We start from the raw sequence: 144,179 nt of genomic DNA on the forward strand, positions 1-144,179 counted from the left end.
CACCTTCACTTTCATACACATAGTAGGCACTTTATACTTACTTGCTCAGTGAGTGAATGAATCCCACAATATGATGGAGTACAGAGTTGTCCAACTTATTGGTTGCAACCCTATTGCTATTGTATTAAGAAATCAATTGAATTATCACAAAATCTTTCAAATAATAGAAAATAATAGGATAGAAAATAAGTTGGTCTATCATACATATTAGATGTGTGTTTTGTGTGTGTGTGTGTGTTTCGACTGGGTCATGCTGTAAAATGCATTTCTGAAGGCATCAGCATTGCTTCAGGACCCAGTGGGATCCCTTTTTGTCCTTGCTGTCTCCTCTCTTCTTAAGAAAGTTAGTGACTTCTCTCCCCAGTCATAAAGCAAGTTTAAATTCTTGTAGTGCAGCCAGTTGGTCAAGACTGGAATCATCAAGTGTGGTGGGTCACAGCCGTGCTTCCTCAAAGGGATGCAGAGTTCTTCTGACCCATCAGTGGCTGAGATCACTGTCTATTCTATTTGGGGGTACTCCAACTATAGATTAGCGCTCGGAAGGAGGGGTGAGCATCACGGCACACATAGCTAGTCATTTCTTGGCAGCCACGTGGTAGAACATTGTGGACTAGTAAGGTTTGTCCTCTGAGTCTGTAGCTGACTCTTTCTGTACCGCTCCTTTTCTTACAATATCCCCATTTTTATTCTTCCAAGCATGCCTCTTGCCATATTAAAACTTACTTTTAAATCATCAAATACCCTTCATTAATACTTGGACATGGATGAGTGTAAGTCAATAGGTTACCTCTCTCTTAAGAAGTGAAAGTGTTAGTTGCTCAGTTGTATCTGACTCTTTGTGACCCCATGGCCTGTAGCCTGCCAGGCTCCTGTGTCCATGGAATTTTCCAGGTAAGAATACTGGAATGGGTTGCCATTTCCTTCTCCAGGGGATCTTCCTGACCCAGGGATCGAACATGGGTCTTCTGCATTGCAGGCAGATTCCTTACCATCTGAGCCACCAGGGAAGGCCTCATAAGTGTTTAAGTTCAATATGTCTCTCCATGTAAAATGAAAAGTTTTAGTTTCTAGTGAAGGAGGTTTTTTGTCAATTGGCAAGATATTTGGGGTGGCAGAGTCCCCTTTCCAAGGTCCCTGAAGACTCATACCACAGAGTGACTGAAAAAGTCTTAGTTATGATGAAGTAAGAGTTAAACTAGAGCAAGCCTCAATGACAGCAGGTATCATCTGTAAGGAAGAGGTGGGCAGGCACCTAAAGGAAAATAAATTCAGAGCTAAACATGATTTATTTTTGATGCCCTCCCTCCCACCTTTTAAAGGTCAATCTCCCTGACTTGAATCCTACTGCCCTGTGGGCTCTCCTTGAGTTAATCAGTGTCATTCTGATAGCCCAATCTGGAGAGTCACCTGTATGCAATGTTTATTCTTTAGGCCTTCCCTCATCTTTCGTTTTGTTTCTTTATAAAAATTTACTCATCCTAAGTCCCATTCTATCCATATGCCTTCCACCGCTGTATCATGTGAAAATTTGATCATCATTGTCAGGAGGATTCTGGGACTTAAGATGGAGAAAGTATCTTCAGTGAAACAGTGAAACCCGTGCTGGGACTCTCAGCTTCTGGAAAGGAGGAAGCTATTTGGTGATTAGGCCTGTAAAATTTGGAAGTTGTAAGTAATCCTCAAGTGAGTCTGCATGTATTTTCAGTACTTTCTCGTGGTATAGAGTTAGGCATTACGGAGGAGACAGACAACTACCTGGGCTCCAGGAGTTTGCAGTTAAGCGAGGTGGAATGGGGAGAGAACCTTGGATGCCAAACGCTTGCATGCATCACTTTAAGTCATTTTATTTGATCGGGATTATCACATGATTTTAAGGAACCAAGACTCAGAAAAGTAAACTGTTTTCCCCAGGTTCTATATAAATACTGAGTGGTGGAGTCAGGATTTAAATTCAGGTCTGACCGGGTTCTGATGCTTATGTTATTTTCAGCATTCCATATTGTTATGGAAACAGAATCCAAGAGGGAGCGGTGAGAAGGAGAGCAGTAGAAGGCGGGGTGGGGCCTGCGGTGGGAGCTTAGAGGAAGAGCCCACTGCCCTGGACCAGCAAGAGAATACTTTTTAGAACTAAGTGACACTCAGACAGAGTCGGAAGCCACGAAGGACAACTTATTTGATAGAAGCAGGAAGAAGGGAGGTCTTTCCAGGTTTGTTGCTGTCCAGTCACTCAGCCATGCCCGACTCTTTGCGACCCCATGGACTGCAGCACGCCAGGCTTCCCTGTCCTTCACCGTTCCCCAGAGTTTGCTCAAACGCATGTCCATTGAGTCGACGATGCCATCCAACCTATCCAGGTAGGATGACCAAGAAAGGAAAGGCTTGCGAGTGGAAATAAAAGTGTGCTGAAGGACAAAATCCTGGAGATCTGATTAAGGGAGTGAAAATTATCCCTGTGGTCTGCCTTCTCTTTTACTGCATCTTGATTCAGTTGAGGGTGGAGGAATCCTCTCCAGAGACGCCTTCCCTCTAAGGACAGGAGCTCGGGAAGCTCAGCCTTCCACTCAGTCTTCCCTGGAGCCACTGCCTCTGAGAAGGCGGCTCAGGATCTCCAGGAGAGGGCCTTTCTCAAGAGTCCCTGGTGACGCAAGTGGGGAGCTTCCGGGGAGCCGGGCCGAGGGAGCCAGGTACTTCTTCCTTCCTTTTCTGGAATCCAGGCCAGTTTCAGTTTACATAACACAGCTTAATCCACAGAAACAGGAGCTGGAGGCAAGTTCTTTCCCTTTTTCTTTTTTTCTCTCGACACAGAAACCTTTATTTTCTCCCTACACCACAAACCGGTGCTGTTAAATAATATTGGATAATTGCACCTGTCGTCCTCCCCATATTGTGCTGGAGAAAAATAATTGCTGGTTTTCTGCTTGGCAGTTTAGCTGTGACTCCGTCATTTGACTCGGAGCATGTCATTTTCTCCCGTTTTAGACTGTGTACAGTCAAACTGTGTGAAAGGACTCTCAGATAGCGGCCCTGCGTGTGTGAGTGGGCGCCGGCCTCATTCAGCAATGATGTCTAATTTATACAGCATTGAAAATCCACGGCTATAAATAAACAGTTCTGGCTGGCTTTGCTGCCTACTCAAACGCTCTTATTAAAAAAAAAAAAAAAAAAAGGAGCCATCAGCTACATGAGAATGGAAAATAAAGTCTGGATATGGATTCAGGTTTCTGACACCTGTGCCCTTGGGGTGGGGGCACCCAGACTTGGGATGGGCTCAGTGCTCAGCCAGGCAGCCTTCTGGGAGACTGGCCTCCTCACTCTTTCCTCAAACCCCCTTCCCCCACACCCCACACTCTCCACATGCCGGCCCCACGTGTTTGGGGATTACAGTATATGAAACTGACTTCCTGTAATGACAAGTATTGCAAGCAAGTAGGTGCAGAGGAGCCAAAAATAGCTTGAGAAACGAATGACCCACTCGCAGGGAGGAAGGGGCTACTGTATTGTTTAGGCAAACAAGGTAAGTCTTCTCCCCAGACTCAGAACTGGTGTCACATGTGAGATACCAACTCCAGAATGTAAGCACGGGTACGGACCAGTCCATGAGCCTGAGCCAACTCTGGGAGATGGTGAGGGACAGGGAAGCCTCGTGTGCTGCAGTCCATGGTCGCCAACAGTTGGACACGACCGAACGACTGAACACCAACCAAGATAAAATGAGGTCTTGGAGGTGAGAGTGGCTTTGAATTGATGACACTGTACAAATATTATTGCCAGTTTTCTCATTGTTATCATTTCGTTTGTATTGTTCTCTAACCACTAAGGGTCCAACATAGCTTTATGTAGGCGATTGATACTATCTCCCTTTTAATGAACATTTAATCAGTGTTCATGACGGGTGTTCTGAAGCTTCTCCTTTCTTAAGCTAGAGCAGCACCAAGGAAGTATTGTGTGATTACGTCTGTGCTCAGTGGGGAATGCTTCTGAGGTATTTCTAGGGCTGGAATAGCTACTGCACGGTGGCCAGGCATGCAGCTAGCAGAGTTTAATTTGGTCCTGGGGACAGTGAAGTCACAAATAGAAATCTGCAGGCTCATCCCAGCCAGGAGCTTACTATGACTCTGAGAAATATGCAGCCCCAGTCATTCGGGGGGTGTGAAAAGTTTGGGTGATCTCCTGTGGGCTTCACCTTTGGAGAATTTCCACGGTGACAACTGCTTCTGGGCTCCCGCTGAGGCCAGGTATGTGCAGCAGTCAAGAAGCAGCTGGTATGGGAAAGGAGGTGGTGTTCCCAGCTTCAGAAGGGAAGACTCGAGGCTCGTGTTTGTGTAACTGAAGAGGAGTGGAGATCCGGCGGGTCTCTCGGTGCCTCTCCTCGTCGTCCCATGGACTCCCTGCCCTATCGGAACATTCCGCTCTCTCCCCTAAGTCTATCAGACCGCCCTTGGTGTTCACTTTAACCGTATTTCTCCTGCATCATGTTAGATTGGAAAACCCAAGTACAATTCACCCAACCCACATGGGTCTGATGGCGTTATCGATGGACTCAAAAATGTTTACCTGCCACTAATCCTGTGTGTTCTTTATAAAAATGTGTCTGAAAATAAAGACCCAGAAAAATTCTCTAGGAAAATTAAAGCAGGTTTATGAACATGTTCGTTAATCAGCTGACAATCAGCTTTTTAAAACCATAACCTAACTCCTCCACGAGATGAGTCAGATGGCATCCCTGACTCAATGGACACGGGTCTGAGCAAACTCCTAGAGATGGTGAAAGACAGGGAGGCCTGACGTGCTGCAGTCCGTGGGGTCACAAAGAGTCAGACACGGCTAAGCGACTGAGCACCAGTAACAACTCGGCAAAGTGCTTCGAGCCGAAGCAGTCTCAGCAGTCCCCACAGTTACGGCACTTCCCATCCAGATTATTTCCCAAGTAAAATGTACGTTTATTTGATGAATCATTCAGTATTCCCATTTAGGAGATTCTAACCACGTCCCTGTGTTCCGTGTTCACTTGCCCCAAATGCTTGCTCACAAAGGGACAGATTTCCCAATATTTTTATAACTTATTTTCTCATTGCCCCAGTTAATTTTTCTAGCAGCAGCCATCTTCCTACATTTCCATTTACAGGAAAAAAAAAAAAAAAAGATGAGAAATCCATGAAAATAGCTTATGACAGTGCTTCTTTTGAGGAAAATTGGGATTATTCAGAAATGGGCCAGGACTGGGAGTTGGCAGGTAGGTCTGGGAGATAAAAGTGGTTGTCTTGGTTCTGACACTAAAGCTTTGGCCGCATGAGGTAACTTCCCGTCTAGGTCCTCAGGCTCCTTCTCTGTGAAGAGTGTGGATGACCCTAAGTTCCTTTCTCCTTAAACCTTCTCTGACAGTGCATTTCTCTAAACATTCTCTGACACCGCATTTACACGGGTTTCTTTGGCCTTTGGCAAGACGTAGACCACAGACCATCCTCCCCAGAGGTCAGACAGAGGTAACAAATTCTGAGAGAGCAGGAATTGTTTTTGGGGTAAACATTTCAGAAAGCCAAAAGTCCTCAAATTAATCGCCTACCTTCATTACCCTCTTTTAAAATTTATATATCATTCCCTACCCTTTCTACTTTCCTACGTTGCTCTACCACCTTCCCCTACCAGGAAAAAAAAAAAAGATGGGAAAAAATTCTCATGTTTTCTTCCTTCTTAGTTCTTGGAAAACAGTGTCTGATCACTTCCTCTTCTTCCTCGGTTGCATTGTGTCACCTGCGCAAATGAGAACAGAAAGAGATCTTAGCCTTCAGGGCTTCCCTAATGGGTATTCTCATGTGGGTAGACATCCGCCCTGACCTGGGACAGTGGAGAGTTGAGGAAACTTTTCCACAGGCAAGATGCTGTACTTGAGGAGCTCTGAAACCCACCAGCACTGCTGCAAGGACAGGAGGGGACATTTCTGCTGCTCTGCTTGGGGCTTGGCTCACAGCTGGCCAGCTGACCAAAGGGGCAGTTTGCCTCCGGTGGCTCTGAACATTTCCTGTGGACCACTGATGGCTGTGGCTTTTGGCACGTGTTTGTAGGCTGCACACAGTCCATCAACAAATTTTGAGACTTTGCAGATGAAGATGAAGAGACCACATCAATCAAATGAGAGAGGAAACAGTAGCGTGGCTATTCACCTAACCAGGGGCCATTCTGTGACCTTTCACCAAATCCGTTTATTGGCATGGGTAGAAAAGTACTGGCATGTTGATTAGTGTTTAGTAAGCTTATTAGAGGGGTTTATTCTACTGAAACTGTAGCATTAGATTTCTAGAATGACTTCCATTTAGCCAACAATTGGTACCCCGGTCTTTAATGATCACAAATCTTTGCATAAACTTTGAAACTTCAGAAGCTTCATTAACTCATTGTCCTTCCCATCTGTTGCCAAATGCAGTCTTTTTTTTTTTTTTTTTCTTCTCAGACCTTCTAGAGCCCAGTTACTCCTGGCTCGTATTACCACAACAGTCTCAGCTTGCAATTCCAGGCTTTATTCTTCAAACTCTGCCCCCTCCATCAGTTAAACCCTTAACAGTCAACTTTAAATAGCTTATCATTGCATTTTGCTGGAACTCCCCTTCTCAGAGGCTTTAGAGACAGATGACATGAGATTTTCCTGTAGGCCCCTCATCACACTGATTTTCTAGGATGGCTAGCTCCTAATCACCCAGCTCCACAGCCACCTTTGAATTCATGTCTCTCAACATTTTTAAGCACAGTCTCCTTTCTTCAATTCCTCGTCAATCTATACTACATCCAATAACTTAAGTGAAGCCTTGCTGATTTATCTAGCTTTACATGTTTCACCTTCTTTTCATTGATGCTTCCACTTGTTTTGGATTTTTTATGTGAATTCTCTTTTCCCCAGTTAGGTCTTCTCTACATTAGGTCTGTAGACATAAGCACAGTATCTTCTCTTCTCTGAAGTATACACTTAGGGCCTTTAATGAATCTGTTTTCAGGTAAACAACACGTTATTTCTCTTGTGTTCAAGAGCTTGCTCATTGTAAACTTCTCAAAGTTGTTCCTTCCAGGGTCTCTCTGAGGCAATCTAAAACTGTTTATCCATGCTGTTACCAACCCTCAGCACTTCAAGTCTAGCTGTAATCAAAAGCTCACTGCTTCAACCCCAGGTGCCAAGGATTGGAGATTCCTTCTCGAGTCAAGAGATAACAACAGAACACGACGGCTTGGAGAGAAACAGCGGGACCAGGAGCGGAGGTGGTGGTGGGAAGTTCCTCAGGGGAAGGAAGGCAGATGGCTCCTTCCACTGGATCAGAGTCTCCATGTCCAACACCACGAAGCTCTGGGGGGACTCACACCCTGTGAATATCACAGCAATCATATTTTTCTGTTGGGTTCTAGAAGGTAAGGATGGGTTCTTAGTCCCAAATTCTCATGGGGCTCAGCAGTCTCTAGATTTCTTTGAGTCTTCAGAATTTATCTCTGACCATGTTTTCACAATGCATGGCTGGTTTTTGTATATACATTGTAGTTTTTTCACTTGTGGTTACTGTGGAGTTCATACATGTTGATCTAGAACTATATCCATTTATTTTAAACTGGTAGTCATTTAAGTTCAAACACATTCCAAACTTCAACTCAGTTCAGTTGCTCAGTCATGTCCGACTCTTTGCGACCCTGTGGACTGCAGCACACCAGGCTTCCCTGCCCATCAGCAACTCCCGGAGCTTACTCAAACTCATGTCCATCGAGTTGGTGATGCCATCCAACCATCTCATCCTCTGGCATCCCCTTCTCCTCCTACCTTCAATCTTTCCTAGCATCAGAGTTTTTTCTAATGTGTCAGTTCTTCACATTGGGTGGCCAAAGTATTGGAACTTCAGCTTCAGCGTCAGTCTTTCCAATGAATATTCACATTCTAAAGGGTCTACATTTTCCCCCTCATCTCAATGTTTTGTGTTTTTGATGTCACATTTTATATCTTCATGTCCGTCCCTTCCCTGTTTATTGTAGTTACAGTTTATTTTACATTTTTATCTTTTAAGCTTCATGCTCTCTTATGTCAGTGGTTGATCCACAGTCTTTACTATATATTTACCTGTGCTAGTAGGATTTTCCCCTTCCTATAATTCTATGTTTTGTTATAGCCTTTTCTTTTTTATTTAAAGACCATCCTTTAACAGTTCTTGTAAGATCAATTTCTCTCTCTCTGTGCACTCTGTCGTGTCTGACTCTGTGACCCCATGGACTGTAGCCTGCCAGGCTCCTCTGTCCACGGGATTTTCCAGGCAAGAACATGGGTGGGTTGCCCTGTCCTCCTCCAGGGAATTTTCCCTACCAAAGGATCAAAACCACGTCTCCGGCATCTCATATGTTGGCAGGTGGATTCTTTACCACTGAACAACCTGAGAAGACTAGTTTAGCACTGTGATGAGCTCTTGATTTTTTCTTGTCTGAGAAGCTCTTTACCTCTCCCCCTCAATTTTGAATGATAACCTTCCTGGGAGGAGTATCCTAGGTTGTAATTTTCTCCTTTAAGCACTTTACCTACATCATGCCACTCTCCTCTGAACTGCAAACGTTCTGCTAAAAATCAGCTGATAGCCTTAGGCAGGTTCCCTTGTATGTGATGCTCCGTTTTTCTCTTGCTGCCTTTAGACTTCTCTTTTTGTCTTTAACCTTGTCCATTTTAATCATGATATGTCTTGGTTTAAGTCCTTTTGAATTCAACTTGTTTGGAATTCTCTGTGCTTCTGTACCTGGGCATCCATTTCCTTCTTCAGGTTTGGGAAGTTTTCAACCATGATTTTATCAAATACATTTTATACCCTTTTTTCTCTCTTCTGGGAAACCCTATGACGCAAATGTTAGTATGATTGATAAAGTACCACAGGTCTCTTGGACTATTCTCATTTTTTTCTTTTTAAGTTTGTTTTCCTTTTTGATGTTCTGCTTGGGTGATATCCCTCATTCTATCTTCCGGATTGCTTATGCATTGCTCTATGTAATCTCCTGTTCAAGCGTTCTAGTGTATTTTTCATTTCAGTCATTGCATTTTTCAACTCTGATTCTTTCCTGTATTTTCTGATTCTTTGTTGAAATTCTTCTTGTGTCCATCCATTCTTTTCTCCAGTTTAGCATTCGTATGACTATGTCTTTGAATTCTTTGTCAGATGAATTATCTATCTCTGTTTCATTAGCACTTTTTGTTGTCTGTTGTTTCACTTGAAACCTAGTCCTCTTGTCTTCTCATTTTGTTTACCTTTCTTCGTCTGTGTGAAGTCAGGTGAAACAGATGCTCGTCTCTGTCTTGATGTCAAGCCCTGTGTTGGAGCATTCCCTTGTCGTCCGCGTGAGCCCATCAGCTCTGGTGGGAGAGCCCCGTTGGCTCTGGCGGAGAGCCGGCTTTGAAGTGAGCATGTCTCCATCCAGGGTGTGCGGGTGGTCACGGCCTTGGTGGGCGGAAGGGCTGGGGTGGAGGGGCGAGAGCCAGAAGCAGGTGCAGGCAGGGCTGCTTCTGCGCTCAGCGACTGTCTCTGCTCTGCTGGAGGCGGGGCGGCTGGGGGCGAGGGGCTGGAGCAAGGACCCCAGAGGGCATGGCTTCCCTCGGGTGTGATGGCAGTCTCCGTCTTGGATCGGCACAAGGGCAGAGCCTAGGGCCTTGGGGCCGCATTTCGCTGCCGGCTTTACTTTCTCCCCTGTGTGCCCTCCGAGGCTGGTGCCATGCGACCGAGCTGACCACCGCCCCCCGCCCCCCAGAGGGATCTGTCCTGCTGCGGTGGCACTCACCCTCCAGAGTGTGGGCAGGGGTTCATGCGCTGGTAGTGGTTGCCTCCACCCCGGTCAGAGCAGGGCCAGGGTCCAGGCTGGCTCCATGCCCTCGCGTGTGCACGCTCTCGCTGGCAACAGTGGCCTCTGCCTTAGTGGAGACCAGTGCCGGCAGAGCAAGAGGCGCTGGAGCCGGAGCCTGGTGCGGGCCGGGGGGGCACCCCGAGGCGGCCCCCAGGCATTTTGCAACCAGTCGCCTCTGTGCTGTTGGGAGTAAGCAGACCTGTGCGTGCGCTCCTTAAGAGTGGAGTCTCAGTCTCTTAGAGCCCTTAGGAAACCCCACTGGTGCTCAAGCCAGCCAGGCGGGCTCATCTTCCCCATGTCAGACCCAAGGGCTGGAGGTGCCTGACACATGGTTCAAAGTTCTTGTTCCCCAGGGAGGATCCCTTCGCCGGTGATATCTCCCCTCCTCTGTGACCCCCAGCAGTGAGGGGCGGTCCTGAGCAGATTGCTTCTCCTCCCTCCCTCCCTCCTCAGCTCTGCGTGGATCTTTCTTTACAGCCTGGCTTGGAGAAGAGCTGCTCTGCTGGTCCCCAGGTTGATTTCAGCGAGAGTCGCTCTATATGTAGCTGTGGTTCTGATGTGAGGGAAGGGGAGCGCAGCGTCCTCCTACTACCCCATTTTGATCTGCTCCCCTCCTGAATTATTTCAGGCCTCTCTTTATCCGCTGGTAGTACCAAGGAGTAGAGATATTTTAAGCCAAACATTTAATGTTCGTCTCATGCAAGATTCAAATTTTTTTTTGCGGGCATGGTAAAGGAAACCAGTCCTTTAGTCAACATGACTATGGACACGTACGTCATTGTATACCCTGTTATTCGTATAGTTGGAACACAGGATAAGTAAAATCATACTATTTCAAAAAATTGACACCTATGTATCCACAATCATAAAAGCTACTGACAGACTTAGAGCTGAAAATCTGAAGAACATTTGTTGAGTTTCAGAGGCTTGGCTTGGAAAAGGGTGAGAAGGCAGATTGTTGGGGGGATATGAGGTGTTAGAAGAATGAGATTCGAACATAGATGAGTACAAGTCACAGTGCAGAAAGCAGTGGGAGGAGATGGAATTGAGTGCTGGCTGGAGAAATCCTCGAGGGAAAAGAGGCTGAGGAAGAGGGAGAAGTAATAATCCTGAGTGGACTCTCTTAGAGCTTAGAGAGATGAAGTTAGGACAAGAAATGCAAAAAGGAGCTAAAGTCTTCTTTTTGACTAAATGGTGCCCAGTGGGGTTAGGCTTTATACATACATGTGGAGTCAACTCATGATAGGATTCTTTTTTGTGAAATGATCAGGGATAGTATGCAAGATAGACAGACCTTATAACGAATCTCTTCATGGATAAAACTGAGGGGATATACTAGATGGCCTCTAAGTAGCTTATAATAAAATCTCCTATACATAAATCTGATCTACAGGAAATAATATTAAAGGAAGATTTTAATATCATTCTTTCCAAGGCACCATCACAAGATTACTTGGCCAGATTGGAATTTTCAGCTTATAAACTATCCTGGCGGGGAAAGAATCTGTGGTCTTGGGCCTTAACAAAGGATACGCCTTGCACATAGCCCTCATGTGAATGTAAGGACAGGGACCAAGGGCCACAGGTAAGCTGACTGCCTCTCCAGCCGCACCTACATATAAGAGGCTCTCCATTTTGACCTGGAGGCACTTGGCCCCCTTCATGCCTGATCTATCCTGTGGGTTGTTGGGTTTTTCTTCCTGATGGATTGTGTCCTGGCGTCAGCATCTTTATGTCTTATCAAGAAGGGGGAGAAACAAAAAGCAAAGTTAAATACTTAAATGGCAGAGAAGGGGGCCTGTGTTGGGATCCCATGACAGCCCCTGTCTCTGAGCATTCAGAGTGGAAGTAATCAGTCTAGAGCCTCTCTAGGTGCTCAGACACGGTGAGCCAAGCTTTCAGTGATCTACCAGAGACTGCTTCCCCTGTTGGCTTCCATCAGTGATGGAAATCCGTGTCCCACCTCACTCTGCCTGCAACGTAGAAAATGACTCTTACCCAGTGGGTTTCTGGCCCCAATAACTGGCTCAGTGCTTGTCCACCCCTCTGCTTCATGATACAGAAAAGCTAGTACAGGTCTGGGAATGAGATGGTAACAACTCAAGCAGGTTGGTCCTCTGGAACCTCTAGAGAGCTTTCTGAGCCACAGCAGCATCTTTTTTGAAGGCCAGCGGCACCTTCCTGCGGGCCCGATGGCAGTGGTCTCCCTGGTGCACAGGGCTTGCTCTCTGCATTTGTATGCCCCTGCAGAATGTCACACACTTCCAAGGTTACATTTGATTCCTGGTGTCACTCATGATTATTGCCCTTCTAAAGCTTCTCCTCATTTTCACCCACTGACAGGACACATGAGGAGGCAGAAAGTGGGTAGACATGACCATCATTACCAACACGCTTCTCATCCAAGCAGCTGACTTGGGAGAACACCGCATTGCACAAAGAAGCTAGTAGATACACTTGTCTCAGCTGGGAGGAGTCCAGCGTCCTGTGGCACATCAAGCCTTGCTCTCAGACCAGCCGTGTCAGTCTCTCTGGGGCACACGCTGGAAGGACAGAATTCCAAGCTTTTCTTCAGACCTACTGAAGGAGCGTCTACATCTTAACAAGAGCCTAATTTTAACAAGATTTGCAGGCGCATGCAAGTTTGAGAGGCACTGTCCTGTGACAGTGGTTCTTGACCCTGACTATAAATTAAAATAACTGAGAAGTTTTGAAAAATACCCACGCTAAGTCCCAATCTCCATGGATAGATTTAATTGGTCTGGGGTCAGCTTGGGAATTAGTATTCTTAAAATTCCGCTAGTGATTTTGTAAATCTATAGTCACATTTGAGCCCTACTACTAGAGAGACACCTGCACATGACCTGGGTCTTAACTGATACTTCTCGATCACCTGGTAGTTGGCTGGTGACTCCCAACCAGGTAGTTCAGGATTTCAGCAGCAGAGATTCTAATTCATTTTAGCCTCAATTAGCCTGACCTCCCATTTCACTCTGTAAGTTCTTTTAGGAACTACACTACCTCTGTCAATTTGCATTCTGTTAGGTGGTTGCTACTTTTAATCACCTTCAGCTGGGGAAAATTGATAATGTGTGCATGACATTAAAGGAGATGATTGGAATATCCACACAGAAAAGAAGGTTACTGATTTTTCCTTGGTGAGAATGAAATTATTATAGCAATGATGAAATTATTACGGCAGTAGTGACTATCCCTGTGTGCCAGACCCTGTTCTTGGCAGTTGACACTTCCCAAGCCATTTCTGATCCTCCAGAATCCCATGAGCAGGGTACTAAAATTGTCTCCATGATGCATAAGAGAAAACCAGAATGCGAGGACACGGAGTGCCTTGCCCAGGGTCACAGGTCTGTAAGTGGTAAGCCCAAGGGAGGAACCCAGGCAATCAGGCACAGAAGTTTTCTCCTAACCACTGCCTCCCACCACATCATCAAAGCACCCTTCTGAATTTCTGTTCTCATCCAAGGAAGCTCAGGCTGTGGGAAAGACCAAAAAGTAGAGTTAGCCCTCAATTTGGACAGAGTAGGTGGCTACTTATATGTTTCTATAGATCCAGAACAGAGGGTTCGGAGAGGGACTCAGAGATAGAAGGATGTGTTGTTCAAGCCTGGTCAGGGTAAAGTTCTGTTCCCATGGGCGCAGCAGGCATTAACCAGGACTCTCCTGGGAAAACTGAGATGTGCAATTGCCCTTTTTACAGGTCATTTTATCACTGAGGACCTGAATGCATTAACACAGATAGGTGAGCAAGGGTCAAGGCAGGGCCTGGCTCACAGAGACCCTTGTGAGCCTTCTGAAGACTCAGATTTTCATCTGTCAATTGAGGAAGTCTTACAGAGCTTTCAGGCTTCTCTGATAGCTCCGTTGGTAAAGAACCTGCCTGCAATCCTGGAGACCCCAGTTCCATTCTGGGGTCAGGAAGATCTGCTGCAGAAGGGATAGGCTACCCACTCCAGTATTCTTGGGCTTTCCTGGTAGCTCAGCTGGTGAAGAATCTGCCTGCAATGTGGGAGACCTGGGTTTGGTCCCTGGGTTGGGAAGATCCTCTGGAGAAGAGAAAGGCTACCCATTCCAGTATTCTGGCCTGGAGAATTCCATGGACTGTGTAGTCCATGGGGTTGCAAAGAGGCTTGACCAGTGACTTTCACTTTCACTTTCTTTACAGGGCTTTCAGCAGAATAGGAAATGAGAAATGTTTTCACATATTTAGCTCTGTTTAGTTGTAGGTGATTTAAGTGTTCACTGGGGACATGGCTAGCTTCCCAGGTGGCTTAGGGGTAAAGAATCTGCCTACTAATGCAGGAGACTCAGGAAATGCAGTTTTGATCCTGGAAAATCCCATGGACAGAGGAGCCTGAGTCCATAGGGTCACAAACAGTTGGACATGACAGAGTGAATGAACATGCAAGCCAGTGTTCACTGCCATTGGAATTTTATGTGATCTAACTTCTCTTTTAATTTCTTATTTAACCATTTATAATTAAGATCAGTTCAGAATATAACACATCCTATTCCAATGCTACATAGAATTCATATATAATACTCATTCTATTCTTAAGGAGTTAAAAATCTAGAGAGAAGAGAGACACATAGCCACTGATAGTAGTGTCTGTCGCTAACATGAACGTTCACATATGCATGATGCAAATGAGCGACCACATGTTGACGCTAGCTCGTTTGCTCACTGGGGCTTTTGTGGAAAACTGGATATAGTACTTAAACAATGAGGCTTATTAAAAGGGCTTTGTGTTGAAAACAGCAATTTCAATAATATGAATACAGTGAAAATATTGTTTTTTTAATTCAATAAAATGTTTAAAAGTCACTGTAGACTGTCAATTTTAAAATTAATCCTATTGAACTCAATACAATTGATTTTAAAAAGTTATTGTTCTCTAAGCTCTGAGTAATCACTTTTTTCTCTGCACATTTTCTGCCAAGTTTTAAATGGATTAGTTTCTTCCTTTCTTTCTTTTTTTTTTTAATATAGATTTTGGGAAGGCATCAAAAATCTACCCAGAACTTCAGGAAGCCAAAACTAGTTAGAATCAGAAGTCAGCACATCTGAAATGTCAACACTTTTTTTTTTTTCCTGGATAATTTCCTGTGATTTGAAATCCTGATTTCTTGAGTAATGTTTAGTATTCCATTTTTTTCTTTTAAAGTGTTTGCTTTCAAGGAGAGTGTTGCTTTTGAGCCTTTCTTAACCAAATTCTCCAAGAGTCAAAAATATGTGAAAAAGCCAAGTTGTATGCTTATTTCTCCAGGGTCTCAGTCTCCTCCCAGAAATACATACTCTTGTACTGAACCTTCTGAAACTGTTGGTTTTTCTTTTTAATTTTTTTGCATACACAGGCTTATGTTTTCACACCAGTTCATAGATTGGGCGGAAGATGCCACTTCTATTTTAATAGAACAGAATGGCTCGTGGGTGTGTGGTGGGGGACTGTGTGTGACTCTTGTCTTCCTTATGTACGAAATCAGAGTGGTGTTGCCGCACTTCTCCTGGGGTAGGTAACAAATCACAGATATTTCACAACCTGACTTTTCCGTGGTTACTTTTCCAAATGAAAATATTCTGGGGGTGGGCACAGTAGGGGAAGCAGAGAGGAGAATGAAATCTTCCACTTTAAAACCAACTAAATTAAGATTATTTTTTGCTATGAAGAAGCAACGTGGTTCTGCCTACCTATAATTAGAAAACTCAGCTCTCTGAGATACTCACATTGCCTAAAACCTCCAACGAGAATTCTGATCTCAAGTACAGGGTGTGGTTTTACCTGATGAACACTTTACTAAAGGCTGAGAAGCAACCTGGGGGAGAGGGGTGGTAACTCTTCAGGGAAGACACAGCTGAGGGTGGGAGGAGCTCAGAAGGTCATCTGGATCCATTTCAGTCGAAGAAGAAATCTTGACATTGAAGAGCTTGTGAATCTCAAGTCCCCACTCAAGGGAAGGAGGTTCTGAGTCCATTTTTTCATGGAGGGGATGGTGACACCGTGCTCTTTGGATCCGAAGCTCTCTAAACAAGATGGCGTTTAGCTGTAAAGTTAAATGAGGTGCTGTTTGGAGGAGCAGTGGGGGAGATAATTTGATGGGGTCTTTTGACAAAGTGTGACCTTCCCCCAGGCTTTTCCTTTCCTACTTTGGACAAAGGCAATAAACATTACTGCCTTCTGCTTTACTAGTTTCTCCTTCTGTTCTCAGGAGGAGTAAAGACACGTAACAAAGAAATGTTTCTGTAGGTAAAAGAGAAATGAACTGACCCCATTTCCAGTGGTTCAGCTTCTCTCCAAATAGGTAGATGCCGATGGTAAAGATGTAGCTGAGAGAGAAGAAGGCTGCTAGACCCACTGGGCTGAGTTTGGCAAATACAGGATACACCCATGTACCTGTCTCAGAGTAGATCCATAGGACCCTGCAAAAAATGACAAATAACTATGGTTAGGACAGCAGCGGGGAGAAAGTTGTAGCTCCTTCAAGACCAATGAGATCCTGGAATCCAGGCAGAGGAAAAGATGCCCCAGGGGACTTTTTTTTTTTTAACAGCTGAGGTGTTTTCTGAAGCTACAGAAGTGAGTATTTCCTGGATAACTAGACTGTTTCATTGAGACCTTCTGTTTTATGCGCTGGGCTGGGCTCTTTTACCCAATCCATTAAAATTCAACGATTGTAAACGAATATGGGAAAACACTGTACACATCATTAGCTAAACAAAATGTGTAAGAACATGGATTATTTCTTCCCCTGAGAGATACGACCTGCTGAGACATTGAACTTGCTAAGATGGTGCCCAATATGCTCACTTTCAGCCAGGCAAGCGGCGTTTGCTTTTCTGTACCTAAGAGTTAAATATGGTTTTCCATTAGCTCCCCCAAGCCCGTTGGGGTAGGAGGGGCAGAGACCGAGCACCCCTACTCTGACACAGTAGGCCTGAGGTTTCATTGTTGGCCTAGATTGCAGCTCGGGGAAATAGCCACGGGTAGAGTATTAAGCAGGAATGGATGGATCTCCAGGAGGCTCAGATTTTGCTCTTGTGAGGATAGACTATAAGACATTTCTGTCAGCCAAGAGAAGTAAAAGAAATGCTAGGAGAGGAGCCATGATGTCTAAGTGAAGCCTGAAAATATAGTTTGCTGGAAACAAGCGGCAACAGAAGATGCCAGAGTCTGAAATAACTCTTTAAATACGGGGAAGATGATATATCAGCTACAGTTTATAGTTGGTTGAGAGTACAGAATGTGGAATCAGGCTTCTGATTCAGATCCTAGTTCTGCCTCTTACTGGCTATGCTGCCTTCACTAACTTATTAAGCTTTCCTCTCCCTCTAAGCTCTGTATAAAGTGGGGGTGCTCAGAGCATACACCTTATAAGGCCATTGTAAAGATTAAGGGTGTTAATTTAGCACATGCAAATTGCACACAACAGTGTCTGGCATATCGTAATCATTCTGTAAGAGTTTAAAAGCTTCTCTCCTCCGAGGGCTGGCACAGTGGGCATGCCTCAGCAATCTCTTTATGGCTTTTCATCCCTTGTAAAACTCAGCACAGCCTAGGTTATGCTTCAGAAACAATGTTCAGATTTGCACATCCCAGGTTGTCAGAGGAGTTCAGATGAAGGAATGAGAATTATGCACTTAATTCAACTTTTAGAATGCAAGCGTTCTTGGTTGTTTCAAATACTTTGTCAAATGCTTTGTTGGAAGAGAGAAGGGCTAATATCAGGGCCAGGACTAGGGTGAGGTGAGGGAGGTGAACCTAAGTTCACCACCTCTATGCATCAAAGGACATAACCAACAGAATATAAAAGGCAACTTACAGAAAGGGGAAAATATTTACAAATCATGCATTTGATACAAGATTGTTATCCAGAATATCTAAATATATAAAGAATTCCTAGAACTCAACAGGAAATTTAAAAATCCAATTAAAAATGGAAAAAGGACTTGAATAGATCTTTCTATAAAGGGGATATACACATGGCCAACAAACACAGGAAAAGATACTCGTGTCACTAATCATTAGGGGAACATGAATTAAAGCAGCAGTCAGATACTACCTTCATACTCATTAGACTATCTTCTATTAAGAAAAGAAAGAAAGAAAAAACATCAAGTGCTGAAGAGAACGTGCAGAAATTGGAACCCCTGTGTTGTGTTGGTGGGAATGTATAATGGTGTAATTGCTATCAGTATGGCAGTTCCTCAAAAAATTAAACCTAGAATTACCATATGATCCAGCAATTCCACTTCTGGGCACAGACTCAAAAGAATTGAAAGCAAGGACTCAGAGAGATATCTGTACTCCTATGTTCATAGCAGCGTTACTCACAGTAATTAAAATATGGGAGCAACCCAAGTGTCCATTTAAGGATGAACAGATAAAATGTGGTACAGGTATACACACACAATGAAATATTATGCAACCCTTGCATGCGTGCGTGCTAAGTCGCTTCAGTCGAGTCTGACTCTTTGCAACCCTATGGACCATAGCCCACTGGCTCCTCTGTCCATGGGATTCTCCAGGCAAGAATACTGGAGTGGGTTGCCATGCCCTTCTCCAGGGGATCTTCCCAACCTAGGGATCAAACCCACATCTCTTAAGTCTCCTGCGTTGCAGGCAGATTCTTTACCGCTGAGCCACCGGGGAAGCCGTATACAACCATCAAAAGGAAGGAAATCCTGATATATGCTACAACATGAATGGAACTTGAGGATACTAGGTAAGATAAGCCAGTCACAGAGAGAGAAATACTGTGTGATCCCACTTACATGAAGCACTCAGGGTCATCAAACGCATGGAGACCAAGCCGAATGGGGCTGAGGGGTGGAGAGGATGGGGAGTTTCTGTGTGAGGGGTACAAAACTTCAGTTTGGGAAGAAAAGCATTCTGGAAAAGGATAGTGGTGACGGTTGCACAACAATGAGAATGTCTTTAATGCCACTAAACTGTGTATTTAAAATGGTAAATTTCCTGTTGTGTCTGTCCCTCGTTCTGACCCTGCTGGTGTCACTCTGCTGCCCTGGATTTCTTTAGATGCTGCTTTCATGTCCTCAAAAGCAGACTGGATTGAAAACAATGATAGTTACTAGTGTTATGACTAACGCTGGAATTCTGTGACACGTGTATCCCGTGGATGCATTATAGAAGGACACCCATGGCACTTCTTTCCTGCCTGACTGTATCACATGACAGGACAGAGAAAGGGACAGAAAGGAACATTTTAGGGACAGAAAGTAAATACCCTCAAGTACCTAGGGCCAGGCGTTTGGGGTCGGTGAGGAGCTCCAAATAGATTCCAAACGGGTTGCATTAATTAGTTTGCTTTGTTTACTTCCTAGAGTTGAAGTTAAGGCTTCCTAGTTTCCATACACATTTGTATAAGATAGTCGACAAGTAAGGACATTCCCCTAGAGGCCTGGCAAGTTTCTGTTTATTAACTTTTTGTTTCCTCCAGAGTAAGGTTTGTAAAGGAAAGTTCCAGAGGTAAGTTAATGAAGTCTGTGCTTTCCCAGAGAAGGTGCAGAGAAAGTTATAAGTGTGATAACCGACGGCGGGGAAAGTAATGTAAATACAAATAGAGTGTCAGGGGAGATGGCAGTCAATTTAATGCAGGGCGGTCTGCAGAGAGGCTTGAGTGCGGAGATAGTCATGCTCAGGTGCTATTACCTCTTTATGGCTTGCCAGAATATATGTAAAAAGGGGAGAGAGAGAGGGAGGGAGAGAAGGAAGGACAGGGCGGAAGATGGGAGGCGTGGGGGAGGGAGGGAAAGGCACTCAGCCTGTGTGCAGCTGAATCCTCTCGGTCCTCCCCCTCCGCGTCGGTCCTCCCTGGTGGTGGTGGTGGTGATGGTTTAGTCGCTCAGTCGTGTCCGACTATTGCGACCCCATGGGCTGTAGCCTGCCAGGCTCCTCTGTCCGTGGGACTTTCCAGGCAAGAATACTCCAGTGGGTTGCCATTTCCTTCTCCAGAGGATCTTCCCGACCCAGGAATCGAACCCGGGTCTCCTGCACTGCAGGCAGATTCTTTACCGACCGAGCTATGAGGGAAGCCCCAGGTCCTCCCTAGCTGCCAATATGACCCCACAGAATCCTATTTAGGTATTTCTGCAGTGCACTCATTTCATGATTTCAATCCAGGATCCTCCGTTTCGTCCACTTTCCACACCGCAGCAACTCAATAATGTCTCTAAAAGAAAACTATCTGTTCCCGGCGCTCCCCCTCCTCCCAGGGGATCCACGTTGCTTTAGGAAAAGGCCCCGCTTCTCCCCCAGCCTATCTGGCCCTTCCCTGCCCACCGGTCCACCCATCCGCGCTCAGATCCGCAGCCTCACCATTACGGGCTGAATGAACCAAGCTCTGCAGCTTCCGCACCCTGCTATTGTCTCTGGAACACCTCTGAGCTTCACCCTTCCTAGGATGTACTCCTTACTCTGTCCCTAGCTGAATCTTCCTCACGTTTGAATTTCAGCTTAAAAGTTCATTTCTCCAGAAAAGGTTTCCTGCCCATTCTTCTCACAGTTCCCACAACCCCCATCCGATTAGGTTGTCACGCCATGGGCTTCCCCGACCATGAATTTATCCTGGTCGCATGTTTGCCTGTCTTTTTTGAGGGCTTCTGGGAGCTCTGTGAGGACGGGGATTTTATCTGATATGTGTAGCTGTTTCCCAAGTTCCTTATTTTTAGATAAATGGCTGTTGAGGTGGCAAGACGTTTCCTTTTAACTGCGGTTCACTGTGGCTTCTACGGGCAGGCCTTGGCTGCTGCTGCGTCAGGAACACCGCAGAAGTGTAAGCAGCAGCCTTCCAAGTAGCAGTTAATTGGTTGCTCACTTTATTAATACTTTGAAGAGGCCAATGCTTCTGACCCTCAGTTCAGCAATGAATCTTGTATGTGGAGCTGTCTGCCGCGTGAATCTATGTGAGTCAGGCTAGGAGGGCATAAAGTGGTAGCCAAACATTAATCTGTTTATAATCTCCTCATCCTAAATCTTGTAGCATCAAATGATTATCATGAAATTTGTATTTTCTGTGTCTTATCAGTAGTGGAAGTCTGTTGGGTTAGAGGTTAGCAGATAACTAGGGGTTTGGTCGGCTTCAGGCACATATTCTTTTTTTTTTTTTTTAAGGCACATAATTCTTAACGTTTTAATTCTCATGTCATATCTTTTGAGACCAGCAGAATAAACAGAATAAAAGGATCCTCTGGTTCCATGTCTTCATAAATAACCCCGTGAGAGGGTCACAGTTACATCTGACGCCAGAAAGCAAGCACAGTCCACATTTACATTTTGCGAATAAATTCGACACGTTTGTAGAAGACTTCCTGCACCGAAAATGCCCCTGAGTACTTATTACCTGGTGACTCCTTAGTGTGGGGGTGGAACTGGTACTGACTTTGAAACTCCTGCCTCAGTTCACTTATCTGTCCAGGGTTTCTGTTCCTAATGACATATGGAGGATGATATTCCCGGTAAAGAATCCGTCTGCCATGCAGGAGACCTGGGTTTGATCCCTGGGTCAGGAATATCCCCTGGAGAAGGAAATGGCAACCCATTCCAATATTCTTGCCTAGAGAATTCCATGGACAGAGGAGTCTGGCAGGCTACAGTCCATGGGGTCGCAAAGAGTCAGACATGACTGAGCTACTAACACTTCCACTTTCCTAGCTTTAATAACTACAAGAGCTAAATATTTTTTTAAATATTAAGTTGTGAAGTTCTACTGTTGCCCTAAAAATAAATTTCCTGCATGATTTACTTTCAAATAAATCTTAGGTGGGAAGCAAAAAAACAAACAAATAAATAAATACTTTTTTTTTTAAAGGAGTGAAAAGAAACTGTGAAGCTGGAGTGTTAGATAAATAGTTTACCTGGGTGGGTGTTTAAAATATCAGCATTAATGAGAGTTGTTGGGGGTGGCAGCCCCTTTATAGCATTTAAAACTGCTGTCCACCCTCGCTGGAAGGCTCCCTTCTGGCTCAAAGATTCCTCCTCCCTCAGGGCCACAGAGTTCTTTCATGTTCTTGGTTTTCTACCATCTGGTCATTCTTGGCTACTTTGTGGCCTCTCCTGCCCCTTAGAGGAGGGCGTTTCCTCAGCCTTTGCTGCCCACTTCTCTCCTCTTCCCTCTGTCTTCTCTTGAGAAACCTCATCCCACCACGGGGCTCCACTTCCTTCGTCTCCACAGTCCCACCTCCTTGGAGACCGCAGGGTCTGCATTTCCAATTGCAAGTTCCTCTAGACAAGTGGCTCGTCTTTGACTGAAGATTTAGAGTTGTCTTTGGGGCATTAGTCACTCAGCCATGTCCGACTCTTTGTGACCCCGTGGACTGTATGTAGCCTGCCAGGCTCCTCTGTCCCTGGAATTCTCCGGGCAAGAATACTAGAGTGGGTAGCCATTCCCTTCTCCAGGGGCTCTTCCCGACCCAGCGATCAAACCTGGGTCTTCTGCATTGCAGGCAGATTCTTTACTGTCTGAGCCACCAGGCTGAGTCCAGAGTTGCCTTGGGGGTTCTAAAAATTCTGATGCCCAGGACATATCCTGAACCAATTAAACCAGAGTCTTCTGGAATGGGACACAGATATGGGCTTTTAAACTGACTTTTTAACATTATACCTCAAAACTATTTGTTTTTTAACTTCTTCATATCTTTTAATGGAATCACCATCTTCCCAGTTCACCAGCTGAAAATCCTGAGAATTCTCCTTGATTTTTTCTTTTCATTAGCCTACTACACACCAATCAATCCATAAAACCCTATTCTGTTCCACCAACAATGTGTTTCAGGTATGTCCCTCATTCCTAATTTACAGCTATATCCCTTTTCAGGCTCTTCTTATCTCTCACTTTTGTAACAGGCAGTTTGGGTGAACAGGAACTGAGATTTGCACAGGAAGAGTGAAAAGTGTAGACAATCATTTCCACGCCTAGCCCTCCATTTCCATTCCTCTTCAATTTGCATGTAGGCTGGCCTGGACCCCAGATGTTGATAACAGGGGAAGCTGTGTGGCATCTTCATATTTATTTTCCTATATTAATTTACATGAGGGCTAAGGAGTTCTTCTGTGGAAAATGAGGCTAGGATTCGGACCCCAACTTTGTAGGCTGTAAAATAATGGTGCCATTTCGATGGTCCCGGACTAAGGTCACATTTCAGGAAAGGGTCACGGTGGCTCTGGGAGGGAATTCACACGGTGCACTAGTGGGAGGGGGAGAGGATTGTTGGTGCGTGTATAACAAGGAGGCTGATCCTGGAACTCAGCTTAGTTCGCCCTTCTGGCAATTTCTAATGTCTTCTCTGGGCAAGATGTCTGTGTGTGTAACTGCATGTGTAAATGGGTGCAGAAACTTAGAGGGTTATTACGCTTGGAGTGAGCAGACAGCTTGGCTCTGGGTCCTCACCCGAGTGAGCACAGAACCGAAGAAAGGAATCATGTCTCTTTCCCCCTGAGAACTGCAGTTGAGCAGGGACTTTAGAGCTCTCTCTCCCCAGGCTGGGTCGTAGCTGCATATCTGTGTGACATTTGCACCTGGCATGGAATACCTTACACACTGGCAGAGACACCGACCGCATCAGCGATTTCTGGTCTATCAAGAGCAAGGCGTTGGTGCACCGCAGGCCAGCTGGGGCTGCTGCAGTAGCCCTTGGCGTCGTTCTACTTCTGCCGACAGAGGAGACTGATGGGCTGGGGCAGTGTGGGCCGTGACAGTGATGGGGCGGTAACTGGCCTTAAGGCAGGTCCCGGGGGCGGTGTTGGATCCCGGAGGTTGGGATCTTCACTGTGACTTTACAGTCTGTGAGGGAGAGTGATGCTCAGGACAGTGTCCACAGGGCCATGTGTGAACACTCACTGAGTTATTAAGATCCCTTAGAGATGGAGGTCTTGGAGGACTAGACACCTTTGCAGAAGGATGTTCCAAGCGTCCAGACATGGGGTGATGCTGGCATTGTGAAATATCCTTGGATGAAGAATAAACCATCGTGACTGAACTAGATGACTTCAGAGTATTCTGGATAACTTTTTATTCGGATATTGCTTGATTCTATTTTGCTTTCCACGTCTTGCCGCTTCAATTCATTATAGGTACTGTGGTCAAGATAGTCTTTTTTAAAGCATAACTCTCTGGCCAAGTTATAATTCTCACTCCTAACGCCATGGCAAACAAACATCAACGACAGCCACGTTTCACATAGTCTATACCGTGTCCAACCCCCTCCAGCTTGCCATCTGCAAGACTGTGAGCGGGCAGTTTCAGGGGCATTTCCTGTTAGTTTCTTACACTAGTAGGTCTGGCTAAAGTGAAACCATTGCTTTAAGATGATCTGTGTCCTCTTGGCTTTGCGATTGTGCTGCGTTGTTCAGCTTCTCCTATTTTTTTTTTTTTTTTTTTTTTTTGGTGCTTCAACCCAGCCAGTCCTTGAGGGCCCAGATCCAACGACACCTTTGATGAAGTCCTTCCCACACGGCCCAGCCAGACGTAACCGCTTCCTCCTTGTGTTCTTATTGGCTCCTTGTTCTTGTTATGACATTTTATCACTTCCCATCTTGTGTTCTTATAATTTGTATGCATGGCTCATCTCCACTTATTAAGTACAAACCCTCTCCAGGCTGGGGCTTGGCTTTATATAACTTTGCTTTTCCCAGCAGGACCAGTCCTGTGTTAGGGGAAATATTTGTTCAATAAAAGAGTGAATGAAAGCCAGCAGTAGGAACATTTCTGTTTTCCTGCTCTTTAGCATGGCCTCAGAGAGAGCTAGGTGATGTGTTCCGGGGTGAGAGAGAAGGGAGGAGTGAGTGAGCTACCATATTTATAGATGACTAATGCTTTCCAAAGGAAATGAAAGATTTACAGTTATTACTACTTTGCGAAGCTTTATTTTCCCTCTTCGGGGCCAGCCCTCCAATTTTGCAATCTGAAAAATAACAAAAAAGCAAGTGCCACATAGGAGGCCGTCCCCATGGTCTCGGGGGCTATTTTTAAGTCATTGTAACATGGTTTCAGCAGAGAAATGCTTCCCTGGGTCAGGGGTGTTGCCATTTTTTCAACTCATGTTGGTTTCCCACACTCTCTCTGGCTGGGGACCATATTCTTTACCTCATTCCTGCTATGCAGTTTCCCTATTTGAGCATCCAAACACACACGCCTGACAGATGACCCTAAAATATCTCCATGGATATCCACAGTCTGTGGGACTTGTTGATGGCCATCTGTGGCCGCAAAGGCCCATGTGCCCCCAGAGTGTTACGTAAGGGTGGAGGCAGCTGGCAGCAATGAGTCTGAGCTCCCCTGACGAGGGAACAGCCAGAGTGGGGGCGCTGTCAAACAAGAGGGCAGCGTAGAAAGCCTACACACAGGTATCTTTGCTCCATTCCAGCAAAAATGAGGCCTCCTGTCCAGAATGCTGATTTTGTACTTCCTTAATGATTTGTTGTTGTTGTTTCATCACTAAATTGTGTCCGACTCTTTCATGACCTCATGGACTGTAGCCCACCAGGCTCCTCTGTCCATGGGATTTCCCCAGCAAGAATACTGGAGCAGGTTGCCATTTCCTTCTCCAGGGGATCTTCCTGACCTAGGGGTTGAACCCGCCTGTCCTGCATTGGCAGGCAGATTGCTTACCAGTGAGCCACCTGGGAAGCCCCTCATTAATGATAAGGAAAACCAAATCCCAAATCACTTCAGCTCCCTGTCAGGGTCCACCCGCCTACATTCCTGCTGGTAATAGGGCCCCGTCCCTTCCCATCATTTGCTCCATTATTTCGCTGTAATGGACAGGTTGAGCACAGACCTGAGAGCGACTTCATGCAAGCTTTTAGATGCTAGAGATGATGATAAGATTGTTTGCATTCTCAACCTTCCAGCATTTAGTAGTGTATGTTTTACACAAACAGTGTTAGTCCAGGCTCCTCTGTCCATGAGATTCTCCAGGCAAGAATTCTGGAGTGGGTTGCCATTCCCTTCTCCAGGGGATCTTCAAGACTCAGGGATCGAACCTTGGTGTCGATTGAATGTTGCAGGCAAATTCTTTATCTGAACCACCAGGGAAGCCCCAAACAGGGAGTGAACAAATACCTGGCCATCTGAATACACTGAAAAGAGACCTGGATCTGAAAGTCCTTGATTTAAGTCTCGGCTTTGATTTTTCCTAGCCACGTGACCTTGGCCACGTCATTTAACCCACTGAGCCTTCTACCACCCACCGTCTCCGATTCTGTTTGCAGATTGATTGATATTGCCATCTGTAAGCCAATATCAACTCTCCTGAGTTACTGCAAATGCCACAAACTGGCTTCCCTGTCTTGTTCCTCTTTAATTTCCACACTTTTCAGCCAGAATCATCTTTCTAGTCATCTTTCTTCCACAGGCCACGCCATTTCACCTGTCTGCGGAAACTTCACAGAGAAAACCCCCTCAGTTTAGAAGTCTGATCTCACCGATGTGAATTCTTGCTCTAATTCCTCCCTGTCTTCCAGTTCAGCCATGCCCTCAGCTCCTCCAGCCTTTCAGATATGCCATTCCTTCTGCCTGAAGCTCCTTTCCACATCTCTGTTGACTTAACTTCTGCTTATTCTTTGAGCCTCAGCTTAGACACCGCCTCCCTTGAGAAGCCAGTCCTTGCCGTTCCCCAGCACCCTGTGTTTATCCCTATTAGGGTCTCATCACCCCGTCTGACCATCGTCTCTTTTCTTTCCTCTGTCTCAGGCAGTCCCTGAAGGCAGCCTTGTACCTTGTACACCTCTGTGTCCTCATACCTTTGCTCAATGCCTGGCACTGAGGGATAAGTGCCTTCTTGTTACACGTCCTTTGTCCAACACCCATGTTCCCTGCATTGTCAGAGTACATGCCCGGGCAGCTACGAGCCAAACCCTCTTGACCACTGTGTTTCATCTTTACGGGCATCATAGTTTTCTCCAAATAGGCTTAGGTGCTCTTTTATCTCCTTGATTTCTGAGGAGAAAGAGTGAGGGTAGATGTGAGGATTGATGATCAACTCCCAAGTCCTTAGGCAGAAAAAAATTAATAGACCAAAAATGCTATCTTATATACAAAGTCTAAAAGTTACCCTTGGTAAGAAAGAATAAAATCAGCTAAAGTCCACCAAAAAAAAAAAAAAACCACGATGGAAATTCATGTGCATAATCAACCAGCTACCATCCTGCTTCTTCTCAACACACACAAGAGAAAAAAAAAATGTATCTTTTATGCATATGCTTACCTGACCCCAGGTCCTAGATATTCTGTAGTTAGGGATTACTTTCTTTTTTTTTTCCATTTATTTTTATTAGTTGGAGGCTAATTACTTTACGATATTGTGGTTTTTGCCATACATTGACATGAATCAGCCATGGATTTACATGTGTTCCCCATCCCGATCCTCCCTCCCACCTCCCCCCCAATCCCATCCCTCTGGGTCTTCCCAGTGCACCAGCCCTGAGCACTTGTCTCATGTATCCAACCTGGACTGGCGATTTGTTTCACACTTGATAATATACATGTTTCGATGCTATCCTCTCAGATCATCCCACCCTCACCTTCTCCCACAGAGTCCAAAAGTCTGTTCTATACATCTGTCTCTTTCTGTCCTGCATATGGTTATCGTTACCATCTTTTTAAATTCCATATATATACGTTAGTATACTGTATTGGTGTTTATCTTTCTGGCTTACTTCACTCTGTACAATGGGCTCCAGTTTCATCCATCTCATTAGAACTGATTCAAATGCATTCTTTTTAATGGCTGAGTAATATTCCATTGTGTATATGTACCATGGCTTTCTTTCTTTAGTTAAGCCAGACTTGGAAAATACATAGCACATGTCCCACCACTCTCCAGTCACATACTATTGGCAGATATTGCTAGATGATAGCACAAGTGGGTTGCCATTCCCTTCTCCAGGGGATCTTTCACACTCAGGGATTGAACCTGGGTCTGCATCTATGGATCCAGTTAGGGTCCCAGAATCCTCCTTGACACTGTGCTCCAGATCTCAGCTACCAGCAGGTCCCAAATTTATGCCGTATCCTCTCAAACTGTCCTTTGTGAAAAGGCAGAGGCCTGGGTTGGTGAACAGTGTCGGTCAATGGAGAGCTGGGGTAGATTTATTGAGCGAGTGATTTCTTAGGGACAAGAGAAAGCTGAAGGACTTTACCTTCAGGGAATGAAGGCTGCAGAAGTATGGGAGGAAGCTGTCTTGCAAAAGGGAAGGGAAGGCTAGTGAGGAAGCAGCACCTGCGTTCTGGGCACTACGACGAAGGCTGGGGAAGCAGGTGCTGCTGGAGACCAAGTCCTGTGGGCTGTGTCCTCTTCCAGGCTTTTGCATCTACTGGAGCACTGCCCTGGGTGAAGCTTTCCCCCAGTGGGGGTCGGGGAGTTAGCCAGATTGGCAGATGTGAGAAGCTCAGGTGAGACGAGGCTACAGTAGGAACCCCAAGATTTACATCCAGTCTGCAGGTATTTTGCTTGGCACGCCCCTCCCAGTAGAGCCAGAGCTTGACCGTGGATGAGAAGGCTGTGCAATGGAAAGGGGGGTCCCCAGGTACCGGGTGCATGGCCAAGCACCTTCCCTTGATTACAGACATTGGGCAAAACCTCTGGGAATTAGTGTCGCCAGGTGTTGAATGATGAAATCTAGGCCAGCTACTTAAATCATCTCCCAGGCCTCCAGCTAGGCTGTTCTGCAAGCCCCTGGGCAGTTGCCCAAATGCCCTCTTGGTGCTCAAGTGCCAGACGTTGATGCCAGTAAGCCCACGGTGACCCAGGCAAGAGGGATGAACCACACCTTGGCTGCTCAACCTGTCAAATGACTTCTTAGATGGAATGTGTTTAGATGCCCTAGATCATTCAGCCATTCAAACACTTTAATTACAGATGGAACCAAAGATCAATGTTTTCCTAGGGAAAGTAACATGCATAGCTTTACAATGATGAATTCTCCGTGAGGGGGTGGGAGAGATCGAGACCTGCCGTGTGTGCATGCACGCATACCTGCATGTTCTTGGGCGTGTGATGCTTCCCCGAGCAGCAAAAGCAAGCAATAAGATTCATTTCTTTTTTTCCTGCAAATTAAAAGATGGTGAAATCCCTGCTGTCCCAAGATAAAGGCACGCTTATAGAACAGTGTGCTGCTTCTGGAATATTCCTCAGAGTCTGGAATGACCAGTCCAAGTTGATTTTTCTCTCTGCCAGTCTTACCTGCTGACATAGGCGAGGCAAGCAGCAGCCAGCAGGGTGAGTCCTCTCTTCCTCAGCGGGTAGCAGTGTGGTCTGAGGACGACCTCGACTAGCGAGAACGGCAGGATGAACGTGTGCTGCAGGAGAAAGGATGAGCGCTTGTCAAGTGAGGGCACCCCGGCTGCCCCCAGTGCCCCCAGTTCTCTCTTCCCCTCCAGCCTCCCCTCCTACACAGACACCAGACGAAACTTTCCAGAACTTGGCTCGGCTCTGCTCCTTAGAGGCCAAGGGCTTACAGTGGGTCTCTACTGCCCACCACATTGATCCGGACTCCTCTGTCTGGCTACCAAGGCTCTTTGTAACATGCGACCACCCTTCTGGTCCTGCGTATCGCCTGCTGCTCCGCTATCCTAACACACACACACACACACACACACACACGCACACACACGCACACACACACACGCGTGCATATGCAACACTCCGTCACCGACCCAGGCTGTTTCCTTCCCTCTTTGCACTCAGCGTGTCTGCTCCCCCTTCACACTCCTGTTCATGCCTTGACGGTCTGTGTGGGGCGTCCCCCCCCCAACCCCCGCCGCTGGGTTCATCTCGTCCACGCTGTTCACAGCCAGCGCCGTCTTCCACGCCGCTGTCTCTGAATTTCCCTCTTGCTGGTTTCTCTCCCTGCTGCATTGACACCCCGAGCCGTGGAGTCCAGCACTCTCGGCGCGTGTTCGTCGGCTCTGTTGGGGAGAGGCCGAGAGGCCATCAGCCCGTCTCTGCCCGCCGCGGGGCGCCGGGCTCCGTGGGACGGTCCTGCTGATGGTGACGGGTGCTGGGCCGGGGGCGGGGAGAGGCTCCTCTGAAAACTCTGTCCTCTCCCCGCACCTTCCCTGCTTCACCTCCTTCTTTATAACCATCTGTTTTCTCACATCTTTCAAACTCTTGAACACTAGGTTTTACTAAACGACATAATCGAGGATGAGTGGTGTTTTCTGGCACAAAGACTGCGGTGTCCCACTCCGCTCTGGCTTCTGGGAACTGACCTGGGAAAGGTGACTGGAGTCTATTGGCAACGTCCTTTCATGTATTAAACGCGTTTCTTCAGTTCCTCTGTGGTACTCCGTGCTTATTGGCAAACATCTTGCAGTGTTAAGTGTTTTACACTTTTTACGTTTAGAGCGATCACCCCTCTTCCATACCTGCTCCCCAGTTTCCTCAGCTCTTGGAAGCCTCTTGCATCAATAGATGCATCTGCCAGCTCTATCTGAGCCCGATTGCTGAGCCCCGAGACGGCCGTGTCAGCACCTCAATCACAGCAGTGGCCGGGGCTTAGGAATGTCACAGAGCTGCATCACATGCTCCGGTGCCCGGCTGTGCTATTGTCCCCGTGATTGTCATCCCCCTGTCAATGGTGACCCAGTGTGGAGTGGGGTGAGTTCAAGGTTCTGGGATGTCCACAGTGCCAGATGTCCGATGGCAACCTTGCCTGTGGCTGGCGATCGGCTGGAGTGTGGTTGCGTCTCCACGGGTCCCTCCCCGACCCGTAGCTGGTGCCCACGCGCCCAGCGATGGCCACCTCAGAGCCCTCGCAATACTCTGTGACCGACACTGATGCCCCTTTCACCCTCCAGCAGGCCAGAGATGGGGCTGCCTGCCTCTCTGTCCCGCCTTCACTCCGTCAGGAAGGTCCGACTTCTATTAGGAACCATTAGCAGTCCCATTATGCTGGCCACTGATCTGACAGTTTATTATCCCTGCCCACAGTCAGAAGCTTCTGTTCTCTATGTTAATGATCTCTTGGAACAGAATTCCTGTGCCGCAGTGTAGCGCGTTTGCATCGGGAGCAAATGAGTTCACAGTGATTAATGCTTTTGCGACAAATAACTCAGGAATGCATGAGTGGTTGCCTCTTCTAGGAGCCTGCCCTTTGCAGCTGACATTCAGTTGGATTTCCAAATGAATTCTCTCTGATGGCTTCTGGGAAGTTCGCTTCAGTGATGTCATTAGTGATGGGCCATATACTGTGGCTTAATACCAACTGAAAGGTCTTTAAAAGAATCACACTGTTTGGTCAGGGCTGGGGGGTAGGAATGAGGAAAAGAGGAAGATTGTGTTCTGTGAGCTTTCTAAATATTGAGCTACTGTGAAGAGTCAGGCGTGACGCCATAAACCTCCCGGTATTCCAGAGGTACTGGCATTTCACCTCACGTTGACATAAATTACATAACCTTTGTCAGACAGCACATATTTTTGAAAAACAGGAGAATTTAGTAAGAGAAAAATCAAATATGCTTTCTGCTTCCAAAAAATCTAATAATTAGGCTGGATTGACACAAATTAGAATGCTGCCAAAAATTACTGAAAACAGTGACTCATTCTGTGTTTCAATTAACAGTTTCTCAGTTTCCCTCATAAACAGTGAAGCTGACAAAAATTAATCATCTCAGAGGGGGTAAAATATTTCCTTCCAAAGTAAACAAAACATCATGGGCTGAAACAATAGTATGCGTAAACAGAGGGGATGGGAGGAAGCTATCTTTCTTCGTCAACTGAGCCATCATTTTGGTCGATTTTTCTTTAAATACCTCATTCCAAGAGCATTGGTTAAAAGGCAAGTGCTGTTCTTTTTTTTCATCTTTTTCTACTAAGTTACACCTTTCCTCCTATCCTTTGTGTGGTACCTACTTCCATCTGAACATCTTGGAGACAGAACTATAAGCATGAAAGACTGATTTAATTATTTATATAATAACTGCACTTCAGATTCCGTGGTTGCAAAGTAGCCTTGCAGATAAGCGCTAAAATTTGCCAGCCTATAGAGATTTTATATATATATATATATATATACAAAATTATATATATATATATATATTCATATGACCTATAAGGTTATATGAATGGCAACATGGAAAGTAATGAGCACTTATTTTTACTAACTTCATAGCAGTAGACAAGTAGCTGCTCTAAATAGCTTCTCTGTGTCTGAGGCTCAAATTAAAACAGGATGCATTTGCCTGACTATTGAGAAAGACACAGTCTCGATCACTCAGATAACCCAGATAACAGAGGCGACAAATCTCCCTCCTTTGGAAGGCTAGGATAGCCACACTCTTATCTCCAAGATTCTTGGAGGTCCAAGAGCACTTAATTGTTTTTCAGCGAAAGAAACTTAGAGAGCCGAGACTTCTTAAAAATCAGACAGTACCGTTTTAAAGTAAGTTCTCTGCCTCTTTCCTCTATTTCATTTCCTTATGACATCAGCTCTTAGGTAGAGTTGACCAATATAAACATGTCAGCCTCCACCTTCTCAGATGGTCACTGAGAGGCTCTTTCCTCCATGTGCTGTTTCTAGTCCTGGGCTGATGCAACGTGGCCCAGTTCACGTCTGCTTCAGTCTTCCCCCTCCTTCCTCTCTGTTCGGCAACACCTGGATCTGAGAATTAGTTCCTTCTACTGGCTCTCCCCAATCTGAGGTTCTTTCTCTCGAGTCTTTAAGCTCACGTCTTTGGTTTGTTTATCATACTAATGGATAGGTGTTTAATATGAAGTTTTAGTGCACCAGTAAGATTTTACCTCTGGGTACACACACAAGAATATTTTTGCTTACTGTATATTAAATATATTATTTTAAAAATGTGTTTCAAAATGGAAGCCTTCACAAAATCTCCTCAGGGCAAACACATGGTCAAAACATCAATTAAAACTTAAACATAAATAAAACAATAGACATGAAAATGGAGGCAAAACAAATCTTAATAGAACACCATTGTACCCAGGCTTGTTGTTACAATGGCAGATCATGTTCCTTAAGCTTGAAAACTACACACAGTGAAAAACACACAGTCAATGGTTGCTTTGTGAATCTTAGTAAGGCAACCTCTGGTTTTGATAACATCCATTTGCCAGCTAAAAAACTTGACCTCACTCCTCACCAGCTTCCCTCACTTCAGTTTCTGCCTCTAGATCCCACAGTTTGGGACAGGGGTGATGGTCTTCCTGGGAATATTTTGTATCTAAACGCAGAGACCACATGTATTCTCTGTGGCCCGTATGTTACTAAAGGTGCAGTTTTGCTGCAAGAATGGCAATCTAGGTATGTAGACACAGGTTATATTATTTATCTTAGGGACTTTTTTTCAGTCTTCCACCAGGAATCTTTTCCATCTCAAATACGAGAGTTTATAGAAGATAATTGGATTTGTAAAAATTCCCTTTTATACTTTCTAGGAATTCAAGTGCACAGATAAGGCACTACTGTAATTAAAGAGTCAATGCTTGGGTATGAGGGACTGGGAAGATAAGCCACCCACGGAAAGAGTTAAATGCTTCTCTTTGATCTTAAGTCTACCTAGGTGGACTGACACAGCCCAGTCAGGTTAAAATTCAGAGAACAGAAGTTAAAAAACAATAGTTTTATTTATTGCAGAAGAGTAGTAATGTTTGCAATTTACTCTGACTGGGGACGACAGAGGATGAGACGGTTGGATGGCATCACCGACTCAATGAACATGGATTTGGGTGGACTCCGGGAGTTGGCGATGGACAGGGAGGCCTGGCGTGCTGCGGTTCATGGGGTCGCAAAGAGTCGGACACGACTGAGCAGCTGAACTGAACTGAACTGCACCAAAAATAAGATGAGTTGATGGATAGATAGATACATAGATTTATCACAAAGCAAATACAGTAAACTAACCAGTCCATCCTAAAGGAGATCAGTCCTAGGTGTAAATTGGAAGGACTGATGCTGAAGTTGAAACTCCAATACTTAGGCCACCTCATGCGAAGAGTTGACTCATTGGAAAACACCTTGATGCTGGGAGGGATTGGGGATAGGAGGAGACAGGGACGACAGAGGATGAGATGGTTGGATGGCGTCACTAACTCAATGGACATGGGTTTGGGTGGTCTCCGGGAGTTGGTGATGGACAGGGAGGCCTGGCATGCTGCGGTTCATGGGGTCGAGAAGAGTCAGACAGGACAGAGCGACTGAACTGAACTGATTAATAGCAGGACCTAACAGGCAGGTTACAGGTGTTCTCTATAAAATTTTTTCAGCTGTGCTTTATGTTTAAAAATATTCCTAATAAAATGTTGGGAGAGATGTGAATAGTCTTACTGACCTGGAAAGAGAAATGAATGCTCCATTGGGGTGAGGAAGAAAAAGCATGCCATTATTTATAAACTTGTATGTGATATGAGCAGGTGGTTAAATGATAACTTTCTGAATCTTTTATGGTTAAAAGATAACTTTCTGAATCTTCTGAACTTTCTAAGTGATTTTTTACTTACTACGCTATTGTCCTTTGGGTTAAAAAGTAGTTTAGCCAACATTTCAAAGCAGCATTCTTCTATTAATAGGAAGCTAGTTGGCTCTGATGGTGTCCAGCCGGGTGAAGAAGTGCCCATTTAGATTCTATCCAGTTAAGGGTGAGACAAAAGAAAGATCTGGTCTCCTAGGACCCTGCGGTCAGGAATATACCTGCCTCTTCCTGTTCTCCTCCCCTCTGTCCCTGCCTCTCCAAAGCACCCAAACCCCTTCCTCTAAGCTGACTCTTTCCAGCAATAATAACACCCCAGATACCAGCTGTAGTCAGTGACTCATTTCTTTTCCTTCTCAATCCAAACTTGATTCACTTTCCCCCTCAGATGCTTCCCATGGCCGCCTATTCTTTTTATCTTCCCCAGCATCACCTCGCTCACTTCTATTTTGGCACATACTCAACGTTGCAATTAGACCAACCCTCTTAAGGCAAGTTTCACGTTACTTCTGTGGCTCCCTGTTGCCTCAGCCCACTGTCCACTGCTCTGGTCTCATCTGTCTCTCACATTTCCCACAGTATCTCAACAGGCTTCCACTCAACCCAGCTCCTCTTTATTTTGTTCCATTCTGTTTCCTTCTCTAGAACTCCTCCTTCTTCTCATCTACCTAACTCTTTTCTCAATTCTTCCCTCAATCAGACCCACACACCTTTGAGATCCTCCCAACCAAAAGCACACACATTAACACGAGAAGATGTGAAAGGTCACGAGGACCCAGGAGGAGACTGAAACAGGAACTCGCTGGCCAGAGGTTTGCTGGACAGCTGCATCAAGATTCAAACTTAGCAGTTCCATTCCAGAGCCAGAATGAAAAGAGAGAGAACGTACACAGTTCCTTTTCTAGGGGAAATTAAGCTTTTCCACTAGTAATTAGGCCTTGAAGAACTTTTCTCTGTTGCATTTTATTGCAAAGAGGAGCTAAAGAGCCTCTTGATGAAGGTGAAAGAGGAGAGTGCAAAAGTTGGTTTAAAGTTCAACATTCAGAAAACTAAGATCATGGCATCTTCATGGCATCACTTCATGGGAAATAGATGGGGAAACAATGGAAACAGTGACAGACTTTATTTTCTTGGGCTCCAAAATCACTGCAGATGGTGACTGCAGCCATGAAATTAAAAGACGCTTGCTCCTTGGAAGAAAAACTATGAGAAACCTAGACAGCATATTAAAAAGCAATGACATTACTTTGCCGATAAAGGTCTGTCTAGTCAAGGCTATGATTTCCCAGTAGTCATATATGGATGTGAGAGTTGGACTATGAAGAAAGCTGAGTGCTGAAGAATTGATGCTTTTGAACTGTGGTGTTGAAGAAGACTCTTGAGAGTCCTTTGGCCTGCAAGGAGATCCAACCAGTCCATCCTAAAGGAAATCAGTCCTGAATATTCACTGGAAGGACTAATGTTGAAGCTGAAGCTCCAATACTTTGGTCACCTGATGCGAAGAACTGACTCATTAGAAGAGACCCTGACGCTGGGAAAGATTGAAGGCAGAAGGAGAAGGGGACTACAGAGGATGAGATGGTTAGATGACATCACTGACTTGAAGGATATGAGTTTGAGTAAACTCCGGGAGTTGGTGATGGACAGGGAAGGCCTGGCGTTCTGCAGTCCATGGGGTCGCAAAGAGTCGGACACGACTGAACGACTGAACTGAGTGTAGTAACAGGGCACTGGTCTCCCCAGTGTCCCCAGAGCAGAACATTTCAGAGGCCCTAGGTACATCTCATTTTAAGTACCCTAAAATGATACAATCTGGAAGCAAAATAATAAAACATGCTTTGAAGGGGCTTCTGCCAGTAAGGGGATAACACTGTACCCGGGCTTCTGAGGATCAGGGCAATAGCGGGACTCCAGAAATAACATCTCTGCCACGAGTGCCTTTGCTTTCCCTCTGTGAGTCAGACAACAGCCAGTGTTTCATTCTCTGTTTAGACCCTAGAGTGTAGGTATTATACACTGTTGATGACGCAGAGACCTAAAGGCTTGCAGGAATTCAAAGTCAGTGGTGGTGCTGACATTCTTTTATTGCAAATAAGCAGCCTCACCACAGAAACCATCCTGCCTCTCCGAGCTGAGAGCCCAGCTTTTTCTGCCACCTCTGGGGCCCACGTCACAGACGTGTCACACCCCTGACACATCCTGCTTCTGCATGAGATGCGGACTCTCCCCTGCCCTTTCTGCAGCTCTTTTGGTTTACATTAGGCTCTTCTGTGCTAAATTATATTCAGTTTTCAGTTTTCACACTGTGAATTTCATGTATTTTTCTTCTAATCTCAGTTAGATTATAAACAATTTAAAGTCAAAGCTCTCACCTCCTATTTATTTTCAGGACTCCCTTTCACCCTCTGATCAATACATACTTTTTGACTGGTTTTCCTCATTGGAACCTGTGTGTTACAAAGAAGAATTAAACCCTAATATGGCCTGCAAAGCTCCCCATGATCCGGTTGCCTGCCCCATCTGGCTCCCTACCCTGCGCCCCTGTCCTACGACCTTCACCCGGCCCTCACCCCCCGACTACACTGCCCTCCACCCACGGTCCCTGTTCTCACCCCTGGTACATTACACACACTTATGTCTCTCCTTCCTCAGCCCCCTCCGCCTTCTCCCCTTGTAGGGCTCGGGATAGAGATCACGGCCTCCAGGGCAAAACCGAACCTCTGGCAGGCGACCTTCCTTGGCAAGGCTGGATCACCCCCGTGCTCACCTACATCACAGCATCGCACTCTCTTTCACCCAGTTCTAGCCAGACCTTCCAGAGATGGAAACAGCTCAAGGCCGAGGGCTGTCTCCAGGTGATCTCCAGTGTCTAACACGGGGCTTAACCTCTCTGGCCCCTGAATACCTGTGGCATTAGTGCTTGAATCAGTGAAACAGCAGAGTGGGACAGAAGAGAAAGAAGGGTTCTTCTGCATAGCCTGGGAAAACAGTGCTCTGGAGTGAGAGGACAGCAGCTACAGGCCAGACTCAGCCGGCCTTGGCAGCCACAGATTGGCTGTGCCCATGGTGAGTGGGGCCACAGAAGCAACCCCTCTTCAGGCTGGTCACCTTTACCCTCTGTCATGGCTATAGTGCGTGCACGTGTGCTGAGTTGCCTTAGTCACGTCTGACTCCTTGCGACCCGATGGACTATACTCCGCCAGGCTCCTCTGTCCCTGGGATTCTCCAGGCAAGAACACTGGAGTGGGTTGCCATGCCTTCATCCAAGGGATCTGCCCCACCCAGGGATCGAACATGCGTCTCCTGTAGCTACTGCATTGCAGGCAGATTCTCTACCACTGAGCCACCAGGGAAGCTGCAGATGGCACCCCAAATCCTGAAAACGGGTATGTGGTGGGTCACAGGAGCACCTGTAAGAAAATGTGACTCCTGGGAACAACCTCTGGGTGCCCACACGATGGCAACTAAATCAGAGACTCAACAAAGACGGGTGACCCTCCCCGCAGCCCCGCAGGACGTCAGGAGGTGTTGAGCCAGCAGGCTCTTTTTTCTGGGACCCGCTGGCTGGGGCCCTCTGTTCTGAGACTGGGCCAGCTGGAAACTCACCAGGTTTTGTCCGCTGTCCTCCTTGCACCCCTCCTCTCTGTCCGTCTGTAATCCATGCTTCCTCCATGCCTCTGTGCCGGGCTCCATGCAGCACACATGGAGACTTGTTTTTAAGACATAGACAGATGGGCAGCTCTCTAGAAAGCTGCTCCAAGTTGGAGGAAGGAGACTGTTCTTTTCAAGAAAGAGAGTTTGGGAGGTGCAAGAATCTGCCCTTGCCTTACAGCCCCCGTCTCTCAGGACGCTGTCCTGTCCCCTGGATGACTCTCTCCTCTCCATGTGGCTAAAGGTGTCCATGTGGAGGCAGCTGGCTTCCCTGGGAGACTGCAGTGAACCCGCAAAGCACCCAGTAAGCGCAGGCACTGGGGGCCCAGTTCCAAACTCTTCAGGTGATGGATCCCGCGGTGGACCATTCCACACTGTCTCCTTCCTGCCCCCGGCTCTCCTTGCTGACCCATTGGGGTATTCCTAAAGGGACTCACCCGCTGTTTGGCAAGAATGGGAGCTGCTCACTGAGGATTTTCCCAGATGTATGTAAGTGGTTGATTGAGGGTTAGCCTGTAAGTTAGTCTGTATGAGAGGGGGTACCTGGGCTCACTGTGGGGGGTCTCCCCTATATAGGAAAGAGATGGATTGGAGTGGGATCTGGAAGCAAAAGAAAAGTTTGCTTGGGAAATACCCTCATTTGATATCCTTCAACCACCTCATGAGCAGCAGAGATGTTTCAGCATTCCAGACCATTAAAAGGTCCAGAAGATATGGTCTTGAAACTCACAAAGATACTGATGAATTTCAACTTACACTGACTCTAAGACTACAGGTTGCACAGAGACCTGGACAGGTTCTCTGTCGTGGAGGCTTTGACAGCATTAAGCAGCAGCAGGCGGCACTGGGTTGAGCCCTTGAAGTTCACAACCAAAGAGAACAGGTTGTCATTCACGGCAAAGACCACCTGCTTCTCCTTCACACACTAGGTAAGAATTCATCACACCTAAGAGACTCAAGGGTTTCTCCCCAACAGCTTTTGAGGCATCCCAGAAAAGGAGTGTGAAGACAATCTGTGTCTTAACATCTCATAGACGGTCACTAAACTGTGTTTTGTTCTCTCAAAATAGAAGCCAATCTTCATTCTCTTTTATTAAAAGCAGATAACTATAATCACAGACTACTTTTTCAGTTATGAACAATTATTTTTCTTGCTGAGCATCAAAAAGCCCAACAGTGAAAACAAAAGGGACCTTTACAGGAGAGCAAATGGAAGAAGCCCAGTAGGATAGTAGATACACAAGTTTGGTGCTCAAAAGAGAAAGCTAGCTGGAGATAGAGCTATGCGAGCCATCATAGGACAATTTTGTAGTGGTAGTTGATGAGATAAACCAAAGAAAGTGTGAGAGTGAGAATAATAATAAGGAATCTAGAAGTAAACACTGTGAAAGCCATCGTCTCTCAATCTCTGAACCATTGATGTTGAAGAAGAGAAAATACCTGGTCATGGAGGGCTGCCTCTGCCTTGTAGGAGGCTTCAACTCACTAGAAGCCAGGAGCCCCATCCCCACCCCCAGCCCTAGTCGTGACAATCACAACTGTCTCCACATATCGCCATGTGTTCCCTGGAGAGCAAAAGCAATCCCAGTTGAAAATCCCTGAATGAAGTGATGGACAAAAGAAGTCCATCTTGCAAAGGTAGTTGGAAGGGAGCGTCAGACAACCTGGTGGTTAGGTAAAGGCAGAGAGTATTTTGAGAAAAAGATGTGGCCCAATGCCAAGGAAAGGTGTAGCGCCCCTGCTTTTAGGGCTGAGAACATGTGGTGAGCAGACAGGAGCTTGCCACCATGTCCCCGGTTGCTCCTTCCTCCTTCTAGGCTGACTCCCATGTTTCTGGTCCAGTTTTCTGCATCTTCGGGTTTCAACCTCCTCTTCATAGTATTGGTAGACTTGGACCTTGGAGCCCCTGGGTCTGGGGGAAGGTTAACATAAGGATGCCTCATGGCTGCCATGACCTTCTGTTCTACAGACCCCAGGAGTGGGCGGAAATCTAGACAAGTTTGTAAGTGTAATATTTGGGAGCCTACATGTGGAACAAGCTGATGACAAGTCCGCTTGTTCAGAGCCCTCTCCACTCCCAGGAATGCAAGCCTGGGGGACTGAAATAGCATCCCATTGCCAAGAAATGTGGCTGACTTCCTTATTGTGGTGTTCTTAGGAAAAACAAAACGAAGTTTCTCAAAAGGTCACAAAATTCCCTCTTACCACGGAATAGTAAAATGTGGCTTTTATGAGTTCCTAGATGCGTTTGGAGAGAGATGCTCAAAACACATGAGCTTTTATTCCCAACCAGTTTGTGCTAGCAGAGCTCTCCAGGATGCCCCTCTGAAATGATTTTGCATTTTCTGGTTTCCAAACTCAGGGGGAAAATAGCACAAAGGTTTTTGTTTTGTTTCAGTTTAGTTTTTATAGCTTTCAGATCTGAATTTTCACTGGTAAACTCTGTTCTCAGTAAGGGAAGTGAAATGTGAAAATCTCCCCTGCCTTTAGGAGGCCTTCCTTTTTTTTTTTTTTTTTCACTTTCTGTTCTGCCCTCAACGTAATGCTCTTCATTATGATGGCATGCTTAAAACATTAGCTTCCATGCAGCCACCTACGTTGTTGTTCTTTATCTATTAGTGGAATTCCACATTACTGGGCTTACTTTTCACATATACTAATGCACCCCATTACTAGCTTCTGCCCATTAACAGGAACCCTTGGTTGGATCTTATCAAGAATCTGCCTCAGAGCCAGGGCTAGCCCAGCCAGAAAGAGGAAGGGGAAACTGACCTTTCACACACTTTCATAGAGTTACAAAAATAAATAAATAAATAGAGAGGCTATTTTTGCAACTGGTTCTCCTCCTCTTCCCTTTGACCGCTTTCCTTTCATCTGGTTACCACCGTGGTCATTCCTTCATCCCTCTTCTTAAGTTCAGCCTTTGCCAGCCTTCCTCGTTGATTTAATGGCATCTTGAACTCTCTTTGGCTACGTGAATATTCAGTTACCTAGCTAACAGCTGAGAATGGTGATAGCAGAGGAAAGTGTAAGCCTGGAAATGGTTTCTCCAGAACCGTTTTTGAGCCACAGTCTGGTCCAAATTAGAACAAATATCAACTCTTTTAATAAAATATATGTCATTACTATGACTCTGTACAACTCTTTGAGCATAAATCAGTCCTAAATCTCAGATATAACAACTAAAAGCACCAGAGATATTTCAAGGTACCAATAATCTCTCTAGAACTTTCGTCACTTATAACTTTCTGTACAAAAGAACACCTCAAAGTTTTAATCATACAATATCAGCCACAGACTCTGAAGGCAGGGCTGCTAAAGGCTTTTTCTCCGCCTTCAATGCCCTTTGGCCCCACACACCTCCCTCTGTACCTGAGGAGGAACTCTGGGGTCAGTCAAGGGCACACAGAAGCCACCAGGGCAAGAGGGAAAGACTTCATTCATTCTTTCGTGCAGCCGAATTCATGACATGTCTACCCCAGGCCAAGTGCTGCACGAGGTGCTAGGATTAAGCGTAGACAAATATGAGCCCTGCCCTTTTAGACTTAACAGTTTAATCAGCAAGATTTTCCATAAACAACTAAACAACCACATAGATTCCAGTCATGATAAGTGCTCTAAAGGAACAAACAGGAATCTACGCATCAGAAGGAAAGTGGAGGGAGGTGCTTGCTTTCCATAACACAGTCCAAGAAGGTCATACCGAAGAGGTTGTTTTTAAGCTGGGATTTATATGATAAGTGCAAGGCATGGAAGAGCAGACAGAGAACATTCCAGGGACAGGGAACAGCATATGCAGAGGTCCTCGTTTGGGAAAGAGCTCTGACTGATGCAGAAAAAAGCAGAGCTGAAACCGCTGTAACACAGGGTCAGGGGAGACAGGCTCCACCAGAGTCTAGAACATTCAGCCGGGACCAGGAGAAGTTCGGGCTTCATTCTAAGTATAATGGAAAGCCGCTGCAGGCACTAGGAGAGAGACACGGTTCCCTGTTTATTGCGTTGCTCTATGGAGAAGGTTGAGGATGGAAGCAGGAAGACCAGTTTGGAGGTGTCGCGTGCTCTAGATGAGGAGTGAGGGGGGACACCAGGGCTTTGGCCTTAAAGAACACCATCGTTCAGGGCAGGCAGAGGGCACATCAGAGACTGAGGTAGGAGGAGAACTAGTCGGTCTGCTATCAGTAGAGCCAAAAAAGCAGACTTTCAGGGAAAGAGAAGTGCGGTAGGCCAAATGCTGCTGAGGTAAGTAAGATGGGGGCAGATGCAGGAGCCCTGGGTTTGGTGGCGTGGGAACACTTGGTGAGCAGAGTAAGAGGGATGAGCAGAATGTACAGCGAACACATGCGGGTCTGGGGCAGTGCTCTTGGGCGCTGCTCTGTTGGGAAAGGCATACCTGCTTCTAGTATGTGTGGCTGGAATAGTAGTATCTGCCCTGAAAGAGACTCCTAATTAGCCAACCCCACAGCCCCCAGTAAGTCTGCCTGCAATGCGGGAGACCCAGGTTCGATCCCTTGGTCAGGAGGATCCCCTGGAGAAGGAGATGGTAACCCGCTCCAGTATTCTTGCCTGGAAAATTCCATGGACAGAGGAGCCTCGTAGGCTACAGTCCATGGGGTCGCACAGAGTCGGACACGACTGAGTGACTTCACTTTCACTTTCTTTCACAATCCCCAGAGGGCTTCCCAGGTGGCACGAGTGGTTAAAGAACCCACCTGCCAATGCAGGAGACACAGGAGATGTGGGTTCCTTTCCTGGGTTGGGAAGATTTCTCTGGAGGAGGGCACGGCAACCCACCCTGGTATTCTTGCTTGGAGAATCCCAGGGACAGAGGAGCCTGGTGGGCTACGGTGTTGCAAAGAGTCGTACATGATCAACGGGATCTAGCATGCACGCATGCCTCGTTGGTAAAGTCTCCGTATGGGGGCACTGGGCAGCTTCAGGGGAGAGCTGAGATCCTGGTTTCCGGTTAGATCTCTCAGTGGGAGAAATCCCAGTTAACAAGTAGGACATGCATTTCAGCCCTCCACTCACTAGTAGGTCCAGATTGTTCTGCAGTTGTGTGTGCAGAAGTCCCCTATTCACACAGGAAGGTAAATCAGGCAATCCTGGGACTTTAAAACCCAATCCTGAAACTTTATACAAACAAATACATAGCATGTACCAGAATATTAAAAAAAAAAATTGTGCTTAATTGTTACATTGCCTAGTATGAAAGGCAGGCAATTTGATCACCTCCAGAGATCACTTTAGGATCAAGAGCCTTTTCTTAATTGCCAGAAAACTCTCAAGACCTCCTCTCCAGGGACAGTCGCCCGAAGTAGAAAGGAGAACACACCACCAAATTCACCTATAATCACAATTTAGTGTTATTAAATAGCAGCCTGTGGAATAAGCCTGAGGGAATGGGGTTCTTGTCCCTAATAAATGGATGAACAAAAAGGATGATTTAATCATTCATTCTTTCTTTGCTTTTGTCTACCCCTCTGAAAACTTCATGTTTCCCTTTCAAATATATTCTGACCTTCCCGTAATGCCACTGCACCCCTCCCCACCCCCCAGCATATCTGACTCCATTATTAACTGGAATAGCTCAGTTAGGATTTGGTTACATAATTTAGAGATCTGTGCCTTCAAGAACACTACAGTAGCAAAGCTTCCGGGGGCAAGGGGAATTTAATCCTGCAGAACAACCTTCCCTTTGAATCTACTTTACACCGGGTCCACTTCCCATGTTTGATTCCACATCGTAAAGGAGCCTCTCACTATGGATTTGAATTTTCATCAGTTTTTCTTTTCTATTCATTTCTTCCCCTTTCTACTGATGCAGAATTCATACACTCCATTTCTATGTGGCTAATCTAGACATTAGTGTAGTAAAAGTGTTAGTCACTCAGTTGTGTCCGACTCTTTGGGACCCCACGGACTGTAGCCCGCCTGGCTCCTCTGTCCCTGGGATTCTCCAGGCAAGACTACTGGAGTGGGTAGACATTCCCTATTCCCTTCTCCAAGGGACCTTCCAGACTCAGGGATCACACCTGGGTCTCCCGCGTTGCAGGCAGATTGTTTTACCTTCTGAACCTCCAGGTAAGCCCATTCTAGACATTAAAACATGCTTATTTAATGTGGTAATGGCTAATATAAATCATTATTTCTAGCCCCTCCCCACCAGAAATCGAGGAGGCTTCGCATAACTTAATTCTAATCAGCTCTCTCTCAACTTACCCTATTTTCATCCAGGATTTTAGTTCATTCTTCTTTAAATCACCATAAACTGAACATGTTACTTGTCATAACTTTTGCTATCTCATGCTTCCCTTTGGAGGCCATTTTCCATCTTCTTGAAGTATAATCTTTAGCATTTTCCATGACTGAGGGTCTGCAGGTGACAAGTAGTGTGTCTAAACATGTCTTTACTTTGTCCCTGTTTCAGAAGATACTTTCAGTGAGTAAATAGGTTGGCCATTTTTTTCCTCGATACTTTGAAGCTATGATTCCACCTCTTCTGGTTTCTTTGTTGATATTGAGAAATCAGCTACCAGTGCAGCAGTGTTCTCTTTTGGGGAGATGCATTTTATTAGTCTGGCTACTTCTAGGATCATTTTGTCTAAGGTGTCTGTGATGTCATACAAGAGATGGATGTCTGCTCTGTGTCCTGTGTGTGTGTGTGTTTTTTTTTTTTTTTTTGATGGCACTTTTTGAACCCGAGGATTAATTTCTCATAAATTCCAAGAACTAATGAGTGATTCTCTCTTCAAATATTTGCCCTCACATCACTCTTCCTTAGTTCCTCTTCTATTTTACTTTAGCTTTGGGAAATTTCCATTATTTTCTTGTAATTCAAATGTTTACTAATATTTTTTAAATTTTTTTTTTACATTTGAGGTGTCTTGTAAAGTGTGTGTGTGTGTGTGTGTGTGTGTGTGTGTGTGTGTTTCAAGCTACTCTTGCTCTCTGTAGGCAGAAATTGCCGTCACTCAGGACCTTGTTTCCTGTGAATGACTCTTGTTAAGGGTTGAGGGCATGATTTGGAAAGATGCAGGAGTTCACTCTCATTATCAGTCGGGATCCCTCAGGAACAGGGGAGCCCACTGAGGGAGTCCAAGCATGAAGGTTTTAGAGGCTTTGGCAGTTATTGGATAGGGTAAAGCAGTAAAAGTCATGGAGACTTTGCCTAGGAGAGAAGGACTGAGGGAGCTGGCCAAGAAGCTGTGGCAAATCTCAGCGGTATCTGGGCACTGCCTCCCTTGAACTTAGCTGCTGACTATAAAGCCTGCAATTCCTGGGTGCCTGTCCAGGAGCTGATGCTGACCTTGAGTCTGCACATCCGTTCCCAATGCACATTGGATAAAAATGGCTTCCTTTTTTATGTAAACATCTCCACTTTTACATCTCATGGGTGTGCCTCTCATTGGCTGACTCTTACCTGGAACCATATGGAGAAAGGGATTCTAAGAGCTGCCATGTGTTTCCAGGTTTACCCCTTGCCACACAGAGGAAGATGGAGAAGGGGTGACGATGATTCCAGGTTCACAACAGTTTGGCATAGGTTGCTACATATCACTGATAGCATTTTATGTTGCACACACATTATTTTATTTGCTCCTAATAGCATCATCTTTGTCAACAAAGCTATGGTTTCTCCAGTAATCATGTATAGATGTGAGAGTGGGACCATAAAGAAAGCTGAGAGCTGAAGAATTGATGCCTTTGAACTGTGATGTTGGAGAAGACTCTTGAGAGTCCCTTGGACAAAGAGATCAAACCAGTCAATCCTAAAGGAAATGAAACCTGAATATTCCTTGGAAGGACTGAAGCTGAAGCTCCAATACTTTGGCCACCTGATGTGAAAAGCCGACACATTGGTAACGACCCTGATGCTAGGAAAGATTGAGGGCAAGAGGAGAAGGGGGCAACAGAGGATGAGATGGTTGAATGGCATCACAGACTCAATGAACGTGAGTTTGAGCAAACTCCGGGAGATGGTGAAGGACAGGGAAACTGGTGTGCTGCAGTCCGTGGGGTCACAAAGAGTTGGACACAACTTAGCAACTGAACAACAGCACCAGGGAGAATTAAGAAGATTAAACACACCTATTTTAAGGAATTAATACTCAATGTAAGTCTATTAACTTTTCCAAACACATACTGCAAGACAATCCCGGAAATGCGGTTAGAACTGAGGTTTTCTGGTACCTAAGTAAAATCTTTACATTAAATCAAACTTTAACTTGTAGAAAACTTGTTGATCTGAGATCAACCATTTCTGCAACTGAGACACAGAGCCAAGACATTTTGTTTCCACTCATCCCCACTAAGGTTTAGGGATCAAGGTCCAGCACCTTTCTTCCTAATATTTATCCCTTCCAAATGTTTAGGCCAAGAAGAACCTTAACAGATGTGAAAGGGCTTTTGTGAAGATAGAGTTTGGTTCACCAGATGGCACATTTCCTGATGATCTGCATCTGGAGTTGTCTTAGACTGTATATACCAAGGTCTAAAAGTCACTGTCTCAAAAGATATTAAGTGTCATTCCCATTGGATATGCAGCTTAATATTCCAGTTGTCAAATATCATTCAACAAATATTTCTTAAGCACCTTTTTTGCTAAGCTTACAATGTCTGTGATCACTGTGATATTTTAATGCCACTAACTCTGACATTATTAGGTTGGCAAAGTATTTTAAAATATGTCAGAAAAAGTATGCATATTAATTAAAATGTTCCCACAGATAAGCCTCAAACTAAACTCCCTGGGTTGATTGGAGACAAAAGACTTTTATTAAATACTGTTTGATAGGTTAAGTATTTTAGTATCTCTGCCAATCACTGCTACAAAAGAATGTCAAGCACGAATTGGGTAAAAAGGGAAATATCACTATATTATTGTCTGTTAGTCACATGTCCTAAAACAATAGCAAAAACGGTATTTTCAAGCAATGGCCATGGCCTCTTGCTCCTGATCAGCAGCCTTATTTCTAACATTAAGTTTTTATTCTGTTATTAAACATTCATAATTAGATAGCTGATTCTTTGAGTGAATAGGTGGAGTGTGCACTACATGCCTATAGATTTTTATCTTAACGGAGATGCTCTTTAATGGCATCTGGGCCATTTTGGCTGCCAGACCAGTATTAAAAGACTGCATATACACTTAGCACTCAGTGTAGAATCGCTGAGTAAGAGCAGGATCTTCTCTTTGAGCAAACCTTTTGCTCATACTTTCGTCGACTCTGGCAGTCACCCCTGTCTCACATGGCTCAACACTCAAAAACTCCCTATGTCTCTAGAGAAAGAGCTCATTCTCATCTCCATGTTCTCACTCCTCTTCAGCTTTGCTCTAAATATAAACTTTTAGAGAAAATAAATGAGCCTAGTGAATACATGAAGGTGTTAGAAAAGGGATGAAGCTGGTAAGTAAGTTAGGGTGGGTTGGAAGAGCTGTTGAGATTTAGGAAGCAGCTGGCAAACAAGTACCTATATATACATGAATGTGCCCATTGAGTTGGGAGGGATGGAGGGCAGGGCTGGGAATTCAAAACTTTGAATATAAGCATATGAGAGCTAGAAAACCATGTGATGGGTGTATAATATGTGGGCAAGTGGAATCACCATCAAATAGACTAGATAATTCTCTATAGAAAACATCTTGTTGTTGTTGTGGTTTAGTTGCTAAGTCGTATGTGACATTTTGCAACCCAATGGACTGTAGCCCACCAGGCTTTTCTGTTCATGGGATTTCCCAGGCGAGAATACTGCAGTGGTTGCCCTTTCCTCCTCCAGGGGACCTTCCTGACCCAGGGATGGACTTAGCATCTCCTGCACCGGCAGGTTAGTTCTTTACCACTGAGTCACCAAGGAAGCTCACAGAAATCATCTGCTGGTTGGTAATCCAAAGACCTGGAGGTGAGAGTAAGATTAGAGGACTTGGAGAGGCTCAGTTCCCAGTTAGGCACAAGTGATTGCTCTGTAGGCAGAGACGATGAAGAGACCAGGGAAAGAGATGTGGGCGCTGGTTGAGAGTCTGTCAGCAGCTCCCTGTTTGCAGCTGTTACGAAGCAACTAGAAGCATGAAGGGGCTTTTCTGCTCTGGCTCCCTAATCAGGAAGGGGATGTCCATTCAGATCTATCAGAGAAGGCTCTCCCACCCTCCAGCAGGCTGCTCGTGGGCATTTTCACTTCTGTTCTGAGATCATGGGACTTTAACACTCCCCTACTTATTTAGGTCTATCTAGTCAAAGCTTTAGTTTTTCTAGTAGTCATGTATGGATGTGAGAGTTGGACTATAAAGAAATCTGGGTGCTGAAGAATTGATGCTTTTGAACTGGGTGTTGGAGAAGACTCTTGAGAGTCCCTTGGACAGTAAGGAGATCCAAACAGTCCATTCTAAAGAAAATCAGCCCTGAATATTTATTGGGAGGACTGATGCTGAAGCTGAAACTCCAATACTTTGGCCACCTGATGCGAAGAACTGACACGTTTGAAAAGACTTTGATGCTGGGAAAGATTGAAGACAGGAGGAAAAGGGGATGACAGAGGATGAGATGGTTAAATGGCATCACCGACTTAATGGACATGAGTTTGAGTAAGCTCTGGGAGGTGGTGATGGGCAGGGAAGCCTGGCATGCTGCAATCCATGGGGTTGCAAAGAGTTGGACACGACTGAACAACTGAACTGAACTGAACTGAACCTACTTAGATTCTATTTATTTGTCTTGGAATTTCAGAGAGGTTTAGGATCTTCTGTTGTGAGTTTCTCCATCCTGGTTATTCTCTAGCATCCTCTTGTTGGTATGGCACATGGCTGCCATGAAGTAGGGATTAATTACATCACACAGGAGGGGAGGCCTGCTAGCAAATCCTCAAGGGCACCAAATGGTTTCAGTTATTCAAATTCCCAGTAACTTCTTAGAAGACATGTATAATTTTTGATCATTAAAAATCTTTGACCTTGATTTTGAAATTGGGATGTATTTTCTTCTGGTGTCCTTCTATTTAAACAGCAGCCCCTTGATAGAGCATCACTGGATTGTAAAAGCAAGTTACTCTTTAGCACACATTGGAAGTTCTCTGAATTGGGATTAAAAAAAAAAAAGTTATACTTTCACCATTCCGGTTCCTGCTCTCAAGTGATGAAGAAAGCAGGCACTGTGATTGCTCGGTTCTAGTTATATAAACCTTTAAGTGGACTGGTAATCCTTTGGAAGTTCATTATCAGAATCTCCTCTGTTTACCTTAAGACTTCCTGAGGGGCAAGATGGCTTCATTGTCCTTACTCACTCACTCTGCCTTCTAATCCCAGCTTAGCTTCTGATTTCACTGCTGAGCTTTAAGCATTCATTTAACTTCTCAGTGTTTCTCTAGTCCCATTGGAGAGCCTAATCTACCTTAGATTAGGAGGTGAATGGAAAGAAAAAGGTATTTTAAAGCAAGAGGACAACTTATAAATAACACTGTAGTGATCAAACCTGAAAAATTACCCACGTAAATATCAAAGTGTGATGAATGATTCTAGTTTCATTTTTGCCCGGGAGCTTTAAGACAGGGCTCTGAAAAAGGATCTTTCCTGTGGTTACAGCATTGACACCTCCAGTCATTGGCTTGGCTAGAGCGGCTCTTCCCTCTCCAGAGTCACATGACAAGTTATTTCCCAACACCATCCTCTGGTCATTGTTGGCAGTCACAGCTTCTCTTTCTAACGTGGACTTGGTCTGGAGTACAAAATGTTCAGAGGAGATTTAAGAATTTAATGGTGCAAAAGATGTGAAGGAGGAGGAGACCGTGGACCAAGGAATGCCAGGCAGAACTGTAGATGGGCAAGGCATGGAAACAGACTCTGCTCTAGAGCTTCCAGGAGGAGTGCTGCTTGAGTTTATCCCATCTAAGACCCGTTTTGAATGTGTGGTTTAGTTGCTAAGTCATATCCGACTCTTGCGACCCCACGGACTGTAGCCCGCCAGGCTCCCCATCCATGGGATTCTCCAGGCAAGAGTACTGGAGTGGGTTGCCATTTCCTTCTCCAGGGGATCTTTCCAACCCAGAAATCAAACCCAGGTCTCCTGCATTGCAGGCAGATTCTTTACCAACTGAGCTGCGAGGGAAGCCCCTTGAACTTCTGACCTCTAGAACTATAAAATAATAATTTGTACTGTTTTAAGTCATTAAGTTTGTGTTCATTTGTCACAGTAGCAGCAGGAAACTAAGATACAGCAATACCAATGCTCTCCTTGGCCCCCTTCATCAAAATTCTCTTGTGCAAGTCAGCAGAGCTCACCACTGCAAATCCAGTGATCATCTTACAGTGACGTTTTTACTTGACCGCTTTTCAAGTATATGTTCAGTTATATCAGGAACTTTTAATCTGAGATCCATAAATGGAACTTTGAGGGTCTATGAGCCTTCTACAAGTCTGCATAAAATTTTGTGGTTATTTGGGCTTTCCTTGGGAAAGAGTTCATAGATTTCCTCAGATTCACAAGGGGTTCTATTTCCTAAAGGCTGAAAACCACTGAGCTATCCAGAGATACCTAGATTGTGGGTCTCCTCTGCCCAGAAAAGCTGGGGTGAGGAACCAGGGAGGCATGGGTGAGGGGCTTGTAATGTTGAGGACAAAGGGTGGCTGTTTGACACTGATATTCCCACAGGTGACCTTCTTTCTATACTCAGCAGGACTCACCTGCCTCTACCTGGCAGCCCAACAGCTTCACACCAAGCTTACAGGTGGGAGAGAAAACTCTGAAACTGAGCCTGAATTTAGTGATGGACAAGGTCTTACAAGCTGTAAATGAGGAGGAAACTGGAAGGATTGGAGTTTCACTTCCTTGACATTTTGCTTCCCCAGCAAGCTCTCAGACAGGGCTCAGAGGCTTTCCAGGTTGCCCAGTCATGACCCTCAGCCAGGCTGGGACACATGGGGCAGAGCAGCCCTCCCATCTCCCTTGTCCACTTGACGGTTATCACATACTGCTGCACAAAACCACCTATGTATTAGTATAACTGTTATCTCTATTAGCTCAGCTTTGTGCATGTATACAAGGTTCAACAGGATTTAAGGGTGCTGGAAGTCAAACTCTTGTTAGATATCTGTCATGGTGTTATCCATATGATCACTACTTCATTGTTTTTTCAGATGAATAAATGACAACATGTTAAATAACTAGGTAGCTGGATTTGGTATTTACTCCAATTTAAAGAGCCAAGATAAGGCCTATCTCATAAGAACAGATTGTTTTGAAATCTCCATTAATGTAAATGAAGGCTTTTCAGTTCTAAAGCTCTGTGATCATGGACGGAGTGTCTTACATGATAACAACTATTGATATTTATGCAGCCCTTGGTAGTTTACAAGGTGCTTATATACACATGCTCAATAATCATGTGGTATTTTCAAATGTAAAGGGCCTCTGGGAGGGGGTTTGCTGATATTTTCACTTTTCATTTGGAGAAACCTGAATGATGTAGGTTGATTTCTTGAGACATAAGTTCTCCAGATACCCCAGGTTAGGATCTAACTGTTTCCTCAGTTACTGAGTCCTCTTCCTGCTATTTAAATCTGTCTTTTCTGGTTCTATCTTTAGTAGTCATTTAGATAATACCTGAGGAGTTAATGTTTTCCTGGCAAAACCTGGTGGAATACTTTGTTGTTCTTTCCCTTCTTTCATGAAGACTGGAGAATGCTTAGCAATAAAACAGTCGGGTTGATCTACTTCAAATAAGGCAGCCTGACCATGGTGGATGTAGGCATTTCACTGATGTTGCTGTTTGGTTTGAATATACAGCAAGGATATAAAAATGTCAATTAAAGATGATGATCAGCTTCAAACAGTCTTACTGCAATGGCAAGTCTATAATGAACTAGAGGGGTTAGGCAGGAAAGAGACCAAAGACTTGAAACATAAAGGTTTCAAATGCAGTGTCAAAAGGGAGAGCAGTATTTCTTAATTTGACAAATATTACTCATAAAACCCAGGGCAGCAATGCAAATGGCAACAGGAAGAATATTCCAAAGCTAAGGAATAGCAAACATAAATGCTATTGTGAAATGAAAGACCCTTTCAGGAAAGCATAACACTGGTTTTGCACAGTAGAAATTCTTATACTGTGGAAGGAAAAAAAAAAGGAACAATACCGGCTCCTTTTAAGGCCAGGCCCAGCCCCACGTGGAGGCAACTAGACCAATGTCTGGTCTGACTACCCATCATCACTTTGGCCACCACGGTGGTGGTTTCTGGGTATTTACTCACTTGAGTTTTCATGCAAGGACACTGTTAAAATGTAGGAAGTGTTAACAAATTAACCCAGTAACAGTCATTTCTGTATTCTTTTATACCAGTATTTAGAAAATTAACAGAGAGCATTCCTTGAGGCCACGGACCAGGAGACTTTAATACTGAGGACAGAAAATGTCCAGAGTAAGGGTTACAGGCTGGGGGAGAGTGATGAGAGGCAGTCATGAGCACACTGGATGCGGGTCAGACATGAAAAAGGAAGCCTGGATGTTTGGCGATGACCCCACAGGGAGTCCCTGACGCTGGTTTTGCTGACAGCAACATTTTCACTAGAAATGGCTCTCTTGATAGATCCTCCAATTAAATTAACAGAATCACAGAAGAGTCCGTGTCTGACCCAGGGCAGGTTGCCTTTTTTGCTCTCTTTTTCACTTTCATCCCACCTTTTTTGACCCTAGCCCTTTCACTTTAAAGGATTCGGGTTACCTGACTGGCCAAAAGTCAAGAAGCAGGGTCAAAAGAAATGCCCAGTTGTGAAGGTATGCAACTATTTTACGTTCTCTGTTGTATAGCATCTGCCTTGCTAATTAAATGATAGATAGGATGTACATTATCAAGCTGTCTGCTTCCAAAAGTACCAAAAATCCATATGGCTGTTTAGCAAGCTCACAAGTGCTGGGCATCACCATCACAACTATTTGGAAGAAACCTAACTTTACTTGCAAGTGGGAAAATGGTACCCCAAAGAGGTAGGAAGCTTGAAATTGATGTAGGAAAACTACTAGCTGGGCTAAGAAAACCTTGAAAAGGTATTTATTTGATATATGTGTTTGGCTCCAGATAAAAGATACTTTCACTACTCTGCCTTTTTATTTCAGTAACGTCTAGCTCAGTCAGTTGTCTCAAATAGCTTCATTTTCTTAAGTAGTGCTTTGGCTTATTAGCAGGCAGATGGGGGTTTTGGATTTTTTTAAGTGAGAATTCTCACTTTGCTATGTTAATCAAGCAAAGTGACATCCTTTTTGATTGCCTGGTGAATTATGAAACCAGATCGAACCGAAAGTTCTGCACTTACTATAATATAAGGTGATGAAGTGTGAATCAGCTTTGGATTTAAATACTGTCCCACTTATGGGTTCAGTGGCCCCAGGTAAATCACTTTAATTTTCTGAGTATTTTTTTAATTTGGAAAAAAAGTCAGGATTGTAGTTGTTATTCAAAGAAATTTGTGTGAATTAAATAGGCTCCTATTTGAGGAAGAGGCTTACCACAGCGTGTGTGTGTGTGCACACGTTCTTAGTCATGTCCTACTCTTTTTGACCCTATGGACTGTAACCTGCCAGGCCCCTCTGTCCATGGGATTTCCCAGGCAAGAATACTGGAGAGGGTTGCCATTTCTTCCTCCAGGGGATCTTCCTGACCCAGGGGCTGAATCTACATCTCCTGTGTCTCCCAGATTGGCAGGCTGATTCTTTACCACTGAGCATCCCGGGAAGTCCATTTAACATAGTGTAAATGCCATAAAATATTCAGAATATTCCCTGTGTAAGGGTTTCAGATTAATTCTCATGGGAAGCTGGGAAGGTGAGGAGGTGATCTGACAAAAAGAAGGTTGTAGGAGGGGTCTCTGAGAGCTGGGATTTATTTAATACATAGCTTTTGGTCCTGAACTCTAAATGAAATGGGAATCATATACCTTAGTTAATAATTAGTATCTCACTGATACATATTTAAAGTGAAACATATTTAAAGTGAAAGTATGTTCTTTTTCCTAAGGGGCAGGCCACGTGGTGGAGCAGAGTTAGTGGACTGAATCGCTTTTCCAAACTGCTAATCATGTAAGTTTTGAGACAGTGGAAAAGTTGAGGGTAGAAGGAAGTTTATGAACCCGAGGAGCCTTGGCATACTTTGTTGCTGATGGTCAGTTGCTCAGTCAAGTCTGACTCCTTGTGACCCCTTGGACTGCAGCATGCCAGGGGCCTCTGTCCTCCACTATCTTCCGGAGTTTGCTCAAATTCATGTCCATTGAGTCAGTGATGCTATCTAACCATCTCCTCCTCTGCTACCCCCTTCTCCTTTCGCCTTGACACGCTCCTCCCTTGTGATTTCCCGGAGGTTTTTAAATGTCATTTGCTTCACAGACCTCTCGGACCTCCTTCTGAACTCCTGACTAATGTGGAAACACATTTTGTAAATATTGAGAAGTGGAGCAAGCACTCTGAATGATTACTTCATGCATGTGGTGCCCATGACTCAGACCTCCTCCTTCATCCTAGACCTGAGCAGTCCGCCTTCAGCTCTGCTTGTCCAGGCCACTGTCACTGGTATCCAGATACTGTGACCTGAATAACTCAGAACAAGTCCTGTTTACTCCTCAGCTCCTCAAAAATAAATGCGTGAATAAAAAAATCAAATGGGAAACAGAACTATGCAGAACATTTGTGATAAATGTTCCTGATCAGGTATCGGCTGAGAAATTACTTCTGAGCTGTGACATATGCTTTGGACATTTGGGTGGTTTGGTGGGGGAGGTGTTTAAGTATAACTGACATGAATTACATATTAGTTTCAGGAGTACAACATAATGATCTGATGTTTGTATGTATTGTAAAATGTTCACCACAGTAAGTCTAGTTAACATTCAGGATGGATTAATTTTAAAGCTTGCTTGATTCAATTCTTAGGTAGGAATCTCATTACATGTTATTAATATTTGCTGAAGTTGCTTCTCTTTCAGGACTGGAACCTCCAAGAAGTTGCCTGTCCTTATGATTTCATGTCTTTTCAATGACTTCTTAAGCAACTTGGCAAAGAATTTTGCCTGGACATCCCATCTGCTCTCAGTGACTCTGATTACAGCACCACTTTTTGTTCATTTCATATTCTCAATGCTCTTTAAATAAACAGTGACAGGATGAAGAGGGAGGAGTGAACGGGATGCTGGGGGTTGAGAAGCTTGGAAACATAAATGAGGCACTTGGAGTTCTCAGAACAGAGTCTATTGCTTTTCAGGATTCACTAAATTTGCCTTTTACTCACCATTGCATGATTCAACCACACTGGAAAGATGGTATCTAGGACCTTAGGGTAAACGAGTTCTCTGTCGTAGAGAAAGAGAATCCAGAATGACAGAAATACAAACTGCAAAATAGAACAGAAAAATAGCACCATTAGGTTTATTTTCAATCGGAGCTTCCTAAGATAGTCAAGAAAACATATCAAAATAAAAATAGATACCAGTTTTAAAGATACATTCTTATATAGAATTATTAAATGAAGGAAAAAATTATTTATCATAGAATTACAATGCCCAGTCTCTGGGGACTTCAGAGCGTTAGGAATCAGTTGTCATTGTGGCAGGCAGAGAGGATGTAGAGAAACAGGATTCGCAGACCATTAAGTCATTTCATTTTGACCAATGACTTCTCTCTTCTCTAAACTTCCCCAGGAGGCCTGAAAGCAGCCAAATGGAGTAGCTAAGCCTTATACATGGCTTGCCCACTCTCTAGGTAGGTGTGGCCAGGGAAAGCAGGAAGACTGGGCTCGAGGGTGGAGGGGTTTGGGGGGGTGGATAACTGACAAGCCTCCAGGATAATCCACTAAGCTAGTTAACTGACAGTTGGATCTCTTTCTTGCTCAGAACTCTGGATTGATCTCCATCCTCTTGTACCCCTTGGCTATCTTTTCAAAGTCTCTGTCTTCCATGCTACAAAATCAATGCAGAGATGAAAAAAAAAAAAAAACTATTAATCTTCTGATCGTCCTATCTCCTTAAATTCCAAAGGCTCAATTTCTAAGTCTTAAAAAAAAAATGAATAAACTCCATTGTTAAGCAACTTGGCCTTTAGAAGGTTTTTGAGGGTGGAGGAGGAGGTGTCCTGCAAAGTGAGATTGGAATGCCAGTACTTGCTCTGCTGTCTGAGACCTTGTTAGTGCTTGGAGAGTTTCATTCTGGATTTAAGTTTAAAGTCTCAATACTGTAGGAAGCAGGTCGATGACAGGTGGAAGGAGATAGTCATTTTTCATGACAGGCCCTGCTGGGCCGCTGGTGTGCCTGGCATCAGTTTGTTTTCATTCTAACTAATGAATGAAATTGTGATTGATGTTGTAGAAATGTGGACAGCTACAACTGTCCCTTGCATACGTCTTGCTTTTTCCCAATGTCCATTCATTCAACAAAATGCATGAGGCACCACCCACTGTGGGTCCCACCCCAGGTATTTCAGACAGACTGTCTCTCTCCTCTCAAAATGTCAGCTTTGAAAGGTTTCATACCTTTTTTAGAAAAATGGTTTCCAATTGCAAAAGTAACAAATGCTTATTGTTCAAGTGAAACCAGATGTATCAAAGGCAAGTTACTCATCTCCCTCTTTAACACCCTCCATTCCCATCATCCCAATGGAACCAAGGTTATCTTGGTTGTATTTTGGCTAAGAAAGGTCCTTTAGAATTCCCTGCCCGACAATAATAAGGATCTCGTATCAAACATTCACAAAGATACAAACGCTAATGATAAATCTTGGCAGTGATGTGTCTTATTTCCCCAAGACACTGGGCAGTGAAATGCAGTCCTATGCAGTCCTCGGGCCATTTATGCAAATACAGTTGCTATGGATTACAGTAATGGGCTCTTGCTGCCTAGGAGAAGCCTTGGTCCATATGACGTGCGCATTATATCACCTGCATGTCTTTGTAACTTACTGTGGATATCGGAAAAGCCAGTGTGGTGAAAAGCAGGTCTCTGAAGGCCGTTACGAACTTAATGTCTTTTTTCCCTTTGGTTCTTTTCAGCACATCTTCCAGGCAGGCCACCCCGAAGAAAATGGCCTGCAAGAGCTAAATTCATTACAACAAATGAGCACATTTTCATTTCCTTTAATTAATACATTCTTCACTGACGTGAAGCGCCATCCCTCTGGGAGCAGGGTTGATTTGAGAAGCAGGGGGCTGCTGGCTCTTCTGGTTGGGAGCCAACTGGAAGTCTGGTCTCTCAGCTCAGTGGGCCCTGACCTTGCTCACTAAAACGGATTGTGCAAAGTTGTTTAGGGGATAATAATGTGTACTGTAGTTAGCGTAATGGACTTGAGCGAAAATGGAAACAGAATAGAGTCAGCTTAACAGGAGAATGTAATGAGATAGATACCCTGGCTGCACAGAGGAGGGGAAAACCAAATAAACAGCACAAGGGCACAGCGGCAGACTCAGTGGTGGCTGTATTCTGGCTCCTTCCTAGGAAGAAAATCGCTTTAAATGCCTGGTGTTGCAATCTGGTTAGAGAAGCCAGAATCAGGGTCAAGAGCACCACGAAGGAGCTCTGTGCTCCCCCAGGGGAGACCCACACATCGGCCTCTTGCCTGTCTGAGGAAGAAGCCAGTGCCCCCTCCCCGCCTCATTAAGAGGGGGCTGATTCATGTGAATGTCTGGTAAAACCACTACAATATTGTAATTAGCCTCCAATTAAAATAAATAAACTAAAAAAAATTAAAAGAAAAAGAAAATTTAAAAAAAAAAAAGAGGGGTAATCTGAAGGCTTTGCAGAGACTATCTGTTTGAGGGAGTGACTTCAATCCATGGGGCTAGAGTACATGGTGGGCTCGGGTAACCTCTGAGTACCCTGAGGGCCTTGAGGGTAAGACAGAAGCAGGTTGGTACAGAGCACCAGTTTGAGGGCCCCGAGTCACAGTGAAAGTTCCCACTGGCTATCTGTTTCACACACGGCGGTGTATGTGCTTCCCTGCTGCTCTCTCTGTTCGTCTCACCCTCTCCTTCCTCCCCCCTGTCCGTCTCCAGAAGTCTGTTCTCCCCGCCTTCGAGGGGAAGGGTGGGAGGTGGGATGGAGGTTCAGGAGGGAGGGGACATATGTACACCTATGGCGAATTCAGGCTGATATCTGGCAGTGAAAGTGAAAGTGTCAGCCGCTCAGTCGTGTCTGACTCTTTGCGACCCTAGGGACTGTAGCCCACCAGGATCCTCTGCCTGCAGAACCATCCCAGCAAGAGTACTGGAGTGGGTTGCCATTCCCTTCTTCAGGGGATCTTCCCGGCCCAGGGATCAAACCTGAGTCTCCTGCACTGAAGGCAGATTCTTTTCCATTTGAGCCACCAGGGAAGCCCTCCCTGATGTATGAAAGAAATGAAACCAATATTGTAAAGCAATTATCCTTCAGTTAAAAATAAATTTTTTTTTTAAAAGAAGCAGGGCCATTTTCAAGGACATAGATCACAATGGGAGCAGACTCTGTCTGTTCTCACAATTTGCCACAAACCCACAGCTTCTAAAAAGTGTCATGACAGTACAGAATAGGAGCTGGTTTTGAGTTATTGCCTCAGAATCCATCCTGTTCCTCAAGAGCTCTGATTGGTACAGAAGGAACAGCCTGGACTCTGCTCCAAGTCTGAGTCAGGCAAGTTCTGGTACCTGGGCAGTTGGACTAATGATCAACCACGTCGGTGGCTGGAAAACAACCTCTGTGTCCGGAACCCTAGAAGACCTCTAGCCGAGCTGACCTCCTGCCACTCTTCGGGCAGACGGGGTGAGCAGGAGAGGACGCTGGGGGAAGAGGCCAGGGATGCTCCCACCTGGGTCCTCAGACCTGCAGCGCCCCCCGGTCTGTTAGAAATGCGGGTGCTCAGCCCCTCCCCCCCCCGCCCCCCCCCGCCCCCAGCCTGCAGAATCAGAGACTCTGGGTACAGGGCCCAGGAATTAGTTTTCTAATAAACTCTTCAGGTGATCTTTGTAAAGGCTTAGCTTCTAGAACCACTGGATTAGACACAAATTTATCATTTACAAATCTTACTGACTACTCAAAACTATGATAGCTGATTTGGGGAGTAATAGTTGACTTTTATTGATTTCCTGCTTTATGCCAGGCACTGGTCGAAGCTTTCAATTTCTTGTAAAAACCCTATGAGGTAAGTAGTATTATTACTCTCTGCATCCCATTTTACAGATGAGAAAACAGGCTGAACAAACGTCTCATGGTTGATAAATATCAAGGCTGGGAATCCCAAAGTTTGTTTTCCGAGCCAGACTTTACAACCAACAAACATACAAACCATGTGTCAGTTTTCTAAGAACAAAGATGAAAGCACTGTGGGAGCTCAGAACAGAGACCACTATCTCCAGGTGGGAGAATTAAAAACGACTTCAAAAAATACCAAAGTCTGATTGTCAGCCCCCAAAGATTCTAAGGTGATGAGTCTGGGGGTGCAACCTAGTCTCTTGCGTGATTCTAATCAGAGCAGCCAAAGTTGAGAATCACTTGTCTAGAGGAACTTGCTTCTGCAAATGCAGACCTGGAGGTCTCCAGGGAGGCGGGGCTGCGGAGATGCAGAAAGTGAAGCTCCACGGTGGAATGAGGTTTCTGAAGAGACGACAGAGGGCAGAGGAGAGAAGTGGGCTGCAAAGGCTGAGGAAACGCCCTCCTCTAAGGGGCAGGAGGGGCCGCAAAGCAGCCAAGAATGACCAGATGGTAGAAAAGCAGGAACATGCAAGAACCCCTATCTGACCCTGAGGAGGAAGCTTCAAGCCAGAAGGGGTCCTTCCAGCGAGGGTGGGTGGGTGTGCGACAAAGCGTGGGAAGTCACTTCAGTCACGTCTGACTCTTTGCACCGCTATGGACCCTAGCCCACCAGGCTCCTCTGTCCATGGGATTCTCCAGGCAAGAATACTGGAGTGGGTTGCCATGTCCTCCTCCAGGGGATCTTCCCCACCCAGGGATCGAATCCGTGTCTCTTTAAGTCTCCTGCATTGGCAGGAGAGTTTTTTACCACGAGCACCCCCGTGGGCAACAGTTTTAAAGGCCACAAAGAGGCTGCCGCCCCTCCGTACTTGTCATTCACTCCTGCTCTTTGGCCCCTGCAGGGCTGCAGAAGCGGGGGGCAGCCTCTGCCTGTGGAAGCTGGCCGCGGGGGCCTGTCCCTCCTTCTTCCCCAGCGGCCTTCAGCTCGCCCCCCGAGGACAGCGCAGGCAGCTGCTGGAGTCGCGGAGGGCGGGCGGGGGGCCTGGGCCCCGGTGAGGAGGCCTGCACCGTCCTGTCAGCACGGCAATTCATCACGCGCTGAGCGCTGAGCGGCTGCCAGGTCCTCCCTCCTCGGGGAGAGCGGCCTCCGCCCAGCATGTGAAGTCCATGTGACCACTTTCCGCAGCGGGACCTTCCTCGTGTCATCCCACGTCAGGCGCGTCCTGACTTTCTCTTGCCTTTTCCCAGTCGCGGAACGTGGAAACTGGGCTCTCACCGGCTCTTACTCACAGCCTCCGGGGCTTCTCCTTCTCCGACACAGCTTGAGTCCATGCCACAAACCCGCCAGCCCCTTCTCCCTCTCCCTCAGCTCGCAGGCGGATGCTGCCTTGGAGAGATGCCCACTGTGGACGTGAGGCAGCCTTGTCTCCACTGATCTCCGCCCGCAGTGATGCGCCACCGTCTGCATTAACAAGGAATCTCTAAGGGGCCCTTGCGGAGGAGCCCAGGAGGCAGGCGAGAGGGCGTTGCCAAGAGAAATAAATAAGGGAGAATGAGGGCTTGAGGGTTTCCCAGGTAGCCGTAAAGGTAAAGAAAGTGAAAGTCACTCAGTTGTGTCTGCCTCTTTGTGACCCTATGGACTACACAGTCCATAGAGTTCTTCAGGCCAGAATACTGGAGTGGGTAGCCATTCCCTTCTCCAGGGGATCTTCCCAACCCAGGGATTGAACCCAGGTCTCCTGCATTGCAGGTGGATTCTGTACCAGCTGAGCCACCAGGGAAGCCCAAGAATACTGGAGTGGGTAGCCTACCCCTTCTCCAGGGGATCTTCCCAACCCAGGAATCGAACTGGGGTCTCCTGCATTGCAGGTGGATGCTTTACCAGCTGAGCTATCAGGGAAGCCCTCAAAGGTAAAGAACCTGCCTGCTAATGCAGGACGCATGAGAGACACGCATTTGATCCCTGAGTTGGGAAGATCCCCTGGAGGAGGGCATCGCTACCCACTCCAGTATTCCAGCCAGGAGAATCCCATGGACAGGAGCTGGTGGGCTACAGTCCACAGGCTCGCAGTGTTGGACTGGACAGAAGTGACTGAGCATGCACACAGGGCCTGGAGGATGCCCACAGCAGAGCTGGGAGCGAGGAGAGGGAGGCTTCACGGAGGGCCTCGAGGCCAGGTTTGAATCAGCTCGCAAAATGGGACACTGGTCTGCTCATTCTCCAAGGACAATACACTGGAATGTTGAGTAGACACTCACAGAAAGAATAGTCAAGGGGGAACAAGGCAGCTCTTATGGACTGAACCATACCCACCCCCCACCCACATTCACCTGTTGAAGTTATAACCCTCAGTACCTCAGAAAGGGGCTGTGTTTGGACGCAGGGCCTTTAAAGAGCTGATGAAGTTAAAATGAGGACGGTAGGGTGGACCCTAACCCACTAGGACTGGTGTCCTTATGAGAAGAGGAGATAAGGATACAGAGCCACACGGAGGGCAGACCACGTGAAGAGGGGGAGACACAGCCATCTGCAAGCCAAGGAGAGAGGCTGGTAGAAGCAATCCCGCTAACACCGTGGTCGTGGACCTCTGGCCTCCAGAACTCTGAGGAAATTGCTGTTCAAGAAACCCAGCCTGTAGTGGGTTGTAATAGCAGCAGATTAATACAGTAGCATTCAGAGAAGATAGAACAACTGGCCACCTTTTATGGCTGTTACAACAAAACTACTGTTGTTTACATTCCTCAACTATTTCGGCTGCTCAGAAAAGCAGAGCTGATGGTATCTTCTCAGTCAGGGTTTACTTCAGAGTTGCTGCCCTCTGATTTATCCTTTCTTCCCTAATTCCACTGGTTTTTTGGTGCCTTCTCCCAAAATGCTGCTGATCTAAGTTTGTCTGCAGTCTTCCATTTTTGTTGCTAGCTGACAAACTTACCACCTGGGAGAGCTTAATTTACATTTTTTTTATAACTAGTGCAATTTAAGGAACCACAGCTAAAGGATATTCCGTTTTTACATTTGTACGTCTTCACAAGAGTCACAGAAATCTTGAGAGCACAGAAGCTTATTAACCTTTCTAAGCCATCAAGTTTATTTTCCTTGCTTTAAGCCAGAACCCTCTTAACCTATCCCAGGAAATGAGAATTGCTTCATTTAAAAATAATTCCACAGAGGGAGATTCCACAAGTTTCCTGAGCAAGACGTTACAGCTCTGAATGAGTCAAGTAATACAACGCCCAGCTCAGCGCTCCCTGCCTGACTCAGACCGGCCGGGACTTTTCTCAGGTCTCCCCTTCAGAATGATGCAACACTTGCAGTGGAGATTAATCCAGAATAAAGCAGCAAATGGGGACTAGTTGTGAGGAGTTTTATTAATATATAACTGTGGTGGACAGGGTGGTGGCGCTTGGGGCAAGTAGAGGAAGCCTTTGCCAGATGGATCTGAGTTGGGGCTTTCCTGGAGATCCAGTGGTGAAGACCCTGCATTCCCCTTGCTGGTGGCACAGGTTCAGTCCCTGGTCAGGAAACTAAGATCCCACATACTGTGGGATGCAGCCTATATATGTGTGTGTGTTTCTGTGTGTGTGTGTGTGTGTGTGTGTGTGTATATGTATATATATGGTGTGTATTACATGTAATATGCTATTTCAGTCATCATTTATGTGCATTTAGCTTAGGAAACAGATAAAGTAATGAGATTAAAAAAATACATGGAAAAAGAAATGATACGAACACAAGAAACAAAGAGAAGGAATTAAGAACATTGAGGGACAGGTTGGAAGATATATTTGTCAGAGTACTTGGCCGGTGTTGTGCAGCTGATCACAGCTGTCTTCCGTGCAGGGGCAGGATGGCCGTGGGGCCACTGTCTTACCAGTGGGATGGGCTTCTCTAGAAAGTTGCTCTTACCGGTGGGAGTCACGTTTTAATCATTTATTCGGGCAGCCAACGTTCACAGAATGTCTGTTAGGTGCCAGAAATTAGACATGATACAGACCAGGCAGGCTCTACGTTAATATGTCTTTATTAGGAAGAAGAAGAAAGAGGCGGCAGAGGAGGAACCTTTTCTGTACATTGACTCTTTCACATTTTGTGGGTCGGGTTCCTCGAGAAACAGAATCTGCGATGCTGAGAGCTACCTGCTGAGTGTTCAAAGAGCAGGGCTCTCGGAGCATCCGAGAGAGGGAGGGAGCCAGGAGAGCCGGAAGGGCAGTGCAGCTGCCCGCCGTCAGCTGCTCTTGCACTCCGGGAAGGAGCTCTGGAGCTCTCTCTGCCTTCAGAGTTGTCCTGGGGCCCAGCCTCTGGAGCCCAGGTCCGCCGGTCACTGGCCTTAAGCCCTGGTCCCGGCGGCTCCCTTCTGCCGAGGACGGCTGTGGGACAGGCGCTTGCCTGTGAGACATCAGCAGTCAACCCTCCTCCCAGGAGCTGGGGCCTGAGCACCTTGAGGCTGGGGAGGGCGGGAGTCCGGCACCACACCGCACAGCCGCTATGTAGGAGGCTCAGAGAAGGGAGGTGACTCACTCAGGAGCACACAGCAAGTGAGGGGTACCCAGGCCTTCCTTCAGCCACTAGTCTTCATACTGTGCAGAGTGAACCTACCAAGAGGCTGTGGTTACTCAATACATTGCAGTTCTTTTATTTGGGTGCTGGTGTGGACTCTCCCCTCCTATCAGCCCTCATTCTTTCCACTCTCTGACAGGTAAAAGCAGCGATCTCAAGCATTTTTGTGGAATAGACAGTTAACTGTATTTCTGACTCTGTTGAGCCTGAGAGTGAATATATCAGCCTGATGATGGAAATCAGAGGTTTGTCCCAAGTATGGAAGTGGGCTCTGTATACTGTAAATGAATCCTTGTCTTCTGACTGTTCATGGGCTACCTTGGACCTTGGATGATGAAATGTCCCCAAGCATCTCTCTTCCTCTGGCCCTGCTCTGCCATCCCCAAGGACCTACGCATTGAAGTTGCTGTTGTCATCCTGAGAGCTTGACAGCAAAAGTGAAAGTAGCTCAATCGTGTCTCTTTGTGACGCCATGGACTATAGCCCACCAGGTTCCTCTCTCCATGGGATTCTCCAGGCAAGAATACTGGAGTGGACTGCCATTTCCTCCGCCAGGGGTTCTTCCTGACCCAGGGATCAAACCTGGGTCTTCTGCATTGGCAGGCAGATTCTTTGCCATCTGAGCCACCAAGGAAGCCGAAGAACCAGAGAGCTTGATGATACTCGAGGCAGAGCTGCCTGACTTGGGCAATTTTATATGAAGAGCGGAGGGAAATGCCAGTGCCTCTGTTGGCGAAGTGAGGCCAGGGAAACAGGGAGGGGCTCGTCCAAAATCTCCCCTGGAGATCCCAATTATGAGGCACCGCCTCCAACCACGTTTCAGAAGGAAGTTTGTTTTTAAAAAGAGGAAAATCCAGCAAACTCTATGAATTCTGCAAACCAGTTTAAACTGTAGCTGAAAATTCCCTCTATCTCCTCTCCCCAGCTTGCATTCCCTGGGTAATCCAGGACTGCCCCTGGATGGAAGTGGAGCAGATGGAGAGGAGGGAATGTAGTATTTGTGGAAGATCCAGGCTCTGGAAGCCTCGCCAACGCAGAGCCCCGGAGGGTGTCCGACAGCACTGCCTGGTCTCCACGCCCAGCTTCTGGGAGCTTTCCCATTCGGTCAGACTCACTGCCCTCTCCTTAAGCCTTCAGACTGTCCCTTAGGGTGCCCCCCACCCCAGTCCCTTGAGCATTCACTGGGCAGCGATTATGTAGAGAAAGCAGTGACTCCACTGTGGGCCTTCGCCAGCTGGGAAGTTGGAGCACGAAGCCCGTGGAGGCAGATACTGGAGCGATGAGGCAGGTGGGTGATCCTAGCCTGAATCCATGACCGACCCCCCATGGTGCTCAGGGGAGGGACTGATGCCCCACAAAACCCCCTCCCCTCTGCACCCCCCCTGCTCTAGCTGAGATGACTGGAAACTCACCAGCACTCTCCCATCTTCTCATCCCACTGTCCACTGCTTAACGCCATTCTGGGCGCTTCCCTCATATCAGGTCCTTTGTCCCTCAGAGTCAGTCTGTGGCTAAGCACTATTTTTATTTCTGTCTGACAGATTTGGGAGTAAAAGACAAAGAAATACCCAGCCCGGGGTCAGGACTGCTAGAACTGAGGAACCACCCACAGAGCCCATGATCCTAGAGCTCATGCAGATAACCACCAGGCCACCCTGCCTTCCCACTACACGGAGAATTGGCTGCCTCTTCCCTGGGGTCGGTTTACTCCCTTGGAGACTCACGTCTCTCTCCTTCCTCTCCTCTCCTTAGGCACCAGGCAGGAATCGGTCATGGTGACCAGTTCTCTGTGGAATCCCCACAAATCACCTCACGCCCCAGGCATCAATCCTTTGAGTCCCCTGAGGTGGCCTCAGAAAGAAATGGGACACTCTTAGAATGCTGACTTGTATTAAGTTGGACTTTGTCCTCAGGGTCCATAATGGATATTCAGCCCATTAGAAATTAAGGCTGTCTAAAGGAGTGCATGCATGCTAAGTCGCTTCAGTCCTGTCTGACTCTTTGCGACCGCATGGACTGTAGCCCACAAGGCTCCTCTGTCCATGGGACTCTCCAGGCAAGAATACTGGAGTGGGTCGCTGTGCCCTCCTCCAGGGGATCTTCCTGACCCAGGGATCGAACCCGCATCTCTCATGTCTCCTGAATTGGCAGGCAGTTCTTTACCAATAACAAGCCACCTGGGAAGTCTCATTTAAAGGGGAAGGGTGTAAATTTCCTGGAAGCAGGATGGGGTACTGACTTCAGTAAATTTACGTAAAATAGATTCAAGAGTGTTATAGTAACTTATGAGACCTCCGTGACTTTATAAATGCAACCATTAGTTAATTAGTCATTTGCTAACACTAATCGTTAGGAGACACAATCCTTTAAGACCTCAAGAACTAGAAATTTTAAGGCCCAGTATTTCACGTGAAGTCACATATTTGAAGTCTGACCTTAAATTAATCCTCTAAAACATATTCAACCCATCTTTATCAATTGGAAAATGCTTCATTAAGTCACACTTTCAAGATGACACCTAACAAAAATGAAACAGCCACAGGTCAGCCCCTCTCTGCCCATTTGAAGGGCCTGAAGGTGTTCGAAGAGTCTGTACTGCTCAGGAATGCAGAAAAGTCTGAGGTCAAGTCCAGTCAATATACGAACGCACCGAGTTTTTATTACAGGGATAATCTGTGCCCATCACTATAGCAAATACAATGTAGAATCATAGAATGTTATGGCTGGTGAAGACTTCAGAGATCAAATGCCTGTTCTAGAGCTATTTACAAATTGATTGAAATGTTAAGAATCACATGTGGGTGGAGACGTGCAAACAATACATAAATAAGCAGAGACTAACAGATGCTGGAAAAACTCAGGGAAAGGAAAAAACAAATGTGGAAAAAACAAAGTGACTCAGCAGAGATTTTTAAGGAGGATCTGAGATTTCAGGTGGTCTGGGAAAGCATCATCGTGGTGGAGAAGCAGGTGGGCCTTTCGTTCAAGGATGGCGTGACTGTGGATAGAGCAGTGACTGCAGAAAGCCTGGGGACCAACACTGGAGAAGACACAGGGCTTCCTGGAGAATGGACCAGCCCTACTGGGGAGGGGAGCGCCAGAAAGAGAGCGAAGTAGGCAGGTGAGCTCCTAGATCAGGACTTTTGATTGATCCTGTGAGGTAGGAGGGAGCCACCCTAGTTTCTTGAATAGCTGACCACACTTCTCAATCAGGCTTACGATGCTGGAAGCAAAATAAAACCAAAACCATTTGTTGGGAAGATTAATCTGAAATCTGAGTGATGGATGGTTGGACTGATAGTGAGAGGACAGTGAAGAGGTGATCTGGTCATCTAGGTACCAATTAATAAGCGCCTACAGTGAGAGGGCGGAGAAGGCAATGGCATCCACTCCAGGACTCTTGCCTGGAAAATCTCATGGACGGAGGAGCCTGGTAGGCTGCAGTCCATGGGATCACGAAGAGTTGGACACGACTGAGCGCCTTCACTTTCACTTTTCACTTGCATGCATTGGAGAAGGAAATGGCAACCCATTCCAGTGTTCTTGCCTGGAGAATCCCAGGGACGGGGGAGCCTGGTGGGCTGCTGTCTATGGGGTCGCACAGAGTCGGACACGACTGAAGCGACATAGCAGCAGCAGCAGCAGCAGTGAGAGGGGCGATACGACTCGGGAAGAAGGGGAGACCCTAGCAAGAGGCACAACATAGGATTTGGTGGCTCATTACTCATACATGGCTCAAACATGAAGTCACATATTTAAAATCGGACCTTAAATTAATCCTCTAAAAACATTTTTAACCCATCTTTATCAATTGGAAAATGCTTCATGAAGTTACACTTTCAAGATGACACCTAACAAAAAGGAAACAGCCACAGGTCAGCCCCTCTCTGCCCATTTCAAAGTGCCCAAAGACGTCCAAAGAGACTATACTGTTCAAGAATGCAGAAAAGTCTTCCTTTTGTTATACTCAGGGAATTAGCACTAGGAAATATGTCTTTGACAGATGAGTGTCTTTCTCCATTCTTGGAAATGTGATGGCTCTGGGACATGTAACTGAGCTAGAGGTCAGTAACTGGTTTGAGGGAGTAGGTGATGAATCCGCTCTTAGCCACGCTTAGAGTGAAAGCTGAGTGCCGAAGAATTGATGCTTTTGAACTGTGGTGTTGGAGAAGACTCTTGAGAGTCCCTTGGACTACAAGGAGATCCAACCAGTCCATCCTAAAGGAAATCAGTCCTGAATGTTCATTGGAAGGACTGATGCTGAAGCTGAAACTCCAATACTTTGTTTGGCTACCTGATGTGAAGAACTGACTCACTTGAAAAGACCCTGATGCTGGGAAAGACTGAAGGCAGGAGGAGAAGGGGATGACGGAGGATGAGATGGTTGGATGGCATCGCCAATTCGATGGACATGAGTGTGAGCAAGCTCCGGGAGTTGGTGATGGACAGGGAAGCCTGGCGTGCTGCAGTCCATGGGGTCACAAAGAGTCGGACACGACTGAGCGACTGAACTGAACTGAGAGTGAGATAGGACAGCCAAACTAGAATTTAGATTTGATTAGATCATCAGTGCTGGCTGACCCTGCTCCCTTTACATTGACCATTCTTAATATAAAGCAAATAGATACAGAAAGCTGAGACTTTTGCTGTATTATTCTAATTCCACAAAATCATTTCTTGTTATTGTTTCCTGTTTACTTGTTTTCATAAAATTCTGTGATGGAAACAGGCAGTCACTTTGCCATTTTTCAAGCACGGCAGAGCTCTACTCAGGCTTCCCAGGTGGCAGTAGCGGTAAAGAGCCCACCTGTAATGCAGGGGACAATGGTTTGATCCCTGGGTCGGGAAGATCCCCTGGATGGGGGCATGGCAACCCACTCCAGTACTCTTGCCTGGAGAATCCCAAGGACAGAGGAGCCTGGTGGGCTATAGTCCATAAGTTTGCAAAGAGTTGGACTTGACTGAATCGGCTTAGCATGCACACAGAGCTCAAATCTCAAATTTGAGGTCTCAAAGTCAGATTACCAGTGAGGAGGAAGCTGAAATTCCAGGTCTCTGTGAACTGAGCTTTCTGAATTTCCTCTCCTTAGCATTACAGAGAGTCATTTTTTTTTTTTTCTTACCATGCATTACTTCTGCCTGGATTATGATACCAAAGAACTGGAATCAGATACTTATATTGCACCCTACATTTAGGTTAAAACATTTCAAAACTTAAATTAGCATCCCCAAAGGATACAGCATTCTTAGCTTTTAACTCTAAAAATAATTTTACGTATTCCCCAAATGTTTTTTAGAAATCTATTTTTCTCCCGTTCACTTATACGTCATCATCTCATTCATCCCATTGTGGTCAGCTGGGCTAGGAAGAGAAGAAAGGAGGAAGCGACGTGATTGGTTTGCGGATGGTTGAAAATGTGCATTTGCCATTTGGTTGGGTGATTTGTCCTTTATGATGGTGCCTGAGCCTATAAAAACATTGAAGTGGGATCTGAACGTGGCAAAATGTATTTGCTTTTCTTAGATAAATCTGTTAGTCTGGTTGTGCTGTAAAATGGCATTATTCCTCCACTGGAAATTGCACTTCCTACGCAACATACGCCACTCTGCCTTCCCTCACAGACTCCCCCAAGCAAAGTTCAAAATCTCTTCTGCATATGTTGTCAATGTCATAATGAAACCATGAAACCATGACTTTAGTTCCTCGTTTGGGCTCATCTGAAAGCACTTCAAGGTAAAATTCTTTTTTTTTTTTTTTTATTTTTCCCCCGAGAAGGAAGGATTTATTACCTGCAGCAAATAAGGAGAACACTGGGGATCTCTCCTCAAGTAGTGTCTCCCCAAATAGCAAAACTGGGGAAGTTTTAAGCTAAGGGAACATGTATATTCATGAGGGAGCTTGAGCGGAGGAGAAAAAAACATCAAATTGGGGCAAGGACTTGTGAGCACAGCGGGGAAAGGAGTGGGTGGGACGAATTGAGACAGTGGCATTGAAACATATACATTATCAGCTGTCAAACAGATAGCTAGTGGGAAGCTGCTCTATAACACAGGGAGCTCAGCCCAGAGCTCTGTGATGACCTAGAAGGGTGATACAGAGGGGAGTGGGAGGCAGGTTCAAGAGGGAGGGGATATATGTATACATATATCTGATCCCAGAGACATGGCATCCGGTCCCATCACTTCATGGCAAATAGATGGAGAAACAGTGGAAACAGTGGCAGACTATTTTTGGGGCTCCAAAATCACTGCAGATGGTGACTGCAGCCATGAAATTAAAAGACACTTACTCCTTGGAAGAAAAGTTATGACCAACATAGACAGCATATTAAAAAGCAGGGACATCACTTTGCCAACAAAGGTCCATCTAGTCAAGGCTATGGTTTTTCCAGTGGTCATGTATGGATGTGAGAGTTGGACTGTGAAGAAAGCTGAGTGCTGAAGAACTGATGCTTTTGAACTGTGGTGTTGGAGAAGACTCTTGAGAGTCCCTTGGACTGCAAGGAGATCCAACCAGTCCATCCTAAAGAAAATCAGTCCTGAATGTTTATTGGAAGGACTGATGTTGAAGCTGAAACTCCAATATTTTGGCCACCTGATGCGAAGAGCTGACTCATTTGAAAAGACCCTGATGCTTTGAAAGATTGAAGGCAGGAGGAGAAAGGGATGAAAGAAGATGAGATGGTTGGATAGCATCAAGGACTCAATGGACATGAGTCTAAGTAAGCTCCGGGAGTTGGTGATGGACAGGAAGGCCTGGCGTGCTGAAGTCCATGGGGTCACAAAGAGTGAACATGACTAAGCAACTGAGCTGACTCACTGACTGGTATCTAATTTCAGCTGTTGTATGGCAGAACCCAACACAACATTGTAAAACAATTATCCTCCAGTTAAACTTTTTAAAAAAATAACAATTTTTAATAATTTTTTACAAAAAGAGATAAGATTCTTTTAAAAAGAATTTAAAAAGCATTTCACAATTAGCCAGCACAGAGGTAGCTATGGATAACTCCCAAAGTGGGTTTCTCAGAGCAAATTGCCAAGTAAAAGAGAATGCCCAAACTCACAAACTATGAAGAAGAAAGATAATGGAATTTTCTACTGGATAAAATCAAAGGCACAGATATTAGAGATAAATAGCTTGCTTCCTGATGCGTACTTACCAGATTAAGGAATGTTAGGTACTTCCATTGTCCCCCATTTAGAAAGATTTGGGATTTCCGCGGATCCTGTCCTTCTTGTGAGATATAAAAGTTGAGGAAGATATACCAGCTCAAGACAAACAAGTGGTATACACACGTAGACATCCTTGTCATGGCTAGGTCTGAGCAGAGAGCTGTGAGCAGCTTCCTTCCAGAGTCCTTGTCACAGCTGAAGTCCTAGGGCAGGCCGGAGACGGAGCGCCGTAAAACACACCCCTCTGGGACTGACAACTCCAACACAGCTGGGTTTTGCTTCCCTCATAGGCTCCTGTCCTGATAAACATGGGGGACAGGATTATTGCTGAGTCTCAGATGCCTTCATTTAGAAAATAGCAGGGAATCTGCCGCTTTGCTTGTGAATTTCAGCATTTAGACTTTGAAGAGGGCAGGGAGCAATGCAAGAAGTGCCCTTTGCACTATTTGACTAGGGTGGGGCATGATTAAATGACCTCATCAGTAAGTCAAGTCTAGTGAAATACCCTCATGGCCGTATATTCTCTTTTCTACCCTTTCCTTTGGGACAGCATGAAGAAGTTGCCGTAATATATCAGGAGAGAACGAGAATGAGGTTGACAGACCTGGTGGAAGAGATTGCGGGTACGTTTAGCACAGAGGGGAGTAACTAGACGTGGGAAGGGTGTTGTAATCTTGCTCCGAAGGTCTCTGAGGCCCTCTGAAACCTGAAGTAACCTTTGATCCTCTATTGATCAGCCCCAGGGTTTTACCTGCCTCCCCACTGGCCCCACCCCCAAGATTTTTATCTGTATCCTAGAGAAACAAGAGTTACTGAGAGCTGTCCCACACACTTCATTTGCAAAAGCATTTCTAGTCCCTGGGAGGGAAGAAGTAGAGCAAGAGGTCTGTAGCCAGAGAACCAGGAAGAGACATGTGGCCGTGACCCCCACATACCTGGGTTCGGACACCGCTGGAAGGGAATAAGGGTCTCTGCGTCGTCTTGGAGTGGACAAAATATGCTTAGACGGGGCAGTTTTCAGAACGGGGCCCTGCCACAGGCCCGACAGAGGGGACCTCAGAGAGGTCTGGAAGCATCTACCTTGTGACCTCACCAGCTCGCTTCCCCCGGGCAACTGGCTCCGAGGGTTCTGAGCAGATCCCTAAGGGAAGTGGTTCTGCTGCGGTTAGTGAGTCTGGAGTGGGTGGTGCTCGGGGATTTAACCAGAGCTCACAGGTACTAGGGGAAAGAACAGCAGGCTGGACCTGGAGCACAGAACACAAGGAAACGGACCTCCTGGGATCACTGGATCCCAAACATGAGGTGCTAACCACGAGGGAAGAGCAAGCCTCAGCCAACAGTATAGGGTCTGCATTGGAACCATTCCCAAAGGAAAGGATAGTCTGGGAAATGCGAGATATAAAACCCCATACACAGGTTCACAGCCTAAGTTAACGCTGTGTATAACACTATCACCTAATACAGTACTTACCATGTGGGAGGTATTGTTCCAAGTGCTTTGTGCATATTAACTCATTTAACACTCTAAACACTACTATGAAGTATGTTCTATTGTAATCCTCATTTTCAGATGAGAAAAGTGAAGCCCAAGCTGAATGCATTCAACAGAAAGTAAGAGGCAGGTTGAGTTGCAGTCTGAACCCTAACCAGAGTGAGGTGAAAGTCGCTCAGTCGTGTCCAAGTCTGCGACCCCATGAACGGTAGCCCACCAGGCTCCTCTGTCCATGGGGATTCTCCAGGCCAGAATACTGGAATGAGTAGCCATTTCCTTCTCTGGGGAATCTTCCCAATTCAGGAATCGAACCCAGGCCTCCCTCATGGCAGGTGGATTCTTTACCATCTGAGCCATCCTGCCTGACCACAGAGGAACCATACTTGCTCTGTACACCCTCAGACTCCCTTTGCAATATTTCTCTATTTCCCATTAAGCCTGCTTTAATCCTCTACTTCTTCCATCAGAAAATTCTCTCAGGAAAGGATCAGATATGTCTTAAAACTTGGTGCACGTGTGGGTCCCTGTGCTGTCTCCCAGGGTAGATTCCTAGTAAGCATCATCATAGATTGAGGGACTTTTATCTCTTTATACAAAATCTCAAGCACAGGTCTGCAGATGGGTAAGGATTTGAAGAAATATTGGGAAAAGAGAGGAGACAAAGACCTCAATCTCCCTGGTGTTTCCCAGGGAGCTGGTCCAGCCCTTTGTCCGACTCACACTATGTACTGACTGTGGTGATTTTGCCACCATCTTGGTCTCTACCACTGCTTTCTAGCTTATGACCAAAATTTTCTACCTCTAGTCCCAACCCTCTACCCATCCCCATCAAGCTTCAAACATATCTTCGACTACATGTTGAATATTCCTTCAATAAGTTGGATGCACCCCAAATTCAAGATGTATAAAATGAATTCATTACCCTGCCCCAAACCTGACTATTCACTCAATCTCTATGAGTATGGACCCATTTTCTTCCTGGGAGTCCTCCTCGTTTCCTCTCTCTCAAGATGCCAAGCTCATCTTCCAAATCCAGCTTGAGTCCTCTTCTTTCCATTTCTTCTACAACTACCCTAGTTCAAGTCTTCTTCATGTCTTTCCAGGACTATGGCAACACTCTTCTAACTGGTTTTCCTAATTCTAGTCTCATCCCCCAACTGTGTTCTTCACACGGTCAGGGAGGGATTCAACCTAAAACGCCAACCTTACAACATCTCTCCCCTACTCAGGTCCCTTTACTGTGTCAGTATCATTAATAGAATAATATCCAAGTCCCATAACTTGATGAAGTGGCCCCTCTCACCTAGCTCTGATGCTCTTTCCTGCCTCACTCTTGTCTCATACTCAATGCTCCTCCTACAACACCGAATTGGCAGAGTTTCCAATCACGCCCGGCTATATCAGGTCCCGTGCCCCTACTCTTACTGTTTCTTCTCCCTGGTGGCCTCCTCCCAACATGCCTTTGACTTGGTATCCCATAACCATTTTCTAAAATGCAGATCAGCAGTTTCCTTCTCTTAGAACCCTTACCTGAGCCTCTCCTCAACCAGGCCGTGTTGAATAGCCACTTCCAGTCTTCCTCAATACCCTGTGCATCTCTGCAAATTGCATGATAATTAGTACCTTAGTGTTGTAACAAAAATACCGCAGACGGAGCGGCTTATCAACAAAGAAACTTATTATCTCAGTTTTGGAGGCTGGGAAGTAAGTCCAAGGCCAAGATGCCGGTAGATCCTGTCTGATGAGAGCTTGTTTCCCAGAAGTCACATTGCCCACGTGTGGGAAGGGGCCAGCACTTCTCTGGGGCCTCATTTGTAGCGACTCCAATCCTATCACCAGTGCTCCAGCCTCATGATGTAATCACCTTCATACCACCTCCCCATACCATCACTTTGGGGTTAAGATTTCAACTCATGAATTTTGGAGAAACACAATCTATAGCAATTAGGAATTGTTTTAATGTTCCATTATCTCTCAAACACATACAGGTGGTATGTTTTGATTCCTAGAGCTTAGCATAGTGCTAAGCACACAGTAAGAACTTAATAAATATCTGTTGAATAAATGAATATGTGCATACCAGATGTGCTTGTCTAATGAATTCTCTAGGCCAGAATACTGGAGTGGGTAGCCTTTCCCTTCTCCAGGAGATCATCCCAATCCAGGGAACGAACCCAGGTCTCCCGCACTGTAGGCAGATTTTTTACCAGCTGAGCCACAAGGAAAGCCCGTTGTCTATTGAACCTTACTATAAAGCTGTTTCATTCATTAAAAACCTACTACATTCAAAATGCTCAGCTTCTGGCTTCTGGGGAGGAGGTAAAATACTACAGTGAGGAAGACACAGGCTAATCCCTGTAGGAACTCACAGTCAAGTGGCAGAGACAGATATGTAAACAAAAAATTATAGGATGATGTGATAAGTACTGTAATAGAGGCAGCCATAGCGTCCTAATGGAGCCTAAATTAGCCTGCAAATTATTCCGTCATTCTAAGTATACAGAAGACAGAGTTAAAGATGAATGCATTGACTAAAGCAGAGGAGACTCTGGAGGTTGTGCAGGAGAAAGTAAGAATTACTGTAATCTCCCCGAACAAAGTTGTCATGGCCACCAACACAGGGAACAGTTTTGTCTGACAGAAATGATGACCCATTCCTAGGCCAGTCTCAGAATGACGAAGTGCAAAGGGCAGGGACTCACACCTGGGCTTGCATCTACTAGGTGACCTTGAGCTGGTCAGACAGTGGCTTCCACTGGGGTGTTGGTTAGTTCCCTCAAGTAAGAAATGCTGATTGTCTCGCTTCCTAAAGCCAGGATGTCTACTGGGCTAAAGGAGTAGTGGAAGAGGGCTAGCCTGTAAAGAGACTGGAGGGAAGTCCCACACCCTCACAGATGCACACCCACTCCCAGACATACCATGGCGCCAACTACAATGGAAGGGTTAGTGGAAGACCCTTCACAGTGATGGCTGCAGGTAGCACAATGGTGAGAGGGACTTAAGGGCCGTGGAGCTCAGAATTCTTCAGGTTATGGCGAAAAGGTGGAAGGATTATGGTTTCATTCTGGCACAAGGGAGGAAGCCCTCCAGCTGATGATGCTAAGCAAACTAACTGGTAAATCTCAGTCCCTTTAAGCTTCAAGACAAGTTGGTGGGACTTACCTGTATTCCACTTACCCTCTTAACATATATAGAGCCATTTTGATTTGGCTCATTCCTTTCAAAGATGATCTATACCTCCACAGCCCTTACAGGCTCTCTTCGCTTCATCCACCCTTTAGTGAACAGTCCCATTATTAAATTCCCAGCTGAGTGGGGGCTACCTCTTTCTGCAGCAATTCTGGGGGAGCCAATCAGAATATGAGCTCCTCCCGGGGTATCTGATACACCTCTGGGTTCTCAGCACTTTTTATTTGTTGTTGTTTACTCACTAAGTTGTGTCTGACTCTTTTGTGACCTCATGGACTGTAGCTTGCCAGGCTCTTCTGTCCATGGGATTTCCCAGGCAAGAATACTGGAATGGGTTGCCATTTCCTTCTCCAGGGGATCTTCCCAACCCAAGGATCAAACTCACATCTCCTGCATTGGTTGGCGGATTCTTTTCCACTGAGCCACCTGGGAAGGCAGCACTGTTTATGGTAGCAGGTAAATTCTAGATGCCAATAAACTTTGTTTGCATGGATCAGTTCTGGTATTGTGGTTTTCTTAATATCTGCCTGGGGCAGGGGAAGTTTCTCTTACCCTTGGATTTCCTGATTATTACCGCTCTCATCACCCAGAGCTGTTTGTATTTATCTAGAAGCCCTGCTGCCTCTGAACCAATATCACCCCCACAGTCTGCTAATGGCTCTTTTCCCTAATAAAAAGTAGGTGTTTCTGGAAATAATTAGATGTGTGTCACGCCCAGTTGAAGCCAGGTTCAGGGAGACTAGGATCTTTCATCTAGTGGACTTTGCATCCTTCGGGCCCCTCATCCATTTGCTGTACAAGCAGCTGAGAACTGAATTAGAATGAAGTGTTTCACCCATTGGGTTATTTCTGTCCCATCTAACAGCACTTGTTTCTCTCAGAGGTCATTGTTACTGCCCTGCTTTTTAAAAGCTAGAACATTTATTAAAGCTTCCCATCTGAAGTCTGTTTGGTGAAACCATGCGTGGGTTTACACCCACCAAACCAAGCCAACTCTGAAAGGCATCAGAACCTTTTTTTTTTTCTTTTCCAACCTATGAGAACTTTCCTGGCCTTCCATGTTGGCTGTTGTGTTGGGAAACCTGATCCAGATCTACCTTACTCTCTGATCTCCAGGTCTGCTTTCTCAGTGGAAAGCAGTGTCTGTATTAACCTTCTTGGACCCACTCAAAAGGAGCAGAATTCTCTTGATAATTTTGATGGTGCATTTTCAGTTGCCAGGCCAAAGAACTCTTCCTGTTTACAAGCATGAAATTGACTCACATTGTCTTGAAGGTTCAGAGCAGGAAAGAACCGTTTGAGGTCAGATGAGAAATTAAAGCTCAGAGAGGTAAGGGACTTGCCCCAAATCACACAGCTGTCAATGGGGGAAGCAATGACCAGAACACAAGTGTCCTAACAACCAGGCCAGTGAGTTTTCACTACTTCTTGGATTACTTTGCTTTGTACCCAAGTTCTAAAATTGTCAAGTATATTTCTCTTGCTTGAATTAGTGTATCACTTGATTATGTGAGGTCTGATGAAGTTATTAAAGAGAAACTGTGTACCTAAAAGTGACTTTTTAAATGCCATGTCAGATTTCATGTTTTGAAAAACTGTGTTAATCAGACATGTGTGAGTTTTCTCATGAATGAACTCAGATATTTCAGGTAGACTTTTACATGCTGAACTCATCCACAAAGTTAAGAAATGTATTCAATACTGACCAATCAGCAGTTCCAGTTTCAACCTTTTCAAACTCATGTGAATGCCTATTTTCCTGGGACATTCACCACAAGAAGGTTGGCAGTTAAGCTCTGGCTACCTTATTTTAGCAGTCTGTACAGTATCATGTTTGAGTCATGTATATTTGTATATAGAAACTGCTCTCTGATTTGCTGATTTTTTATCTAATAATTATGTCATTTGTTGAAGAGCAGTATTGAAGGCCCTAACAATAATTATGAATTAGGCTATCTCTCCTTTCCAGTCTCAGTTTTTCCTTTATGTATATAAGACTCTATTATTTGGTATATACAACTTCAGAATCACTTATCTTCCTGGTGAATAATCCTTTTAACATTTTGTAATGTATCACTTTGTCTCTAGTAAGTTTCTTTGCTCAGATAAAGCCTACTTTATCTAATATTAATATTATTATTCTTTCTTTTTGAAATGAATGCTTATATGGTACATATTTTTAATCTTTTTACTGTCAGCCTACCTATTTTGTTGACATTAAAGCAAGTTTCATGTAAATATCATAGACTAGTTGTGAAGTTTTTCTTAATCCACTGTGCCAGTCTCTGCCTTTCAATAGTTATATTTAGGCATTTACATTTAAGGTAGTTTTTAGTTTATTAGGACTTAAGTTTTCCATTTAGTTACTTGTTTTCTCCTTATTTCCTCTGTTTTTTTTTTTTTTTTTTTAAACCACTGTTTCTCCTTTCATGCCTGCTGTGTGTTCATTAAATACTTCTTAAGATTCTATCTTGGTTTAATTATAGTATTTTTGAGTGTATCTGTTTGTCTAGTTTTCTTAAGGATCGCTCTGGGTGTGACAATATACATATGTGACTTATTACAGCCTACTGGCGTTACAGTTTGCCTCTTGGACTTCTTATTTCCATTTTAGTCTCTTTACTTTTCCCACTTTTAAATATCATAGTCTTGGAAATCAGATTGTGTTATAACTTTTGTTCTACTCATTAAATAATTTTTAAAACTCATGAGAAGAGTTGGTCTGTTATTTATACAGCATATCTGCTCTCTACATTGTTCTTTCATCCTCTCTGATGCTTCAAGCTTCATCCTTTTGCCATTGTCTTCCAGTTAGAATTATAGACATCCCTCAAGATCCTTGGGTGATTAGTTTTAAGACCTCCTGCAGGTCCAAAATCCAAATGTGCTCAAGTCCTTTATATAAAGTGGTGTAGCATTTGCCTATAACCTAGGTACATCCTCCTGTACATGTTAAATCTATAGATTACTTATAATCCCTAATATAGAATAAATGTTATGTATAGGCAGATCTTGGAGATATTACAGGTTCAGTTTCAGGCCACCACAATAAAGCAAATAACATCATAAAGTGAGTCACTTGCAATTGTTTGGTTTCCCAGGGCATATAAAAGTTGTATTTACAACATTCTATATGCAACCCACTCCAGTGTTCTTGCCTGGAGACTCCCAGGGACGGCAGAGGCTGGTGGGCAGCTGTCTATGGGGTCGCACAGAGTCAGACACGACTGAAGTGACTTAGCAGCAGCAGCATAGTTTATTTAGTGTGCAGTAGCATTATTTCTGAAAGAATGTACATATCTTAATTAAAAAATACTTTACTAATAAAAAAGGCTAGCCATCATCTGAGCCTTGGGTGAGTCATTGCAGAAACATCAAAACTCACTGATCACAGAACACCAAACAAATGCAATAGCAATGAAAAAGGTTGAAATATTGTGAGCGTTATCAAAGTCTGCCATAGAGACACACAGTGACAGATCTGTTGGAAAACTGGTGCTGAGACTTGCTTGATGCAGGGTTACCACAGACCTTCAATTTGTTAAAAAAAAAAAAAAAAAAGCAATTATCTGTGAAGTACAATGAAGCAAAGTGCAATAAAATGAGGTATGTCTATGAATAGTTATAAATACAATAAAAATTTTACGTTAATAATTTCTGTCTGGCAAATTCAACTTTTGCTTTTTGGAACTGTCTGGAATTTTGGGGGGTGGGGAATATCTTTGACCTGCAGTTGGTTGAGTGTGTAGATGTGGAACTCATAGATATGGACATGTTCAGTCATGTCTGACTCTTTGCACACTCATGGACTGTAGCCCACCAGGCTTCTCTGTCCATGGGATTCTCTGGGCAAGAATACCGGAGTGGGTTGCCATTCCTTTCTCCAGGGATCCTCCTGACCCAGGGATCGAATCCAGGTCTCCTGCATGCAGGCAGCTTCTTTGCCATCTGAGCCACCAGGGCCTATATAGATATGGAGGGCTGACTGTAATTCCTTGAACCATGTTTTAAGGGCAAGTCTGCTAGTAACAATTCTTTTACGTTTTCCTTCATCTGAGAATGTATTTATTTCCCTTTCATTCCTAAAGAATAGTTTTCTAAGATACGGAATTCACTGTTAACAGTTTTTTTCTTTTAGCACTTGAAAACACTGTGTAACTTCCTTCTGGCCTCCACTGTTTTAGGTAAGAAATATGCTTTTATTTGAATCTGTGTTCCACTATGGTTAATGCTTCACTTCTCTCTGGTTGTTTTGAAAACTATCTTTAGTTTTCTGAAGTGTACTTACAATGTGTTGTGGTTTGCATTTCTTTGGACTTCCCATATTTGGAGATTGTGTAGTTTCTTAAGTCTGTAGATTTATACCTTTTACCAAAGTTGAGAAATTTTCAGCCATTAAAAAAAATGCTCTTTCGATCTAACTCTTTTCCTATTTTCCTTCTGGATCTCCAGTGATATGAGTTTTGGATCGTTAGTTGTTGTTCCATAGTTCCCAAAGGCTCTTGTAATTAGGTTTTGTTTTTTCCAGTCTATTTTCTCTCTGGTTTTTGACTTGAGTAAACTGGTCCAGAAATGATGTAGAACAATTCTGTAAAAAAAAAAAAAATTATGCTTCAATTACAAAATAAATAAGTAAATAAGTAAATAAATGGAGCTTCCTTTTTTTTTTTTTTAAAAAAAGGGTTAATTGATTGTATCCTCTGTTATCTCTACTTTGGTACTGAGCCTATTCAGTGAGGTTTTCTGGTTTTTTTCTATTACTGTACCTTTCAATTCTATAATTTGAATTGGGCTCTTTTTTATAGCTTCTACTTCTTTGTGGATATTTTCTATTTTTTCATCTGTTTCAAGAGAATCTTCAATTGCCCATTAAAGCATTTTTTCATGCTTCATATTAAATTAATGTAAAGCTGCTTTACACTCCTTATCAGATAATTCCAATATCTGATTCATTTCTGTGTTGGTAGAAGTCGATTGTCCCTTTGAATTCAAGCTGTGCTTTTTCTGGTTCTTGGTATGGCCAGGGTTTTCAACTGTATCCTGGAAATTTTGATTATTATCTTAAGACTCTCTGAGTCCTACTTAAGTCTTTTATTTGAGCAATCAGTCACCCTGTTTAGGGGTAGCGCACAGGTCTTGGCCTGACTGTCGTAGACCATGGTTCCAATGACAGCCTAAGTTCCTGAGCCTTTGCAATGCTACCTGGATTTACTTTGTGTATTTGGTGACACCGGGGGTCCCAATATTACAACCAAAAGTATCTCTGGACATTACCAAAACTCCATGGGGAGAAAATCACCCCTAAAGTGAAGACCATTACTCTATAGAAGCCAAAAGAATTCAACGTCCTCCATACGGAACAGGCCATGATCCTGTGGGGAGACGGGAGTCTGCTCTCCCCTGAAGCTTTACAGAAGCACCTCAGCATCTCAATCTGGGTTTACATGCACTGACTCCTCGGCTTGGGATGAGGAAAGGCTTTATTTGCCTCTTGTTCCATCTCAAATGTATACTCAGGGAGGATATTGATAATGACTCCTATAATGGACCAGAATTTGATTTCCTGTAGAACCCAGCTCAGAGATTAATCTAGCCCTTGAAAAACAAGTGGTCTTTATTAAGGAATTACAGCTATCGAGTTTCAAGGTGAAATCCTCTTAGTATTACGTCTATGGCAGGCATGTTTATATATTCTGCTTTAAGACATCTGCCAAAGATTGTTATCCGATACATCTTTTTTTTTCATGTTAGTTGGCTTTCTACTTATTTCTGCATTGCTGACATGACATCAGGTGACCTTTTGAAAGTTTTTTTTTTTTTTGCTTTTCTGCCTGGAAACATGGGGCAGTGTTTCATAAAAGCAAGGAAAAGGTTGCTGTGTTGTTTTTTTTTAAATCCCCTTAACAAAAAAGTAAACAAAAAGATCCAAAAACACACACAAACTGCCAAATTGTTTATTGCAAAGTTGACTCATTTGGTCAAAAGGAGTTGTTTTGGTTAATAATTTACTCCACTGACCCCTGAATAGAAATGCCACACTTGACCTGTATGAAAATGAAGTGAAACCTCCCAGAACACTTGTTTACAAAATGGCTGAAGTTTAAGGTCAAATCTGTAGGGCCCTTTGGCATTTTCTGTCTGCCAACCCTGTCTGAATCATTATATATCAATTATTCATCTAGAATGTTTTACATTATCTGGTTGGTGGAGGTACATTTTCCATCATTCTCCTCCAGAAGGTTCATGGTATTTTTGGGCTACTCAAAGGGATTCCAGTTTTTATTGGTGCCAAAAATAAATCACATGCCAATGCAGAAAAAACTCAGCCTCTCTCTCTTACCTTCAACAACAGTAGATTTCTCTGAAACCTGGCCTGCTCAGGATGAGAATGTTTTCCAGCTTGTGAGCTACTGTTGACAGAAGTACAGCTGCTTCTCATCTGGTCAGAGGTAAGATCTCTTCCTGACCCTCTCCTCCAGTATCAACCCTTTCTATACTCGTCTTCAAAGCTATCAAAACTTTTTCCATGATATTCTGCCTTTTCCCCTTCCCTGTCCACCTTCCAAGATTCAGAGAGAATAATGTTAAAATGATATGGAAAAGGCTTACATAGGGAGTAGATGAAGCCTAGCCACTTGTCTTCAACGTTGACCTCAAACCATGAGGCTTCTTTGCCAATGAGCTACTTGAAGTGCTGAGGAGGTGACTTTTTTTATGTTTTTGGAAACAATGATTGTTTCACGGCAGGCCTATTGACTCCCAACTGTTGTAATAACACAGAACAGCTTTTACAAAGTTTTTGGCTCTTTTGATGGTGTTAACGTGAGCATCCCTGGTTCCATGAGTCTAGTTGTAGCTTTCAAAGTGAGTAGCATCTCAGGAGCTAAGAGAGAATACACTGGGCCTAGAAGCCACTGGGCAAAATGCCACACAGGAAAACCCAGCGCTCAGTCCCAGCACTGCCATTTTTCTACCATCAGTGACATCATCATGGGGATACTGAGAGAGAGGGGATGACTGAGGAAAGGTTTGCAAGATGCTGGATGATTTGGGAGGTCCTCAGATTGCTTTCTGTCTGGTGAGGCTGCTGGTCTGCAGCTAAGTGTTGACTTCCAAAGAATCATGTTCTCCAGAGTGAAGTGAGGCAAAGCCTGGTCACCTAATGGCCAATAGTGTGGGCTCCAAAGTCAGCATGCCCTTCTTCAAATTCTAGTTTCTCGTCTTCTCACCCCTGTGATAGCAAGCAAGTGAATGAAAGTCTGAATCTCAGCTTTTTCAACTGTAAAATGGGATAAGAGTGCCCAACTCATCACAGGTTGAATGAGACAGTACATGTGAAGTGCTAAGGACAGAGCCTGTCAGGTAGTGAGTACTCAGTAAGTGTTAGGTTTTATGATGGGAATTACTCCCAGCCTGTCTGTGCTTACAGCTGCCACCTGGTCAGACTGTCCGTCTAACTGACAAGTACCCCACCACTAGAAAGTATAGGAGCAGAAAGCAGCAGGAACAACTTTCACGGTGTATCTTTGGTGAAGGGCATGTTGAGGTGCTAAATCTGTCAATAGGTTCTTCGTTGCAAGAAGGCTGAACTCTTTCCAGGAAACATTTGATGGGAACAATTTTCAAGCATATTTTAGAATTCTCTTAAGGTCAACATTAACTTTTAAACTGTAGAAGAGCTGTTACTCTTGACCTGGGGCTTTCCATTAAGTCTGTAACTCAGAATTTCCCAGTGCCCCCTGAGTAGTTTCTTAGGAATTGAAAAGAGCAACTGAAATAGACTTCAAGTCCAAGGTTTGTGGATTATCACAACTCTTTCTTTGTGTGTGTGTGTGTGTGTGTGTGTGTGTGTAATGGGGGCAGGTTCATGTGGGCAAGGGTAGGTAAGAAGAAAAGTAAATGCTCAGTGTTGACCTGGTGTCTTTGCTTTAATCAAGGGGGATTGTAAGTAATAATCATAAGTCTTCTGCTAACAGAGTGACATATGGAAAAATTCAAGTGTGTTCAACTGTTTACCAAATTCTGAAACCTCCGAAAACTGATTTTGAATTCATAGCTCAAATATTATCTAGTTAGTATTTTCTTTTGTAGAAATCAGAGAGCTGGAGTGACTGTTCCTTCACTCGGATGGGGACACATGTGTGTGGCTCTAATGGACCACACAGGGGCCCAAGGATCCTGGGAGTTCTCTGTGTTTGAGAAACAGAGAAACAGTTCTCAGGACCACAGAGATCGTAGAATGGGAAGAAAAAGGAAGAAGTTGCAAAGGTCTTCCAATCTCTCTGCCCTGCCGCTTCCAGCCCCAGCCCAGCAGGGGGACAGCGGGATGCTGAGCTATGGAACTTTCCCCAAGCCCAGAGAAGAAGGGGTCCCTGGGCCCATGCCTAGAGCTCCCGAGGAGATGCAGTGTGAGCCCTCTCAGGGAGGAGGAGGGTATTTCAGACCAGAGGGGGTTATTTCAGCTTCCCATCCTGCATGGATTCTATGGACTGAATGTTTGTGTCCTCTCAGAACTCACATGTGGAAACTCTAGTTCCCAATTGGATGGTATTTGGAGACACTTTGATGGGTAATTAGGTCACAAGGATGGAGCCCTCAAGATGGGGTTATTGCTCTTATAAGAATACACGGGAGAGTTTGCTTCCTGTCCCTGCTCTCTGCCTTGTGAAGATACAACAAGAAGACGATGATCTACAAGCCACAGGGTGGTCTCTCACCAGACACAGGGTCTGCTGGCACCTTGATCTTGGACTTTCAGCCTCCAGAACCACGTGGAATAAGTTTCTGTATTTAAGCCACCCAGTCTGCGGTGTTTTTGTTATATCCGCCTGAGCTATCTAGGACAGTGGGTAACACACTCCGTCCCCCCTCCATTTCTTTGGGTGGGCAGAGACATGTTTACAATGGGAGGCAAAGTGCTGGTGCATCCGTTTGGCCTGGTGTGGACTGAGCCTGGTTGAAGGGTAGAGTGAGCGCCTCTTCAACTGCCTGAGAAAAGGAACAGGATGAGGAAATAGAACATGTCCTTTGAAGTGCAGAAACTACGCGGTTATTGTTGTTCAGTCGTTCAGTCGTGTCTGACCCTTTGCAACTCCATGGACTGCACCACACCAGGCTTCCCTGTCCTTCACTATCTCCCGGAGTTTGCTTAAACTCATGTCCACTGAGTTGGTGATGCTAGGCAACCATCTCATCCTCTGCCGCCCCCTTCTCCTGCTCTCAATCTTTCCCAGCTGAAACCATAGCTATTAAATATTGACCATTTAAAATTATTATGACATACAAAAAAAAATAAAATTATTATGACATATTATTTTCATTAACTCATTAAAACAAAGATCTGATCCACATAAATAATAATGCACAGCTTAGTAAGCACATCAGTGGCCCAAGCACGTACAAAGCACTTTACACGAATTCTCTCATTGTTTTCCTTTCCACAGCCCCCCAAAGTAGCTTCTGTTGTTCCATTTTACAATTGAGGAAGCCACATCTGAGGATCTGAGTGGTTAAATAACTTATCCAAGGGCACAACAATAAAGAGCAGAACTGGGACTTAAAGGCATTTCTCTCTGACTCAGAAACCAATTATCATATGGGAACTCTGTGTGCTTTCTTTGAAACTACTGCGTGAATCTAAAGTCATTTCAAAATAAAGAAGGTTATTTGAAAAATAAAATCCATTGTCTAAATCGATTTACTAGGCTATTTTTTTCAAGCAATTTGTGAGAGTTTTGCTTTGCCTATTGGCTAAATTTCCTGGAAATTTTGAAAGTCTGTTACATCTTCGCCTGGGGGTCCTTCCAGCATCTACATTCCTAAAGTGTTCTTCTTTTATTTCTTCACGTAAAACACTCAGGGTAGAGCCTGCCACGTGGAAAGCTCTTGATAAATGTCAGTCATCACCGTCATCATTATCATAATCACTATTTTCACAAACAACCATTGGTTACTTAATATTTTAAAAGCCAGCGAACATATTAATCGCCCCTACTAGACAGTGAATGACTCAAGAGTAGGGCCCACAAAGGTGCTTAACCTATTATTAAAACAAATAAATACCTGTGCTCACAATTAGATCTTGCAGCAAAGACTCTTCTGATCAAGGGGTGGTTTATTCCTGTTTCTGTTTATAATTCTCCTTAGACCTGGGGAAGCAGGGGTGTTGTCAAAGTGCTGTGTGCTCCATGACTCTTGGCCACTTTGTAAGAGAAGTACCCTTGCTCCAGCCAGCTGATGGCTTGGGGTCGGGATGCAACTGACTTAAAGGCACCCATTCCTAAGACAGTTTTCCTCTTGCATGTTCTCCTTTGGCTCTAAGTCAGGTCCAGTTCCCCTCTTTGTTGTGCTGTGCATTGGGGGAAAACCCACAAATGGGAACGCAATTGGTATGCTCTCTCATCCCTCATGGACACAATTTAAAAGGAGTCAGATTGTCTTTTCTTGCTGTCATGTTCATTTCATATGCCATGTTCCCCTTTTCACTAAATGCCAACAACTGTTTATGAATCCCCAGGAGCCGGGAAGATTAGGGGCATGGTTTCAGAAGCCTGATGCATCAGGAAATGTGAACTCTGAAAAACAAAAGTTTTCATTGAGGCTTTGCTGAGCTAGCACACTCTGAGTTCACTGAGACGGCAGGCCCCATCACATGAGTTTGCTCAACCAACTGGTGATGCCTGACCAGGGTACTGTTTTCAAAGATGTTAGTTCTAGGTAATTGCTGGAAAAACCCTCTAGCTCAGCACTACCCAACAGAACTTGCTGCAATGCTGGAGAGTTTTACGTCTACCTTGGCCAATAAGGTAACTACAAGCCACATGTAGTTGAACTATAGCTAGTGCAAATGAGGAGCTGTTTTATCTGTTTTAATTTACTGAGACTTAACTTGCCTCATGTGGCTAGTGGGGAAGTCCAGGAGCCTTAGTGGTAAAGAATCCACCTGCAATGCAGGAGATGTGGGTTCAATCCTTGGGTCAGAAATATCCCCTGGAGAAGAAAATGGCAACCCACTCCAGTATTCTTGCCTGGGAAATTCCATGGACAGAGGAGTCTGGCTGAATACAGTCCGTGGGGTTGCAAAGAGTCGGACATGACTGAGCGACTAAACAACAACCATGTGACTATCATATTGGGTAGTGAAGTTCCGGGTGAACAAGACTGAGGGCTTCTGGGAATGCAGGACACTTGATATTCAAACAAGACAATCCCAGGCAAACTAAGATACTCGATCACTCTAAAGCAGATCTCTTTGTATGTCTGGCATTTTTGGAAGTGTGAATTAGACATATGCTGGCTACAGTGTAAGGTGAAAGGGAGAGAAACGCAGAGGCAAGATAAAGAACTGAGTTTTCCTTCCCGAGCAAAACACAAGTAAAATATTCCTTCAAATGAAGGGATTGATGTGATCATGGAGCTGATTCTTCAAACTGAAATAGCCTATGTAAAACTTCAATAAAAATATGAATATCAGAAACACCAACAAGACACTTGTCCTCAGACTACCTGAGGACACTACCAGTAACTTACATGAGCATATTTTGAAGCTCACTCAGGTGGGAAAATAGAAGGTAATTGGTGAATTCACTGAAAAATCATACCTGTCTTGATTTCCTCATCCCAGCCAAGGGAAGGGTTAAGAACCCTTAGAAGTTTCTTCTTAGATATGCTTTTCATGGGAAAGTCTTCTTTACCCCAAAGTCTCATCTACCTGCCAGCCAGCAAGCCTGAAACTCACCTTGAGTGGCTTCCTCTGGAGTAAGCATTGTCCTCTGTTAAAATACAGATATCTTCTAAGAAGGGTCACAGAGGACCATATATTAGTATCATTTTGTAATTCAAAAATTTATTAGATTGATCTGAACTACCAAGATTGTGAAGGAATGAAATAAAGCAGTAGCCTCCCAACACCTTTGATTATGTTTTCTTATCAAGAAAACTTTTGAACTCTGTCCCCAATATATGTATATTTATTGGTAACTACTGTTTATCCAAGAATACACAGAAGAACTGTACAAAAAAGATCTTTATGACCCAGATAAGCACAATGGTATGATCACTCACCTAGAGCCAGACTTCCCAGAATGTAAAGTCAAGTGGGCCTTAGGAAGCATCACTATGAACAAAGCTAGTGGAGGTGATGGAGTTCCAGTTGAGCTATTTCAAATCCTAAAAGATGATGCTGTGAAAGTGCTGCACTCAATATGCCAGCAAGTTTGGAAAACTCTGCAGTGGCCACAGGACTGGAAAAGGTCAGTTTTCATTCCAATCCCAAAGAAAGGCAATGCCAAAGAATGCTGAAACTACCACACAATTGCACTCATCTCACATGATAGCAAAGTAATGCCCCAAATTCTCCAAGCCAGGTTTCAACAGTACATGAACCGTGAACTTCCAGATGTTCAAGCTGGATTTAGAAAAGGCAGAGGAACCAAAGATCACATTGCCAACATCTGCTGGATCATCAAAAAAGCAAGAGAGTTCCAGAAAAACATCTACCTCTGCTTTATTGACTATGCCAAAGCCTTTGACTGTGTGGATCACCACAAACTATAGAAAATTCTTAAAAAGATGGGAATAATAGACCACCTTACCTGCCTCTTGAGAAATCTGTATGCAGGTCAGGAAGCAACAGTTAGAACTGGACATGTAACAACAGACTGGTTCCAAATAGGGAAAGGAGTACATCAAGGCTGTGTATTGTCACCCTGGTTATTTAACTTACATGCAGAGTACATCATGAGAAATGCTGGGCTGGATGAAGCACAAGTTGGAATCAAGATTGCTGGGAGAAATATCAATAACCTCAGATATGCAGATGACACCACCCTTATGGCAGAAAGTGAAGAAGAACTAAAGAGCCTCCTGATGAAAGTGAAAGAGGAGAGCGAAGAAGTTGGCTTAAAATTCAACATTCAGAAAACTAAGATCATGGCATCTTGTCCCATCACTTCATGACAAATCGATGGGGAAACAATGGAAACAGTGAGAGACTTCATTTTTTGGGGCTCCAAAGTCACTGTGGATGGTGACTGTAGTTGTTAAATTAAAAGATGCTTTCTCCTTGGAAGAAAAGCTATGACCAACCTAGACAGCATATTAAAAAGCAGAGACATTACTTTGCCAACAAAGGTCCGCTAGTCAAAGCTATGTTTTTTTCCAGTAGTCATGTATGGATGTGAGAGTTGGACCATAAAGAAGGCTGAACACTGAAGAACTGATGCTTTTGAAATGTGGTGCTGGAGAAGACTCTTGAGAGTTCCTTGGACTGCAAGGAAATCCAACCAGTCCATCCTAAAGGAAATCAGTCCTAAATAGTCATTGGAAGGACTGAAGCTGAAGCTGAAACTCCAGTCCTTTGGCCACCTGATGCGAAGAACCGACTCATTTGAAAAGACCCTGATGCTGGGAAAGATTGAAGGTGGGAGGAGAAGGGGATGGCAGAGGATGAGATGGTTGGATGGCATCATCGACTTGATGGACATGAGTTTGAGCAAGCTCTGGGAGTTGGTGATGGACAGAGAAGCCTGGCGTGCTGTGGTTCATGGGGTTGCAAAGAGTCGGACACGACTGAGGAACTGAACTGAACTGAACTGTCTATCCAGGGCTTTCCTGGTGGCTCAGATGGTAAAGAATCTGCCTGCAAAGCAGGAGACCAGGGTTCAGTCCCTGGATCTGGAAGATCTCCTGGAGAAAGGAAGGGCTACCCACTGCAGTACTCTTGCCTGAATAATTCCATGAACAGAGGAGCATGGTGGGCTACAATCTATAAAGTCACCAAGAGTTAGACAGACTAAGCAACTAAGAATTTTACTGTCTATCCATATGTTTTAATAAAGCAATTTTTAAAAATATTAGACACGTGCACCCCAATGTTCATCGCAGCACTGTTTATAATAGCCAGGACATGGAAGCAACCTAGATGCCCATCAGCAGATGAATGGATAAGGAAGCTGTGGTACATATACACTGTGGAATATTACTCAGCCATTAAAAAGAATTCATTTGAATCAGTCCTAATGAGATGGATGAAACTGGAGCCCATTATACAGAGTGAAGTAAGCCAGAAAGATAAAGAACATTACAGCATACTAACACATATATATGGAATTTAGAAAGATGGTAACGATAACCCTATATGCAAAACAGAAGAAGAGACACAGAAATACAGAACAGACTTTTGAACTCTGTGGGAGAATGTGAGGGTGGGATATTTCAAAAGAACAGCATGTATGTTATCTATGGTGAAACAGATCACCAGCCCAGGTGGGATGCATGAGACAAGTGCTCGGGCCTGGTGCACTGGGAAGACCCAGAGGAATCGGGTGGAGAGGGAGGTGGGAGGGGGGATCGGGATGGGGAATACATGTAAATCCATGGCTGATTCATGTCAATGTATGACAAAACCCACTGAAATGTTGTGAAGTAATTAGCCTCCAACTAATAAAAAAAAAGATAAAATAAAAAGAGCTAAAAAAAAAAAAAGAAAAAAAATATTTTGAAGAAAAACCCCACTTTCTATTTTGTTTTATTTTGCTTTGCTTTGCCGTTCTCGTGTCTCTAGTCATTTGCTCTAGATCGGCATCCATATTAAAATGTGTTCATAATTTCAGTCATCTTGGTTACCTGAATCACAACGGCTTTGAAAGTAATTATGTCTTTGATGTCTTGGTGTCATTAAATGAGTTAAAAATTATCCTGTTTCACATTTTAGCATGAATTACTTAGGTTTTATTTCTCTTATTTTGCTCCTTCACATTGAAACCTTTCTTGTACATTTCTTTTTCTTATCACTGGACCATTGGAGGATGGTGGTGACCTGGAGCTACAGTTGCTGAGATACATATGAGAATGAAATCAAGGCATTGGGTCTGGCTCCTTTATAGATCAATTTACTTGCAGTCTTGCTGTCAGTGGTCACTAAACTTCATTGTGCATAAGAATTAGCTAGAGATCTTTTTTACCCTCTGATTCCAACCCAAGAGATTCTGTTTCACCGGGTCTGGGGAAGAATCAGCCTTTGGAATAAGATCCCCTCCCCTCCCCTCCCATTCAGGCAGTCGGTAATTGGGCTGTACTCATATCTGGCACAGACGGTAAAGTGTCTGCCTACAATGCTGGAGACCCGGGTTCGATCCCTGGGTGGGGAAGATCCCCTGGAGAAGGAAATGGCAACCCACTCCAGTACTCTTGCCTGGAAAATCCTGTTGGAAGAGCCTGGTAGGCTACAGTCCATGGGGTCAAAAAGAGTCGGACACGACCGAGAGACTTCACTTCACTTCACATATCTCCAGAAATACTCGAGGAGACAGTGGGAATGGGTGATCACCAAAGCACCTTTAGTAGTGAGTAAAACAGTCTTGACTTTATAACATGGTGACAACTGCTCAGAAGCATGATCTTTGTCACAGAATTGCTAGAAATGGGGAAACGGAGGGGCGGAGTGTGTGGATGTGGGTGTAGACTGTACACGTGTGCAGATGCAACGTTTCTATCTCTGACACAACACTTTAGAATTGATTTTCTTTCTCCAGAAGGAAGCTTGTTTTGAATGTATCCATTTTCAATATGCTAAATCCTGTAGAAATTATACCTTTTTAGTCTTAAGCTTCCAAAGAATTATTTGCAAATTCGTGTCTCATTAACAACTGTGCCACACACACCCCCACCAGCCCCCCAAAGACAATTGCTTAAATCAGATATCTTGATTTGTGGTTTGCAGTGAGACTTAGGTCAGACACTAGGACACTAAGAGAACACACTAGAAGAACTAAAAGACGCTAAAAGAACACAAACAGCTTATGACATCCAACTGTACACTTCACTTTTTGCCACAGATGGGTAATGTAATCAGGAGGACAGAGACAGTTGAATCATTTACTTCCGAGGACCCTCTTAAGCCCAGTAAGCGTACAGACCCTAAATAGATGAGCCTAATCCCCAGATCCTGAGCGTATCCAGGCCTGTCTGTACCAGCATGAACACAGGGCATGGTTCTGAAGAGAGGATTCTACATATGCCCGCTGATTAAGAGAAGGGTAGTTATTGTTGAAATAGAAATAAAACTCCATTTCAAATTCAGGCTCTTTGTAAAGTCTTCTTGCAGTTCAACGTTCACTTTCGCCACTTTCCTTTCTTTTCTTTGTTTAGAGATGTGCATGATCTTGAAAAGTCAATGTGCGTAACTAGAATATGAACTTCTTTCTTTGCTTATAGGAATTAATTTGGCAAAAGCTGCGATGAATTGAGCAAGAGTGTTCGCAGTAACCTTATTTGTGTATCTAACCTCTGAATAAGATTGCACCCTGTGATTACTTTGAAATGCTGCCTAAAGTTTACGTGTTGAGGGCTCAAGGTTGCCGGAGGGCTTTAGGGAGACCCTCATGGTATGAGAGAGGAAGGTTTCTTGTTTCTTGATTTCCCACAGAAGTCATATCCTCAAGCAGAATTCTATGATCTGCTGCTCATTGAAAACACATCAGTCCTGAAAGAAAAGTATTCTGGGGGTCATTCTAAATCAAATCCCTGAGATTTGCTGGTTTAGTTCAATAGGAAGATCTAACAGCAGAGGTGCCACAACTCACCCCAACCAGCAAGGTGATATAGAGGGTTTACGTGAATTTATCACCTCATCCTATTGCCCTCCCTCTGGGGCCACTGTGGTCCCCCAACAGATTTCTTCCCTACTCTCTCATATGCCTTCAGGACTTTTTCAGTGTTTCTCAAGAACTTAGCAGTTTCATCCCTTGTAAGCAGAAAGGCCCAAGAGCTGTGACAGGGTGCAGTGGATCGCATCAGGCTTGATGAGTGGCACTTAGAGGCCAGTAGTGTGCGTGGGGGGGGGTGTCCTTTTCTTCCCCTCTGCTGCTCCCAGCTGGAAACTTTGCCACCAAAAGGTTTCCCTGGCTCGTTGGTGGTAACTCATCTTGTTGGGTGAAAGATAAAAGAACAAAAGACTAGGCACCACAGTGCATGTCAATACCTGGGACATCGGAAAATAAGGCAGGCTAGATCATGCTAAATTCCTCTTAGCTTTTTTCTTTCTCAGGGTATAGGGGAAACATTTTCTGATTCTGTCAGTCAAAGTGTCCGTCGCTCAGTCGTGTCTGACTCTCTGCGACCCCATAGACTGTAGCCCGCCAGGCTCCTCTGTCCATGGAATTCTCCAGGCAAGAATACTGGAGCGGGTCGCCATTTCCTTTTTCAGGGCAAGTTCCTGAGCAAGGGATCAAATCCGGATCTTTTGCACTGCAGGCAGATTCTTTACCAACTGAGGTACCAGGGAAGCCTTTTTCTGATTGTAAAGAAGAGAATACATTACAGCTTGACCCCTAGGCTTTGAAAGGAAGAATGACGAAGGAAAGGGGCATTTTCTCAACTTATATGCACTCACTGTTGCAGAGATGATTCATGGAGCGTTCAGATGCTGGGAGCCTGAGGCCCTCCCACTACTGCCTGGCTGGGGAGGTGGGTCGGGTATGGCCTAGCGTTGGTGTGGACACCAAAGCAGCAAGTGGCACGACACACCTTAGCTTGCTCTTCTCTGCCTCATTGGGTTTTTATGGTCTAGACCTTCCAGAGATGGTCACCCAGCAGCACAGGGCCTGCAATGACAGGCGTACTTGCCAGGGGCCTTCCGGGCAGCAGCAGTGCTGTATTGATAAGCTAACATAATAGTGACTTAGTGGTTTAAAGTTTAGGAAAGTTTTCACTAGATTAGAGGAGGAGGAGTAGTCCTTGAGCACATCATAGGGGAAGATGTGCAGCTGAGGAGGGCCTTTCAGGGTTTTGGAAAGCACATCTGGATGACACCCTGCTGACATTTACCCTATAGGAGTTTGATAATAGATACTCACTATCAGTGGGTATTTTAAGAACACAAGGAAACAAGATGCCCTGTGTAGTGTTCAAGTTGGAGAAAATGACATGTGGAGGAGGAAATAGCATCCTGCTCTTAGATCTCAATGTATGCAGTGGGCAGGGAGGTTCCTCATCACCCCCTCACCCCTCACCCCTCCGTCATCTTTGACCAAAGCAGTTTAAAAGGCATTAGACCGCTCCATGCGATTTCACAGGAGAACTGGAATTGAGCAGGCATCTGGCAACACTTGACTGGCACAGAAAATCAATGCTCAGAAACCCCAGCTGGAGTTCTTAGAAGCCGCACAATTCCACGTCGCTGCCCACCCACCGGAGGGCCCCTCGCCCTCTTCACAACTGCTCATCTTCACACCCTGATAAAGCTCAAATGCCAACTCCCAGGCATGGAGCCCACCTCCGGCGGCCCGAGTTTCCTAAGAGTGAAAGGCAGGGAGTCGAGACCACGCCAGCTTCCTGTGTGCCGGGGGTCTTCCAACCCAGAGCTCTGCCGGCCTGCGGCCGCCTCTTGCCCAAAGGTCAGAAACGCTGAGTGGGCTGGGCAGGGCCCTCGCCCTTACCTGGTGATGCAGCCACCTCCCCGTCCAAGCCAGTCGCCGGTCTGGTAGGATGTTCACCTGCAAACTGTTTTTCTTAAGACTTAGTCTCACCTTGTGTGGTTTCCACATGGATGGCTCTGTTCCCAGCCACGGTCATCACAGGCTAAGTTGCAAAACAGAAGAACGAGAAGGGCAGCTCTGGTCTGGGGAGTCCCTGGGGCTGGCTGCTCGTGAGAATGCCCTCAAAGGCGAGCCGGCAACATACCTGACTGGTGAATGGGGATGGTTGCGGCTCCCAGGAAGGGGGGGCACAGTTGCTGGCAAGAGCCATGGTTTTTGTTTTTGTTTTTTTTTTTGGTGAGTGGGTGTTCAGAGGCAACTCCCTGCAGAGCTGGCATTGTCCACCTGAAGGAGGAGTGTACAGAAATAGGGCGGCGGAGGGAGAGGGTATGCGTGAGTGTATGTGTGTGTGTGTGTGAATGCAACACAAAAGGTTTCTATCAATGAAGCCAAAAACTGAATTCCCTTTTTTTTTTAAGTTGCTTTATTGAAGTATCAATATACAGAAAACTGCACATATCTAGGGCTTCCCAGATTGGTCAACTTGCCTGCCAATGCAGGAGACGTGGGAGACACGAGTTTGATCCCTGGACTGGGAAGATCCCCTGGAAGAGGGCATGGCAATCCGCTCCAGTATTCTTGCCTGGGAAATCCCATGGACAGAGGAGCCTGGTAAGCTACAGACCATAGGGTCCCAGAGAGTCAGACACGACTGAAGCCTCTTAGCATGCACACACATATCTAAGTTGTACGAACTGGTGAGTTCAGATACATGCAAAGATGTATATACCATCATTATAATCAAGGTAGCAGACATTTCCGAAACCTCCCAACCTTTCCTGGTATTCCTCAGCCTTTTGTTTTTGTTTCTTGTGATCAGAACACTTAACATGAGATCTACACTCCTAACAAAATGTTAAGCACATGACTCTGTCTTGTTAACTGTAGGCATATGTTATATAGCAGATCTCTAGAACTTACTCATTTAGTGTAACTGAAACTTTATACCCATTGAACAACAGCTCCCCATTTAGAACTGATTTTCCTTTAACTAAACCTCTATTTTACAAGAAGTTGCAAGAGCTTTGGGTTCTCCTTCCATGAAACAGCATGATTCAACAGTGGTTTTCAAACATTTCTTTTTAAAACACAGGAAGCCTCTTTTTTCCCCAAAGTCCTATACCTGAGCCCCAAACTACAAAGGAGATCAAAGCCGAGGGGCTGTGGTTGGAGTGGGTGCTGGCCCCAGAGACCCAAACCCTTCAGTGATCTCCCTCTCTGTATTCAGCAAAGCCCTAGAGGCACCCACATGGAGGCCCTAAACCTCCCCAGAAAGAATTTAACAAACATGTGGATGAGTAGGAAGGAGTCTGGCAGACCTGTGTTTAGATACTGACTCTGCTGTTTGTGATCATTGAGACCTTTGGTCATTCATTAGTACCTCTGCACCTCAGTTTCCTCATCTGTAAAATCGGAGTCATAACGCGTATGTAGCTACAAGGACGGCAGAAAACGCAATTAAGGCACATGGCGCCCAGTCTGGCACATGGGCTCTTTACATGATTTGGTTTAGTTATTTCGGGGAGTGTTGGGTTGTGGCCAGGAGAGTAAAAGAGTGACAGCAGGGAGACTTTGCTTAGCTCAGAACTGTTACGATTGTTACTATCTTATTTGGCAGTCCTTTCTTAAAAGCATCTGAATGCTTGGTTTGGTATTCCCTCTTTGAAAATGGGACAGTGAGGATAGTAAATAGACAACACATCAAATGGGAGAAATATATTTGCAAATTACATATCTGATAAGGGTCTAATATTCAAAATATATAAAAACTCTTATAACTCAACAGCAACAAAATAATATCAAAATAGGTAATGACTTGAGTAATTTGTATATCTCCAAAGAAGATATACAAATGGTCATCAGGCTCTTGCAAACATGCTCAGTCACTAGGGAAATGCAAATCAAAACTATAATGAGATACCACTTCACATCCACAAAGTTGGCTATTGTAAAACAGAAAATGACCAGTGTTTGTGAGGATATGGAGAAATCGATAACTTCCTGCATTGCTGATGGGAATGTAAAATGGTGCAGTATCTGTATAAAAGTGTAGTAGTCCCTTAAAAAGTTTAATATAGACTTGTCATATGGACCTAACAGTTCCGCTTGTAGGTCTACACTCAAAGGAATTGAAAAGAAATGTTCCAACAAAAGCTTGTCAATAAATGTTCACAGCAGCATTATCCACAACATGCGAAAGGTGGAAACCACCCAAATGTTCATCCACTGATGAGTGGATAAGCCAAATGGGCCATATCTATACAATATAGTATGATATGGTATCCATATCATACCATCTCATATGGATGATAATATTACTCATCCGTACAAGGAATGAAGTACATGCCAAAACATGGATGAACCTTGAAAACATTATACAGAGTGAAAGAAGCCAGACACAAAAGGCCAGTGTGGTTCTATTTATATGAAACACAGGAAGGAGCAAATCTATAGCAATAGCGTTCAGCGGAGTGACTGCCAAGGACTGGGGGAGGTAGAAATGAGGGAGTTACTGCCAGTGGGTAGCAGTTTCCTTGCGTGGTGATGAAGAAGTTCTGAAACCAGATGGCGCTGATGGTTGAGCAGCATTATGAATGTACTTGGTACCACTGAACTGTACACGTCAAAATGATTAAAATATAAGTTTTCTGTTGTGTGTATTTTATCACAATTAAAAAAAAATAGGACAAATATTTATCTAGCCAAAATGCCAGCTTGTGCATTTTTAAAGTGATTTTGGTTTTTCTTTTTTCTTTGACCTTCTGGCATACACATAGCAAAACACAGCCCTAAAATTCCAGGACATTGGTGCTAAAGAAGACTCATTCTTTTTTCGGGGGCTCACCTCCCTCCAGAGGGCCAGGGAGAACTGAACTGGAGAATGAAAGTGAAAGTGAAGTCACTCAGTGGTGACTGACTCTCTGTGACTCCATGGACTGTATTCCTTCATCCATGGAATTTTCCAGGCAAGAGTACTGGAGTGGTTGCCATTTCCTTCTCCAGGGGATCTTCCCGACCCGGGGATCGAACCTGGGTCTCCCACACTGCAGGCAGACGCATGACCCTCTGAGCCACCAGGGAAGGTCACCTGGAGAATATGAGTGCCCATTCCACCCTCGAGAGACAGCGTGAAAGGGAAATGTTCCAGGAACTGGGCCCAGAGCCTAACTGGGTTGTGACCGAGCACCCCAGCTTGATTCCTTGGACATAGCTACTCTCAGCTTCGTGGGGGGCGAGGGGTGGCACATTCAGGCCTTGGCTTATCACGTGGCCCTGCTAAGCTCATAACACTTTCCCTGGGCTCCTCCCCTAGGAAGGGGACATGTCAGGAACTGTAGTTTCAGGCATCTTTCCTGGGATTTCAAATGAGACCCAACTCTGGGGCAGGATTTGGAATCCTGTGGGCTGTTTGGCCCACACACCTCCCCTTGGGCCACTTTTGCCGTTGCTGTTATTTTTCATTGGTGGGGCAATCACTGTACCCCTTTGCGCAGCTTTCATCTGGAGAATCTTAAAGCTCTTTACCACTATTCCATTCTATCACAGCCCTTTTTAGCAACAATCTTTTTTTTTTTTCCTTTTGCATTCCAAACTATAAAAACAAAATTCTTGGTGAGGCAAGCAGACTCCCTTCAGCCAAGTCAAGGACACTCCTTGTGTAGGGAAACTCCTGCCCATTCACTTGGGATGGCCTTAGCTCACATCTGCCCATTACACGCAAATTCTGAGCCTGGTCTGAGCCAGCGTCTTGGGTTCCAAGCTCTTCTCTTAAAGGGAGAGTTGGATTTGATCTGCTTCTTTTGTCTTTAGTTAATTCCCATTTTATCATTTAACAGCCTAAATTTAGTTCAGCACTCCATCTTCATAGTTCAGCTTTCCAACGTGCCATCAGGAACAGAAGGAACTTTGAGTGGGAGGCATTGGAGAAGGGTGGTGTGGGGCCCGGGGCCAGCAGGCAGGAGGAGGGGCTGCTGGTGTTAGCAGAGCTGGCTTCTGACACCTCCAGGTTGGCCTCAGACACATAACAGACCCAAGCAACACAGAATCCCTCTGATTCAACTGAACGGAGGTTTAGAGCTGCAGTGAAATAACTAATCAGCTCTTTCCTTCCTACATCCATTCAGCAGTATGTTGGCGTAGTGCACAGTACTTGTTAACCACTCCAAGAAAAGAACGAACCACTCACTCTGATTAGCTGTCAGAACTAATTTTCAGCCGTGTTATTATATGGTAAGGAGGAAAAAGGAAATCCAAGGAAACTGTGCTTACGGCCAGTGCCTAATCAGGTTTTTTCCCCTTCATCTGTTTCATACAAAAGCTGCCTAGAATTACTGGTGTGAGCCATTAGGTTCCTCTCTTCAAGTGTTAATTAAATGTGATATTTTAAAATACACACTCCTCTTTCCAGGTAGAACAGACCGAGCCTTTTGTAAACTGCTCCGTGCCCACTGGTCCCCCGGGCAGCTCTCCTTCACTGTCTTGTACCTTGCGTTCCCCTGTTGGGCCACAGTTCCAGCAGCAATAAGTACAAAGCAATTATTTCTGCCAGAAGTGTTCCCCCTTTCAGAGCCTGAAAGGGGGTTGCCTTATTTTGGTTGTGTGTATCTGTGTGCTTGAAAGAAAGGCATATTATAATATCAGGCCTCTTTGTTTTCCCTCTTTTAATACCCACTGGTTCTCCAAGATGTCATTGGCAAACACAACACCATTTGCTTTTGTTCCCTTTATAAATATTTTCCACTTGAGCCCTATTTCTTACTTATAACTGCTGAGCGTCTTGCTACAGAAAACAACTGTTCCAAAGTAGTAGACTGAATGAACGCAGTCTGTGTGGCTCAGATTGAGGAATATTTACTATACTTTTGAATTGAAATGCCTCAGAATCCGAAGTGGCTTATAGTCTCTTGGGTCTTTGAAAGCAACTCAAATGGTAGGTTTGTGTGTGTAAGACGGGAGCTCAGGGCAGGTGGTGAGACCTGGAAAATCCAATGAGTCTGTCCTGTCTGTTCCAGTCACGAAACCATCCATTCAGTAGCAGTTGCTGAATGTTCATGTGTTTGCTGCTCTCACACGAGTTAGGACACCCAAGGGTGGCCTTTTAGTCCAAGTAGAAAGCTTGTACTAGACACTCCATATCAAAAAGTTCAAGGAATCAGATCTCATTGTTATTATGTATCTATGAAAGGTGGAAACCCTCTTGATGGCTCAGTGGTAGACTCCGCCTGCCAGTGCAGGAAATGCAAGAGATATGGGTTCGATCCCTGGGTCGGGAAGATCCCCTAGAGAAGGAAATAGCAAGCCACTTCAGTATTCTTGTCTGGAGAATCCCATGGACCGAGGAGCCTGGGGGGCTACAGTCCATGGGGTTGCAAAGAATCAAACACAACTGAGCATGCACACACAAACCCTCTCCACGAATCTGGAGACATGGAGCATTTTCCTATCTTGGAAGAATGCTTACCATAAGACAATACATAATTAAGTACATTTTTGTATTTTTGTATTTTGCCAACAGACAGATCCTGTATAGTCTCGTACTCTGATAAAAAATGTTCAGATTACTGTACAGAGTGACTGCTCTGCTCTTGCCAGAGTTTATTGTAATAAGATGCTTGAAAATATTCTTTATGTCCAGGTTCAGATCATCCAACAAAACTTCTGATTCGACACTAGGTTGTAAGGATAAGAGGTAGGCAATTGGGAATCACGTGCCTGGATAACATCCTCAAGATTCTGCCTTCTTCCTCTGAACACCCACGTAGCCTCCGGTTTTAATTTGATCTTGCTACTATGACTCCTTCCCCCAAAATAATGGTCTGTACCTCACCCTAGATCAGGTTCTACTAACCCATTCCTTTTTGAAGCATTGTAGCAAGATGAGCCGTGATTCCTTAAATGATTTAAGTGTTTGTTAAACTCTTGATAGATTTAGGCCAACTTCCCAGACTCTCAGCAGTATGTAACTAGGTAGACTTTGGGGAGCTCCATTCTAATAGGATTCTCATTTCAAACATACATCTAAGTATGCAAGTGATAGTGGGCAAGCACTGGCTCTTTTTTTTGTATTATGACACCTTAAAGGTGGGCCCTGGGGCTTCCCCAGTGGCTCAGATGGTAAAGAATCCACCTGCAATGCAGGAGATGTGGGTTCGATCCCTGGGTCAGGAAGATCCCCTGGAGAAGGGAATGGCAACCCAATCCAATATCCTTGCCTGGAGAATTCCATGGACAGAGGAGCTTGGCGGGCTCCAGTCCACGGTGTCACAAAGAGTCGCTCATGACTGAGCAACAACCATACACTCATACAAAGGCAGGCCCTAAGTAGCCTACTCAGCTCTGTCTTGTAGGAGATGCTCAGTGGGCAAGGGAGTGAAGTCAGAGGCATCTTTCCTCCTTGATCCCCAGGACTCTTCCTCTCCCCCCAGCCCTTTCCCACTCCCTGAAGCTACCAGTTAACTTTCATTCAAACAGAAATCAACATTGTTTGTCTATAAATATCTTCAATAGCATTCAAACTAAGCAGGTTTTTTAAAAAAAATCGACATCAGCTAGGACTCCAGCATTAATAGAAGAGCCTCTTTCCATTGGGGGGCTTCAAAAGGATTCACAGGAAAATGATGCTTTCCATCCTCTCCCAACTCCCACCTCCACCCTAGAGCAGAGGCATTGAGCAGAGATGCGCCTGCCCCACAGAAGGGGAGATTCTGTTTCACTAGACTTAGAAAAGCTAGAGAGATTCAAATCTTGGAATTTGCAACAAATGAGTAACACAGCCTTAGCATGAGCTGGCCATAATGTTCCTCCTAAGGACACATCCTTCTTGTTTGGTTATTCTGCTTTTGGAGCTTCAGCTGAACTTCAGCTGAACTGTCTCCTGGTTGGAGATAGTCATGTTGTGGAGCAGTGCTTCTTACATTTTAATGTGCATGCAGACTCCCTGAGATCTAGACAGAATGTAGATTCAGCAGTTCTGGAGAAGGCCTAAGACTCTGCGTTGCTAACAAACTCCCAGGTAATGCAATTGCCGCTGGTCCCCAGAACATGCTCTGAAGAGGAAGGACATGGTGGATTTATCCCAACAGCAAAGAGCCGTGAGACATGGATTCAGTCCAAGTTCTATATGATTCTGTACACATTACTTTTAATCTCATTAAAATTCTGACTTTTTGTCTGTAAAGTGACAAGTAATAGTATCTGCCCCAAAGCATTGTTTTAAGAATTCAATGTGGTAACTAGTTAAGCACTTTGTAAGTCTTTATTAACTTATTGGTTGGTGATCTTGAGGCTTACCTGGATTCTCCACCAAGTGTGTGTTGGATAACGGTGGGCTTCTTACAGCAGAACCAAGAAGAGGATGATGGGGATTGCCCAGCTTCTCAGTGACTGTCCTTGAGTCTGAGTGGAGGGGAAGCAAAAGTTAAAACCGATTCTGTTGACACCACCAAGGGCTGGCTGAGACCCCAGTGCTTAGGAGATGCAGCAGCTAGCTGTGTCCCCATGCATTTCTGAATAAAAGAACAAGAATACATATTTCCCTTTTGATTCTTTTTCTTTTCAAAGAGAAAAATTAGGAAACAGAAAATATTTCTTTAACTGAGTATTAGAATCAATGAATTTGTTGGACAGTTGGGGCAGTTCTCTCCTAGGATTAAAAGTGATAACTCATGTCAAAGGCCTTTGAAGTCTCCAGCGCTTATACAGTTCTAAGGCTTTATTATTGTAGAATGTCATTGTTGAAAAAGACTTCCTTGACCACATGCTAATCATGTTGAACTAGTAAAAGTCTTATAATTCATCTAAATAAATGTGGTTTGCTTAAGTCCTGGCTGGTAAAGCTGAATTACTGCTAAGTTTAAGTGCCATGATTGGAGAGAAACCGCTTAGATAAAGGTCAAACAAGAATCACATTCCCTTGAGCAGTCATTAAATTTCTAGAGCAAATTCCTATCAAGCCCCTTTCGATATTTGTAAGTTTTTCTCCAAATCTTTTTTTACTTTGGTTTTCTGCCAGAAATGGGTGCAGATGCTTCAGCTACCTCGCAAGAAAAACCTGTTCTCACAAGTTTCATTGCACCGCTTGGCAGAGAAAAAGGCTTGGGTACAGGCTGAGAACTTTCACATAGATCCAGAAGGCTTGGGAATTGAGCCACTTGACTTCCCGCCCAACACCAAGAAGAAATAAACTCTGAGGCCAGGATCTAAGATTCCCCTCATCAGAAAAGGAGGAAACTCTCCAGCTTTCTTTTTGAGGCAAATTCCATAGATTGTTACTAAGATAGGCCATTTCAGAATTTTCCAGGATAGTGAGGGAGCTCGCGGTTGCCATGGCTCCCTGGCTTCCTTTCCCCCCACCCCTCTCTGCCAACCTCCATTGGTTCAGGAGACTCTAACCCCAGGAGTGCTAGAAGGGAGGAGGGGTAGGGCAGAAAGGGGAGTAGGAAGAGTGATTATTTTTGTCCAGCCATTGTGTGTATTTGGGAGTTCATGAGAGATAAAAGGATGGACTCACTTTAATTAAAGAGTAAACAGTGAAGGCAATGGGATATGCAGCTAGGAAGCTATTGAGAATGTCTTCACATTACTCACAAGTTAGTAATTTCCCCAAGAGTGGGAGTTTCTTTCAGATATTTGCAATTTATTTTTAAGTCTTTTAGAGTGTTAGAATAACACACACAGTTTCTCTTTTACTATTTTCATAGTATTAAAAGGTTTCAGACCCAGGCATTTTAGAACATTTTGGATTGACTAGAATTTGTTGTTGTCCTTCAGCCCTGTTGGACTCTTTTATGGACTGCACCACACCAAGCTTCCCTGTCCTTCATTATCCCCCGGAATTTGTTACAAAGATTAGTTAGAATTAGTTAGTTAGAAACAAATTAGTTAGAAACATCCAGGGACCTCTCAAACTCATCACAGGGCTTACCTGAAACATGTAAGCCAAAAAGTTCATTCGGGGTTTTTGTAAGATGTTATGGGAAAACCCAAATGAATGTTATGGCCAAAACAACATATGTATACTTACATCCCTCATGATCTTCTTGACGCTTATAGGTTTGAAGTGGTAACATGTTCACTGTCTATAGTCCATAGCAGTGTCCTCAGGAGATCATTATTGCTTATGCCAAGTCACTGTAATTGTTGCTGTGGAATAAGTAAGTTAAGGGCATTTTCTGAGAACCTGTTAGGTAGCTACTGTGGCAGTAGGGACTTGGAGGAAATCATACCTTCAGAAGGCCTGGCCCTTAGGATATGGTAGAAGAGGCTTCTGAACATTTTAAAGGAGAAAAGCCAGTCATGTATTTGGATCTCAAACAAATCTGCCCATGTTCCCAGGTTACTTGAAGGGAAAATAAACAATTTAATTTACTTACCATTTGTTGATTTCACAGATAATTTTATTTTAGTACTGTCAGGGCTAATGGACATGCAAAGCTGAGTGCATGGTGATTAAATGAATCTGAATCAATGAAACCCACTAAAGCATGGCACACAGTAACAGTTTAATAAATGCTATCTTATGTTATATCATCATCATCCTTATCATCGTTAGTTCTGTCAGTAAGGACCTCTGTAGAGCAAATGACATGCATATATTTATAGAAGGCACAGCATATATGGATTACTTACTATATTGTTGGTACAGGTAAAATTCTGTAGGAATCCAGGGAAAGAAAATTCAAATTGGAGATAAAGAATAAAATATATAATAATAGGGAAACACAATATCCTCCATTCCCTCAATATTATATGTCTGAGAAGGCCAGGGAGTAAGACTTTTGTGGGAAAACATGGTAATTTGGCCTTCAACACCACAACCTCAAGTATTCCTGACTTCCTTAAATAATATCCTGTGGTTCTGTGCAACAGTAATTGATTCCAATCCTTCTAAGGTTTTTTTATGTTTTTTCTTATGATCCCTAAACGAGGGATTCTCCAAGCCTGCGGTTTGCCAAGTGTCTTTGTTGTTGTTGTTCAGTCGCTTTGTCATGTCAGACTCTTCAAAACCCCATGGACTGCAGCACGCCAGGCTCCTCTGACCTCCACTCTCTCCCAGAATATGCTCAAGTTCATGGCCATTGAGTTGATGATGCCATCCAACCATCTCATCCTCTGCCATCCCCTTCTCCTTTAGCCTTCAATCTTTCCCAGCATCAGGGTCTTTTCCAATGAGTCAGTTCTTCGCATCATGTGGCCAAAGTATTGGAGCTTCAGGTTCAGCATCAGTCCTTCCAATGGTATTAATAGAATTACAGCTTTTGATAGGTAATCCTGTGGTCACTCCATTTTTATCTTTGTGATTTTGTAAACTTTGTATGTGAAAGTTAACTAGCCATACTAGCAAAGTAATGCTCAAAATTCTCCAAGCCAGGACTCAACCAAGAACTTCCAGATGTTCAAGCCGGTTTTAGAAAAGGCAGAGGAACCAGAGATCAAATTGCCAACATCTGTTGGATCATAGAAAAAGCAAGAGAGTTCCAGAAAAACATCTACTTTTGCTTTATTGACTATGTCAAAGCCTTTGACTGTGTGGATCACAATAAACTGTGGAAAATTCTGAAAGAGATGGGAATACCAGACCACCTGGCCTGTCTCCTGAGAAACCTGTATGCAGGTCAAGAAGCAACAGTTAGAAATGGACATGGAGCAATAGATTGGTTCCAACTTGGGAAAGGAGTACATCAAGGCTGTATATTGTCACCCTGGTTATTTAACTTACATGCAGAGTACATCATGAGAAACGCTGGGCTGGAAGAAGCACAAGCTGGAATCAAGATTGCTGGGAGAAATATCAATAACCTCAGATACATAAATGATACCACCCTTATGGCAGAAAGTGAACAAGAACTAAAGAACCTCTTGATGAAAGTGAAAGAGGAGAATGAAAAAGCTGGCTTAAAACTCAACACTCAAAAAACGAGACATCTCTGACTCAATGGACATGAGTTTGAGCGAGCTCTGGGAGCTGGTGATGGACAGGGAAGCCTGCTGTGCTGCAGTCCATGGGGTTGCAAAGAGTCGGACATGACTGAGCGACTGAATTGAACTGAAAGTTTGTATATGTAATTGTCGTTTTTGCAGTCTGAATAATGAATTGTAGTTTGTCAACTGATTTTCTTAAAACAATGCATCCAATTACATTACTCTTTGAAAATGCCTTCTCACAGATGTCCGTTCCTGCTGACTATTGTTCCTAAATTATGACAACAGAGTGACACGCAGAATTCCTCGGGTAGATGTGTCCTGGTTAGATTCAAGAATGTGATGCTGCTTTAATCCTATTGTTAAAAACAATGCCATGTTAGCACAAGCTAGGGTATCAGCTTCAGGCTGACAGAAAACTGTATGAGTCATTGATCATGGAACATTGTTTGTTATCTAGGTCTCCTAAAGAGACACTGTGAAGTTATAAATTGGTGATAGTTTCTTGTGAAGTTGCAGAAAAAGAAGCTGACATAATATGATTAATCTTCTCCCACACAACCTTTACATATCTGGTGCTTGGAAATGTTTTGATCAGATTATTTATTGAGCATAAGGTATGTATTCAGCATTGCGCTAGGCACTCTAGGGGTTACCAAAGAAGCATATGGTGGGTCCTCTGTCCTTCAGAAGTTTTAAATCTACCTGAAACAATATGAATCATGAGAGGAGGGCACATGACTCAATAGAATCCATGATGTTCTGCGGTATGCAGGAAGAGCTTTTAAGAGTTCAGAGTAGAGACATGAATGTCGACCAGAGTAGGTAGGTTAGGGTCACATCTGGGGGCTGGAGAAGAGCTCTTTTGGTCTGCATTATAGAGCAGAAATGGCCTCTTGTCGGAGCTCCCGGGACTCAAGAGCCTTTTAGGAATAAAAATCATAAGTGTGCTCCTTGTCTAATGAAGAATATCCTGTGAGTCTCGCATGTGTTCAAAGGAGGCAGCTGTAAGGAGCGGGGCCCAGGAGTGCTTTTATTACACTCCACATTCTCATTGAGTTGAGCCAAGTGATCAGCTGCCTTTCCCTGAGGATAACGTCTGAGTTGTCTTGTCGGGGAAGATGAGAGTTTGCTGTCATCCTTCCACTTGCTGCAAAGGACAGGGGAATATTTCTCAGTTGAAAGGGAGAAATGTGTCTAGTCATATCCTCAATGTCTCTGGACGTTAAAAACAGCAACATCTTTTCTGCCCCCTTTTTAGACGGTGCCTTGATGGAATGGCATGCAGTCACCAGTTTCACAGAGTCTTCATCTGTGTGTTTTCTGTTTTCACAAATTAGCCTGCACAACAAGGCATTTAGTCAAAACAGCAAAGCCAGGGTGACAGTGGGTTAGGCTGATGCAAAGGCTAGCATCTCAGATTTAACCCAGAGGATAATTTCCTTCCTGGTCACCAAAATACCACCCCAGGTTACTAGTACCAGCAGAGGATGGTTTTGTGGCTGAAAAGATATAACATATACACTGAGCATCCAGGAACAGTTCTCCTTTGCTTGCAGTGGCAGATACAGGGCCCTGGAACCATCTGTAACCAGAATGAACAGCCAGGGAAAGAAGCTTGGACCAAAGGCTGGTGGCCAAGCAGAAGCCTCCCTCCATTGACTCCATAAGCTCATTCATCCAACCACCAGTTGCTGAACACCTGTGACGTGCTGGCCACCTCTCTAGGAGTCAGCTATGCGAAGGTAAATTATCACTTCTGAGCTCTCTCTACACCTAGGGGGCCTGAGACATGGAAATACCTAATCAAAATGCAGTATGGGAAGACAGTTACAAACAAGGTGTCCTTCATTTCAGTAGAAGGCGTAACTCGCTCTAAATGAGGTGATGGTCAGGACGATTTCTGAGCTGCTGTGACTTGAAGGGTAAGTGGGGGTTCTGGTGGAAAAAGGGAAGAGGGCTGCAGTATAAGAAATTGCAAACAGTCCCATGTGGATGGAGTGTAGGGTCTAGAGGTTTGGGTTGCTGAGCTGGTGGTAAGTGATGGAAAGATGGGCTGAAGACAGACTCCCAAAGGGGCCTTTGATGGGTCCTCTGTCCCGTGGGTCCTCTGCCAAACTTTTTTCTTAATACTGAAAACATTTTGTATTGAAAATTGTAGGCACTCAGTTGTGTCCAGCTCTTTGTGACCCCATGGACTGTAGCTCTCCACGCTTCTCTGCCTATGGAATTCTCCGGGCAAGAATACTGGAGCGGGTAGCCTTTCCCTTCTCCAGGGGATCTTCCTGACCCAGGGATCAAACCCGGGTCTCCCTCCCTGCAGTAAGATTTTTTACAGCTTGTATATATACAAATGGTTATACCCCAATACAAAACGGGCTTCCCTGGTGGCTCAGATGGGAAAGAATCTGACTGCAGCAAGGGAGACCCAGGTGATAGTTGTAGGTGAACAGTGAAGAGACTTGGCATATTTCCATTGGCATGTTGACATATTTCCATTCTCTCCAAACCCCCCTCCCATCCAGGCTGCCATGTAACCTTGAGCAGAGTTCCACTGTGCTACACAGTGGTTCCTTGTTGGCTATCCATTTTAAATCTAGCAGTGTGTACATGGTGGTGGTTTAGTTGCTAAATCGCATCTGACTGTTGCGACCCCATGGACTGTATTCTGCTAGGCTCCCCTGTCCATGGGATTTTCCAGGCAAGAACACTGGAGTGGGTTGCCATTTCCTTCTCCAGGGGATCTTCCTGACCCAGGAATTGAACCCAGGTCTCCTGCATTGAAGGCAGATTCTTTGCCAACTGAGCTATAAATCTAGCAGTGTATACACGACCTTCCTAAAGTCCCTAACTATTATGCCAAACTTTGGAGTCAAGTGGAAGATCTCTAGCAGTTGATCATTGGGAGAATAACGTGGTAACTAGGTGTCTGTTTTGGACATTTCAATTTGCTTTTGGCTGGGGATTAGCTGGAAGTGACACTGAGGCTGGAAGGGAGTTATTAGGCTTTTGATCGTTGTGAGGGAGAGTTCCTGCTCTGGGTTTGCAGAAGGAGTCTCAGCAGCAGACCGACCACCAGCCAGTTCTCACCACCACAGAAGTAAGTTCTCTGTGGTTCTCCTCATTTATTCAGCCAGTCCCTCAGGTGCTTCCACATTTACTCGTTATATCTTTATTGAGAAATTGATATATGCCAGATGCTTGGAGGCCTTCCTTGGTGGCTCAGGTGGTAAAGAATCTGCCTGTAATGCAGGAGACCCAGGTTCAATCCCTGGGTTAGAAGACCCCTTGGAGGAGGGAATGGCAACCCGCTCCAGTATTCTTGCCTGGAGAATTCCAAGGACAGAGGAGCCTGGTGGGGTCCCAAGGAGTCAGACATGATTGAGGGACTAACATACACAGACACTTGGGGGTATGGTAGACATGTTCTACCCTACCCTCTTAGAGTTTAAATATTAGAGCAAATGACAATCAGATCAGTAGTTTTTATAACTGAGTTTGATTCACCTGGACCCAAGTTAAATATTGCATCTGAAGATTGACAGTTGAAGGCATGCTAAAATAGTGCCCTTCAAATCTCCTCTGAATTGCCTAACCTATAACCTCTAATGATGTGTTGAATGAAGGAATAAATAAATGAATGAAAGCAAAGAGATGTCAGCCTGGACTTTTCCTGTCTGTAGGGCTCCCATCTCTACACTTCAGTCCACAGGTACAGACAGTCTTCCAGAGGGGAGGTGTTCAGACACGGAAATCAGGCGAACCTACTTAGGTGCCCGGCTCTACCTCTGCTAGGTGGGGGAAGAGGAACAAGTCCCTTGACCTATCTGTGTCTCAGTTTTCTCATCTTGAGAATAGGGATGAGAAGGTCTACCTTGCCAGGATCCTATATAAATTATTAAAATAACTGAAGTCTAAAGATTAAATAAAATGATATATTTTAGGGCCAGGCACAGAAGAGCACAATTAGGCAGTGAGTGTCATGGTTCTTGCGTCCCCTTGTGACCTTTCTACATACAGAGAACTAGATAGCGCTTCAGAGTAACCCCAGCTCATGCCACTGTTCCCCCTAAGTCCTTAGAAGACTCTCTGTTGCTTTTTTTTTAATTGGTACAGCACTTAAGGCCATCTCTGACTGAGTCACAACCTGTCTCTCCAATGTCGTTTCCCTTTCCCGATCTGGGGCCCCTGCATTGCAGAGAACCCCGGGATCACAGAAAACGAGCCACATGAACCCACAGCCTTGTCTAACTCAGTGAAACTATGAGCCATGCCGTGTAGGGCCACCCAAGACGGACGGGTCATGGTGGAGAGTTCTGACAAAATATGGTCCCCTGGAAAAGGGAATGGCAAGCCACTTCAGTATTCTTGCCTTGAGAACCCCATGAACAGTATGAAAAGGCAAAAATATAAGAGACTGAAAGATGAACTCCCCAGATTGGTAGGTGCCCAATATGCTACTGGAGATCAGTGGAGAAATAACTCCAGAGAGAACGAAAGGATGGCGCCAAAGCAAAAACAACACCTAGTTGTGGATGTGACTGGTGATAGAAGCCAGGTCTGATGCTGTAAAGAGCAATATTGCATAGGAACCTGGAATGTTAGGTCCATGAATCAAGGCAAATTGGAAGTGGTCAAACAGGAGACAGCAAGAGTGAACATTGACATTTTAGGAGTCAGCGAACTAAAATGGACTGGAATGGGTGAATTTAACTCAGATGACCATTATATTTACTACTGTGGGCAAGAATCCTTTAGAAGAAATGGAGTAACCCTCACAGTAAACAAAAGAGTCCAGAATGCAGTACTTGGATGCAGTCTCAAAAATGACAGAATGATCTCTGTTCATTTCCAAGTCAAAGCATTCAATATCACAGTAATCCAAGTCTATTCCCTGACCAGTAATGCTGATGAAGCTGGAGTTGAATGGTTCTAGGAAGACCTATAAGAACTTCTAGAACTAACACCCAAAAAAGATGTCCTTTTCATCACAGGGGACTGGAATGCAAAAGTAGGAAGTCAAGAAACACCTGGAGTAACAAGCAAAAAGCAAATTTGGCCTTGGAGTACAAAATGAAGTAGGGCAAAGGCCAATAGAGTTTTGCCAGGAGAATGCACTGGTCAGAGCAAATACCCTCTTTCAACAACACAAGAGAAAATTCTGCACGTGGACATCAACAGATGGTCAACACTGAAATCAGATTGATTATATTATTTGAAGCCAAAGGTGGAGAAACTCTATACAGTCAGCAAAAACAAGACTGGGAGCTGACTGTGGCCCAGATCATGAACTCCTTATTGCTAAATTCAGACTTAAATTGAAGAAAGCAGGGAAAAGCACTAGACCATTCAGGTATGAACTAAATCAAATCCCTTATGGTTATACAGTGGAAGTGAGAAATAGATTTAAGGGACTAGATCTGATAGAGTGCCTGATGAACTATGAACGGAGGTTTGTGACATTGTACAGGAGACAGGAATCAAGACCATCCCCAAGAAAAAAAAAAGTAAAAAAGCAAAATGGCTGTCTGAGGAGGCCTTACAAACAGCTAGGAAAAGAAGAAAAGTGAAAAGCATAGGAGAAAAGGATAGCTATACCCATTTGAATGTAGAGTTCCAAAGAATAGCAAGGAGACATAAGAAAGCCTTCCTCAGTGATCAGTGCAAAGAAATAGAGGAAAACAATAGAATGGGAAAGACTGGAGATCTCTTCAAGAAAATTAGAGATACCAAGGGAACATTTCATGCAAAGATGGGCTCATAAAGGACAGAAATGGTATGGACCTAACAGAAGCAGAAGATATTAAGAAGAGGTGACAAGAATACACAGAAGAACTATATAAAAAAGCTCTTTATGATGCAGATAATCATGATAGTGTGATCACCAACCTAGAGCCAGACATCCTGGAATGTGAAGTCAAGTGGGCCTTAGAAAGCATCACTATGAACAAAGCCAGTGGAGGTGATGGAAATTGCAGTTGAGCTATTCCAAATCCTCAAAAAAGATGCTGTGAAAGTGCTGTACTCAATAAGCCAGCAAATTTGGAAAACTCAGCAGTGGCCACAGGTCAGTTTTCATTCCAATCCCAAAGAAAGGCAATGCCAAAGAATGCTCAAACTACCGCACAATTGCACTCATCTCACACGCTAGTGAAGTAATGCTCAAAATTCTCCAAGCCAGGCTTCAGCAATATGTGAACCATGAACTTCCAGATGTTCAAGCTGGTTTTAGAAAAGGCAGAGGAACCAGAGATCAAATTGCCAACATCCGCTGGATCATTGAAAAAGCGAGTTCCAGAAAAACATCTATTTCTGCTTTATTGACTATGCCAAAGCATTTGACTGTGTGGATCACAAAAAACTGTGGAAAATTCTTAAAGAGATGACCACCTGACCTGCCTCTTGAGAAATCTGCATGCAGGTCAGGAAGCAACAGCTAGAACTGGACATGGAACAACTGACTGGTTCCAAATAGGAAAAGGAGTATGTCAAGGCCGTATATTGTCACCCTGTTTATTTAACTTAAATGCAGAATACATCATGAGAAACACTGGGCTGGAGGAAGCACAAGCTGGAATCAAGATTGCTGGGAGAAATATCAATAACCTCAGATATGCAGATGATACCACCCTTATGGCAGAAAGTGAAGAAGAACTAAAGAGCCTCCTGATGAAAGTGAAAGAGAAGAGCGAAAAAGTTGGCTTAAAATTCAACATTCATAAAACTAAGATCATGGCATCTGGTCCCATCACCTCATGGGAAATAGATGGGGAAACAGTGGAAACAGTGGTAGACTTTATTTTGGGGGCTCCAAAATCACCGCAGATGGTGACTGCAGCCATGAAATTAAAAGATGCTTTCTCCTTGGAAGAAAAGTTATGACCAACCTAGACAACATGTTAAAAAGCAGAGACATTACTTTGCCAACTAGGTCCACCTAGTTAAGACTATGGTTTTTCCAGTAGTCATGTATGAATGTGAGAGCTGGACTATAAAGAAAACTGAGCACCAAAAAATTGATGTGTTTAAACCGTGGTGTTGGAGAAGACTCTTGAGATTCCCTTGGACTGCAAGAGATCCAACCAGTCCATCCTAAGGGAAATCGGTCCTGCATATTCATTGGAAGGACTGATGCTAAAGCTGAAACTCCAATCCTTTGGCCACCTGATGCAAAGAACTGACTCATTTGAAAAGATCCTGATGCTGGGCAAGATTGAAAGTGGGAAGAGGAGGGGACAACAGAGGATGAGGTGGTTGGATGGCATTACCGACTCAATGGACATGAGTTTGAGTAAACTCAGGAGTTGGTGATGGACAGGGAGGCCTGGCATGCTGCAGTCCATGGACACAGCCAGGAGTTGGACATGACTGAGTGACTGAACTGAACTGAACTGAGACATTTATTCTGTATAGCTCTAGGTTAGAATTTGCCAAGGTGAGTTATTTGTATGAGATTTGGAAGGGAGCAGGAGAGGCCATTATTTTATGGGACTGATTACATTCTGACTGGTGGTAATTTGGTTTTCGTGGTCAAATAGTCATTCTTTACCAGGAGCAAGCCAGGAACTGTTTTCCACAAGAAGAATGGTATGGATAGGCCAAAACGTTCACTTGGTTTTCCCATAGTGAATGGAAAAACCCAAATGAACTTTTTAGCCAACTCAAGAGTTAGTTTGCAGAAGAAGACATAGCGTGAGTCTCCTATCCAGGCTTTCAGATTCCTCATCCGTCATCTCAGACTTCTTTTACCATCTGATCTGCTAGATCAAAACACCCAAGTTCTAGAGCAGTTTATGCATTAATAGTTGTCTGGATGTGTAACAGACCCTTCTTTGTTTTCAACCCTTGGCTGCTGCTGCTGCTGCTAAGTCATTTCAGTCGTGTCCGACTCTGTGTGACCCCATAGATGGCAGCCCACCAGGCTCCCCCGTCCCTGGGATTCTCTAGGCAAGAACACGGGAGTGGGTTGCCATTTTCTTCTCCAATGCATGAAAGTGAAATGTGAAAGTGAAGTCGCTCAGTCGTGTCCGACTCTTAGCGACCCTATGGACCACAGCCTACCAGGCTCCTCCATCCATGGGCTTTTCCAGGCAGGAGTCCTGGAGTGGGGTGCCATTGCCTTCTCCGGCAAAACTGACTAAATCGATTAGAACAGCTCACTTACTGTGACATGTGCTACCGGCCGTAGCCAGTGATTTCTACCAGACGTTGTGCCTCTCAGTGGTGTGTGTGCGTGTGTGTGTGTGTGTGTGCAGGTGTGTGTGCCTGTGTGTGTGTTAGTCGCTCAGTCGTGTTTGACTCTTTGGTAGAAGGCATAAGATGGTGCAACTTCAGTTGCATCTCCAGGGAGCACCCCAACACCCCCTAGCCTGTCGGGCCCCTAGAAACTTCCCCATAGATATGGGTTTCTGCTCTCATCCCAGGCAGGGGGTGGTCCTCTAGCCTAGTCCCCAGAGATACCTGAAGCATCACCGAACACAGCCACAGACAAGCAGCAGATCTGTGAGCAAGACAGAACTTGTGGTTATAAACTTCTGAGACGTGGGGCTTGTTTGTTATCATAGCAAAATCTAACTGATGTACCTCTCTTATCCCAGCCAGATGTATCTCGTACCCTCTTGCAGGCCCCTTTCTCTCCCATTGCTGTTTTCTTGACGGGCAAACCAGAATGATGTCTTTCATTCTCTTGTTCCTGATTCCAATCTTCAGTTCAGAAGTCTTTTCTCTCTTAATCCCCAGATGGGAAATAAGTTCTCCAGGTTTAACACCAAAACACTTCAGTTACATTACTTTAATGGTTCGGCACTTTCTACCTTGCACTTTACGATTTGTTTACACGCCTGCTGTGGCTCTTTGGGTTGGTTTCTCAATATCTACTTGTGAAATGGTTAGTCTAAGCCAAACATTTTGGTCCCATTCTTTCATGAGTGCTAGTTTTAGCAGTGGTCCTAGAACCACACCTTGGCCAGCGGAAAAATAGGGGAAATCTCTGCTGGGTTTCTAGGAAAAGTTTCCTTGTTCCCTCTATTTTTTTTTTAAAGAGGGACTGAAGAAAGAGGCAGCCCATCCTACCAACCCCCCAGCACCGCCCCCCACAGCCTTTCTTTCTCTGCTCACAATGCGAAGATCAGCGTGTCCTGCATAGCCCCAGAGACCATCCCCAGAGACTTCTCCACGGCACCAGTGTGGGCCTCGCCCGAGTTAGACATTTGAATAATTTATTACCTGAGTAAATAAAAAGAAAGCCTTTCAGGTTGTATATGTTTGGGATATAAGATCTTTGGGTAGATCATAATTCGATAATGATAATGTGATGGCAGCCTGGGAAGCTGGTGGAGAGGCTGCTTAATCAAGATACTTATGTACATTTGCTAGAAAGCAGAAAAACCAACAAAAATATTTAAGGAAATAAGAATCACTGAAAAGGAGAAAAAAAAAATAGGGAAATAACTTTCTGGAACAAAGCTTGTATAACCTCCCTTTCTGAGGTCTTTGTAAGCCAGCTGAAAGATTGTAGAGACATTCATCTGTGCAGGAAGTCCAGGTTTAATTGCACCCATAGGATTCCAGTAAGTGTGGCCAAATTAAATAAGGGTGTGAACCAATTCGCTGGTGTCACTTACGAAAGACTACACTTTAAATCCGGTCATTTATCAATATTATGTGAATAAAACTGACAGATTTCTTTTCAGTTTTCATATATCTCTGTGTAGTAGTTTTCTCTCGTGTCTTTGTTTCTTTCTTTTTTAAAAATTAATTAATTTATTTTAACTTATTTATTTTAATCTCTCGTGTCTTTTAGAGAATACCATTTAACATCTAATCACCACAATTTAGAGTAGCCATTTTCAAACTCGCTGCAGAAGGCTGGGCATAGCAATCTGATTTCTATCAGTAAGCTGTACTTTAATGATTTCTGTATTGAACAAAATCACAGGTGATACATCTTAGGGACCTTCCTAGCATGGAGGACCTTGAGGCTCCAAAATAGGAATGGTCTTTTGAAGACCTGAGAAAATTATTTTAACTCCTCTGAATTGTTCAACTTCTAAACATGGAATAATTAAAACTAAAGGAACACTTTCAGTAAGGTAAGTGAGGCTTTTTTTTTTGTTTCATCTGGAGAAATAGATGTTGGTGTCAGTGCTACATGGATAGGGGCCGTTGAGCTTTCAATTCTTAGATAAAAAAGGAAAATTACAAAATCCATTATATAATTACTAATGTCTAAATTCCTTCACCCTTGAAAACCAGAAAAACCCAGTTTTTCTCGATCTGTAATCCTTTGCCCTCCCACCTTAAATCCTAAATGCACAGGTATATCTGGGGAGAATGACAAAAGCAGGGCCTAACGGGATTCCCGGGAAATTAAAAAAGGAAGTTCTCATTTAAGTCATTGCTTGCTTGCTTGCTTGCTCAGTTGTATTTGACTCTTTGCAACCCTCTGGACTGTAGCCTCCCAGGCTCCTCTGTCTGTGGGATTTTTCAGGCACGAATACTCGAGTGGGTTGTCATTTCCTCCTCCAGGGGATCTTTCTGACCCAGGGACTGAACCTGCATCTCCTACGTGTCCTACGCTGCAGGCAGATTCTCTACCTGCTGAGCTATCAGCAAGGAAATCCATCCTGTACCAATATTTCCCCTCTTGCAACACTGAAAAAAAATTTGCTTCATTCAAGTGAAATGGTATGTCTGATATGACGGACCTCTGAAGAATCAATACTCCATTTCAAAAGTGTGGCTGTTTGTCCTCTCGGGCACAGCGCGTGATTCTCAGGTGTTGACGTGCTCAGCCCATAGAGGCAGAGCCATCTCGGGGCAGAGAAGGAGGGTAGGGCAGGAGCAGAGAACCTAACGTGTGATTTCTGACTTGGATATCGACCGACAAAAAATGTGAAAATAAAATCATTCTTTGTCCCGTGACTCAGCTTGCTTCTTTGGAAAATGACTACATTATATTACACAATCTTAGCATACAGTGCTGAGGGAAGCAGGTCAGATGTTCTCTTGCAGACTTTCCTTTATTTGAAAAAAAAATGATTAACTTTTGATTCATCAATTCCAATCTTACAAGGAATAAGTTCTTAGTACATGGTTGTTGAATCACATCTTATAACAGCACAAAGGTGCATTTGTGGATGGAAGGTTTTGTTCAAAACATGGATTCATAACAGTGGGCTTTGTTTGACTTTCTAGGACAGATGTTGAGCAGCCATCCAAGGGGTAACCTTGACAGGAACTTCTTAGTGGGGAGAGGGCTGGAAAGCAAGAGGAGGAGGCAAGCTGGGGTCTGAGCTAATTCAAGGCTGGTAACTAACAGGGTAAGTGGGAAGCAGAAGAGAGGGCATGTTCTTTGTTTTTTCTTTTTTTTTTTTTAGATTTGTTCTTTTTCTTCCCCATTTACTTTTATTAATTGGAGGCTAATTACTTTACAATATTGTAGTGGTTTTTGCCATACATTGACATGAATCAGCCATGGAGTTACATGTATTCCCCATCCCGATCCCCCCTCCCACCTCCCTCTCCACCCGATCCCTCTGGGTCTTCCCAGTGCACCAGCCCCGAGCACTTGTCTCGTGCATCCAGCCTGGGCTGGTGATCTGTTTCACCCTTGATAATATACATGTTTCGATGCTGTTCTCTTGAAATATCCCACCCTCACCTTCTCCCACAGAGTCCAAAAGTCTGTTCTATATATCTGTGTCTCTTTTTCTGTTTTGCATATAGGGTTATCATTACCATCTTTCTAAATTCCATATATATGCGTTAGTATACTGTATTGGTCTTTATCTTTCTGGCTTACTTCACTCTGTATAATGGGCTCCAGTTTCATCCATCTCATTAGAACTGATTCAAATGAATTCTTTTTAATGGCTGAGTAAATAGTGTATATGTACCACAGCTTTTATCCCGTCTCTGCTGGGCATCTAGGTTTTCCATGTCCTGGCTGTTATAAACAGTGCTGCGATGAACTTTGGGGTGCACGTGTCTCTTTCAGATCTGGTTTCCTCAGTGTGTATGCCCAGAAGTGGGATTGCTGGGTCATATGGCATGAACCTATGGACACCTTATCTTCGACAAAGGAGGCAAGGATATACAATGGAAAAAAGACAACCTCTTTAACAAGTGGTGCTGGGAAAACTGGTCAACCACTTGTAAAGAAGGAAACTAGAACACTTTCTAACACCATACACAAAAATAAACTCAAAATGAATTAAAGATCTAAATGTAAGACCAGAAACTATAAAACTCCTAGAGGAGAACATAGGCAAAACACTCTCCGACATAAATCACAGCAGGATCCTTTATGACCCACCTCCCAGAATATTGGAAATAAAAGCAAAAATAAACAAATGGGACCTAATGAAACTTAAAAGCTTTTGCACAACAAAGGAAACTATAAGCAAGGTGAAAAGACAGCCCTCAGAATGGGAGAAAATAATAGCAAATGAAGCAATAGACAAAGGATTAATCTCAAAAATATACAAGCAATCCTGCAGCTCAATTCCAGAAAAATAAATGACCCAATCAAAAAATGGGCCAAAGAACTAAACAGACATTTCTCCAAAGAAGACATACAGATGGCTAACAAACACATGAAAAGATGCTCAACATCACTCATTATCAGAGAAATGCAAATCAAAACCACAATGAAGTACCATTACATGCCAGTCAGGATGGCTGCTATCCAAAAGTCTACAAGCAATAAATGCTGGAGGGGGTGTGGAGAAAAGGAAACCCTCTTACTCTGTTGGTGGGAATGCAAACTAGTACAGCCGCTATGGAGAACAGTGTGGAGATTTCCTAAAAAACTGTTTGTTTTTTCATTTACCTTATTGGTTAGTGTTAGTAGCTCAGTTGTATCCGACTCTTTGGGACCCATGGACTGTAACTCACCAGGCTCCTCTGTCCATGGAATTCTCCAGGCAAGAACGCTAGAGTAGGAAGTCATTTCCTTCTCCAAGTGATCTTTCCAACTCAGAGATTGAACCTGGATCTCTCATGTTGTGGGCAGATTCTTTACCATCTGAGCCACTCGTAATCCCAGTGGCTTCTATTTACCTCGTCTTCTATTAAAGATATAAAATTAGTACTTAATGAGATAGTGACAATATTTTAGACATTTATGACCAAAGATTAATCATAAACCAATTCTAAGTTGCCTAAATAGTGGTTTGTTGTCATTGCTTGACATATTTAACACAGTAACTTGTTGTGGTAGTTGACTAGAGACTCTGAAAAAGACAATTTTTTTTTCAATTTTCTTTGGAGTTTTATTGGTATTCACTCATTTTTATAAAATATTGAGTAGGAGGCTAAAAATAAACATGACATATGAAGTGGCTGTGAAAACTGCCTCTCAGGTCTTAGCTACAGGGGGCATAATTGACCCACGGCCCCATATACTACACACAGAAATGCATCACCACTTTGGCACCAAGACCTTGCTTCCCATGGGCTGCTCCCAGGGCAGTGAGTGAGTGAAGCAGGGTTATTACTCAAACTCTTTCCTGGGAGACAGGGACTCTTCAGATGGACACTTGTGGCTCGTGGGTGCGTGCATGCTAAGTCATTTCAGTCACGTCTTCCTGATCCAGGGGTTGAACCCTGAGTCTTTTGTGTCTCTTGCACTGGCAGGCAGGTTCTTTGTGGCTCGAGGAAGCCTTCGTGGCTCGAGGCCTCCCCAATAAATTTGTCAATACTTCCTTAAAACTGCACTGCAGTCTGAGATCCTTCTTCTCCATCATCCTTCCTTCTTCCTCTTCTCCAAGGTCTTGGCTCTTCCAACCTCTTCTGCTTCCTTCCCTATCCTTCTCCAGAGACATGTCCCTTTGGGAGATCTCATCTTGAGTCTCTCATTGGGGTTCAGGTCAGCACAAGGTAAAGGATGGAAACTAGTCGTTTGTTGACGGATACCTACGTACCCAGCAGCATTCATTGTTTAAACCATTCATTTGATATTTATTGGTTGTCTAACATGTGCCAAGTCCTGTGGTAGCATTTAATGACAATGGAAACAAAAATTTGAGATCTGAAGAGATATCAGAGACCTTAAAAGACCAAGTGTTGACTCCATATCCAATCTCATCACTGAGACATAGAAAAATTGTGGTTTGATTTTGGAAAGAGGCCGCGGATTACTAAAGAAGCAGCTGGACACGCAGGCAGGCCATGAGGGTTACATTTTCCTTGGCACTGTCCTCTCTAGAGTTTGATCCACAAACTCTACTTTCCAGTGCTCCAGATTTAATTAAGCTCTTTTGCACTGACTCACCCCAAGCAGACAAATATTCCGAGTCACCGGTGACCTCCACACTGCTGAATCTAGTGCTGCGACCTCAGCCCTTGTCTTACTGGACTATCCATAGCATTTGGCAGACACTCTCTCTGCTCTGGAAACTATGACATCACCTGGCTTCCAGGCACTGTCGGCTTCTGGGTTTCCTCTTACCTCCCTGGTCATTCGGCCTTTGTCTCTTTTGCTTGTTCTTCCTCATGCATTTGGCCTCTTATCATTGTTGTGCTCTGGAGCTCAACCCTTGGACTTTTTTTCTATACTTCCCCTCAGCAGTTTCATACAGCCTCTTTAAAAAAAATACTGTCTTATAATAAGATATATTATGTTTACGTAATACTGACTCTAGAATTAATGTCTCTGGTCCACACCTCTGCTGCAAATTCCATACTCATGTTCAAATGCCTACTTGACATCTCTATTTAGAAGTCTAATTAACATCTCACACTTATTATGTCCTAAACAGAATTCCTATCCTCTCACCCTAATTTGCTTTTTCCATAATCTGCCCATCTCTGGTAATGGCAGCTCCATCCTTTCAGCTACTCAGGCCAAAAGACCTGGAGTTATTCTTGAACTTCTTTGTTATGCAGCCTGTACTCAATTCAAGAGCAACTTCTTTCAGCTCAGCTTTAAAAATATTTCCCAATTGCAAACTCATATTACCACCTCAATGATACTGTCACCTTGGACTGAGACACCTCCATAGCTCTCCCCTCTTATACTCTTGGGCTTCCCAGGTAGCACAGCGGTAGAGAATCTGCTTGCAACGTAGGAGGAACAAAAGACTCAGGTTCAATCCCTGGGTCCGGAAGATCTCCTGGAGTAGTAGGAAATGGCAACCCACTCCAGTACTTTTGCCTGGAAAACCCCACGGACAGAGGAGCCTGGTGGGCTACAGTCCGTGGGACTGCAAAGACTCAGACACACCTGAGTGGCTCAGCACACACTCGCTTGCACTCTCGCATTCCCGCAGCATTATAATCTATTCTTAGCCCAGCACCCAGTGGTCATGTTAAAAATTCCAAGTGAAGTGTTATGAACTGAACTGTGTCCCCTCAAAATTCACATTTGAAGCCCTAATCCTCAGTACATCAGAAAATTCATGTGTTTGGATACAGGGTCCTTATAGAGGTAATTTGGTTAAAATGCAGTCACAAGGGTTGGCCATAATCCAGTACGACTGGTGTCCTTCAAAGAAGACAAGATTAGGACACAGGTGACACCCAGACTGAGGGATGACCACGTGAAGACACAGCAGGAAGGCCGCATCCAGGGAGAGAGGTCTCAGGAGTAGACAACCCTACTAGCAACTTGACTTTGGATGTCTGGCCTCCAAAACTAAAAGAAAATAAATTTCTGTTGTTTATTCCATCCAGTCTGTGGTATTTTTCTGTGGCAGCCCTAGAAAGCTTTTATGACATGATAAAATTCCTCTTAAAATCCTCCAATTGTTTCCCATCCTCCTGAGAGTTCTTACAGGTGTCTACAAGGTCCACAGTCTGGCCCCCAGATCCCAGGTAGGGGGTGCATGGTGGGATGCCCTTAATCACCAACCGCCTGAAGCCTCCACACCTTTCCCCAAGATCCGGTCGTTCTCTCCAAGTCAATAGCACCACTGACCTGTATCCTCTCCCCTGGACAGCAGAATAAAAGTGAGCTCCATTTTTACCTTTCTAACCTCTCATTTTGTGTTTTCATTTAGGGCATCTTCCTTTGGCTGTGTCTACATTATTGATTAGACTCGAGGGCCACGTAAACCTTGAATAAGTTATTGAAATTATGTGAGTCTTAATTTCCTCATATATAAATGGGGAATAACTTGGGAATAATAATATCTATTTTGTAGAGTCTTTTTTATTGAGTCAGAAAAAGTGTATTGAACCTGGTAGGTGGCAGGCACTGTGCTATGAAGATAAAACTATGTAAAATCTATAAAGCATGACCTTCCTAACTTGGCTTATATGAGTTGCCTAATAAGTGATACTGTTATTGGTTTATCATTATTTTTATTATTTATTGTTGCTGTTTAGTGTTCCATTATTTATTGTTGCTGTTATTACTGTTTTCTAATCCTGCTCTTTACTCTGAGAGATGGTTTGTCTTTTTAATGTGGCTTTTGCATAGATGATCTCATTCATTATTTGCTATTTTTCAAGTTTAATCCTAATAATCCTGAAACCCCACGTTTCTGCAGTTGATCATCCTGTCTCTGGTCTTCTCCTTAACATTCAAATTTCTTAAGAGAGTTAACTTGCTCCCTGTCTCTCTTCACTCATCTCCTGCTTATTTCTCAACATGCTCCAATCTACTTTTTCATCTCCCCATAACAACTGTATCATCAGTAATCTAAGACCCTTGTTGCTTGTATTAGCTGGCTAGGACTGCCATAATGAAACAGCTAAGCAGTTTAAACAGCAGAAATTTGTTTTCTTACAGTTTTGGAGGATGGAAGTCCAAGATCAAGGTGCCAGCAGGTTTGTTTTCTCACCAGGCCTCTTTCCTTGACTTGCAGATGGTCACCTTCTCCCCGTGTCCCCACACGGATTTTCCTCTGTATACATGCATCTCTGGACTCTACTTTTCGTCTTATAAGGACACCAGGTGTATTGATGAGGTCCCAACCACATGACCTCATTTAACATTAATTACCTCCTTAAAGGTCCTGTCTCCAAAAACAGTTATGGAGCAGTAGGGCTTCAATATTTGAATTTGGAGGGATAGAACTCAGTCCATAATATGCTAAATAATCTTTTTCTTTTGCTTATTTTATTTGACCTTACATAGAGTTCAGGAGTATTGTCCACACTAACCTTGAAACACTTTCTTCTCTGGGTATCTAGACCCCCCATGTGCTCCTAAATTTTCTCCTACTCCTCTGACCGTCTCTGGGAGACCCATTTTCAACCTTATCTTTCACGCTCCAACAATTAAATGTTGGAGTTCCTGGAGACCTTGACCTTGATTTCTTCCTTTCCCACTCTATCCTCTCTTTCTTCACGAGCTCAACCACCCCCATGGGATCCCACTAATACACAGAAAACTCTTCGTTTTTTCATCAATAAATGAGAAGCATTGACCTGCCTTCTCCATACATTTTGCCACTGCCTGAAATATAAGAACCCTTGAGAAAAACACAGTGTTAATGCTATTTTTGCTTTTTTTTTTTTTTTTGGTGCTATTTTTTGGTCTTGTTTAGAATGTTTGTTATATCGAAAGACGTTTACCCCCTAAAATCACCTGTCATTCCACTGTTCCACCACACCCATGGGAGGGAATTTCCAGGGTAATCTCAGATTTACTTGTGTAGGCCTTTACAGAGCTGACCCACATGTGTAGCTCCTCTTGACAGCAAGGTGGTGGGAGAAGGGGGAATTCCAAGCTGCAGCATGCACAAAAAAACCTTTTAAATGTTGACTGATAACCATCTCCGTTGTGAGCATTCTGTGACTCTGTCATTTTATGGTTAAGGACTCTGATGTTATTACCACACACGCCCAATGTGAAAGAGGGGGATTTTTTTTAGTCTGAGCTGCGTTGTTACTTTGCTGGGTACGATGACCAGTTTCAAGATACTACACCTCTCCAGATTTTAGATGTAGTTACACAGTTCTTGAGATAAGACATTACTAATTATTATTAATTATAAATGAAAGAGGTAAAATCAAGTCATTGGCAAAGAACGCATACACTGGGCATCTGTATTAGGTATCCAGCGTTGTGCTTCTAAGGGAGGGAGAAAGCAAGAGATGACGAGATGGGAAGGTCCCAAGACAAGCTCATGGACCTCACTCGTGATGTGTGTCTGTTCATTCTACTCAGAACCATCTACATTGGATCATCTGTTCAATCTACTTACACACACACATCTTAGCTGGCCACCCTCTGCGAAGACCCTGTGTATGTTTACCCAAAGGCAGCCTAACTCCACTTTCGACTTAAATATGCAGTTCCGGCTATCCAAGCTTCTTTCACCAGGAACTATTTAATTACACACAGTCCTTGTTTGTCCTGAGCCGAATTAGCTTAAGTGATAATTTGATCAAAACCTTCAACTGACTTTTGCTCAAAGGCATCTAACTTGTCAAATGTCATATAATTACCATTCTTGTATTTATATATTTATCTTCTTTCAAAGACTCTAACACAAGATAGTTCTGGTAAACGTGGACTGATATGTTTCTTGGATTTGGGGGTTTCTCTCTTTGCCTAACAAGTTTGATTGTATTTAAGAAAACATACACACACTTAAAAATCTTCCTTTCTCTGGAAGATGTAGAGTTCCTTGTGTCAATTCTGTGTACTGTGAGTGATGTAACCTCACTCAACCTTATCTAAAACTTGAGGATAAATGGGATTTACACACAAGTGCCCAAACCAGTGGAGGCAGGGGCGGGGGCACATTAGAAATAATGGAGAAACAGATACCCTAGGTTAGGGGTCCTCAACCTCTGGGATCTAATGCTTGATAATCTAAGGTGAAGATGATGAAATCAAAATAGTAATAAAATGCACAATACATGTAATGTGCTTGAATCATCCTGAAACCACCCCCCGCCCCCCGTCTCCTCGGTCCATGGAAAAAATTATCTTCCACAAAACCGGTCCCTGGTGCCAAAAAAGTTGGGGACCGCTGCTTAGGTAACTTAACTTTGAAGAAAAAAATAAAAGGAATGATTTCACCCCATTTCAAGTGGAGTTAAGTGGGTTTCAGTAAAATGGAGATTAAGTGTGCTGGAATGATTTGTTCTTCCCAGGCCTGCTCCCTTTCCCATCAACGCCTCTGAGTTTTTCCTATATATGGGGCTCTTGCTGAATTCGAAAGGAACTCAGGGAAGTGAAGGGGAAATGAGAGCAGGATGAAAAAAGACCTCTTGATTTCAGCTGAGCTTACCTAGATGGCAAAAAGGCGGGGGTGGGGGGTGGGGGGAGGGACAGTCTCAACCCTAGAAAGCAGTATGGTGGTAAGAAAAGTCAACTTGAGCTCAACTTCAATTTCCTCTTGGATGGCTAAATAAATGTTAAATTACTTTGTAAATATTTTTAAACGAGTGGTTTTGGAGTGGGAGCGGTGAAGAAAGAAAGGGGGAGAAAAGGTTAACTACCGCACATAAAACAACCAGCTCACAGAGCCGCTGGCCAAATTTTACAGCTGGATTCTTATAAACTCCTTGAAGAGTTGGGTGAGGGACGGGTTTATGATGTTACCATAGCAGTTCCACAGTTTTTTTTGACAAAATATTGTGACCCTGAAGCAGATGTACAATGGGGAGGTAGGCATAGGGGCTGGAACAAGTATGAAGGAATTTAAGACCCTCACTAAACATTTCAGTAGAGAGTGTCTCACCGAAATGTCACTGGATTTAATTAGCCGTAGAGTGAAAGGTGAAGGGTTAAGCCAAGGTCAGCGTGGGGGAAAATGAAGCCTGCGACACATGCAGCTCTGATATTTGCTGAACGCACACTCTCGGCCAATAGAATAGTCAATCAGCCCAGTGTGTGAAAGAATAGGCTCTAAGTCAGTTTGATGTGACGGTGTTCAGTTATTTCATTTCCATATGCGTTTCTCTCAGGTTCTCTCTGTCAAGGCAGTCACTTCTGAAGTGCTGAAAGTGTCTGCCTAGTGAGAAAGAAGTGTTCTCCAATTTTTAAAGTGAGGAACAATTTGATCGAACTCAATTAGAAACAATTGAATTTTGTTTAATTGTGTTTGATGTCTGTAATTTGCCTCTTTACACTACCAAAAAAAAAAAAATTGTTTCCCCTTATTCTGAGGGAAAAAAATTTTTGGAGCTGACTTTATTTTCCTTCCCACAGTATCTATAACAAACTTAGTTGAGTAGAACACACTCTGTGTCGAATAAGGCAAGATTTGTCCGGCATCTTGAGCACCTCCAGTGTTCATTAACTCATTCCGCACATATTTCTTGAACATCGAGCCAGGCACTGTGCAGGGCGCTAATCAACAGTCAGAAGTGTTCTGTCTTCATAGAGCCCCGAGGGGCTGGGGCGCAGAGCAGTGGCTTCTCTTCAGGGCAGAGCTCTCAGGCGGTGAGAGGGTAGTTTTAGTACACTAACCCAAAGAGTGATTAAATGGTTGGTCACCTTTGCAGGGCTTCTCAAATGATGCTGGTTGTAAAGAACCTGCCTGCTGATGCAGGAGATGTGAAAGCCATGGGTTCATTTCCTGGTCGGGAAGACCCCCTGGAGGAGAGCATGGCAACCCACTCCAGTCTTGTTGCCTGGAGAATCCCATGGACAGAGGAGCCTGGTGGGCTACAGTCCACGGGGTCGCACAGAGTCGGATACAACTGAGCGACTGAGCACACACACATGCACCTTTGCAAGGAAGTTACTGAGGTGCTAGCTGATTGGCCAATGCTCACCAGCTATTCTAGTATGTACCGACATACTGAATAGTTCTCTGCCTTAACCAGATGCTTAGCCAGATGCTCTTAACTAGATGCTTCATAGCATTTCTTTTTTTATTTTGATTATGCAAGTCTGACTTAATGTTTAAAATTCAATCAATATAACTAACTATATTTATAGAATAAGCAAGAAAAATTGTACAATCATCTCAAAAGGTATAGAAAGATCATTTGGTAACATTCAAGTATTTCTTATATAAATTCCTCATATATACTTTTATGTAATATTAAAGACATATTTTAACCTAAAAAAATTTTTTTTCTGGATCCACACAAATATAAATTTAATACGCAACTCAAAAGGAGTAATACAGGGAAGGCCGATGTGCTGCCTGAGTCCATGGGGTCTCAAAGAGTCGGACATGACTGAGGGACCGAACGACTGCTCTGGCTGGAGTGATGTGAAAGAAAGTTTCCCGGGTTCACCACTAGTAAAAGAGGAAAATCAACTGGCTTTTACAAAGTCGTAAAATGGTGAACTCCCAAGAGGCTACTGAAAAATGTTAAGATGAAAAGAAATCGTGAGCTGACATTTACCCATGTTATCACATTAGGCATAGACATCAATCCAATCCAATCACTGCAGTGTTAGCCAAGGAATGCTAGCTTCAGCAGAAAGGAGTGGGCAGTTCTAAGCACCCTGGATTCTGTGGAAGATTTTAGAAGGCGCTCCAATCAGGGATGGGCTTAGGGGGAATGGCCAAAGATTAAGTATAAGCCAGGGTGAAGACTGCGGGCCCCCACCAGCTGCCCTTCCAGGGCTGACCTTGGAGCTTATGGGCCTGACAGCTGTGAACTTCAGCAGTTGTGGAAATAAGATACCGGAGTTTCTTTACTCCTGCCCCAACAGCGCCAGCAAGTCATCCAGCTGAAACCTGTTTCCTGAAAGCCTCTCTGGGCAGACCCTGTACTGGGTGCTGAAGCACACTCCTGGACAAGAATACACCGTCCTTGTGCAGATCAGCTGAGTTGGTGGTGTAGGAGTGGGAGCTGGTGATTTGGATATTTCTGCAAACTGATGTTTTCATTGCACTGTGTTGAGCCCCCCTTGCTCTGGTCCTGCTGGTGATCTCTGCTGCCCGGGTACATAGAAGCACAAGGACCTTTACTCTGAGAAGCTCCTAGGTAGCTGCCATGAAGGGGAAAATCCCCTGGAGGTCTCTGCAGGTGGCAGGAGACCACAGAGGGCTGTGGTCAGGGTCACCAGCGCCTCCTCTGTACTCAGAGGCCCTGTACGACTCTCATTGCAGCTATTCCGCCCTGTGAGATTGGTGTAAACTGGCAGTTTACATTCTACCTCCTTTCATTGCTGAAAACCCAACACTCTGTGGGAACCAGCCTGTTCTACAAGGGGGCGTGTATTATTAAGAAGCCCATTAACATAAGTGTCTGTGTCTGGAAGAGACATTGGAAAAACAAAAACAGGGGATATGGTACTCCTAGTCTAATGACATAAATTTTCATGGGATTCTTAGCTGATTGCCTCATAAATGCTCAAACTAAACTGACACTAATCACTCTTACTCATCCACAGATTTTTATCTTCCACTCAAGAAGTGTGTGCATGCGTGCTGAGTCATTTAATCATGTCTGACTCTATGCGATCCTATGGACTGTAGCTCACCAAACTCCTCTGTCCATGGGATTCTCCAGGGAAGAAGACTGGAGTGGGTTGCCATGCCCTCCTCCAGGGGATCTTCCCTACCCAGGAATCAAACCCAGGTCTCTTATGTGTCTTGCATTGGCAGGTGGGTTCTTTACCACTAGTGCCACCTGAGAAACCCCTTCTCAAGGAATTTATTGTTGTTGTTCAGTCGCCCAGTCATGTCCAGCAATACCATGGACTGCAGCACGCCAGGCCTCCCTGTCCGTCAGCATCTCCTGGAGTTTGCTCAAGTTCATGTCCATTGCATTGGTGATGCCGCCCAGTCATCTCATCCTCTGACGCCCTCTTCTCCTTTTGCCCTCAATCATTCCCAGCATCAGGGACTTTTCTGAGTCATCTGTTCACATCAGATGACCAAAGTACTGGAGCTTTAGCTTTGGCATCTGTCCTTCCAGTGAATATTCAAGGTTGATCTCCCTTAAGATTGACTCTTTTTTTTTCTCCTTGCCATCCAAGAGATGTTCAGGAGCCTTCTCCAGCACCACAGTTCAAAGGCATCAATTCTTTGGCATTCTACCTTCCTTATGGTCTAGCTCTTACAGCCATGTGTGACCACTGGGAAGGCCACAGCCTTGACTACATGCAAGAGTAATGTCACTGGGAAGACCATAGCACACTGTCTGGGTTTGCCATTGCTTTCCTGCCAAGAAGCAATAGTCTTCTGATTTCATGGCTGCAGTCACCATCCACAGTGATTTTGGAGCCCAAGAAGAGGAAATCTGTCATTACTTCCACCATTTCCCCTTCTATTTGAAGGGAGAATAGATACACTTAATTAGAACTAACTGAAAGCAAAACAACATAAAAATTTCTGCCTAAAAATAATGACTGTCACTGTTAAACACTACTTAAAACCAGTTTTGGAAAGTAGTTGTTACTCCTAGAAAGAAAGGATGTAGGATCTCAGTTCAGGAGTATACACATTTCTACGATGTCAGGAGTCAATGGCACAGCTACTCTGTATCACTGATCCTCGGTTAACAAGGCGGTTATCAGAAAATTCTCCCTTGCACTTTGTTAACAGAAAGAACCCTTCCATGATCCTAACTCTCTTCTTATAAATTCAAGTAGAATGGCTGTGTGAATATGCTCAGTATCTCTTAAAGCTGTAAACGTGTGCTTAGTTTAAAAGAAAAACAATTTCAAAAAAGGCTGACCCTGAAACTCCAAGCCCATTAAGATCTTCTTGAAATCTATGGAAGAAGAAAGCCAAGGTGAGATTGAATTTGTTTTTCCTATTGGGAAATCAAATAACAAGTAAGGGTTCCCACTCAGCTCTGCTATGCTTGTTGATAACCACTTAGATTTCCTGTGAGCTAAATCCTCCATGACCACTTCAATAAACATTTATGAAGGACCTTCTTAAGGACGAGACTCTGTACCAGATTTACAGGTAATTTAAAGATGGTATGAACCTTACTGAAGATTTGGTATATGGTGATTAATTCTTAATCACGGAAGTGGGGTGTAAGTGGTATCTGAGCTTGTATATAAAGGCATTCTCTTGGTGGTTTGGTTTTCTTATCTGCAGATGTCCATGTTGGGAAAAACAATGCCAATCAAAGCCCCCAAATTGTATGCTGACACATTTTTTTTTTCTGAAAATGGTTCAACAACAAAATTTCCCAGCTCTGAGAGGTAAACAACATAGAGGGCATTACACTAAGTGAAATTAATCAGCCTGAGAGAGACAAATACTGTATGATCTCACTTATATGTGGAATCTAAAAAAAAAACAAACACCACACAAACAAAAAAATGAACTCAGATACAGAGACTAGATGGGTGGTTGACAGAGGATGAGGGGTGTGCAGTGGGATGGACAAAATGGTTGACTGTGATCAGAGGTACAATCATCCAGTTATAATGTAAGTAAGTCACGGGGATGCAATGTACAGCATGTTGACTCAGTTATTAATACTATACTGTATATTTGAAAGTTGCTAAGATAGTGGATCTTAAAAGTTCTCATCACAAGAAAAAGATTTGCAACTGTGTATAGCGGTGGATTCTCATTAGACTTGTGGTGATAGTTTTAGAATACATTTCCCTCCTCAGTTTTGAATACTTACAGATATCACATCGTTATGTTAGGTACCTGAAACTAATGTAATATGTTGATTATATCTCAAAAAAAGAGATAAACAAAAGATACTTGAGCCTTCTTCTGAAAGAACCTCATTTTGCTGACTTTTGAAAGACCCCTTAGGGCAGCAACGGAAGCTCTCACTTGAATATGCGTGTTTGTTTGTGTTGCTGTTTGAATGACAAGGCCCATTCATTCATGTCATGATTTTGGATGATGAATTTTCTTTAGCTCTGGGCAGGTGAGCCTATCTACAAATGGCCATGGCATAGAAAACACACACATACATACACACACCTAACATATGGGTGTGTAAACCCCTCCAGGTTAAGTATGCAAGACAGGGAGGCCTTTGGGGAAGGAAGGTGTTGCTGAGCGCGCCTCAGTAGTAGGAAAGCCATTGGTCGGTGGACCAAGGCTCAGATACTGATACCATCAGAAGGAGCCCACGCAGATGCAGGAGGCAGAGAGCATGACCCAGGGGGAGGCTGGGAAATTTGGTGGAGCTTCAGATATTGAGATTAGGATTTTTGAGGTTAAAATGAATGGTCATGAGGAGCTATCGGAAGATTTTTGAAATGTGAATGTGTTTAATCATTTAATGGAGGTGCTATAAAACTCGATGGTCACCAATAGCCTTGACGGTCACAGTAATTATTCTCAGGCAGCTGCTGTTCTGCTGGCCTTCCGACAGCAGAAAGTCCTTGGAAGCCAAGAGCCAGCTTGCAAGGGGCAAGAGCTGATGGGAAGAAAGTGATGGTGACCACGCGGCAGCCTCAGTCATTTTCTGGGGCTCCGGGGGAGTGGTCACCTGAGGCATCTCCAAAATCCAGGTCTCTTAGAAAGATGTGGCAAGCAGGGCTCAGTGCTGGAACAATGGGGTGCAAGTTATTTACGGCAGAGCCCCAGCTGCCGCCAGAATCCCCCTTCCTAAAATAGCCAACAGGTGGGTGACCTGGCCTTCGGAAACACTGTGTCAGAGCATGCATGGAATACATGACTGCTTGCTTTCTCTTCCTGCTTAGACAACACCACATTTTTTTTTCTACTCATAAATCCACCTCGATTAGGGAATTCAGTTAGCACAAAAACCACTAGCACAGTGCCCTTCAATAGGTATTTAAGAAACGTCTGCATACCGATTTGTTAAAAACTCCTGAAAGTGTGTTTTGGGGGCGGGGGTTGCAACAGTCTTTGTTCTATTTGGATCGATATTGATCATCCATTTATCTTCTTCGTGTTGTGGTCTATTGACGTCTTTTCTCTAATGTATGTACCACGTGTTTGCTGCTTCATCTTTCTAAGAGAAAGAAAAAACATGGCCACATTTCCTCTCTCTCAGAAAATGAGGGTGACTTTCCAGAACTCATTTTAATTAAAACCTCTGCCCCTTGTCCATGGAAAAGAAAGGTGGAACTGCCTTCATTTCCTCTCGTGGGTGGACTGTCAGGGGAGGAGGCTGGTGCTCTGGCCGCGGGCTCGGCTCCTTCCACGCCGCCTCTCAGCACGCCCTCTTCAGAGCAGGCAGACATTTGCAGGGTGGGGCCAGGCCCCAGCTCAGCCAGAGGCTTTACCACCTTGGCCCAGGGGACTGTCTCTAGCCTTCAGGCCTCCACTGATGGCTCTGACATTTGTCCCACTGGGAGATGCCTGAAAACACAGGAAATAACATATGGTGAGGAAACAATTCCCTAACTGGCTCTTCAGCGCTTTGTGTTGAGCTTGGATGCATTGGGTTGAAAGCAGGGATACTGTTAAGCCACAGGGGGGTTAGAAAAAAAAAAAAAGACAGTAAAAGAAATGGGATTTCCAGAGAGCAGGAACAGAGATCCTCCGGTGAGGGAGGCACCCACAGGGTGAGGGCTGACTGCCCTGAAGATGTGGTAGTGAAGGTGAGGATGAGGAAGGAAATCCTTCTTCCTCTCTGGAAGTGGGGAACTGGGACAGACGGCGAGAGGAACCAAGGTCACTTGGGAATGTGTACAGCTTACAGGCAAACGGTGTGATCTGTGGGAAGTAACACGGAGATGGGGACAGAGAACCCCAGAGCCTGGGAATCAGAGAATCTGAAATCGGCTCTTGGCCTGCGTCCAACCAGCTGTAGGCTCTTGGCCACAACATTTTATCCTATCTGAGCCTCCATTTCCTCGTCTCTGAAGTGTAAGCATTGCATTGAGGAACATCTAAAGTGCCTTTCATTTCTTACAGTGCTGGCCTAAGAGAAGCTGTCATTTTGATTTGTTTTTTTTTGTTTGTTTGTTTGGTTTGTTTGTTTGTTTAAAGCTGGATGACAAGGATAGTGTGCATGACAAAGTGTGCTTATCTGTTTTCAGATTATTATTTCCTTTAATGTTTCGCCTTACCCTCCTTGGCAAGGAGGGTAATGTGAAACATTAAATTTGCCACGTGCACTGGACCCAGGCATTCCAATCCTCACATGCTAAGATGCCTGGTAGGAAGAGCTAGGCTTGGTTAAGCTTTCCAGGTTGGTTATCAGCCTCTTCTTCGGCCCCTGTGGGATTGCAGCAGAGAACATGGAGTTGTCATTCACTGGCCCTTACGCCAGATCTGCAGGAAAGTTACAAGTACAGCAATGATCAGTGACTGAGAAATAAATCCACTGAAAAACCAGGCAGCCAGTGAGCTTTTCCCTTTAGAAATACTCAAGGAAAACTGCATTTTGGACTTTAGACTTGAAAGGGTTCACTCGGGTATTAGAAAAATATTGGCTTGGCCAAAGAGTTTGGGTTTTTGGTGGTGTAGTGGTAAAGAACCTGCCTGCCAATGTAGGAAACATAAGAGACGTGGGTTCGATCCCTGGGGTGGGAAGATCCCCTGGAGGAGAGCATGGCAACGCACACCAGTATTCTTGCCTGGAGAGTCCCATGGACAGAGGAGCCTGGAGGGCTACAGTCCATGGGGTCGCAAAGAGTCGGACACAACTCAAGTGACTTAGCACGCATGCACCCACCTGCTATGTTAGGGTGTCATGTGGAAAAACCCAAACGAACTTTTGGGCCAACCCAATCGTTGTTTTTGTTCAGTCGCTAGGTCGTGACTGACTCTTTGCAACCCCCATGGACTGCAGCCTGCCAGGCTTCCCTGTCCTTCACTATCTCCTGGAGTTTGCTCAAATTCATGTCCATTGAGGTGGTGATGCTACCTGATCATCTCATCCACTGCCACTTGGAGGAGGGAATGGCAAGCCACTCTGGTATTCTTGCCGTGAGAACCCTGTGAGAGGTATGAAAAGGCCAACCCAACACTTGGCTGTAAAAATATGGAACTGAAAAAGACCACAAAAGTCACCTAACCTATCCTTGTTTCTTTGTGGAGGAAGAAGCTGAGGCATATAAAAGTTGAGTGATTTCTCCAGAGACACATAATTTGTTAAGTAAAACTGGACTCCACTTAAGGCCTTTGGCTCCCAATCCAATGCTTTTGCTCCTTTCTCAATTACTTCCTTCTGAACAGAGCTGAACCTATTTATAGATGAAGACAACAGTCTCCTAGGTAGCAGGCATCAAAGCTACACATCTAGAATCTCCCAAACAGCCTGTCCCAAGACATAGAAGCTTTGGGGGAAATGGTTTCAAGTTTTATTAATGAGGACATTGACTATAATGTCCTTGCAAACCCAGCTTGCAGCCTAAATTGTCGCTCCACTATGTGTAACTGTTATTCTGGCTGCCAGGGTCCCTCCTGGAATTTCCCAGAGAAGCCGAAAAGAAGAGGAAAGCAGGGAGATCCACACAGTAATTCTTGAAAGAATTCAATTATGACAACACCACTCCTGATACCTACACAATTTATATTTTCTACCTGCGCTGAAATATTGTATCACTACAAGAAAGATAAAAAGCAAAAGAGTAATATAAGAATAATAATGATAAATTTGTTTCTGCTGTTTTGTTATACTTCTGCAAATTATATTTCTTGCTCTTTGCACTGACCTAGATATTTGTGACAGGTTTGTGGAACTGCCATTAATTTATATAAACAAGCTTGTTATTTTTAAATATTAAGTCTAATGATTGCTTCATTACCATCAACTCCCTCTTCCCTCCAAATCACTCAATAGATGAAAGATGTTATAGAACATTATAAGATGGATCATGTTGGAGACAGTTTTTCCTCGAAAACTTTTTTTTTTCTCAAGATCAAAATCAGAAACCATCCTTTTAAGGAATAGACCTGAATTTAACTCCCTTTCCTTTGTTCTTAGTTTTAATTTCTCCCCAAACTACAGTTGGTCTTCTGATGTTCTTCTTTCCCATTTAATGCCAATAATTTGCACTTCTGTCATCTCTTTCATCTGGTATATCACAAGGCCGTTTGAAACGGTCTCTGCTGGACTTCAGAGGGGTGCTCTAACTGGTAGATCCTTTGATGACCTTCTTTTCAAAATGTGTAGCAAGAGCAAACTTTGCAATCATAGAAATCACTTCTGTAGTCTAGGCTTAGGGGATGTTAAGTAGCAGCTGGACTTGAGTGACAAGGGTGGTCACGTGGGATGCAGGGAGTGTAGACACATAATGGAAGAACTTGTGAAGTCGGGTGTGCCTGAATGACACAACCCTTTTTGAAGAACAAATTGCCCTAGGGACCTCCCTGGCAGTCCAGTGGTTAGGACTTTGCTAACCCTAGTTAGCAAAGGTTTGATCCCTAGTTGGGGGGCTAACATCCCACAAGCTTTGTGGCCAAAAAACTAAAATATAAAACAGAAGCAATATTGTGACAAATTCAATAAAGACTTTCGTAAGAAAAGAAGAAAAACAAATGGCCCTAAATCCTTTGTCCTGTCTCAGTGGTTCTGACAACACAGAATCCTTGGCCTGGGAAGTAAAATCAGTTACATGCGTTCTCTGGATATCTCAAGTTGATTAGACTTGGATGAGAATTGGTTTCCCACCAAAGTCACTAACCTTGAGAGATATCTGCTACTTTATAGGTAGATGGTTGGCATCAACTAGCCAATAGATGTTTCTGTTTGTTTGCTTTTATCCATTGTCCACACCACATGGCATGTGGGATCTTACTTCCCTGATCAGGGATCAAACCCACGTCCCCTACGTTGGCAGCACAGAGTCTTAACCACTGGGCCACCGGGGAAGTCTCTGGAAGTATTTGACACTGTGATCATCTGATCTGATTACTTCTGGGGAAAGCTCAATTGCAAGGTGAACAAAGAAAGGTCTGGCCACTTGAGCTCAAGTTTATTTCCCTAGCAACCCTGAGATATTATCTTGGAAGAATCTAAAATATACTGCAGACCCCAGGATGAGGAGAACGAAAGCCCAAAGTGACAAGGGATGGAAAATTATCCTTCTACTTCTTGTTCCCATGTGTGTGCTAAACCAATTTTCACTTTACAGTTACAATTACTCTTTGCAGGAGGGTGCATTGTCCTTACAGCCTCAAAGAACTTGACTGGCAGGGCCAGTTTTATCCAGGAAAAATGAAAGAATACAATACTTTCACAGCTTCAGATAACATGGACATATCCTGGGGCAGCCTACTGGTAAACCTGAGGTGATCAATAGCTCCTTGAGTGAGTGAAGTCGCTCAGTCATGTCTGACTCTTTGCGACCCCATGGACTGTAGCATACCAGGCTCCTCCCACCATGGGATGGATTCTCCAGGCAAGAGTACTGGAGTGGGTTGCCATTTCCTTCTCCAGGGGATCTTCCTGACTCAGGGATCGAACCTGGGTCTCCTGCACTGCAGGCAGACGCTTTAACCTCTGAGCCACCAGGGAAGCAATAGCTCCTTAGAGATGAAAATAAACTTGAAGAGATAAATTTACAGTGTGTATGGTATTGTCATATCTTGTCTTTTAAAGGAACTAAATGCTATGGTGAGGTAGAAGGATGAGTAACACAAACATTCACCTCTATTCAACATTAAAAAAAGACGTGTTCACTTTAAAAAGGACCAATATTGTATTGCAACCCTTTATCAATGGGGCTTCCTTGGTGGCTCAGATGGTAAAAAATCTGCCTGCAATGAAAGAGACCTGGGCTCGATCCCTGGGTTGGGAAGATCCCCTGGAGAAAGGAGCAGTAACCCACTCCAGTATTCTTGCCTGGAGAATTCCATGGACGGAGGAGCCTGGTGGGCTACAATCCAAGGGGTCACAGAGTTGAAGGTGACTGTCTGCTTCGCAGAGGGCATATGGAAATGCCAGAGTGTTTCCTGGTTTAGCAAGTAGACTCCGATGTCCCAGAGGGAAGGAGTTCCCACAGAGGGCGATCTGTATGACCCTTGGCCTTGTCCTCTGGTGCTGGATCCTTGAGTTATTTCCTGGCCTTCTAGGGACCAAGCTCTCCAGTGGCATGGCCAACTCATAGCTCTCCTCTCAGAGTCAGCTACAGGTGGGCTTGTAGCTTCTAGATGGGGCTCTTTCTCCTCCAGAACAGTGGTTGGGAGCCACCCTTGAGTCTAGTTGGGTGTGAGAACTCATTTGGGAGTACTTATAGTGGAGAAGGAAATGGCAACCCACTCCAGTATTCCTGCCTGGAAAATTCCACGGACAGAGGAGCCTGGCGGGCTACAGTCCACGGGGTCCCAAAGAGTCAGACAGGACTGAGCAAGCGTGCACACGTTCACACCCATAGTGCAACAAAGGGCAGGCTAGAGCGTGGCGCATGGATCATCTTCTGGGTCACCCCCACCCGCTGTAGCCTCAGTGGCTTCTACGCTGAGCCTTGCCAGGCTCAGGCTCTGCGTGACCCCTCTCTTTGTTGGAGACATTTTTCTTTATTTATTTTCCTTTTTTTTTTTCTTTTTGCTAGATATAGTTGGTACCCTTGCCTCCAGGGAGCACTTGAACATGGGGACTTTCTGGAACTCCCTTGAAACAGACCTGACCACAAAGCACTCGTTCAGGTTTAGATACGAACAAGAATAAAAACTGGGGCTTGGTTAAATGTCACTTTCTTTTGGTCTACTACTGAACCAGATAAGGCAGTGCCAAGGGAAACATACATGATCGATGACGCGGTGAGTGGACCCAGCCCTCGATTCTGCCCTGGGATTTCACAGAGTTCTCTCCAGCGGTCAGTACAACCCCTGAGGAGTGTGAAAGTTGTTGGGTCAAAGAGCTGTGGGCCCCTTTGGCTGGAAAATGCAGCTGACTACATCAGTACCCAAGAATCTACGTACTACTATATAAGGACATCTTCACAGCATCGCACAATCATATACTCCTATGTTATATTCTTAGTGCGTCATTGGGCCCCTGCCATGCTGGATGTAGAATACCCTAAATTCTTTACTTAAGTCCTAGTGTCTGACTTCGTGCCAAGGGAAAAACATAATACATATTTTGGCTAAACGTCAGGAGACATATGTTCTAGCCCTGGCTATGCCCCTAACTAACCAGTTGTGCAAACGTACACAAATCACATAATCTCCCAGGACTTTGGTTTACTTAACTATAAAGTGAGCAGTAGGTGGGATCTCTAGTCCTTTCTAGACCTAAAGTTCTACAAGTCTGATCCAGTGTCTCCCTCAGGTATAAAAGTGATAGAATTGTAACCCATAGGCTTCTGGGCCTGGTGTAGGGGATGGATAATGTGCTTTTGAAATAAATCATAAAACTGACCTAAAAGCAAGAAACACAAGTGAGTGATGATGGACTTTAAGCATCAAGACAGCTCTAAATCTCATTCAGCCAAAAGGCACAGCATCTGAGAAATTCCAGATGGGCTGCTGATCGTTTCACATCCTAGGGAGTTAGGAGGAAGATAATCTAGATCTTCTTTAGATTTAGAGAAATTTGCTGGTAAAGTGAATGTGATGGGAACTTGAAGAGAAAGTGAATTCTTGGTAATCAGGGTGAAGATGGTCAAGTGAAAGAAATACTTTAAAATTTCTAGGCAAAATATTAAGCTGTATCAAGCAAATGAGATACTGAAGAGGCAAACAATTCAGGAGTTTTAGGATAGTCTAGAATATTTTCACCTGATTATACAATCATAAGAGATGCTAAGCAATGAGAAAAAAAGAGACATAGGAAATTTAGTTCTCAAAATAATTCAAATTTAATAAAATATGTGTAGTCCTGGAATGGTAACATAAAATCAATAACCTCTTCCCTTTCTTAATAAATGTCCAGCTATCCATCCAAATAATTCAGCCAGAAACTAAGGAAAGTTATCCTAGGACCTTGCGTCTCACTCTCATTCATCCAGTTGCCAAAGTCTTTCCATTCTTAAATGAATTCATGTCTCATTTTTGTCTCCACTGCCACTGTTTTAATCCAGCCTTCACTGTATGTCTCAATTTACTACAAGAGTCTCCTAGCTTGCACCCTTATAGTATCCTCTAAACTCATTCTAGAGAGATCTATTTAGCCTACAGATTTGATGATATCACTTTCCTACTCGAAACTAGTCATCAGATCTCCACTGTGTATAGAATTCCAAATGCCAAAGTATGGAATAAAATGCACTTTGGGGCTTTGTTTCTAGGCATGCTCATTCACAAACAGCCCTCTGGATAAAGGCTTCATTGCCTCAGAGAGAGTAGGTGTTTAATAAACGCAACTTGGATGGAGAAATGAATTTGTATGTGCATTTTAATATCTGAACTAAGCAAAGGGCACATATTGCTGCCGAATGAGCAAAAATGGGTGTTAGCCTAGGGAAATAATATATTCCCCAGGGGATGGAGAGAGAGCTTACTGAAGACTCATCTGAACCTGTTGTCAGTGTTATTTGGGAAATAAATTGTGGAGCACAGAAAAAGTACAAGGAAATCAGAAAAGTATCATGGTTTTTAATACAGACTGGTAAAATTAACATCACTCTCAGAAATAATTGTCATTAGGAATATCTTATGAAGATTTGGTAAAAAGTTGTTTTCTCCAGGAATCATACTAACCTCACTTCTTATGGGGCCAGTTGACTACTCTGATGAATGAGAAGAATGAGATAGATACCGCGTAACTAGATTTTAGCAATGAATTTGACAAGGTTCCCACTATACCACACTGGAGTGAGGTAGACACATAAAAGGGAGACAGTTCCTAGTGGTCTGCCTTGGAAGTTTGTCCTCATTCCTGTTCTGTCCAGTAGCTTATCCCAATGCTTGAATTACGATGTAGAGATCACACTGACTGAGTTCATGGGTTCCATCTGTGTCATCAAATATTTTGCAAAGATCCCAAAAGGACTCGGCAATTAAAAAAAAAGGGGAGGGGACCCAATATCATAAAGTGAAATTTGACAAGAATATAAGGGCATGTATCTTTTTCCACAACAGTATCTGTGTACAGGTTGGGGAGACTTGTGGCTGCCCATACAATCTGAGTTAAGCGTGTGCTGCAAGGCTTCCTGGAAGTAAAGAATGTGGGTTGAAGAAAAGGGTAGTCCCCTTTTCTGCATGCTGGTGCATCACACCTGGCCTTTTGCTTTCAGCTTAGGTTGGCATCAAGTTGGAGCAAAGGTAGACGAGAGCTAGTAGAATACTTAAGGTGTTGCAACCCAGGTTAATGGTAAAGACTCCACCTGCCAATTCAGGAGATGCAAGAGACCCAGGTTCAATCCCCGGGTCAGGAAGATCTCCTGGAGGAGGAAATGACAGCCTACTCCAGTATTGGTGCCTGGGAAATCCCATGGACAGAGGAGCCTGGTGGGCTATAGTCCATGGGGTCACATAGAGTTGGACACAACTGAGCACCTGAGCACCTGAGCACAACACGGCAGCAACCACATTCAAAGAAAAACAGTGGAAGGACCCGAGATGAGCGGCCTGTGAAAGGGAAGGCCCGCTGGCCAATCTTACACATCAGAGGGATATCATATGAGAGCAGGACCTTGCTTGGTCTGTGGTCTGGTCTCATAGTAGAGCTGAGACAAATAGATGGACGATACATGGATGCAATCACATATTTTTGGATTTATAAGGGATTTATAATCATCACAGCAATGATTGGAAACCCACATAGGATATGCTATTGATTCCATCTTTTGATGGGAGATTGGCCCGAAAGAACATCTAATGTGCCTTCTAACCTCCATTTAAAAAAATATGCCGTAGCCATATATAATAAATTGCAGGAAATGGCCCCAAAACTTTTCCCATTCCTTTGTGCGCATACTTCTGCAATATGACTTGGCATCATCTCCCATCAAGAGTTTGTTTCCAAACCTCTTGAATCTGGAGGTGGCTACAGAACTTCCTTTGATCAAAGTAGAGGCTTGAAAAGTACTTGCCTGTCAGGGCTTTCTCTGTTGCTGCCCTGAGAATCCTGAAATTGCCACAAGCCCAGGCTATCTTTTGGAGGCACTTGACCTAGTGAGCTTCTCACCAACAAGCAATATGAGAGTAGGCCATTCTAGACCAAGCTGCCCCTCCACCACCTGCCCATTGACCAAAGGAAAAAGAGCCCAGATGAGACCAGTGAAACTGCTCTTTGCTGAACCCAGTCCGTGTTGCTGTGTCAACATCGTCAGCTGATAAATTATTGCTGTTTTAAGCCCCTAAGTTTTCAGAGAATTTATTACACGTTAAAGAAACTGATAGATAGGACTTCCCTGGTGGCTCAGATGGTAAAGAAACGGATAGATAATAGGCTATACTTGACTCTTCCGCAGATGTTTGTTTGTTTCACAAAGTCTTTTCAAGAGGGAATCTGAGCATTGTTCTTTTTTCAGTTGAAGATGGAATCTACTCTTAACCTGTTGTATGGAGAAAGGGATGGATTGGGATGGAGTAGAAGTGGTGGGAAATATGGGAAGACCAGCAAGAATTCTGCTGACCTAAAAATTCTTTTTTAAGTTATTTACAGACATGAATAATCAATTATATGGTTGAATATCCTAATGACTGCATGACTAAAAACAATCACCAAAGACATGAACACACAGAAAATGTGCTGTGTCTTTGGGTGTCTTTCAGAAGCATGGCCCATGAACAATAAGAGGCAGATTTAAACTTTCATTTATCAGGTTTTTAGGTGGGTTATTTCTGATATTAATAACTCTACTTGGCAAAGCATATTCTAGTTTAAAAAGCACTTTGCATCTATTACATATTTATAGTTAGTATTTCACACCTAGAATATGAGAGGTGTGTAAAGCAGATGCATTTTAACTGGGGTTTCCAGGGACAGTCAAGGTCCTGCTCTTTCGCTGCAGCAGGGCTGAGTGGGTGTGAAGGACAAGAGTGAGCAGGGTTAAACGATGAAGGTGAATCCCCCTCCCACTTCCCCCGCCTCCCTGGGTGGGAAGTAAGGTGCTCTCCCCTTGTGGCTTGCAGAAGACAGCTTGACAGCTTCTCACATAGCCCTGGCTTGAAAGACCAGTATCAAACACTCTCTTCCTTTGTCTGCTTTCCTTGGTGTGGTAACGTCGCCAGGAAATGTTATTTATTTATTTTTAGGAACATCTCTAGATTTTCTTCACAAAGCTTCATTTGAAGCTACTATGCTATGAAAGAAGAAATATGACCTTTGCTGCTGCTTCATTTCACGTTTCCTTTTGAATTTTCTATCTTCTGAGCCAGAAGCCCTTTCCCTTTCTAACAGGTTAGGCAGGGCAGAGGCCTGAAAATGAATTCTTCAGAGTTTATCAAAGCCGTGGACTTCTCCTGTCAGGCACCCCTGACCCTTCCCTTTTGCGCTGGCTTTCTTCCTAACTGCTTCTCATCTTCTTTGTCCTGCTATTAGAAAGACGCTTTTGGTGTTTTTCCACTCTCTTTGGGGAATGTACACATTCTTTGCTTATCCCTCCTCTAATAAGAGTCTCTAAATATTCATAAATGCTGACCAAAGAAGAGACTTTGGATCCTGATTCCTGGGTTGGTGGGGTTTTTTCCCAAATAAGCTTTGGACACACATTCCTTCAGAAAGTTCAGGAGGCTTAGCCTTCTGCAGACCCACAGGCCCTTTGAAGGTGACTGGCTAATGGACGAATTGATTGATTCACTGACTTAGCAGATAGCATTGTGGAAGTGTTACTGAAATATTAATTAACAGATAAAGCAGTTTTACTCACAATCCCCTCACCCCACAAACTCAACAATGTCCATCTTCCATGGTGCTCTGTAAGGATGGTTTCCCAGGGCTAGTTATTGTGAAAGTGATCAAATACATACATACACATGCATGTGTGCTCAGGCACTTCAGTCATGTCCAACTCTGCAACTCTCTGGACTGTAGCCCACCAGGCTCCTCTGTCCATGGGATTCTCCAGGCAAGAATATTGGAGTGAGTTGCCAAGCCCTCCTCCAGGGGATCTTCCTGACCCAGGGAGTGAACCCATGTCTCTTATGCCTTCTGCATTGGCAGGTGGGTTTTTACAAAGAGCACTACCTGGGAAGCCCATACATACACATGTACATATGTATGTTCAACATGTGTATCCTTTTATGTGCATCCACTTAATTATATGTAAGGACCTCATGTGCTTAGAAAGCTTAGTGTAGAATAACACTTTGAACTTACAAATAGCCATTTTCACTTAAAGATTCCCTTTCTTTCACTAGAAACTTTTAATGTGTTATTATTTTCTCACCACCCCGACACTTCCATCTAGAAAGATAGATTGGGTCAATGTTAAAATAACAGAAAATTCTTTTTATAGGCATTGTAGGCAACATTCCATTGTCAATACAGTAAACAGAAGTAAGAAATATCAATATTATTAGGCAACAGTCAAAAATTCAAATTCTTCTCTGCAGATTGTCTATTTTAGCCTCCTGGTTAGATTGAGTAATTCCTTCATTCACTTTCCAAACATCTGGCACAAGATTATCATACAAGGCATAAGTTATGACCATTGGCAAATTTATCCAAGCAAAACTGTGCAGCAAAAGTGGTTTGACACTTTCTAAGTTCAGTGTCTCTTTTTTAAGGCAATCACTCCTCTCAACAAAAATAGAATTTAGGGAGTGCCAGTCAGAGCATCCTGCTGACTGAATCATCTTTACAAAATAGTTGTTCTATTTTCAAAGTATGAATATGTTTTTTCAAATCATGTTTAGACATTAGGAAGCATAAAGGCTTGAACAGATAGATTAACTGCCATGTTTGTGTTATTAATAACACTGGCTGAGATTGATAATCTGATCAGAAAATTATTTCTTCTGCCACACACAGAATTTTATTTTGTGTATTTCAGTATTGCTATCTGATGGTCCCAGTGGTTCACTGTATTTATATAAAGAGTCTTTGCCTCTTTTCAGAGCCTGAAATGTTTAGGTTGTAATACATACTCTTCAAAGGCTTCCGTATGAAATGTAGAATGTATTTTGGAAAGTTTTTTATATATTTTTCAGTTATTTACTAAAATACGTTGCCTTGAATCTCTATTTATGAGTGGGCCTCAATCAGAGGCAGTTTTCTCCACCTGGGGAATATTTGGCGACATCTAAAAGACATTTGTCATTCTCACAACTGGCGTCTAGTGAGTAGACGCCAGGGGTGTTGCAAAACATTGTACAATGGCCAGGACAGCCTCCCACAGAACAGAGTCACCTGGAACCAAATTTCAATGGTACCAAGGCTCTGAGACCCTGGTAGAGAATATCTTGGTTGTGCGTCATGACACCACGTTTTACTCCATCCAGTAGAGAATTCCACCCATAATAAACCAGCACAACTACCAATGGTCTTTGGATTTATGATCCTTTCACTCCAAGGACACAACACTCCCCCTTTCTGCATGTGTCTAGTCAGGGAGCTGACCACCAGCTGGAGTGGGAGACTCTAGCTTCTTTTACATGTGGCTCAGAAAGCTCAGTGTGATGGAAGGGAATTTGGTGCGTCCCCTGTTAGTCATGACAAATCTCTTGACTGCCTATGGAGAAATGAGGTAAGGAAATGTCTTCAGTTGATATGCTGGGAAAGGAATTTGATATTTTAAAAAATGCTTATTATTTATTCTACCACTGGTTTGCAACATGACCTTGGGGAACTCCCTGGCTGAGAACCATTGTGACTCATAAATTCTTGGTGTCTGTCACATGCTGAGAGCGCATGGTCTTGCCTCCATCACTTTATTCTTCTAACTCATTTTATAAAAATCTGCTATGAATTCTTTATATATATATAAAGCAAATTCTACTATTACTTTCCCCAGAAAATACCATTTCCACTATTTCTACTTACTACTTAACTTTAAGGCCCTACAAAGGAAGTGATTTTCTTGAGATATAATCAGGGAAGGGCCCCGTAGGGATATAGCTAATCAAATACTTCTCATTTTTAAAAATAGTAAATAGAACTTGCAAATATAAACATCAATTTATTAATTATTTGTTGTCATGAACACCAAAATTTCAAGGTGATAACTATTCAGGTTTCTAAATCTGAAACCTAAGTGTTTTATCCTTTGCACCAAAAGTAATCTCAAGTATGGCCTTCAGGTGTATTCTAAATCACTATAAGTTTGGCACAGTGGAGAAATAAGGAAGTGATCTGGAGCAGATTGGTTTATCTTTCTAAATCTTATTTGTAAATTGAGAGTAATAATCATACTTTACAACATTGTTGTGAGTTGAAAAAAGTTAGAAGTCTTCATATTAAAACAATCTTCGGAGAGTTAAGCAGATGGATGAACAGCAACAACCAAAAAAAAAGAAAAAACCCATCCGTGGATCCAAATTGATGTACAATGTCAGAATTCCAAAGAACTAATAGAAAAGTCTAAAAACTTCCCAAGAGAGGAAGAAAAACTGACCACAGGCCA

General features: G+C 44.2%; 1 protein-coding gene, 1 long non-coding RNA gene and 1 other non-coding gene across 4 annotated transcripts; all 3 read right to left on the minus strand.

Annotated features, from left to right (window-relative positions):
- Positions 1 to 4,916: 4,916 nt before the first annotated feature.
- On the minus strand, positions 4,917 to 71,448 carry LOC122429893 (androgen dependent TFPI regulating protein). Of its 2 annotated transcripts, none has more exons than XM_043450574.1 (6): positions 70,855 to 71,445; positions 56,874 to 57,008; positions 55,212 to 55,313; positions 29,057 to 29,172; positions 16,125 to 16,276; positions 4,917 to 5,751 (listed from the first exon to the last, which is right to left on the minus strand). In XM_043450574.1, exons 1-6 carry the CDS (start codon positions 71,005 to 71,007, stop codon positions 5,717 to 5,719), a joined length of 693 nt encoding a protein of 230 aa, XP_043306509.1. In that variant the 5' UTR covers positions 71,008 to 71,445; the 3' UTR covers positions 4,917 to 5,716. The 2 variants fall into 2 exon arrangements, with proteins under 2 accessions (XP_043306509.1, XP_043306510.1); XM_043450575.1 differs by lacking the exon at positions 4,917 to 5,751 and adding an exon at positions 14,274 to 15,900 and having other exon boundaries at positions 70,855 to 71,448.
- A 7,353-nt stretch (positions 71,449 to 78,801) lies between these two features.
- LOC122429855 lies at positions 78,802 to 94,080 on the minus strand. Its single transcript, XR_006266162.1, has 3 exons — positions 93,986 to 94,080; positions 79,837 to 80,136; positions 78,802 to 79,079 (listed from the first exon to the last, which is right to left on the minus strand). It is a non-coding gene; the product is annotated as an uncharacterized LOC122429855 (long non-coding RNA).
- A 41,088-nt stretch (positions 94,081 to 135,168) lies between these two features.
- On the minus strand, positions 135,169 to 135,241 carry TRNAC-GCA. The gene has a single exon. It is a non-coding gene; the product is annotated as a tRNA-Cys (tRNA).
- Positions 135,242 to 144,179: the final 8,938 nt, after the last annotated feature.

Source organism: Cervus canadensis, chromosome 28 (assembly GCF_019320065.1).
Source record: "Cervus canadensis isolate Bull #8, Minnesota chromosome 28, ASM1932006v1, whole genome shotgun sequence".
Classification (NCBI taxonomy): Eukaryota; Metazoa; Chordata; class Mammalia; order Artiodactyla; family Cervidae; genus Cervus; species Cervus canadensis.

Excerpts from the sequence above, each read along its gene's own strand:
- LOC122429893 (XM_043450574.1), bottom strand. The coding sequence starts at position 71,007 with ATGACAAGGATGTCTACGTGTGTATACCACTTGTTTGTCTTGAGCTGG. Across the intron at positions 55,314-56,873 it reads TGGCTTTTCCGATATCCACA|TTTGTATTTCTGTCATTCTG; the intron begins GTAAGTTACAAA and ends TCTATTTTGCAG. Across the intron at positions 16,277-29,056 it reads TGCCTCGCCTATGTCAGCAG|GGTCCTATGGATCTACTCTG; the intron begins GTAAGACTGGCA and ends CATTTTTTGCAG.